General features: G+C 45.3%; 1 protein-coding gene across 2 annotated transcripts; it reads left to right on the forward strand.

The window, feature by feature from the left end:
- Positions 1 to 29,093: 29,093 nt before the first annotated feature.
- LOC120946710 (protein shortage in chiasmata 1 ortholog-like) lies at positions 29,094 to 102,640 on the forward strand. Of its 2 annotated transcripts, XM_040361348.1 has the most exons (7): positions 29,094 to 29,487; positions 70,301 to 70,422; positions 73,692 to 73,785; positions 77,755 to 77,886; positions 90,964 to 91,113; positions 92,526 to 93,408; positions 102,448 to 102,640. In XM_040361348.1, exons 2-7 carry the CDS (start codon positions 70,316 to 70,318, stop codon positions 102,546 to 102,548), a joined length of 1,467 nt encoding a protein of 488 aa, XP_040217282.1. In that variant the 5' UTR covers positions 29,094 to 29,487; positions 70,301 to 70,315; the 3' UTR covers positions 102,549 to 102,640. The 2 variants fall into 2 exon arrangements, with proteins under 2 accessions (XP_040217282.1, XP_040217290.1); XM_040361356.1 differs by lacking the exons at positions 29,094 to 29,487; positions 70,301 to 70,422; positions 73,692 to 73,785 and adding an exon at positions 76,792 to 77,380.
- The last annotated feature ends 41,539 nt before the right edge of the window (positions 102,641 to 144,179 follow it).

Consider the following 144,179-nt stretch of genomic DNA (forward strand, 5'->3'; position numbering starts at 1 on the left):
AAGTCGTACGTGAATGGGGCTGGGCGTATATGATATGTTCACGTCTAAAGCATTGAGCCAACGTATCTTAGGGAGTATTTGCGACGTGATTCTAAGCATGCGCGCGCATGCGCCGTTCGATCGGCCATGCATTTACATGGGGTCACGGTTAATTTAAATACGCCCACGGCCTTGCTACTTTGAATTAGGCGGGCTTATGCCGGCCATTTTACGTTACGCCGGCGTAAGAAAGGGAGCATGTCCTTTCTGAATACAGTACGAGCCTCTCTATGTTTTGTTGGCGTAGCGCATATCAGATGCGCTACGCTGCACTAAAGATAAGACAATCTCTCTGAATCCCGGCCCCTATGTGTGCAGGGGCTGACTGACAACTCATGGGGCCCCTGGTCAATAGGAGATTATGGGGCCCCCAGGCAATAGGCGATTATGGGGCCACACAGTATACACATACACACAAAGTATACTTACACACAGTATACAGAAACAGAACACACACAGTATGCATACACAGTACACAGACACACAGTACACACACACATACAGTATACATACACATACAGACACACAGTACACACATACATACACACACACAGTATACACATTAGAGCTGCACGATTAATTGCAAAAAGATCGCAATCTCGATTCACAGGCCCGCCTCACCCCCCCACGCGATCTCCAGGCTGGATGACCCGTGATTTTCGGATCCAGCGTGGAACGCAAATGGCGCCGATCGAGCGGTACCGCTACTCGGGGCAAGCGGACATCTTGCTACACCCAACGGAGTTTTAGAGTGAGTGAGTGAAAACTTGTATAGCACAACACATGCGAACTGAATCGCCTCAGGACGCTTGGTATCCATTTCCTACTTTATTTTGCCTTCAGAATAGATGGGTTTTGAGTTTTTTTCTGAAGGCCTGGTGATTCACTTTTGTTCGGATGCTGGTTGGTAAAGCGTTACATAGTCTAGGTCCTTGGACTGCAAATCTTCGTTCTCCTTTGGACTTGTATCTGGCCTTGGGTATCTGAAGTAGATTTTGGTTAGTTGAACAGAGAACGCGATTGGAGTTGTGAAATTTTATTTTTTCACATAGATACTGGGGGGCACTTCCTTGGACACATTTGTGCGTCAGGCATAGTGCTTTAAACGTAATTCTGTCTTTTACGGGCAACCAGTGAAGGGATCTCAAGGAGGGAGAGATTGATTCCCAGGGTTTTTTTTTTTTAGATTTCACAGTTATTTTCAACACAACGGAGCTTATGTGCTTAAATACAGTATATGACTATGTAAATCTGACGGACTGTTTACATGTTAAATTTTAAAAGCAGTAGCAAACCTTACATGCTTGCTAATGTGACAGAACACCTCTGATTTTCACATTTAGTTAAATGTGAAAATCACAGCTGTTCTGTCCCATTAGCGAGCATGTAAGGTCAGCAGGTTTGCTGCAGCTTTTAAAATTTAACATGTATACAGTCCGTCAGATTTACATATACTGGCCCGGATTCACGTAGAGCGGCGTACATTTGTGCGGGCGTAGCGCATCTCATATGTGCTACGCCGACGTAACATTGAGAGGCAAGAACAGTATTTACAAAGCACTCGCTCCCAACGTTGCGCCGATGTAACGTAAATTGTCCGGCGTAAGCCTGCCTAATTCAAAGTAGGAAGGAAGTGGGCGTGATCCATTTAAATGAAGCTTGACCCCATGCAAATGATGGGCCGAACGGCGCATGCGCGCGCATGCTCAGAATCACGTAGAATTTACTCCCTAAGATACGACGGCTCAATGCCTACGACGTGAACGTAACCTACGCCCAGCCCCATTCACGTATGACTTACGTAAACAACGTAAACCACCTTTGCATGGGATGCGCCTCCTATAGGTGGAATAACTTTACGATGGACGTACGCCTTACGTAAACGGGGTATACTACTGCGACGGGCGCAAGTACGTTCGTGAATCGGCGTATCTTGGTCATTTGCATAATAGACACGTAAATCAATGGAAGTGCCCCTTGTGGCCACGGTAAATTTGCGCCCAGGCTCCGACGGCATAGGAAACTTACGACGGTCGGATGAAGCCACAATTCAGGCGTATCGATACGATGGCGCATCTGTGCACTTACGCGGCGTATATAAAGATACGTCGGCGTAAGTGCTTTAAGAATCCGGGCCACTGTATTTAAGCACATAAGCTCCGTTTTGTGTTGAAAATAACTTTAAATAAATACATTTTTGAGAATCGTGATCTTCATTTTAAGCAAAATAATCGTCATTCTAATTTTTTCCAGAATCGTACAGCTCTAATACACACAGTACACACACACCGTATACAACCACAGTACACACATACACACGCACACACAGTATACACATACATCCAGTATACACACAGACACAGTATACACACGCACAGTATACGCGGACATGCACACAGTATACACAGACTACACATACATATACACACAGTATACATATACATACACTATACACACAGTATACATATACACACAGTATACACATACATATACACACATGCAGACTACACACAGTACACTCACGCAGACTACACATACATATACACACAGTTTACACATACATATACACACAGTATACACACAGTATACACACACATACATATACACACACACACAGTATACACATACACACAGTATACACATACATATACACACACAGTATACACACCGACTACACACACACCAGCACCTAGAAATCATCCTGATGGAACACACTGCTGCTGCCCCCATCTCCTGGCATGCTTGTACTTGTAGTGCCCCAGCATCTCAAAGACACATTAGTTGGCAATGCAGGAGAGGAGGGGACTGTGCCTGTGTACTGGTGGGCAGGGAATGAGGAAGTCCTTCCTCCAGGAGCAGTGCACTTATTACACAGGAAAACAATCTAATTGACAGGAGGAGCCATGCTAGAGGAAACGCATCCTTTCCCCTCCCCCCTGCTCACCAGGGTAAGCCAATAACAAGTATACATTTAGCTGGGGCAGTTAGCTTACCTTCTATCAGGCAACAGTCCGTGCCCACACTGTAGGCTGTGCCCCCTCCTCCCTCTCCTCTCCTCCAGCTGTCGGCATCTCCTCTGCTACAGACAAATATGCCGTGCTGGAGAAGGGGGCGTGTACAGCGTGTTTATATTGGCTAAGAAAGGTACCGGAGAGGCGGGGCAGCTATAATCTTGTAATTTTTAGACCAAAAGGATGTCGGTAAGGGACATTTCAAGGACATATGTAAAAAAACACAGATTTTTACATATTGTCCAGTGTCGGTGCATCCATAGAGGGCGCTGGAGCGCCGCCCCCTCTCGCTCTCGCATCCCCACTGTATACAATACATAGATTTATGCATTGCATGAATCTATGTTTTGCCGCTGCCGCCGACTATTCAGATGGCCAGCCCCCTGATAGGGGGGCCGGCCATCTGACAGGCTCTGATAGGCTTTCTGATTACAGCCCATCGGCTTCCAGATGCTTATCCAAGGGACGCACGGGGGGTGCGTTCCTTGCATAAGACTGACAGGCGTCTCAGCCAATCAGGTTCACCGGTTCTGGTTACCCTTAACCTGATTGGCTGAAGCATCATCAAGGGCGGGAGAAGACATCGAGGGACCGTAGAAGCAGGATGGCTGACCCCAGAAAGGTAATTTTACAGGGAACAGTGGCGAAAATTTCTGGGCACAGTGGCGACAATTTCTGGGCACAGTGGCGACAATTTGATCCAGGTCTTGATCCAGTCTGCTCGCTACTACAGGAGGTAGAAGATCCAGCTGACCGCACCAACGACTATGTACTGAAACAATTATCTGCATCACCTCCAGTATGCAGTACCGTCCAAGCTGACAACACTGAAACCTCCAAGTCATCTCCACCTACAGTGCCAGTGTCACTTACAGCACCCGAGCAACCTGATGGTGTTCACCCAGATGTGCCTTCTCAAGGACAGTTATTACGAAACTACAAAAAGGGCCATCAGGCGTTTCCTGGCTTACCCCCACAGCTCAAGCAACAGTCATCACGATCTACAGAGGCTAGATCACAGCTCAATCCTGCAGCAAAATCATTCTACCTGGATGCATCTCACTCTTTCACGCCGCAAAGCCTACACGCCCCAGTGGCATCACAGGTTGTCGTGGCAACAAGCAGTGAGAAATAAGATATGTCTGAGCTTGCCAGGATTATGGCGAGCAGAGAGCTAATTAACACAAGTCTCTCAAAATGTTATGACCGTGCAGAGAGCTACAGAGCTTGGAAGGCAACTTTCAAGGCCACCATTGCCAACCTCAAACTAACCGCAGAGCAGGAGCTCGACCTCCTGATCAAATGGCTGGGCCCAAGCTCCACATATCGCATCAAGAGCCTCAGAACTGTCTATGTGGAACAAGCAGAAGCAGGTCTCGCTGCCGCCTGGCAGAGACTCGAACGTACCTTTGGCAGTGCAGAAGCTATAGAGAAGGCCCTATTTAAGAGACTGCAGAACATCCCAAAGATCAATCTTAAGGACGTCCATAAGCTTCAGGATTTGAGTGACCTGCTCATGGAACTAGAGCTTGCCAAAAGAGACCCTCGTCTGATCGGGCTATTCTACCTGGATACAGCCCATGGAGTGAACCCAATTGTCGTGAAACTACCATACAGTCTGCAAGAAAAGTGGGCAGCATCAGTCTCAAGGTACAAAAGGGTGCATGATGTCACCTTTCCCCCATTTATTCATTTCTGCAGATTCATTGATGAACAGTCCCAGGTAGGGAATGACCCCCAGCCTCGATTTCCTGGGGGTTCAACACTACAGCTCCAGCTACACCATCACCAAGGTATGAAAGTGTCATGCATAAACACAGAGGGCCAGATTCTGGTAGATCACCGCATCTTTGCGGCGGCGTAACGTATCTCATTTACGTTACGCCGCCGCAAGTTTTACGGGCAAGTGCTTGATTCACAAAGCACTTGCCTGTAAAGTTGCGGCGGCGTAACTTAAATCCTCCGGCGCAAGCCCACCTAATTCAAATGATCCGGCTAGGGGGCGTGGATCATTTAAATTAGCCGCGTTCCCGCGCCGAACGTACTGCGCTTGCGCCGTCCCTAAAATTTCCCGACGTGCATTGCGCTAAATGACGTCGCAAGGACGTCATTGGTTTTGACGTTAACGTAAATGGCGTCCAGCGCCATTCACGGACGACTTACGCAAACAACGTACATTTTCAAATTTCGGCGCGGGAACGACCCCCATACTTAACATTGACTGCGCCTCATATACCCAGGGGCAACTTTACGCGTCGCAAATCTTACGTAAACGTCGTAACTTCACTGCGTCGGTCGGGCGTACGTTCGGGAATTCGCGTATTTTGCTAATTTGCATACTCGATGGGGAAAACGACGTCGGCGACACCTATCGGCGAAAAAAAATGCATTTAAGATCCGACAGCGTAAGAGCCTTACGCCTGTCGGATCTAATGGTTATCTATGCGTAACTGATTCTATGAATCAGGCGCATAGATACGACGGGCGGACTCAGAGATACGCCGGCGTATCTCTTTTGAGAATCTGGCCCCGTGACTTTAAGAGCAGCGTGAGTGTTAGAAAGACTAACCTACCGTCATCTGCAGCACCCACGGGTAAACAGTACAATACCTCTTCAGGAGACAAGTCCTTCAATCGTGAATGTCCCATTCATAAAAAACCACACTCAACAAATGCAGGGGGTTTAGATCCAAACCCATACAGGAGCGCAAGAAGGTCCTCAGCGAGCTTGGGGTATGTTTCAGATGCTGCGCTTCATTGGAGCACATGGCTAAGGACTGTAAATCCATCATCAAGTGTGAGGAGTGTTATAGTGAAAGACATGCCTTAGCTATGCACCCAGTTCCACCGCCCAGAGACTCACCAGCTGCCGTCACCACCAATCCCGCTCCAAGTCATGGCGGGGAGCCCCAGAACCACGCTAACACAGCCGCCGCTGTTTCCTGCTCATGTTTGGAAGTATGTGGCAAGGGCCAGGGTGAGAAATGATGTGCCCGAATATGCCTAATCAAGGTCTATCCAGAGGGACTACCAGAAAAGGCAGTAAAAATGTATGCCATCATCGATGACCAAAGCAACCGGTCCCTAGCAGGACCTAAATTCTTTGAAGCCTTAGGGATAAAGGGACCATCAGAACCCTACATCTTGAACACCTGCTCAGGCCGCATAGAGACTAACGGCAGGAGGGCGCAAGGATTCACTGCTTCTCCCATCAGTGGGAATACAGAAATAGCCCTACCAACGTTGATTGAATGCGATCAAATACCCAACCATAGGGATGAGATTCCTACCCCAGAAGCTGCATTTCACCAACCGCACCTAAGGCACCTAGCCAACGTTATCCCACCTATGGACAACAATGCTGAGATTCTACTCCTGCTTGGCAGAGACAATCTAAGGGTGCACAAGGTGCGCCAACAGTGTAATGGTCCTGACTACGCGCCATTTTCCCAGAGGCTGGACCTGGGGTGGGTAGTCATAGGAAATGTATACCTGGATCAACCAGAAATCGACTCCTTCAAAACGTACGTGCGTGGAGATGGACGCACAAATTGCATTAAGCTGTGTCCTCATCACTATGAAGTGAAGGAGAATGTACCAGACCTCATACAACCACCTGACATTTCTCCCCTCTTTGCCGACGACATGGGGAGATCAGTGTTCCACACAACCAAGGATGACGATAAAGTAGCCTTATCAGTAGAAGACAGAGAGTTCTTTAAAGATGAAACCAATCACTGTGATTCTCCATTACCCTTCCGAACCACCAGGGTAAGTCTCCCGGACAATCAGGAGCAAGCGCTATCCAGATCTAACTCTCTTCAGCGCACCATGGACAGCAAGCCTGAGACGAGAGAACACATTGTTGTACCATCCGAACTTAATCCAGCAGATCACTCCACCAGGCCTACGTCTATGGGTTCCTTTTACTAAATCTACTTGGCTTACAGGCCCAGAGTTTCTGCTAGAATGGACAGACAAAGGTGTACAGGAAGTTTACAGCATCCAGGATCCGGATAATGATCCAGAAATCTGTGCCGAAGTTAGCGCATTAGTCACTGAAACAAGGCAGACCTCCAGGCCTGACTGCCATCGCTTTCAACATTTCTCCAGTTGGATGAGACTTGTCAGAACCATTGCAAGGTTAGTGCACATTGCCAGATGTTATCACAACACTCAGGAAGATAAAGATTGTCATGGTTGGCACGTCTGCCATAAACCATTCTCTGCTGAGGACATTTCTCATAGCGAGTCTCTCATAATACATCATGTCCAGCAGCAGGAATTTAACGTAGAATGGAAGTGCTTGAACAACAGACAGCAGATTCCTATAAAAAGTCCTCTTGCCAACTTAAATCCAATTATGGACACTTTTGGCCTGCTCAGAGTTGGTGGTAGTTTGAATCAAGCCCACCTAGGAGTTGCGGAGCAAAATCCTGTCATTATTCCCAGCAAACATCATATCACCACGTTGCTGATCCGACATTACCACAAAAAGACTTAACACCAGGGCAGACAAATCACTGAGGGCAAGTTAAGGTCTGCAGGTTTTTGGATTATTGGTATGAAGAAACGTGTAGCCCAACTACTGCATGACTGTGTGCACTGTCGTAAAGCCAGAGGAAAACAGCTACACCAACAAATGGCTGACTTGCCTGCGGATAGACTATGTACAGAGCCGCCCTTTACCTACACAGGCCTAGACGTCTTTGGACCATGGATGGTGTCAGCACATAGTGGTCACGCAAACAGTAAACGTTGGGCCGTGCTATTTACTTGCATGAGTGTGCGAGCCGTTCATATAGAGGTGATAGAATCTATGGACACATCCAGCCTCATTAATGCCTTAAGACGGTTCTTCGCCATCAGAGGACCAGTGAAACAGTTGAGGTCAGACCAGGGAAGTAATTTCATAGGAGCCTGTAGAGTTGGCCGAGAAAGGTTGCACCTGGATTTTTAATCCTCCTCATAGTTCCCACATGGGGGGTTCCTGGGAGAGAATGATCGGGATCTCACGCAACATCTTAAATTCTATGTTGATGGATGTAAACTCTTCAAGACTTACACACAATACTCTCGTCACTCTTCTCGCTGAAGTTTTAGCTATCATCAATTCAAGACCCCTTGTGCCAGTATCTATGGATCCTGAAACACCAGCCATACTGTCTCCGGCTAGTCTACTTACCCAAAAAACGGACTGTAACGGTCACCACAGTTTACGACCTTCCATCCACCCACAACAGCTTATCGACACTCCACAATCAGGCAATCGAACACGACCCATAAGAATTCCCCCCAGACACGAGACACACAGCTCTGTTCTGGTTTCAAATGAAAGACTCTTTAATGGTTAGCTCTCAAGTTTATATACAGTTTAAGCATGAAAGGAACAATCAAACTCTCCCCCCACACCCTGGGGTGCTTCAATACACCTTCAGATGGCTAATTGCTAAACATTCCAGACATCTTGGCGCCGGGCTATAATTAGCACTGCACATGAGAAGTCACATTCCTTCATTAACCGAATTCTAACAAAACACCATCACACAATGAATCCCCTTCAATCCACATCTTTAGACAGACGTTCTGTCTCCGCATACAGCTTGACAAGTTCCATTCCACACACACAACAGTATTTAGTATACATAATGAGAGATCCTGGACCAGACTCAATTAGCATGTCAACAGTCTACACAGAGAGATGAGTCATAGAATAAACCAACACTTTGCAATATCTCCTGCAATATGAGCTATCAGTAATGTCCCCTGTCCTGTAATTTAGGATATAATTTCTCAGTCACCCTATGGCCCTATCGGACATAAGGTGACCCTAGACATAAGAGTTATTAATGACGCTGGCACAGGAGTACCCCTCATCCTTCCAAAGTCTCTGTTTGTCCCGGGTCATTCCGTTACACGGACAATATGCTGACGCCTAGTGGAGAATTTACTTATGGGAATATCTACCAAAAACACTGGAAACGTGTACAACACCTGGGAGAATACTTCTGGAACAGATGGTGAAAAGAGTATTTCAATATTCTTCAAGGAAGGAGGAAATGGCAACATCAAAAACCAAACTTGAAAGAAGGAGACCTCGTATAGATGAAGGAGCAACAAATCGAAAGGATCGCCTGGCCTATGGGACTAATTACAAAGGTTCGTCCGAAAGGTGGAGTTGAAGATCTTCAGGAAGAGTGAGGTTAAAACGTTTGCAAGGCCAATTAACGATCTCATTCTAATATTACCCATCGAGAACGTTCCTGAAGGATGAAAAGGACTGAACTTGAACTTCACAGTTCTACCCGCTATGGGTCAGCCAAAATTGTATGTTATGTTTATTGCATTTCACGTGTTCTTTGTTACAGGTTGTATCATATTTCTTGGACATTCGTCATAGTGAAATCTCCTAACGTAAATTTCAGACGGGGAGTGTGCTGTTCAGTTCATAGTTATTTGTACATTGCATTATTAATTTTTATTTATCCATGTTGTTTTCATGCATCTCTTGTACTGCTGCCATCTGCTGGCCAGAATTTGCATGCCACACACCTCTGTTCTTGTTAGTAAAATTTTTTTGCATCGGAGGCGTGGACTCGAGCAGGGCTGGCCTCTTCACTGGGGGCAGCCATCTCAGTTTTCTCATGGCTGTGTGACTAGCCACTGCACATTTTTGGGCTCGAGACGGCATCAGTTTTTTGACCAGCAGCAGCTCAGCGTCCACAGCAGCTAGCCTCAGGACATATACCAACAAGTCAGCATTAATACCACTACTACAGAACAGTATTGTATCACCGTTTATTGTCTTATCTGGATTGAATAAACCCACGTTGATTTCATCCTCATGTCTGAGTCTGGATCCATCTAACCTGAGCGTCTGCCCCACTGCTTGGATACGAAGGTAGGAAGTCACACAGCTACAATCAGTTATACCTTCATTCGCCTTCATGTGGGAACAGAACACCAGGGACACACAGATGAAGGGGTCCCGATGCTGGGGGACACAGATGTAAGGAGGGGCTCCACTGCTGGGGGACACACAGATGTAAGGAGGGGCTCCGCTGCTGGGGACACATAGATGGAGGGGCTCCGCTGCTGGGGAACACACAGATGTAAGGAGTTGCTCCGCTGCTGGGGACATTGATGTAAGGAGGGCTCCGCTGCTGGGGGACAGTGATGTAAGGAAGGCCTCCGCTGCTGGGGGACACACAGATGTAAGGAGGGGCTCTGCTGCCAGGGACACATTGATGTAAGGATGGGCTCCACTGCTAGGGAAACTGATGTAAGGAGGGGCTCCGCTGCTGGAGACACTAATGTAAGGAGGGGCTCTGTTGCTGCAGACACAGATGTGAGGAGGGGATCCGCTGATGGGGACACAGATGTGAGGAGAGGCTCCACTGCTGGGGACACCTGATTTAAGGAGGGGCTCCACTGCTGGGGGCACCTGATGTAAGCATGGACTCCGCTGGGGTACTTGATGTAAGCAGGGGCTCTGGTACTGGGGGCACCTGATGTAAGGGCAGACTCCACTGGGGGCACCTGATGGTATCTGGTGGTAGGTGATGTGGCAGGTGACACGCTCAGGGCTCCCACTGATTCAGCATTATGGTGAGTTGATTGATTTAATTTTATATTACAATGTAAAAAAATAAATAATGCGCTTCAATCATCCTGACACCATAACAACCCCGGCCAGGGTTGTGGGGAAAAGTCCCTTGTCCCCATCAACATTGCCCCCTCTGCCCCAAAGCACCCCCCTGTTATGGGCACGTGGTCTGGTATGCATGTTCAGATAAAGGGTCTGATATGGATTTTGGGGGGGCCCACACAGGCTGACAGCTGATGACTCATCGGTTGTCAAGGACATAGTGGCAGGCTTCCCACAGTGTGTTTTAGAGAAAAAAACATGCAAAATGCATGTAAAAATGCATCAAAAGCGCTTTTGGTGCAGCTCAGTTGAAGTCTATTAGACACAAAACGCAATCTACTGCAGGAAAAAAGTCCCTGACCCTTTACGAAGACGTACCAGCTGAAAAACGCAGATGTGAACTTGTACCATAGGAAACCATGATAAATAGACAGTAGTGTGTTTCTGCATACTGCAAAACGAACAAAAAAGTGCATAGGTGTAAACCTAGGGTTAAAGTGACAATAAACAATATAATAATTCTTAAAAAAAATCCATACACATCCATTACTTAATGACCCTGTAATCTTTTTTTTTTTAAATAAATCCTTTCTTACTGTGTTCGTTTGCCTGCTTATAACATCCTCCACAAGCTCTCAAATCTCTGCTTTCCCCCCTTAGCTTATACAGTTACAAAGTTAACAATTCATTTTACAAATCTGCTTTTTCATAGAGTACTTGTCTAATGTGAAAAAAATGTACGAAAGTGTACTTGAATCTTGTTTAAATGATGTTTGGAGAAAGATGAGGATCATTCAGTTTGTAAAGGATAAAACTAAGGAATCCAACCCTAAAATCACAGCCCTCTTAGAGTGGATGGAGGAGACACCTGCAGAACTGAAGCAACTAAAAGTAGGTTATCTGTAAAATATTTATTTGAAAAAGAGGCATGATATTTTCTTACTGGTATATTACCCCTCTCCTAGATTTGTCATGTAGTTGACAGAAGTAACCTGAGCAGGACTGATAAGACTCTATGGGATATCAGTGCAGAAGAGGCACTGGGGTTGATTTACTAAAGGCAAATAGACTGTGCACTTTGCAAAGTGCAATTGCACTCTGCAAGAGCAGTTGCTCCAGAGTTTAGTAAATGAGCTCTGCTGACTTCCATCATCCAATCATGTGCAAGCAAAAGTGCTGCTTTTTCATTTTCCTTTCACATGATAGGGTCGTTTTTGCAAAGTTTTTGCAAAGTGAAGCTATCCCTCACTTGTAGAGTGCAACTGCACTTTGCAAAGTGCACAGTCTGCTTTTAGTAAATCAACCCCACTGTGTTATCAGCTCACTAAAGAAAGTTACAAGTTTCTGGGATTTCTGGAAGAATCAACACTCTCAACGGCATTATTAAAGATGAATTCTACCTATGATATTTTTACATAGTTACATCTGTCCAGCTTGGACCAATGTAACTATGCAAACACCATACCTGTGGGATCTCTCTAGAAGCTGGAAATCACAATATTAGACACCACTATCTCCACTAGCTTCTGCATCCCTTTTCAAGTGGCTGGTCTGGTGCATTGTGACTCCTGGAGGTGTCCTATAATTCACAGGGGTAACCTGGGCAATGTTGATAAGACTCTATGGGATAGCAGTGCAGAAGAGGTACTGTGTTTTTGGTCACTGCAGAAAGTAAAACATTTTGTGGATTTCTAACAGGATCATACAGATATAATAAAATACTTTCAATTGCATAATTAAAGAGTAATTCCAATTATGGCATTTTTAACATAGTTACATTGACCCAGTATGGACCAATGTAACTGCATATATCATACCTGTGGGATCCCTATAGAAGCCTACTATACTGATCTCCACTAGCATCTATGTCCTGTGTCAAGTGGATCATAGGCACTCTCTGAATAGGGCACATACCTCCTGTGATCAGAATGCAGCAGGGCAGCTGCTTGGTACAGGGCATGGAAGCTAGTGGAGATAATTGTAGTAACAGTGTCAACTGCACAGAGACCATAGGCTGGTGACTAGTCCTTAGCCTTCTGCCCAATTTTCTTTTTTAGGTAAAGCTTTAAGGGGCAGATTCACATACAAGTGGACAGGCGCAGCGTATCAGAGATACGCTACGCCGCCGTATCTTACCTGGTGTAAATTCGAATCCAGGAAGAATTTGCGCCGTAAGTTACGGCGGCGTAGTGTTTTTCTGGCGGCGTATTTGAAATTGGGGGCGGGTTTCATTTCCTGTCGTGCATTGCGCTAAATGACGTCGCAACGACGTAATTTTTTTAACTTAGACGTGACTTACGTCCATCCCTATTCACGGACGTCTTACGCAAAAAAAAAATCTAATTTCGACGCGGGAACGACGGCCATACTTTAACATGGCAAGTCTATCTATACGCCACAAAATAGCAGCTTTTACTATACGCCGGGAAAAAGCCGACTACAGACGACGTAAGAGAATGCGACGACCGCATTTACGTTTGTGGATCGCCGGAAAAAGCTCATTTGCATACCCGATGCGGAAAACGACGCGAACTCCACCCAGCGGACGCCGAAGTATTGCATCTGCGATCCGAAGGCGTACGAAGCCGTACGCCTGTCGGATCTTACCCAGATGCCGTTGTATCTTGGTTTAAGGATTCAAACTAAAGATACGACGCGGGAAATTTGAAAGTATGCCGGCGTATCAGTAGATACGCCGGCGTACTTGCTCTGTGAATCTGCCCCTAAGTTTTTAGTTACTCTTTAAATAAGAAAGTGTAGGGAACAGCATACCCTCTAACTTGTATTATACATGTTATATTTAACCTTATGTGTATACACATGCATTTACACCTGTTATGAAAAACATATGTGGGCTACCCTCCATCTAGAAATGCTAGTTGCCTGGCTGTCTATTTTGGTACTGCTGAGCCACAGATCTGAATAGAAATGCATTGATAAATAGACCAAAGGCACAATTCCCATTATATCTTAATCTTTAGATATTTTTTCTGTGAAATAGAAAGCACTGAAGCCAAAACATCAGATTTGCAGTCAGACAACTAGTATTTTCAGAAGGAGAGGTTAGCACTTAGCAGGCACATTTTACATATTTTTTTTGTCCATGACAGGTTTGCTTTAAGTGACAATCTTAGTTGTTTCTGTTCTTCATCAGATACTCATTCTAAGTAAAATGGATTCAGAGGCCATAAAAGAAACCCTGAATAATTCCACTGGGACAACCAAAGGTAATGCTTTCAAAATTAAGCATGCAGCCTTTTTATTTCTCACTGGTCCTATTCTTCTTTTATTTTTTATCAATTGTGTAAAATGTCTATTAAATGAATTAAAACTGCAATTATTTTTTTACACATGCAGTCTGTGTGTTACTAGTAATTCTCCCATATTGAATTTCTTAGAATTATTGAAATTATGTAAACTTTGTCATTGATTAGCTCTACCGTCAGTTTGTTCTAATTTTAGAATTCCACATTATAACAAGAAAATTTAGCAAATGGCCTATGTAATTCTCCTTTTCAATGTTGACTGCATTTTGACAGGTCTAAAAGCAATAACCTTGTGTCCTGTAAGTGGAAATGCATTTTTGGATCCAAAAATTGTGCTAGACAGGTCAGTATATGCTTATTATTAATCGAGAGATGTCATAGCATTATCAATTATCACACACTTAAATGCATTTTATTTAGAGTTGGATGATTTCTGACCTTGGCTAATTATGGACTACAAGTAATAACTGATTTGACATTTTTGTAGGCATAACTTTAAAGGTTAAACATTTGAATGCATTCATAATTAGTTTTTATGAGGCATGCTGTAACATTTCATATCCCAAGTTCTGGCTATTAGTTCTTAGTATTAGGCTTCCTACCATTTTGTTTTACACATTGCATGTTGTATAAAAATACTTTGTACTTCCCAAGCCTCTATCAAACCTTCACAGTAAAGTAAAAGTTTTACTTTAAACAGTTTTGGCACCTGAACCAGGGCAGGATTAAGAGCATCATGGGCCTGGTGCTGAGGATTTTGGTGGGCCTTTTTATGAAAATAAATAAAATTAAAATGCAAACATTTTTTGTTTAAATAAATTAAATGTACTCTCACCAATAACACCAGCTGAGCAGCCTCTCAGCAGCACCACCACCAATACCAAATGCTATGCGGTCTCTCACCAGCAGCAACCTTTGGGTGTCCAAACTGCCATTCAGGGACAACCCCCCCTCCCTTCCCAAAAGAAGATGAGGGGGGGAGGGAATAGTCTTGGGGTTGATTATGAATCTGCCACCAGATACAGTGTCACTTGCCACCCACAGCCTACCACCAGATACAGTGGGCCACTTGGCACCCACAGCCTGCCACCAGATACAGTGTGCCACTTGTCAGCCATAGCATGCCACCAGATACAGTGTCACTTGCCACCCGCAATGTGCCACCAGATACAGTGTGCTGTGTAGCAATCTGAATACCATCAAAGTAATAATGTTGTATATTGTTGTATATGTTATAAATAAATGATAGAAACTTAATTGCAATTTTCTATTCATAGAACACGCAATAAGCTCCTGAAGAAGCGTCCTTTGAATACGCGCATGTAGAGCTGAGCTGCACTGTGTAACAGGCGCCGTCGCGCCATCTGTCCTTTGTGAAAAAGGCGCTTTCAGCGCCGTATTGCGTTCCATGCTGGAACGCATACGGCGCATACGCGATGATGTCATCGCCCGGCGCCGTGCTGCGTTCCAGCGTGGAACGCGGAAGTGCGCCGTGGAGTACGGCGGTCCTTTTCAAATCAGTGCGATGCACTGCAGCTGCATACCTGCCTATAAAGGCATTCAAGACTCACTCAGGGGCGTTCTATTATTGTCAGCCGTTCCGGCCACGCTACTACAAGGGGCAACATTATGGCCAGCTAGCATCAGAGCCTTATTTAGTCCAGGCGGCCTTCGCTCCCCAAGCTACAACACTGCTCCAGGCAACAACTACCTCTTTAGTGCCATTGCACCTACTACTACACAACATTGCTGCGGACAACCTTGAGGCCTTTGCTGAATACCCTACACCACGGAATCCCTATCCTCTACACTGAAGCCTACAAACGGATAAGTAGCTATTGTGTCACTTGTAGTGCCATAGGAAGATCTACTGCTTGTGTTCCATCTAAAACAATTGCTGTGATTTTTCATGTCTTGTGGCTATCAACATACTATTTGGGAGATACTGTTGTGCTAAGGACTGTTTGCTAACGATTATCTTAAAGGGACATTTACCCTCAAATAACCTGTGCGATATTTGCCGCTCATGTTCAACCATTACTATCTCAGCTATATTTGCTTCTCAAATGCAACTATAATTACCTGAGCTATATTGCCTCTCACATGCAATTACTATTATGCGTGCAATATTAATCTCATAGATGCAACTATTGTAACCTGAACACTATTGCGTCTCATACGCATCTAATAGTTGTCACAACAACTCCTAGTTACCACGTGTACTCTCAAAGTACCTAAACTATAAAATGCTACTTTTATGCAACTATCAGTTGTCGCTACAACGCATATTTACTACGTGCTGACATAAGTGCTACTTGTATATGGGCCTATGCCCTAAAGTTGCAGAACATGTTCGCCTAAAACTTTCTATGCTAAGGGTTGACGTATTCTATACCTTCTCCCTTAGTCGCCAAATGCACAACACTATGTAATACTCATAATCACTAGCGTATAATTGTGCATTGCATTCTCTTAGTACATTATATAATTTTAAACGCTAAGCTCTGGTCGCATGTTGTAATGCTTACATTCTTAGTAGCTCAACGCCTTTCTTTATGTGACAGAGAGATGATGTAGAGATCCCCCAAACTCCTGTTTGTGAGTGACGCCTGGGGCTAATACTGAGTTGTCACATAAAGAAGCGCATTGAAATCCTTGCTACCGCAGTTGTGGTTCACCCCCGTTCACCAGTGCTACTACACACTGCCTCTTTCATTTATATACTACCTCATTAACTTTTGGAGAGTGACCTATTGGTCCCTCATTTTAAGTATATTACCTTATATGATATGTAGGTGGTGTGTTGTTTTTCCTTCAAGGCATATTTGTGAATAGCCAATGAATTTTAATGCAATTGTCTTTGTAATAAACCCATTTTTAATATATACCTGTGTTATCCCCATCACTCAGAGATATCATGTTCACCTTATCTGTCGGCTGCTCTGTTTATAATTTCCTGCCCACACGGCTCCTTCACTTCACAGACTTCACAGAGTGTGTAGGAGGGGAGGGAGAAGGCAGATCCAGCCCCTCTCCTCTACTATTTGTGCAGGGGGGAACTGTGCCCTGTGACATTGTAAAAACCACACTGAGCCAACACAGATGCAGCCAGCCACCCACCCCTACATTTACAAAAAGCTTCTCCTGTCCCATGGACGTTTATGGACAGGAGAAATAGGGCTGATTTTAAGGTAGGGGCCTGGAGCTGCAGCTCCAATAGCTCCTATGTTTATCCGGCCCTGGCCTGAGCATACATTTAGATGATCCCTTGTACTTCTGGGTTTCTCAACCAGGGTTCAATGGAGCCCTAGTGTTCCTCCAGAGGCTGCTAGGGGTTCCTTGAGCAATAAGCAATTTCTGCATTTCAGATAAGTTCCCACTGACACCACATATCTTTTTAGCAGTTTGTAAGGGGGTAATTCTTCCCACTCACCATCACACTAATGTATCATGAGTTGTAGCTATAGTAATTTTTAGAAGGGGTTCCCTGAGACCAGAAAGTTATTTCAAGGGTTCCTCTGTGTTGAAAATTTTGAGAAAGGCTTCTCTACAGCCTTGGTTGCCCTGAATCCAAGGTTTTGGTGCTTTTGGCAGTGTGGGCAGGTGCCAAGTCCTGCTGTAAAATGAAGTCTGCATCCCTATAGAGCATGAAGTGCTCCAAAATCTCCTGGTAGACGGCTGCATTGCCTTTGGACTTAATGAAGCACAGTGGGGGGCGTGGCCAGGCAGCGGATGTAGCCGGACGCACCTTTTGCTTCTCTCCGCCGAATCTCCTGCAATCCATCCTGATACTCACCCGACAGACCCGCTCTTCACGCCAGCTCGCTGCAGGAAGGTCCCCTGATCGCTCCGGTGCCTCTTGCTCCTCGATCCGAACACGATGGCGGCGGCTAGGAGACAAAATGCGGCCCGATCCCCGGACAGCGTGGGGATCCAAGATGGCGCTCAGGCCCAACGCACGGCCAAGGAAAAATACAGGGACGGGGCGGAGAAGTTATTCTCCAGAGTGCTGGCCGCCGATCCCAATGCTCGCCCGGGAGGCCAGAATGAGATGCAGGGCGCTGGGTCGGACGCGGATGATACGGTCCCCCTGGAGGATGGTGGAGGCCCGGACTTTCCATGGAGTGCAGTGAGTACCCCTAACAGCAATACCACTAGGCCGCAGGCCCTCACCAGCCCAGCCACTAGTCCTGCTACTGACGGTGAACCCTCATTAAGGGATATATTTGCAGCTATTACTACATGCAATACCTCCCTAACTGCCCTGACTGCTGATATTAAGGGGGTGAAGGCAGAAATGTCATTTATGAGGCAGGATGCACAGAAGCTAAGGGAGAGGACATCTGCTGTGGAGGGGAGGGTGAGCTCCATAGAGGATGACATGGCCCCCATGCAAAGGGATCTTTCCTACAATAATCATCTCCTTACACAACATTCCTCTCGTTTAGAGGAATTGGAGAACAGAATGAGACGAAATAACGTGAGGCTGGTGGGGCTACCTGAAAGAGCTGAAGGGAAGAATCCTGTAGAATTTATTGAAAACTGGCTGGTGACTGCCTTTGGCAAAGAAGCTTTCACTCCATTATTCTCGGTGGAAAGAGCTCACAGGGTGCCCTCCCGTCCCCCTCAGCCAGGAGCACCTCCGAGACCCTTTTTATTTAAACTTCTGCATTACAAAGACAGGGATGCCATACTGCGCAATGCCAGGATTAAACCCGAGGCCATGAAAGTTGATAATGCTAAAATCTCCTGCTTCCCTGATTTTTCTGCTGAGCTGCAAAAGCAACGTGCAAAGTTTCTGGATGTTAAACGTCGCCTCAGAGTACTAGATGTGAAATATGCTATGCTGTACCCCTCCAAGCTTAGGGTGGAAGCATTGGGATCTGTACACTTCTTTGATCTTCCGTCGTCAGCTGCACAGTGGCTGGACAGAGAGGAACATTCAATCCGAGAAGGTCGCAACCGTCACCGCGCTCAACAAGATGGGTAATACCTAGATAGACTTATCCTGCCATTTACCTACTATTCCCCTTTATCAAGGCGGAGAAGTTGCTGAGATTTCGCTTATACTAGATTCACTGGGCTATTTGTTCTTGCTGTTGAGAAGTTTAGACACTTGGTGCACTTCCACTGTTGCCCCCATGCGGGCCTGGTACAGGCCCCGCACTGCCTGTAGGCACACAAAGTTGGCCATGTTGGCCTGTTATTTTTTGAATATATCTTTTTTTCTTTCTTGCTTAATATCCCTTTTTTCATCTGCCAATGTGACTGTGGGTTCGTCGTCCTCTACATACCACCTGCTTTGGGGGTTTACTACCCCATCAGTGACTACCTATGTTGTGCATTTTGTGATACTCCTCGGCCTAACCTCATCAACTACGTTGGACCATCTGGCCCTGCTATGTGTGCCTCTGCACTTGACTGAGGGCATACTAATGATCCCTCCCCCAAGGGGAACTGGCTGTCCTGTTTTTTGCTGCTGTGTGTTTGCTATTGACTCCTATGTTTTACTTATTCCTAAGGTGCAATGTCTAAGATAACCAGATTTGTGTCCTGGAATGTGCGGGGATTGAACAATCCTGTTAAACGCTTGGCTGTGCTCCGCACAATCAAGCGTATAACCGCTGATATTGTCTGCCTGCAGGAGACTCATCTCCCCCCGACCTCCACACCCCAATTTGCGATAAGGCAATTTAGCCACCAGTATCATTCTACTTTCTCAGTGTACTCGAGGGGGGTGAGCATCCTAATCAAACAGGGCACGCAATTTACGGCTCTGGAGACACTAATTGACCCAGAGGGGCGCTATGTCATTATTCTATGCTGTATATGCGGTACTAAATGCTTACTTGCAGGTATTTATATTCCCCCTCCCTTTTCTACCAGCGTACTGAAAGTATTGTCAGATTTTGTTGCCCGTTTTCCAGGTGTCCCTGTGTTGGTGGTAGGGGATTTTAATAACTGTCTGGACCATGCTAGGGATAGGTTGTCTGCCCAAGGGGTGGTTGGAATACAAAGAGGAAGTGGGCCTACCCCGTTCGCTCGATTACTAATGGAAATGGGCCTAACAGATGTCTGGAGGGTCCGCAATCCGGATGCCAGAGTCTATTCATGTCAATCTGCCTCGGTAGGGGGCCTCTCTAGAATAGACCTAGGGCTGGGAAATGCATTACTCCTGTCATTGTTGGAAACCTCTCAATACCACCCTAGGCAAATTTCTGATCATGCTCCTCTCTCGATTGACATCAGGTGTGGGGCTCGCAGGGGCAATACCCTCTGGAAGCTTAACCCCTTTTGGCTATCGCTTTTTCCGGACCCTGATCCTATCCCAGAGCTCCTTAAAAATTTTTTCAATCAAAACCTAGATACTGCGACATTAGATATAGTCTGGGACACAGCCAAAGCCTTCCTCAGAGGGCAATTTATTAGAGTAATTTCCAAGATAAAAACCTCCACTAAGGAATGGGAAATGTCGGTCCTAGAGGAAGTACGATCCTCGGAGGCCAGATATATTGCTGACCCCACAGACGATACGAAACGCTCGTGGCTAGCATCCCAAACCTTACTTAAAGATCTAACTATGCAACTAGCTGAAAATAAGCGCTTTTTCTTACAACAAAGTCATTTTGAGGAGGGAGAGAATACGGGGCATATGTTAGCGCTACTGGCCAAGTCACAACAGCCGTCCTCGCATATCGCATCTATAACAAATTCCGAGGGGAATCCCTGCCACTCTACTAAAGAAGTTACTAGAGTATTTAGTCTTTTTTTTCAGGATGTTTATTCCTCCAAGGTTAACCCCACTCGAGATGACATACATTCGTTTCTGGACAAGTATCCTGTACCATCCTTGTCTGCTTCGGATGTGGCCCTTCTTAATGCTCCTCTGACTGAGGATGAATTACTTGAGGCGCTGGCCCACTCGAAAAATAGTCGGGCTCCCGGGGCTGATGGGTTACCCTCTGAGGTATACAAAAGGTACTCGACTCAACTCCTCCCCATTCTTCTTAAAATGTATAATCATGCATTCGAAACAGGGTCTCTACCCCCTTCTATGAATGAGGCGCTTATTGTGGTTCTGTTGAAGCCCGGAAAGGACCCATCGTCTCCGGACTCTTACAGACCGATCTCACTACTAACCTATGATGTTAAGCTGCTGGCCAGGATTTTGGCTAGCAGGTTGGCTAGCTGTATACAAAAAGTGATACATAGAGATCAGTCTGGGTTCATTCCTACGAGATCCACATCTCAGAATTTGCGCAGACTTTTCCTGAACTTACAACTCCCCCCGGACAATGTAGGTAACAGGGCAATCCTATCGTTGGACGCCGCTAAGGCGTTCGACAGCGTGGAGTGGCCATACCTTTGGGAAGTCCTAACTCGATTTGGGGTGGGTCCCTCATTTTTGAAATGGGTGCAGTTATTGTATAGCTCCCCGTCGGCGAGAATGCGTATTAATGGTGAGGTCTCGGAACCCTTCTGTCTGGCTAGGGGCACTCGGCAGGGGTGCCCTTTGTCGCCCCTGTTGTTTGCCCTGGCTCTTGAGCCACTGGCCATTCACATTAGAAACAGGCAGGATATAGTGGGGTTTCAGAGAGGTCCCAGAAAAGATGTGGTTTCCCTTTATGCGGATGATACATTGATATATCTGGGGGATACGGCAAGCTCCCTGCAAAACGTAATGGGCCTGATTGCTGACTTCGGTCGGCTCTCGGGGTTCAGTATTAACTGGAATAAATCAGTTATTATGCCACTAGACCCTCTGCCAAGCCCTCTGCCGGACTGTGCGAAGGACATTGCAATAGTAGATGAATTCCGTTACTTGGGCATACAGGTCACGCCTAGTCCATCCCAGTACCTTGACAAGAACTTATCTCCACTAATGCAGAAACTACGGCTGAAATGCTCAGCCTGGAGAAAGTTACCTCTATCCGTGACCGGTAGAGTTAACCTAATTAAGATGGTTTGGGCACCTCAACTTTTATACGTTTTTCACAACTCCCCGATCTGGATCACTCATAAATGGTTTACCCGCATAGACTCTCAATTTAGGGAGTTGATATGGAGGGGGGGGTCGGCCCGTATTAGTTTGCATTCTCTGCAATTACCAAAAGATCAGGGAGGTATGGCAGTTCCGCATTCTCGGTTTTACTTCATAGCGTCGCAGCTCCAGCAACTTGCTAATTGGGGAATAGCAGATGAATCTGACCCGATAAGATCACTGATAGTACCAGTGGACTCAACCCTTCCGGCGCTGGTGTATCTAGAGGCAGGCCTTACTCAATTCCCTACTGCACTGCCCACAATTAGTCTATTAACCAAGTTATGGGACTATGTAAGGTCCATTTTTAAGATCAAGACAATGTGCCAGTTCACCCCAATATGGAGGAATAGACATTATTGTGAACTTCTTAAGTTGAAGGGATTTGGTTCGTGGGAGGGGTTGGGCATACATTATATCGCCCAGCTGTTCTCTGGAACTACACTTAAATCCTTTGCGACTCTAAAAGGGGAATATGGTTTATGTAACTCCCAATTTTACCAATACCTGCAACTGAGACACGCTATACAATGCGAAAGCAGACTTACTCGACCAGCTGTAATGGTACACCCTCTGATGAGAGATGTGCTCATTGCGGATGACCGGGCGGGCATGATATCTAGAGTCTATGCAAGACTAATCCAATCTACACATGATGCAAGTAAGCTCCCCTGCAGACGAGGATGGGAACGAGATTTGGGGCCTGTAGACGGTGAAACATGGGAACTGTGTCTGACGTCCGCCCCACTAGTGTCTGTATCGGCGTCACAGAGGCTCTCTCACTTATATTTGCTACATAGGGTATACAGAACCCCGGCTAGGCTACATAAATGGGGTTTTAGAGAGACACCTTTGTGTCCAAAATGTAATGCGCATACTGGAGATCTCTTGCACATGTTCTGGAAATGCCCGAAACTCTTTAGGTACTGGAAATATGTCCTTGATACCATAGCCCAGGTATTTCAGATACCAGTAATTACTGACCCAGTGGTCTGCCTCCTTGGCGCGTTGGAGTTACCTGATCTGTCACCAAACGGTCACACGGCGGTGCTACGGTTGCTCTACCTAGCTCGCAAGGAGATTGCGAAGATGTGGATTACGCCTAGGGTACCAACGGGCACATTATGGGTGAAACAGGCCAATAACTTACTGATTCGTGAAAAACTAACATACCAACACAGGGGTGCTTCGAAAAAGTTTTATTCATTATGGCAGCCCTGGTTAGATGTTCCAGGATTGGGACCTCTTCAGCTAGTGAGGGACAGATTACTACAGGGATGATCACTCAAAACAAACGACGATAAATCAATATTGAATAGTGTAATTGTATTAACAGTGGGGTATGAGGAGTGAGAATACCACACTACCCTTTGCTACACTAGGTGGAGGATGGAAACATGTTGAGGACCACAGTCCTAGAGATAAAGATCCTTTCCTTCTTTTTTCTCTCTTCTCTTTCTTTCTTTCTTTCCCCCCCCTTTTTTCTTTTTTCTTCTCTTTCTTTCCCTATTTGGTTTTATCTTTCTACATCCGGAGTTAAAGAGTTACTATTGAAATACACAGTCAGACTGAACTAAAGTGGCAATGCCTTGTGTGATGAAGTAAGTTATACTATCATACCCATCCTTCTATAAGTCTGGAGTGTAGATATTGATTCGTTCATTTAATATTTGTCTTGGCATTACTTAAAGATTTGGATGTTTGCCACTGTGGGAGTACATTTATATACTCCCTTTACCATTCTGATGCACTTTCTATTGATCTGCCTGTGTATATATATATGTTTGTATTGATACAATAAACTTATTTTTGATTTAAAAAAAATGAAGCACAGTGGACCAACACCAGCAGATGACATGGCTCCTCAAATCAACACAGACTGTGGAAACTTCACACTGGACTTCAAGCATCTTGCAGTGTGTGCCTCTCCATTCTTGGGATGCAAAATTTGCTCTCATCAGAAAAGAGGACTTTGGACCACTGAGCAACAGACCAGGTCTGTTTTTCTTTATTATTATTATTATACAGGATTTATATAGCGCCAACAGTTTGCTCAGCGCTTTACAACATCAGGGAAGACAGTACAGTTACAATACAATTCAATACAGGAAGGATCAGAGGGCCCTGCTCGTTAGAGCTTACAATCTAGAAGGGAGGGTCAAGTGGAACATAGGGTAGTAGATGTGGGGGGTGATCAGATGGACAAAATAAAAATACAGTTGTTAGATGTGGGTAGGATAGGCTTCTCTGAAGAGGAGGGTTTTCAGGGATCCTCTAAAAGCTTATAGAGAAGGAGATAGACGGATAGTTTGGGGTAAGGAGTTCCATAGGCTTGGAGAGGCTCTGGAAAAGTCCTGTAGATGAGCATTGGAGGAGGTGATGAGAAAGCTAGAGAGCAGGAGGTCTTGAGAAGAACGAAGAGAACGATTAGGTTGGCATTTAGAGACTAGGTCAGTGATGTAGCTGGGGGCAGAGTTGTGGATGGCTTTGTAGGTCGTAGTTAGTATTTTGAATTTAATTCGTTGGGCGAGCGGAAGCCAGTGGAGGGATTGACAAAGAGGAGCAGCAGAGACAGAGTGGTTGGTAAGGTGGATCAGTCTGGCAGCAGCATTCATAATGGACTGAAGGGGGGATAGAGTATGCAGCGGTAAGCCTTGGTAAGACGCTTCTGACATTGTTTGGCTTGATAAGAGGAATACGACATTTGAAGCCCATGTCCAGGATCCGTCTGTGTGTGGTGGCTCTTGATGCACTGAGTCCACTCCTTGTGAAAGTCCCCAACACTTTTGAATGGCCTTTTCCTGACAATCCTCTCCAGGCTGCGATCATCCCTGCTGCTTGTGCACCTTTTTCTTCCACACTTTTCCCTTTCACATAACTTTCTATTAATGTATTTTGATACAGCACTTTGGGAACATCCAACTTCTTTTTCAATTACCTTTTGAGGCTTTCCCTCCTTATGGAGGGTGTCAATGATGTCCAGGCAAATACAGCTGCCATCCAGGTGGAGGGGAGCCTGGCAGCGGCCGTACAGGCAGAGGGGAGGCAGACAAGGTGCCACCAGTGCCACCCGCCAGAGACGAATGCCGTCCTCAACCGGATTGCCCTGGCATTGGAGGGCAGGCAGCCAGCCAGGGAGAGACCCGGATTGCCCTGGCATTGGAGGGCAGGCAGCCAGCCAGGGATGATCCTCCTCCAGATGCCCCACCCCTCCCCAAATGAGGACCAGGAGCCTTGGCACCAGACATAACCCACAACAGAGCAAATGTTTTTTACTTTTATGCTCAGGATATGAGTTTATTTCTGATTTTGTTTATGCTCAGGATATGAGTTTATTTTTGTTTGTAGTGTATGCACACGGTGAGGTCCTGCTTGGTGGATGTGGTGTGTGTGAGCTAGGGACCACACTGGTGTGCATGCGTGCATTCTCCTTGTGCCATGATGAATTTGTATGTGTTTAACGTGCAAAGATGCGTATCACGAGGCATCTCCTGACTGCTCTTCCCTCAGCAGACAGGTTGGCCTCATTCAGGGGGGGACTGTGTGGTTGGGGGGGTCAGGTCATCACATATGTCAATCTCCAGGCCCTTTCTCATAGCGTAGTTGTGCAGCACGCAACATGCACCGATGATTTGGCACACAAAGTTTGGGAAATACAACAGGGTCCCCCCGGACTTATCCAGGCATCGGAAACGGGACTTCAGGATGCCAAATGTGCTGTCACGGTCGCTACCATGCCAAACAGACAGCGAGGCGTGGCCACGCCCCAAGTGGCTCTGGGTGGAATTGAACCCAGGACCTCTCCGTTGCTGCTCCAGATGTTTGCCTCTGAGCCACTCCTCAGTTGGTAGTCTGCTTGCTGTCCATCGAAGTCTGGTTCTGAACTATGTGCTGATTGCCTGTCTCTGGATCTCCCTGCAATCTGCACCTGTCTATCCTGGTCCAGCTGAGGCAGGTTACCCAATCAACCAGGGTATAAAGCACTGCCTCACTATGAGGGATGTGTCAGTTCATTGTTCTGTGATTGTCCTGTCTGTGCCAACGGTTCCTGTGGTGGTCTTCAGCTATTAGTTTGTTTACCTGCTGCCAGATCTCCTTGCCTTGACCCCGGACTTCCTGACCACTCTCCTCTCACCCGGAACTTCTGACCCTTTGGCTTATGTACCTTGGATTGCTGCTGTCTCCTGCCCTTTGAGCCCGGCCTGTACCTTTGGACTTTCTCTGCCCTCTCCAGCCCTTGACCCACGGCTTGTGTCTCGGACTTGTCCTTTGTTCCTGTTTGCAAACCCTGAACTTTCCGTCAGTAGTTACCTGACCCTCAGCTGTCATCGGTGTACCACGTCTGCTCAGCTACAAGACTGACCCCGGCTTCTGACCTTACTCTGAATTGTGGAATCCCAGACCACAGCTATACTTTGACTATCCTAGGCTAATCCCTATCTGGCCCCCGTGCACAGGCTCACAGCCCAGGTAGTGTCTTACCTTATTACCATGGGCTGTGTGTACCTGCAAGGGTGAACTTACAACTCTGCAAAATGGACTCCACTCAAGGTAAGCCCTTACATGTGCATTCCACCACTGCACGGGTACGTATGTGTGCAGCATTGTATTTTCTCTCTCCTCTGGTTTGGGGATTCCGGTATGGAGTCATGAGATGGGGCCCAAGTGCAAATGCAGAGTCACCTAGAAGGGAAAAGACAGGAGGATGTTAGTCATGCATGTGCCCCTTGTGATGTCTGCATCATGGGGTCAGACAGTCATGCCTGACTCCCATGTCACTCACCAACCAGCCAGCTGTCCCTGTACACGTTCTGTTCGAATTCTGTGGGGATGTTGCTTTGACGGTATATGTAGCTGTCGTGGCTGGCTCCGGGGTGTTTGGCACGGACGTGCCATATGAGGCATTGGGCATCGGCTATCACCTGTACGTTGATGGAATGCCAATGCTTATAATTGCGGTACATGTGCTCTGTGGCACGGGGGGGGGGGGGCGTAGTGCCACATGTGTGCAATCAATTGCCCCCACGGTGCGTGGGAATACTGCAATTCTGAAGAAATTCTGCATTGCCTTCTGCCGCAGATGCTCATGGGTGGGTTTGATGATGTGGTGGGACATGCTTGTGAGGATTGCGGGGACAACCTGGTGCACGCATCTGCTCATGGTGGATTGTGACATCCCAGCCACAACTCCACTTGTACGCTGAAAAGATCCACTGGCAAGGAAATGCAGTGTTGCCAGTGGCTGCACTGCATGTACGTGTTGTGTCTGGCTGGTGATGTCATCATGCAGGGCTGTGGCTATTTCCAGGATGGCATCAGGACTAAATCTGAAGATGCGATACACCTCCGATTCCCCCATGCCAAAGACGTTCATGCGCGTTCGGTAGATCCTCTCCTGTGCCCTCCTCCGTGCCTGTAGACGCAGTAGTGCTATGACCACCGCTGCCCCTGACATGTTGGCATACAGATGTGTTGTCCTGCAAGTGTGGTTGCTCAGCTCGTCCGTAACGGTACTGCTGTAGCTGCTCTCCAGCTGACCTGTGCACGTCTGTTGCTGAGTTACCCATGCTTTATGAGGGGTAACTTTAGGCCAGACGTACAACTTACGCGCACCGCGCGCACGTACGTTTCTCTATCGCCGTATCTCCCTCATTTGCATATTTGAATAGGAAATCAATGGGAGCGCCAGATGCGTCCAACGTAAATATGCCCCCACTATACGCCGGCGTAGGAAAGTTACGTCGGTCAGAAGAAGCCTATTTTTTGGCATATCTAGTTTTGTGGGTACGGCGCATAGATACGACGGCGCATCCGTGGACTTACGCGGCGTATCAGTAGATACGTCGGCGTAAGTTCTTTCTGAATCCGGCCCTAATGTGTAATGTTTTGTAGGTGTGGGAAACCATTGAAAATAGCCTTATAAAATCCCAATTAAATACAATTACGTTTTTGGTTATTACATGACAAAATGTGGAAAAAGGGTATGAATACTTTTTAAAGGCACTGTACATTTGTTTAGCAATTTGCTTTTTTTTCCTGCATTTAAATGTATATTTATATGAAAATTTATAAGAGCATGCAAAATAAAAAAGTAAAAATGTGTTGTATTCTTATTTTCAGTTTAAGAAAATATTCATACGCTATAGTGAATAACCAGTACATAGGAAATGACTTTCCTTGGACTCACTTTTCCCTTGTTGTTGAATATGACTGCACTGATGTCTGGTTAAAGCTGTGTCAGGACCTGAATGTTCCACACATAACCCTAAAAAGCCAACTGCCAGACCCTTCTGTTATGGGTAAGTAATAGAACACCTACTCAGATAAGAAAAAATAAGTCACCATTACTTCCAGCAGTATTACATGGAACTATCAGAAAATAGAACTTTGCTAGGGCAAGACAAAATGTACCTTAGGTAGCCTTTACTCCGGCACCATCTGTGTAACATGCAATAGTTAGGGCTGGTTCACACCAAAATGCGGTGCAGGCATAGTGTGCTCCAATACGCGTTTTCCACATCACAGGTATACGTGCTGCCCTTCTGATCTGCATGCAGGTGCGTTGCAGAGTTGTTAATTGCACCCCAAAAGCAGATCACAAACGCAGTGGATATGCAGGCACCAAATTACATGGTACAGCAGTACCATAGGGTTTGGTTCATTGCCTTTTGAAAAGGTAATGCTTTCTTTACTTTTTCCATATTCCAGTGTTTTGCAGCCCATTCAAATAAATGGGCTATTAAAACTGGCTGCATCACACAGCAGCATTTACACAAAAAGAAGAATGAGCACCAAAGAAGTGCCAGATCAGTGACTGTGAATGTGTTGATAAAAATAATTCAACGATATTGGATGCAAATGTTTACATTATATTGCTGTTACTGGTATCCATAAGTGTTTCTATTATTATATTTATCAGTGTTAAAAGAGGGAGATAGTTGACCAACACTGCCATTAGAAGCTAAAAAAAAAATCTGTTTCAATGAGAGGGAGCTTATGGGAAATTGCTTTACTAATGCTAGTTAAGTGCTATAATCAAAACTACTTCTTTACAGAAAACCTCTCAAATTACCCACTTTAAGTTATTTGCAGGAGCTCCTTAGCCACAGGCATGATGACTGTATAATGTGTTAAATTCTATCAAAAATGTTTTAACATGCCACGTGAAACAGACTTTTTATCACAATCTCTTGGGGAAGAATTGGCTAAGGCAATCTTTTTCCTATAGCCATAATTAGATTCAAACTAATGACACTAGTGCTGCAAGACTACATTAGATATGTCTTACAAGATTATAGAATGTTTTATTCCTAATTTTTTCATAATGCTAACTCTTTGTTGTGCTAATTTTTTATTTTTTTTGGAAGAGACCTCAACTTATCGTGAGAACGAGCTTCTGTTACACATTCAAATTCCTTATGTTTTTCTGTCATCAGAAGGACTTACAAATAACCCCGAGATACTGCATCTGCTTGAGTCAAGGTATAACTATGATATTACACATATGCATAGTAAGCTACAGTATATGTAAATATAATCAAATTAGTTTTCTTTAACAGGTTAATATGCACGTTTATTTCAGTATAAGGGCTCATGTGCACCGGTTGTTTGAATTTTTCCTTTGAACACCTTTCTTGCAGTAAAAAGCAGCTTTAACCACTTAAGAACCAAACCTCTTTCTGAGATTTGGTGTTTACAAGTTAAAATAATTTTTGCTATAAAATTACATAGAACCCTCAAACATTATATATATATATATATATATATATATATATATATATATATATATATATATATATTATTTTTTCTTACACCCTAGAGAATAAAATGGGGGTCGTTGCAATACTTTCTGTCACACCATATTTACGGAGCAGTCTAAGGGCCCTCTGTAATGATCCGCCTCTGTGTGTCCGTAAGCTCAGCGGGGATCGCTCCGTATATCCCCGCTGAGCCGGCGGCTTACAGGGCGGTCCCCGCACACTGTGCAGGGACCGCCCTGTCTTTTCTCCGCTCTCCCCTATGGGGGGATCGGATGAACACGGACCATATGTCCGTGTTCATCCGATCTGATCCGCAGACGGAAGAAAAAATAGGATTTTCTTCCGTCCGCAAAATCGTATCTTTGCGGAGGCGGGTGATTACAGGTGTCAACAGATGTTCATCCGCTGACAGCCGCAATCACATAGGGACCAATGTATGTCCCTTTTTCGGATTGATGAAAAAGCGGACATACGGTCCGCACATGTGAAAGGGGCCTTACAATTGCATTTTTTGGGGAAAAAATACACTTTTTTGCATTCAAAAATAAGACAACAGTAACGTTAGAAATATATATAAAATATATATACAAGCGCACAAACACTAAAAAAACTGTGTAGAATCAGACCTATTTAAAGGAATAAATTAAAAAATCACTATGTGAAATGACCAACTCGGTGACAATTATGCAATTATGCGTATAAAACCACATAAATAAAAACAAAAAGTTATAAAGGTGCAAAAATTATAAGTGAGTCCATATGGCTGTGTATTAAAAGTGCTATATGAGGAACAGAAAAAAGTCCCAGAATATAAAAGTGATGTTGATATTCACAATGGTGCACTTCTAGGAATCAATCCAATATTCACTGAAATATTCGATGAAATATTCAGAAGAAGCCTGAATATATTTTCACAACAAGCTAAAAATAATTATAAAGGTGTTTTTGGCTCTCATAACTTGACAGATGTTTCTGGTTGATGGTACATGAACTATGAAACTGTCCCGGCATTCCTTTTTTCTCTGGGATCAAACAAGTGTTGACAGAGGCCATAAACCCATAAAGTATCTGAGGAGTGTTTTTTTGTAATGTCACGATTAGGGATGAGCCGAAACCCCCCCCCGTTCGATTCGCACCAGAACCTTCGAATGTACCGAACGTTCGCGCAACTTTTAGAACCCCTTTGAAGTCTATGGGACTCGAACATTCAAATGTGCTAATTTTAAAGGCTAATTTGAAAGTTATTGTCCTAAAATGGGTTTGGGGACCCAGGTCTTGCCCCAGGGAACATGTATCAATGCAAAAAAAAGTTTTAAAACCTGACGTTTTTTCAGGAGCAGTGATTTTAATGCTTGAAGTGAAAAATTCCTTTAAATATCGTACCTGCCGGGTGTCTATGGTATGCCTGTGAAGTGGCACATGTTTAGAACTGTCCCTGCACAAAATGACATTACTATAAGAAAAAAGTCATTTAAAACTGCTTGCGGCTTTAATGTAATGTCTGGTCCCTGCAATATGGATGAAAATCATTGAGAAAAATAGCATGGGTTTCCCCCCTCCCCCCAGGTCATTACCAGCCCCTTTTGGCCCTATATACTTTGAACAGCAGTATACAGGCGGTGGAAACAAGACCGGGACTGTAGGTTTGTTGTTAAGTAGAATCTGTTTGTTATTTTGAACTGGTACTTTTAAGTGTAGCTCCAGCCAAAAAAAATATTTTTAAGCTTTTCGGAAAACATAGAGAAGGGTTATCACCCCTGTAACATTTGTTTTGCTGTCTGTGCCATCTGTTCAGAAGATTGCACCTCACTTTCTGTCCCAATGACAAATGATTTTTTGAAAATTTGTTTTTTCTTTTAGTGAAACAAAGATTGGTGATAAAGCATCAGTGGGCAGGAGACACCTCTTACAGAAGAGAATTTCCTCTCACTTCCTGTTGTCTCCTTCTACTTTGCAAGTAGGAGTTGTTTGTAAGTTGGATGTTTGAAAGTAGGGGACTGCCGTATATACTCTGCAGAAATTTGGGCCCTAGGTGTTGGTGTTGCCACAACACTGTAAGCCCTCACAGTTAGTCTTGGTGGGCGCTGGAACACCCTGCTGTGAACTATTATATCAAGAATTGTAGTTACATGCCATTGTTGAACAGTGATAGAAAAATTGGGCCTTTGGTGCTGGCGCTGGTGCCACAACACTGTAAGTCCTCACAGTTACTCATGGTGGGTGCAGAAATGGGCCCTGCTGTGAAATATTAGATCAAGAATTGTAGTTACATGCCCCTGTTGAACAGGGGCAGAAAAATTGGATCTTTGGTGGTGGTGGTGCTGGTGCCACAACACTGTAAGCCCTCAGTTATTCTTGGTGGGCGCATGAATGGGCCCTGCTGTGAAATATTAGATCAAGAATTGTAATTACATGCCTCTGTTGAACAGGGGCAGAAAAATTGGGCCTTAGGCACTGGTGCTGGTGCCACAACACTGCAACCCCTCACAGATACTCTAGTTGGAGCGCAGGAATGAGCCCGCTGCAAAGTATTGCATCAAAAATTGTAATTACACGCCCCTGTTAAACAGGGGCAGAAAAATTAGGCCTTAGCCACTGGTGGCAGTGCCCAGAACCAAAAATGTTCTTACAAGCTATCAGCATGATCATTGAAGAGGAAAAGGATAGTCACTCAGCATAACAGGATAGTCACTCAGCATCAGCATAGGCAGTCTTGAAGGGATCTGACATTTAAAAAAAAAATATTCAGTTACATCAGCATCAGGTGCTTGGAAGCTGGTGGTGATCCAAAGCCTGATTCATTTTTATGAAGGTCAATCGATCGACCGAGTCCGTGGAGATGCGCACCCTTTGATCGGTTACAAAGCCTCCAGCAGCGCTGAATGTGCGTTCCGAAAGAACGCTGGATGCAGGACAGACCAGTAGCTCAATTGCATACTGTGAAAGCTCTGGCCAATGATCCATCCTCAAGACCCAGTAAACCAGGGGATTTTCGGTGGGAAAGGTGTCCAAGTCTGATCTTGCCCCTAGGTATTCCCGCACCATGTAAAACAGACGCTGGCGATGGTTGCTGGAATCGGTCATACCTTGCGGCTGCGGACTAAAAAATTGCCTGAACATATCAGTCAGACGGCCACATTCTCCACCGCTCCTTCTGTGACTGACCGAAGCCTCAGCAACATGTTGTCCAGGACCAGGTTTTTGTAACCTCCCAGTCTCTGGGAACGCGTTGCACAGACCTTTCTGCAAGGCCTCCTGAAGATGTTTTATCTTCTGCTCCCTCTGCCTCGGCAAGATAAGGTCCGCAACCTTACTCTTGTAACGTGAATCAAGAAGGGTTGCCAGCCAGTACTGATCCCTCTCCTTGATGGCACAAATACGAGGATCCTTCTGCAGGCTTTGCAGGATTAGGGAGGCCATACAGCATAGGTTTGCTGAGGCATTCGGTGCGGAGTTCTCTGGGTCACTGAGGTCGACAGGACCTGCAGCCACCTCGTCCCAGCCACTTACAAGTCCATGGGTTTCTTGGGACTGTAATTGATCCCTTGAAGACTGCCGCTGATGCTGACTGCTAGGCTCCACATCCATGTTGACACAATCCTCCTCCTCCTCGTCCTCTTCCTGTGTGATAGGCGGGCAAGCAGCAACACTGTCTGGATAAAGGGGGCCTTGAGAGGTAAGGAAGTCCTCCTCTTCCTCCCTCTGTTCTGCCTCAAGGGCCGTGTCCATTATTCCACACAGTGTGTGCTCCAACAGGTGTATAAGAGGGACAGTGTCACTAATGTATGCACTGTCACTGCTCGCCATCCTCGTGGCCTCCTTAATTGGTGACAGGACAGTGCATGCATGCCTGATCATGGCCCACTGGCGTGGGGAAAAAAACCAAGCTCCCCTGTCCTTCTGCCATATTGGCACAGATACTCATTGATGGCTCTCTGCTGCGTGTGCAGCCGCTGCAGCATGGCCAACGTAGAGTTCCACCTGGTGGGCATGTCACAGATTAGGCGGTTCTTGGGCAGGTTGTATTCCTTTTGGAGGTCTGCCAGCCGAGCACTGGCATTATATGACCATCGGAAATGCACACAGAGTTTCCTGGCCTGCTTCAGGACATCCTGTAAGCCTGGGTACCTGCCCAAGAATAGTGATGTTGCGAACCTAAAATTTTGCGTTCGCGAACGGCGGTTATGAACTTGCGCATATGTTCACGAACCGGGCGAACCGCCATAGACTTCAATGGGCAGGCAGATTTTAAAACCCACAGGGACTCTTTCCGGCCACAATAATGATGGAAAAGCTGTTTCAAGGGGACTAACACCTGGACTGTGGCATGCCGGAGGGGGATCCATGGCAAAACTCCCATGGAAAATTACATAGTTGTCGCAGAGTCCGTTTTTAATCCATAAAGGGCATAAATCACCTAACATTTATAAATTGTTTGGAATAACGTGCTTTAAAACATCAAGTATGATGTTATATTGATCAGGTAGTGTTAGGGTTAGGGTTACAGGGTTAGAGTTAGGGTAACAGATAGGGTTAGGGTTACAGATAGGGTTAGGGTTAGGGTAACAGATAGGGTTAGGGTAGAGTTAGGGTTACAGACAGGGTTAGGGTTACAATCTGTAACCCTAACCCTAACCCTATCTTTAATAGGGTTAGGGTTCACAGTGACAAACCAAACTCTGACAGATCAAACTCCCCGTTTAATGCACCGCAAACACCTGCAAACAGTCCATTTGCACAACCGCAAACTCCCCATTTACACAAGGATGGATACCAAGCTAGCCATGTCCTGTTCCTTGTCCTCACTGACGTCAATGAACGTTTTGGAGATTGCAGGCGAAGGGGGTTTTTCAAAGCCTATGGTCGTGCTGAGGTAGTTCAGTGACAGTTAAGTGACCCAGAAAACAATGATTCTGCAGTGTGGGCCCATTGTTGGCCTAGTAGGCTTTAATGATTACCTTAGATGATCACAAAGAAAATTAATGTTTTTTCTATGCAAAATTATCCAGCCGATCGCTTTTGGTCTGTTCACAATGAAGCAACGACCTTATCTGGGGTGTGCCAACATTGCCATTGCCAACACACTCATAGAGGTGGTCGCTTCATTGTGATACGCAAGCCCCTTCACCACAACAAGGTAATGATCACGAAGGGGAATTGACACATGTATGTGCCTTTTTTTTGGTTTTGTTTTTGCAGCCACAGTGCAGCACCAGTGGCCAGAAAAATTAGGCATGTACACATGCCTGAAAAAGTAGGTATTGTTGCAGCTGCTGCTGTAGCAGCGGCCAGAAAAATTTATGTTTTCCAGGCAGAAAGTGCACTAAAACATTGCGGCTTGAACCCTATTTGGTGACGGATAAGTCACGCAAGTCATCCGGCATGCAGAGATAAAATACAGCAGCGTGTGGACCATTTGTAGCCCAAGGAAGCTCATCTCATCAGGCCTTCAGTCAAATGTATCGCCCACTGTCAGTCCCTTCGGGATCCATGCCTCATTCATCTTAATAAAGGTGAGGCAATCTAGACTTTTTTGACCTAGGCGACTTCTCTTCTCAGTGACAATACCTCCTGCTGCACTGAAGGTCCTTTCTAAAGGGACACTTGAAGCGGGGCAGGCCAAAAGTTCTATCGGAAATTGGGATAGCTCAGGCCACAGGTCAAGCCTGCACACCCAGTAGTCAAGGGGTTCATCGCTCCTCAGAGTGTCGATATCTGCAGTTAAGGCGAGGTAGTCTGCTACCTGTCGGTCGAGTCGTTCTCTGAGGGTGGACCCCGAAGGGCTGTGGCTCCGCATAGGGCTGAAAAAGCTCCGCATGTCCTCCATCAACAACACATCTGTAAAGCGTCCTGTCCTTGCCGGCGTGGTCATGGTAGGAGGAGGAATACTTTCACCTCTTCCACTGTTAGATTCCCGTTGTGCTGTGACATCACCCTATACGCTGTGTAAAGCATACTTTTTAATTTATTTTGGAACTGCTGCATCCTTTCCGACTTCCGGTAATTTGGTAACATTTCAGGCACTTTCTGCTTATACCGGGGGTCTAGTAGCGTGGCCACCCAGTACAGGTCGTTCTCCTTCAGCCTTTTTATACGAGGGTCCCTCAACAGGCACGACAGCATGAAAGTACCCATTTGCACAAGGTTGGATGCCGAGCTACTCATGTCCCGTTCCTCGTCCTCACTGATCTCACTGAAGGTCTGTTCTTCCTCCCAGCCACGTACAACACCACGGGTACCAGATAGGTGACAACGAGCACCCTGGGATGCCTGCTGTGGTTTGTCTTCCTCCTCCTCCTCAAAGCCACATTCCTCCTCTGACTCCTCTTCCCCACACTCCTCTTCCAGCATTTCTGCAGGTCCAGCAAGTGATGCTGAGAAGGCTGTTTCTGGTGGTGATGGTGACCACAACTCTTCCTCTTCCTCTCGCTCATCTACGGCCTGATCCATCACTCTTCGCAGGACACGTTCCAGGAAGAAAACAAATGGGATGATGTCGCTGATGCTGCCTTCAGTGTGACTGACTAGGTTTGTCACCTCCTCAAAAGGACGCATGAGCCTACAGGCATTGCGCATGAGCATCCAGTAACGTGGCAAAAAAATTCCCAGCTGCGCAGAGGCTGTCCTAGCACCCCGGTCATACAAATACTCGTTGACGGCTTTTTCTTGTTGGAGCAGGCGGTCGAACATTAGGAGTGTTGAATTCCAACGTGTCGGGCTGTCGCAAATCAGTCGCCTCACTGGCATGTTGTTTCGCCGCTGAATATCTGAAAAGTGCGCCATGGCCGTGTAGGAACGCCTGAAATGGCCACACACCTTCCTGGCCTGCTTGAGGACGTCCTGTAAGTCTGGATACTCATGCACAAAGCATTGTACAATCAGATTCATCACATGTGCCATGCACGGGACATGTGTCAACTTGCCCAAATTCAATGCCGCCAACAAACTGCTTCCGTTGTCACACACCACTTTGCCGATCTCCAGTTGGTGCGGAGTCAGCCACTGATCCACCTGTGTGTTCAGGGCGGACAGGAGTGCTGGTCCGGTGTGACTCTCTGCTTTCAGGCAAGTCAACCCCAAGACGGCGTGACACTGTCGTATCCGGGATGTAAAATAGCCTCTGGGGAGCAGGGGGGGTGCAGTTGATGTGGAGCAAGACGCAGCAGCAGAAGAGGACTCAGCCGAGGAGGTTATCGAAGAGGATGGAGTAGGAGGAGTAGAGGAGGTGGCAGCAGACCTACCTGCAAGTCGTGGTGGTGTCACCAACTCCTCTGCAGAGCCACGCATTACATGCTTGGCAGCCGTCAGCAGGTTTACCCAATGCGCAGTGTAGATGATATACCTGCCCTGACCGTGCTTTGCAGACCAGGTATCAGTGGTCAGATGGACCCTTACCCCAACACTGTGTGCCAAGGATGCCATGACTTCCTTTTGCACAATAGAGTACAGGTTGGGGATTGCCTTTTGTGAAAAGAAATTTCGGCCGGGTACCTTCCACTGCGGTGTCCCAATAGCTACAAATTCTTTGAAGGCCTCAGACTCCACCAGCTTGTATGGTAAAAGCTGGCAGTCTAAGAGTTCCAAAAAGCCAGCTGTCAGACGCCGGGCAAGGGGGTGACTCTGTGACATTGGCTTCTTATGCTCAAACATGTCCTTGACAGACACTTGACTGTGGGCAGATGAGCAGGAACTGCTCAAGGTGAGAGATGGAGTGGCGGATGGTTGAGAGGGAGCAAGGAGGACAGCAGTGGTTGACGTGACTGAAGATGCTGCACCAGGAGGAGGATGGTGGCTTTGAGCTTGTGTGCTGCTTGTACTCTTCATCATGTGTTGATCCCATAGGCGTTTGTGATGTGCGATCATGTGCCTTCGCAAAGCAGTTGTACCTAGGTGGGTGTTGGATTTCCCATGACTCAGTTTCTTTTGGCATATGTTGCAAATGGCATCACTGTTATCAAAGGCAGACACACAAAAAAAATGCCACACTGCTGAGCTTTGCAATGCCGGCATTCTGGTGGTGGCAACAGCATGCGTTGATTGGCGTGCTGTCTGGCTGACCCCGGGTCCCGATACATGCTGTCTGACTGTGCCACTAGCTCCTTGCGACAACCTCCCCCTGCTTCCAACTCATCTCCTCCTTCTCTCTGTCTCCCCATCTGAACTTTCCCCCTCTTCTTCTTCTCTTCGAGCGGGCACCCACGTGACATCCCCGGACACATCGTCATCATTAACCGCTTCACTTGTATCTGACAACTCAGCAAAGGAAGCAGTAGCGGGTACATCATCATCACACCATACGTCCATGTGTGTAATGCTGCCTGACTGAGTCATATCCCTTTTATCTACAACCTCTGGCAATAATGGTTGCGCATCACTCATTTATTCCAACTGATGTGTAAATAACTCTTCTGACAGATCAAGTGAAGCAGCTGTGATGCTAGTGTTGGTGGTGGTGGCATGCGGGCGAGTGGTAACTTGAGAGGTGCCCGAAGCTGAGCTGGAGGAGGATGGTGTGTCAAGGTTATGAGCGGAAGCTGTAGAAGATTGGGTGTCCTGTGTTAGCCAGTCAACTATGTCCTCAGAACTTTTCGAGTTCAGGGTACGTGGCCTCTGAACACTGGGCATTATTGTAGGGCCAAAGGGAATCACAGCACCACGACCACGACAGCCCCTGTGGGGTGGCCTGCCTCTGCCAGTCATTTTTTTTTATTTGTTTAGTTGTACTATGCGTGCAAGCTACTGTGACACCAGATATGAGTGGCACTGTGCACTGGCAGAAGTTGGCAGAGTAGACACTGTAGGCCTGACACACGCCTGCAGACAACTAACTGCTATTCTATTGCAGTCAAAATTGTGTTTTTTCTTTTTAATTTTAATATACTATGCCACCAGATATATAAGTGGTGGCACTGGGCAAGTGGGCACAGTTTACACTATGAGCCTGACACACACTGGCAACTGACTACTATTCTATTGAAGTACATTTTTGGGGGTTTTTAAATGTTATGTACTGTGCCGCCAAGATAGATGAGTGGTGGGTGGCACTGGGCACAGTGTACGCTGTGATCCTGACACACACGCTGCATTGCAGGCAACTGCAATTAGATTACAGGAAAAAAAAAAGCTGACTTATATACTAGCCCTAAAAGACTTTTTGGGGTGCTGTCCTTACAGCAGAGATCAGATGAGTCTTTCAGGACTGGAGTGGACACTGAAAACACTAGCCTAGCTATAGATTTGCCTATAAATTCAGCAGCAACAACACTATCCCTCCTTTGACTAAGAATGCAGGTTCAGAATGAATCTAAAATGAATGCTGCCCCAGAGGTGGGAGGGTATGCTGCTGATTGGCTGGAATGTGTCTGCTGACTGTGAGGTAGAGGGTCAAAGTTTGCTCAATGATAATTAATAGGAGGCAGATCGAACAGCGCATATGTTCGCGCGCATTGGCGAACACGCAAAAATCGCCGCAAATTATTCGCCGGCGAACAGTTCTGTACATCTCTACCCAAGAACCGCTGCACCACCAAGTTAAGGACATGAGCAAAACAGGGCACATGGGTCAGTTGTCCCTGTCGCAGGGCAGAGAGGAGGTTGGTGCCATTGTCGCAAACCACCATTCCTGGCTTAAGCTGGCGTGGCGTCAACCACCTCTGAGCCTGCCCCTGCAGAGCTGACAGAACCTCTGCCCCAGTGTGGCTCCTGTCCCCCAAGCACACCAGCTCAAGCACCGTATGGCATCTCTTTGCCTGCGTACCTACGTAGCCCCTTGAACACCTACGGAGCACCGCTGGTTCCGAGGACACATCAGCACAGGAAGAGGCCATAGAGGAAGAAGAAGAGGAGGGTGTGGAGGAGAGAGGTGTGTCACAACCAGTAGTAGCATTTTGGAGGCGTGGTGGCGGAACAACCTCCAACACTACTGTACCTTGTCCTGCATGCTTCCCAGCTGCCAGCAGAGTGACCCAATGCGCTGTGAAAGATAGGTAACGTCCCTGTCCATGCCTGCTGAACCATGAGTCAGCGGTAATATGCACCTTACCACTGACCGCCCTGTCCAGCAAGGCATGGACATTGCCTTCCACATGGCAGTAGAGAGCCAGAATTGCCTTCCGTGAAAAAAAGTGGTGTTTGGGAACTTGCCACCGAGGTACCGCTCATTCCACAAACTCACGGAAGGGGGCAGAATCTACCAACTGAAAAGGCAGCAGCTGAAGTGCTAGCAATTTAGCTAAGCTAGCATTCAACCGCTGGGCATGTGGATGGCTGGGAGAGAACTTCTTTCGGCGCTGCAGCAGCTGGGGCAGGGAAATTTGCCTGGTACAATCTGACGTCGGTGTACCGATAGTAGATTGCCCGCAAGTACTTGCCTGTGACGCACCTAATTCTACACCTTCAGTCCTATCAGTGCAAGCTTCAGAGAGGACTGAGGGTATAAGGGGGTTGGAGATCCCAGCTGATGAGGAGCAAGGAGAGGTCCGCTTTGTTCTTTGGTGTGGATCTTTGAGGTACGCTTGCCAACGAACTGCATGGCAGGTCGACATATGTCTGGTCAAGCATGTGGTGCTCAAGCGGGTGATTATTTGGCCACGTGAGATACGCTTGAGACATATGTTGCAAATAGCAGTGGTGCGATCTGATGCACTCGTCTCAAAAAAGGCCCACACCAAAGAACTTTTGGAATAACGCTGAGAGACAGCAGCGCCCTGCACATGCAGAGCTCTGCGTTGTGATGTCCTTAAGCTGCCTCTTTGGAGATGTGCCTCCTCCTCCTCCCTCCTATCAGGCACCCACGTGGAGTCAGTGACCTCATCATCCCCTCCCTCATCACTGTAGAAAACCTGGCAGTATGCTGCAGCTGGGGGAACATGACTACCAGATTGCTCGCCTTCTTGGGCACCCCCTCTCTCTCGACTCACGTTACCGCTTCCTCTGGCTGTGTACCATCATCGGAGTCTTCAAAACGCTGCGCATCCTCCTGCAGCATGTACCCAACACTTTGGTCAAACGGTTCGGGGGACTCCTCAGGAGTACATGGTGGGGCTAGGGAAGGAGTGACTGATGCCATTGAGCAGAGGGAACAGGCCGCATTGGCAGCTGCTTTGCCAGACAAAGTACCCTGAGCCTGGGTGAGAGAGGATGAGGACGGCTTGGTCATCCACTCTACCACTCTATCCACTCTTCGGCATGTTTCGGCTCAACACGACCAGCTGCAGAAAAAAAAGATGAGCGTATCGCACGGCCACATTCTGATGAGGATGCACCGTGTCCACGACCAGCACTGTTGCCTCTAGACGCAGAGCCTGCTTGCCCTCTTTTATCGCCTCGTGACTCTCTGCCTCTCCTTGTTGTCCTTCCAGACATACTAATGGCCTGCAGGGAGATGTAGCTGCACAAATACTGACAATACCTGCTGATCCCTGCCTGTGGTATTAACAGTGGCGGCTGGTGAAGTTTTAGGATGGGGGGGCGCAATACCCCGCCCTTCCACATTTGGTCCCTCCCACTTCTCATAAGCCACACCCCTTATAGAATCCACCACTCCGTCCCCTGTATTCCACTTGCTTCCACTCAATGTCAGGAGTATACAGCTCAGTGTCACAGCACAGAGTATATAGCCCCAGTATCACAAATCATGGTATATAGCGCAGCCTTACAGATCGGTGCAAACAAACTAAAATATGACACTGTTAGTAATGAAGGACTCGAAATGGGCAGGAGATTACCAGAGACTGCGGACATACTGCACAAGATTACCAGAGACTGCGGACATACTGCAGGAGATTATCAGAAACTGCGGACATACTGCACAGGATTACCAGAGACTGCGGACATACTGCACAAGATTACCAGAGACTGCGGACATACTGCACAAGATTACCAGAGACTGCGGACATACTGCAGGAGATTACCAGAGACTGCAGACATACTGCAAAAGATTACCAGAGACTGCGGACATACTACACAAGATTACCAGAGACTGCGGACATACTACACAAGATTACCAGAGACTGCGGACATACTACACAAGATTACCTGAGACTGCGGACATACTACACAAGATTACCAGAGACTGCGGACATACTACACAAGATTACCAGAGACTGCGGACATACTGCAGGAGATTACCAGAGACTGCGAACATACTGCAGGAGATTACCAGAGACTGCAGACATACTGCAAAAGATTACCAGAGACTGCGGACATACTGCAGGAGATTACCAGAGACTGCGGACATACTGCAGGAGATTACCAGAGACTGCGGACATACTGCAGGAGATTACCAGAGACTGTGGACATACTGCACAAGATTACCAGACACTGCGGACATACTGCACAAGATTACCAGAGACTGCAGGAATTACTTGTCCTGCGACTTGGGACTTAAATGTTGCATGACAAGTCGTACCCCATGATTTCCAATGAGAACCGTTTATATCTGTGCGACTTCAAAGTAGTCCCTGCATTACTTTGGTCCCACATTGATGCAACTTGAGGTCCATAGACCTCCAGAATACACAGGCATTGCTTTAAGTCACATCAAAATTGCAGTAGAATTGTGCAACTTTCAGACTGCATTAGCCTGAAAGTCGCAAGATTCTGCCACAATTTTTTGGTGCGATTTTGCAGCAACTTGAAGCAATGCCTATGTATTCTGGAGGTCTATGGACCTCCAAGTCACATCAAGGTGGGACAAAAGTAATGCAGGGACTACTTCAAAGTTGCACAGATATGAACAGTTCTCATTGGAAATCATCGGGTCCAACTTATCCTGCAACTTTCCAGTCCCAAGTCGCAGGACAATTTGCAAGCGGGGGGTGGTGTGGTGTTGACGGCCGATATTTTCCCTGCACATTAAGTATAAAAAAAGTTTTTTTTTTAATAACTGGGGGGGTGGTCTGGTGGGGTAGTGTTACCGGCCGCTATTTGTGCTGTAATGAATTTTTACATAGAAAAGAAATGTTGTTAATAAGTGGGTAAATGAATTATAAAAAAAGCCGGTTATTGAAAAAAACTTTTTTTATAATTCATTTACACACTTATTAACAACATTTCTTTTCTATGTAAAAATTCATTACAGCACAAATAGCGGCCGGTAACACTACCCCACCAGACCACCCCCCCCCAGTTATTAAAAAAAAACTTTTTTTATACTTATTGCTAAATTGAATCAAATCTAAAAAATAAACTGTTAATAAGCTTAATATATTTAACTAATATTAAATCTAAAAAAAAAACATTGATTGGGGGGGGGGGGTTGTTGCCTGGCACTATTTTTGCTGAATATTAAATATTAAATATTAAAAAATATTAAAAAAAAATATAAAAAAAAATTGGATTAAGCAGGGGGGGGGGGGGGGTGGAGATTGGACGCCAGCGGCCGAATAAGAAAAACTTTGTGGAAATCACGGGGGAGGTTAGAAGCTGCTGTATAAGCGGGTGGGGTGTTGTGGCGCGGCCGCCGATGCTTAGAGACAGGCAGGCTTACCTGTTCCTCGGTCGGGCGCACTGAGCTCGAGCTGTCCCGACGTCACTTCCTGTTTTTCGAGTGACGTCGGAACGAGCACAGAGACGGGCGGGTGCACACAGAAAGTGTATGCACCCGCCCGGCCATAACAATACACTCCATCGTGCCAGAAGCAAGTGGCGCGATGGAGAACGCCACATAGCCATATTTTTTTTGCCAATGTAGCGCCGCATCTGCAATCACGTGATTGCACAGACGTGGCGCTACTCCTACAGCACTGTGCCCGGCGTCCGGCGTGCGGACACAGTGCACATAAGGCCCTTTTTTGGAATTTTTTTTTTCTTAAATGGACAGATTTAAAAAAATTTTTTTTTTTTTTTTTACTGACTGGGGGATGGGGGGCGGCGCTCGGGCGCCCCTATGGACGGGCCGCCACTGGGTATTAATATGAGCAGATCTCTGCCTGTAGGAATTAATATGAGAACACCAGCTTTACGTAGCTTTAGGTGCACACTGTGCAGAGGACACAGACAGAAGACCATGTGAAAGTACTTGCAGAATGATCCCCTGCCTGTGGTATTAATATGAGCAGATCCCTGCCTCTAATATGAGAAACACCAGCTTTAGGTGCACACTGTACAGAGGACACAGACAGTACACCACTTGAAAATACTGCAGCTAGCACAATTACCTGCCTGCCTGTCAGTATATTAGGAAGAGCGGATCTAGCTAAACTCAATACAGTGTATAAATATATATACAACACCCGGGATGCATATATATATCCTCTACACACTGTAACTCTAACTGACTAGCCTGCTCTATCTAACTGCAAAAAATGACACCCTCTCTCTCTCATCTCTGTAAACCACCGCAACACACTACACAAGGCTGCCAGGGAGGCAGCCTTATATAGTGTGGGGTGTGTACTAAACCCCCTGAGCCATAATTGGCCAAAGCCACCCTGGCTTTGGCCAATTATGGCTCTCCATTTTTTGCAAGCTGTGATTGGCCAAGCACGAACGGCCCATAACTTTTGTTATTCGACGAACGGTCGAACATGGGTTCGACTCGAACACGAAGCTCATCCCTAGTCATGATGTTTTTGACTAAAATACAGTTTTCTATAGGTACTCAAATCTCTGAGTACCTATTGGGTACAGCCTGCTAACATGCAGAATTTTTGCCCAGCCTGAATTTAACTTCGAAATGCATATAAACTGGATGCCCAGTTCGGTTAGGAGATGAATTGGGCTGGTTCTGTCCCCGTACTCCTAGGGCTGCAGTGTTTTGACTCAAAACACTATGCACTGTATTCACTGAGGGAGGTAAATATGTCTATAGTCTGGCTGTGCTATTAGTTATGAAACATGCTGAAGTTTCATAGTTATAACTGCTAACCTGTCCACAGAAATGTGTATTGACCATCCCCTCCAACTGAGCTATTTATGACAAGTATCTGTTAGTTCTCTGGATTGCTCAGCTTGCAAGGGTGACAGTTTTATTAGACTTAAATTGTGGATTGGGTAATGGAAAGGTCTGTGTGTCTGATCAGTGGATTGATAAAGTACTGGCATTAGCTAACAGTTTGTGTATTGTATAAATTGAAGGTGGTGGTGGGAGCGGTATCAGAGCTGCCGGATATCTGGTTTAAAATAGAGAAGCTTATGACAAATAAAATGTAATGGCTTAACTTGAACAAAATTGCTGCTACACATACAACTTATTTGTGAGCCCAGTACGCGTGACCAGGTACAGCAAACTCTAGGCTGCATTCACACCTGAGTGTTTTCAGCTCATAAAACACTTGTAACAACGCCCGAAAGAACACCTGAAAAACACCCAACAAGCAAAATCCCATTAATTTCAATGGCACCTGTTCGCAATTTTCACCACGATTTTGTACAGCTCACCAATGTAAAAAGCAGAAAAATGCCTGTAATCTGCCTTGAAAAAGAAGCTCATGTTCTTTTTTGAGCTTAAGGCATTTTTCAAACGCTCAGATGTAAAAAGGTGCCATTTAAATTAATAGGATTTTGCTTGTTGGGTGTTTTTTAAGCGTTTTACAAGCGTTTTAGGAACTGAAAACGCACAAGTGTAAATGCAGCCTTAGGCCCCTTTCACACTTGTGTGACTTGTCCTGCAACTTGGGACAAGTCATACCCCATGATTTCCCATGAGTACCATTCATATCTGTGCGACTTCAAGTCGCACCGACTTCAAAGTAGTCCCTGTAGTAGTCACAGTAAAAAGGCACGACATTGAGACACTCGGGTGTGAATGCAGCCTTAAGCCCAGGTTTACACTGAACTTACACGATTTCACTCCCGTATGTCAGTTTTCGGACACGATTTCAGAGACAATTGTGCAGGCTTCTGCACAGATGTCAATATAAATTGCAGCCCAAAATCGCAAAAAGTAGTACAGAAACTAAAAGAAACTAAAACTAAAAGCAGATGCCGCGTCGCACCGATTAGGATGGTGTTGTTGACGGCAATTGCCACCGACTTGAAAACGCTCCAGTGTGAACCAGGGCTAAGGATCAAACTAGACTGTGAAAACCATCCAGGGATGGTCAAACAACAAAAAAAATGTTGGGTGCTACTTTTAAGAGTTCTAGTCAAATAGGGTAGAATAGGGTAGAATCTATTTTCTGCTCTATACTGCTCATCAAAATTACAAAAATAAATAAAATTGTGTCATGCATATAGTCATATACATATTTGTATACATTTTATTATTATCATGTCTATAATATTTATGTTGTGGTTACAAATGGCTGCATGTTTTTCTGGGTTGTGATTTTTTATAAAAAAAATTTCAATCGTGCGCAATATTTCTCATGTGATGTTTTATTGTATAAAACCAGTACACATTACATGAAAATTGCAAGTTCTGTTTAGTAACAAGGAAAATTGTGCAGTTTACTCCATCAGTAATATTCTTTTGGAAGGTCTGAATTGTCTGGAAATGTGAGTACACACTATATTAAAATCTTGATGATTGTTCCGAATACAGAATTTTCCCTCCGATTATCATATAATGTGTAGGCACCATTAGGATGGCCAAATCTGTGACATGGTAGACTTCGCATTACATAGCTATGGTCATACACAGTTAGGACCAAATTTTACAAATGTGACATTTTTAACTCAATCAAAACATGTTTGTTCCCTTTAGGCCACAGGCTGACAGGCATGGGCGTCCGCTGAAATTTTTTCAGGGGGGGCTTCGGCAGTAGCGATACACAGTCGCATTTTACCCTTTCTTCGACCACAAGCGGGGGTTAAAAGCGCGCGCCCCCCCCCATGTTAAAATGTAAAAACACCTCACTGTGCCCCCTGCATCTTTCAATATCTCTTTGTTATCACTGTGTACCCCCTCTCCACAACTGCACCTCTGAACCCCTTTACATTACACAGCACCCCACAGCTCTGGACCCCTTTACATTACACAGCACCCTGCATCACTGGCCCCCTTTACATTACACAGCACCCTGCATCACTGGCCCCCTTTACATTACACAGAACCCTGCATCACTGGACCCCTTTACATTACACAGAACCCTGCATCACTGGACCCCTTTACATTACACAGCACCCTGCACCACTGGACCCCTTTACATTACACAGCCCACTGCACCACTGGGCCCCTTTACATTACACAGCACCCTGCATCACTGAACTCCTTAACATTACACAGCAGCCTGCATCACTGAACCCCTTTTACATTACACAGCACCCTGCATCACTGGACCCCTTTACATTACACAGCACCCATTTTCCTTAACTGAAACACTACACTATATTGACAGTATATTTATTTCAGGTCTAAAAGAGGAACATTTTGTAATGAGGGACAAATGGATTTAATTCCAGAAGAGGGACAGGCACTCGAAATAAGGGACAACAAGAAACTATGCCGTAGGCTACAACTCTGTGTTGTGTTTGCTCTGCGTTTCCAGACTTGCTAAAAACACATCAGGAAATAGTCTAGTGTTACCTGTGGCAACAGATGTTGGAACAAACAAAGCACAGGCCTTGTAAACGATATAAAACGGCGCTCCCCTCCCTCTGTCCTCTGGCTCCCGTATCGTATGTCACGGATCTGGGTCTGTGTGCAAGGTCCCGTCCCCCTAGTTCGCCTCGTGTGATAGGCGGAACACTAGAAGACTATCAGACGAGCCGAACTAGGGGGGCGGGACCTTGCAAACAGACCCAGCTCCATGACATACGATATGAGCGCCGGAGGACAGAAGGAGGGGAGTGCTGCATTAACCGCATAAAGCAGCCCCAGGGCCAGTTCGGCCCTGCTCCTGACTCTCCCTGTTGATTCCAGGGGGGGGGCAAATGACCCCCCTGGCCCTATGGAGAGGACGCCCATGCTGACAGGACTTCCTCAGCTTTTGTATAATTACTAAAAAAACATTCAGTTTTTGGGAACATATCTGCATATGGCAAGAAACAAATTTAAAGTGGTTGTAAACCCTCGTAGCCAACTTTATCTTAAAAACTAGCCATTAACACAGGCAGCTGATCGCTGCCTGTGAAAGTGTACTCACCTCTGTATTTAGCTCTAAAATCGTATTTTTTTTTTTTTTTTTTATAATTTTTTTATAATTTTTCAACATTTCCATTTAACAATATGTTACATTATATACACCATTATACAATAAACATCCTTATCTATATCCCGTACCCCCCCCCAGGAAATAAAGAGAGGGAAAAAAAGGGGGGGGGGAAGGGAGAAAAATTATCCCCCCTCACCCTCACTTATTCCCAGCGGCTCTCTTCCCCCCCCCCCTCCAAACACCAAAAAAAATAAAAAATAAACTGACTCCTCCATGGACCCAGCAGACGCTAAGAGGCTGGAAGATGCGCAAAGTAAACTGACACAATGTCTAGACCAGAAAACCAGAAACAAATATAGATACTACGCACACCGGTTCTATGAACAGGGAAATAAATGTGGTCGCCTTTTAGCTAGACAACTTAAAAAACAACAAGATTCCAGACATGTTCATAATTTAACTATACAAAATAAAAAAATAGTAGAAACACAGGCAATTGCGGCTGAATTCCATAAATTCTACCAGAATTTATATAATATTCAACAGGAATCAGCAAATACCACTAATGAATGCCGAGTGGGGGAGATTAGGGAATATATTGTGGACTCAGAGTTACCTTCACTGCCATCAGAAGCTACGGAGATGATAAACAGGCCGATCACAGTGGAAGAAGTGAATGGAGTAATAGCAAATTTAACAATGGGAAAAAGCCCAGGGCCAGATGACTTTACGAATTTATATTATAAAAAAAATTCTGAAAACCTGGGCGCTCCAATATGTGATTACTTCAATTCGATTAACATTCTGAATCCACTTCCTCCAGAAGCACTATTGGCACACATCACAGTCCTCCCAAAAACAGGAAAAGACCCCCAACATTGTGCCAATTATAGACCAATCTCTTTGTTAAACTCTGATACGAAGTTATTGTCAAAAATCTTGGCACTTAGACTACAGGATCATTTAGTGAAGCTAGTTCACCCTGACCAAACAGGCTTTATGAAGGGCCGTGAAGCTAGAGACAACACCATAAGAGCATTAAATGTCCTCCATTGGATGCAATACGGCCCGGACAGAGCCCCCAGAATAATATTATCTATGGATGCCGAAAAAGGTTTCGACCGGGTCAGCTGGATGTTTATGACTGAGGTTTTGAGGTGGATGAAAGTGGGAGAGCGTGTGATGGGTTGGGTGCTGGCGTTGTACGCATCCCCGAGAGCAAGAGTAAAGGTGAATGGCACCTTGTCAGACTATTTCCAAATATACAATGGTACGAGACAAGGGTGTAACGGACATATGCATGCTGCCGGGACATCGATAATCTTCATGCAGGGGGACTACAAGGAACTGCATGGCTTGTCACAATTGGATGTACCGCATTGTATTCTGAGCTTAAAGGGTTAACTGGACAAAGAGTCTCTTTCACTGCTGAATGCTAATGTACTCTTCGCATAGCTAATGAACTCTTTTGTGGAGGTAACAGCCCCCTGTGAGGTGTATGCTTATGGGATTATGTGTGAGTGATAATTGTTTTAAAGGTTAATTGAATTCTATTGTCTGATCAAGTTAAGGAGCCAAAATGGCTAGCGGCTGATTGGCTCAAGGGAGTGTCATTGTTTCAAAGTGTGTGTATTGAAGTCCCCCCTGGGGGGGGGGGGAGTGTCATTTGTTTCTGTACAGTTGTAAGCAGATATAAGCAGGTGAAATATGCCAAATAAAGTCAGTCTGCTTGACCCTTCAAACGTAGCACGTCTCGTTTCTTGGAAGGGCGTTCGATGGGATATACCGGCGGTACCTGTATATCGCAGCTTGCCAGGGAAAAGGACGTCTCCAACGGCCGATACCCTCACTACCAGTGGGTAGCCGTTACATTGGTTGGCAGCAGTGGGATCGTCCTTTTATCCAAAGAGCAAGTGCTGAATGGAGTCGCAGTACGCCAGGCTGAAAAGATCCACACTGAAAGATTTATTAGAGAGTCGTGGTAGGAGCGCCAGCAACAGACCACGGAGGGAGCTGATAGCTGACCTGCTGGAGCTGGACGAGATGGATGGATCCATGGAAGGAACTGAGCCCCTTGCACCGGTCAGCAAAGAAGATGTAATTACTGGGATTGTACAGCGGAGATTATCCTTGTATCCAGAAACGTCCGTGGAACTAATCAACCAGCTGTTCCGGGAAGCAAGGGAGGAGATACAAACGAAGAGGGGACAAGAACTAGAACTGGTAAGAGCGAGACAGCCCATTACACCTGCAGTTCCTACCCCCCCACCTGCTGCTACAGGAAAGAAAATACCGTTCACTGCATTTAAAGCTTTTGTAGAAAGTGAGGAGGAAATCGATGGATATTTGGCGGACTTTGAGAGGCAGTGCTCACTACACCAGGTACCACCAGACCAATGGGTCACTATTTTGTCGGGGAAATTGTCGGGCAAAGCCAATGAAGCCTTTCGGGCTCTCGCTCCAGAGGATATTTTACAATATCAGCAAGTTAAAAAGGCGCTGCTAACCCGATATGCCGTAACGCCAGAAGCCTACCGCCGGCGCTTCCGGGATTCCAAGAAGATGGCTGTGGACTCCCACATGGAATGGGCCAACCAGTTACAAAGGGTGGCATCCCTTTGGGTCCAAGGGTGCAAGGCCAACACCGGGGAGGAAGTATTGCAGCTGTTCCTAATGGAACATTTCTTCCAAGACCTGGCCGCAGACATACAAGACTGGGTACGAGATCGCCGTCCCGCTAACTTAAACGAGGCGGCTCGGCTAGCAGATGAGTACGCGGAGACAAGGAAAGTAAGCCAGGGTACTATGCAGCTGGCTCAGAAGGCAGAACCGCGTACTCCAACCGTCACCCCACGCCCAGAGTTTCGGGCTCCAGTCCCACCACGTCCTCAGGGGCCTAGCAACTACCCCCGGGATTCGCCTAGGGTGACGTGCCATCACTGCAGCGACACAGGACATATTGCTCGTTATTGCCCTTTGAGAGCTACCAATAACAATTGGAGACGCACAACACCCAACACAGAGGTCACTCCATCACGTCCCTCTGCGGCCCACTGCCTGGAGACCGAGGGGGGCCCTGAGGAATGTCTGGGAATTTGGTATGAGGCAGACCCAATACAAGCGGCCTCTCCGGATAACCGTCAGCATCACCGTCAGGAGGTACGAGTGAATGGACAAGTAGCACAAGGCTTAAGAGATTCCGGGACTACTATCACTCTGATTCAAAAACATCTGGTAAAGCCAGAGAACGTGTCCACTCGCACAGTTGCCGTCCGGGTCGCAGGGGGTGCTGTATTTCGCGTACCCACCGCCCGGGTGCACTTAGACTGGGGAGCCGGGTCAGGAAAGACCACAGTTGGTATCATGGACAACCTACCTGCCGAGGTGGTGCTGGGCAACGACATTGGCCCTCTGACTTCGGCTTATTTACCTACACCTGCTGCTGCTTGTCCCGTGACCACCCGCGTTGCTGGAATCAACCCGCTTGCTGCTGAGAACCGGGTAAGACTACCTTCCCCGACATATACTGTAGATCAGGCACAATATCACAGTCTAAAATGGGAATGTGACAAGTTGGCCAGTGAGAAATCAGAGATGCAACGACACTATGTCATGTATTATGAGATGTCCCGTGGCTTGAACATTGAAATGCACAAACAGGCGGAAATTGTCAAAAGATTAAATGGGATTTGCATCCAGGTGGTGCCGTATCTGTCCCAAGAGCATCAGCAACAGGTTTTGGGAGCCATTGAGAGAGCAAAGCAAGTGACTGTTCCAGAATTGAATTCTATTCTTCACCGTCACCATCAGCTACCGACCTGGTAAGCCAATGGGAAGGCCGACGGACTGTCCAGGCAAACGGAACTTTTACCCTAACAGCAGACCGGACATCCCCAAGTTGATCCGAAAAGGATCAATCCGGGTCTGCCGGAGTGTTCCACAAAAGGGGAGTAGTGTAACGGACATATGCATGCTGCCGGGACATCGATAATCTTCATGCAGGGGGACTACAAGGAACTGCATGGCTTGTCACAATTGGATGTACCGCATTGTATTCTGAGCTCAAAGGGTTAACTGGACAAAGAGTCTCTTTCACTGCTGAATGCTAATGTACTCTTCGCATAGCTAATGAACTCTTTTGTGGAGGTAACAGCTCCCTGTGAGGTGTATGCTTATGGGATTATGTGTGAGTGATAATTGTTTTAAAGGTTAATTGAATTCTATTGTCTGATCAAGTTAAGGAGCCAAAATGGCTAGCGGCTGATTGGCTCAAGGGAGTGTCATTGTTTCAAAGTGTGTGTATTGAAGTCCCCCCTGGGGGGGGGGGAGTGTCATTTGTTTCTGTACAGTTGTAAGCAGATATAAGCAGGTGAAATATGCCAAATAAAGTCAGTCTGCTTGACCCTTCAAACGTAGCACGTCTCGTTTCTTGGAAGGGCGTTCGATGGGATATACCGGCGGTACCTGTATATCGCAGCTTGCCAGGGAAAAGGACGTCTCCAACGGCCGATACCCTCACTACCAGTGGGTAGCCGTTACAAAGGGTGTCCCTTGTCTCCCTTATTATTTGCAATGATATTGGAACCCTTTCTCTGCAAAATAAGAAAAAATAACGGAATACAGGGAACGTGTATTGGGCCGGATGAACACAAGGTCTCGGCATATGCCGATGACCTGTTGTTCTATCTATCCACACCACAGACTTCATTACCTGCTCTGATGGAAGAAGTATCTAGGTTTGGGGCCCTATCCAACTTTAAAATTAATTTGCAGAAGTCTATATTTCCTAGCCATGTACCTTTAAGTATGGCGAACTCTCTACAAGAAGCATATCGCTTCGTATGGAATAAAAAAAATCACTAGTTTACTTAGGGACGCATATAACGCCTGACCCTAAACTTCTATATGACCTGAATTATGGTACCTTAATGGAAGGGGTAAGAGAGGATCTTCAAAAATGGAAGGGGCAGTTTTTAACTTGGTTTGGAAGGGTGAATGCAGTAAAAATGAACATATTACCTAAAATAATTATTTATGTCTTACATACAGTGCCAATTCCCCTCCCACAGATTTTTTTTAAGGGCATATAGAAGGCTTTCGTTTCCTTTGTGTGGAATGATAAATGCCCTAGATTAGCCTATGAAATTTTGTGTAGAGAAAAGTCAGAGGGCGGAGTGGGGCAGCCAGATGTAACATCATATTATAGGGCAGGGATAAGCAATTAGCGGACCTCCAGATGTTGCCAAACTACAAGTCCCATGAGGCATAGCAAGACTCTGACAGCATCAAGCATGACACCCAGAGGCAGAGGCATGATGGGACTTGTAGTTTGGCAACAGCTGGAGGTCCGCTATTTGCTTATCCCTGTTATAGGGCAATGGCACTAGTATGTATACTAAATTGGAATCACGATCACTCAACTATATGGGTAAAATTAGAGCAAACAATGGCAGGAAGGAACCTAGCAGGAGCTCCTTGGATACCGAAGACAGAAAGAGGGCTCTCAAAATGGATGTCACCATTAACTAATAATACATTAAGGGTATGGGATAAAATAAATCAATCAGGAGATTATGCCCCTGGGATATCCCCCTTGGCTCCCCTGGAGGGATTCCCGTGGTTTCCCCCAGGTGAGGAAGTAGGATCAATGAAGGCCTGGGGGAGAGACGGGGATACCACATGCGGCAAATTTGCCCCATGTGGAACACTGATCTCCTTATCTGAATTGAGACGGAGCTTAGGAACAGTCCCAATGGTGGAGTGGAGGTATCACCAATTAGGGTGCTTCTTTCAAAAGTGGAAAACCAAGATAAGGCCTCTTAATTCGCTTACTATATTTGAAACCAGATGTGTAAAGATTAGGGGGGCCAAACACTTACTGTCTCAAATGTATAGATTAATCCTAGGGACACGTAGAAAAACAACACCATACTATATTAGAGACTGGGAAGGAGAGCTAAATCACAGGTTTACCATGCAACAAATTAAAAAACGTATTGATTCCGCACACCATACATCTGTAAGCTCACAGATTCAAGAGATGTCTTATAAATTTCTATCTAGGTGGTATAGAACCCCCAGTAAGATTGGAACAGATGTATAGGCTTGCGGACAATAGGTGTTGGAGGGAATGTGGACAGGAGGGCACCCTACTCCACCTGTGGTGGTCATGCCCAAAGATCAGAGGATTTTGGCAAAAGATTGCCCCTTGTGTTGAAAGGCTATCTCGCGAGGAAATAGAACTGACACCTTTAAACTTCCTATTCCACGGGTCAGCGAGGTCCATGGGATCATATAAGGAGAGTATTACGCCTCATTTATTAAATGCGGCAAAATGATTAATACCTAGATTATGGAAACAGGATAAAAGGCCAACTATTCTTGAATGGAAGAGAGAAGTGAATTTAATTATGGAGGCAGAAAGATGGATTTCTAGGGTTAAAGATAGAAAGGAAAAGTTTAGAGAAATATGGTCAGAATGGGAAAAACTCTCGCTAGAGATTGAATAATTTAAGGAGCTGTAGGAAAACGTAAGTGGATAGCCTGTGGGGGGGGGGGGGGGGGGGGTGGAGACTAACTTGTTTGTCCTTTTTCTTTTTTTTCTTTTTCTTTTTTTTAGCTCTCAATAAGAACTCCCATGCGGCACTGGGGGGGGCACAGAGGGTGGGATGGGGATATATTACATAATAAGGTGTGTGTTTTTTTTTTCTTCTCTTCCGGGGGTTTGTGTGTGAAATAGGGAAGGAAGGAAGGGTGTGATATAAAAAGTGGGGGGGGGGGTAAGTCATTAGTGGTTTTATGGCCTTTTGGAGGCCTCAGATTTCAAACACTTGGTAAAAGTGTTTTTAGGTGATGGGTTAACAAGGAATAATAAGGAATAATGAGCGATAAGTTATAGAATGGCTTTTTAGAAGCCTCATATCTAAGGAGTATTTTTTGTTTTAATGACGTCACCGCGCTTGCGCACTTTTCCCCCTCAAAACCGGCATCTAAAGTTAGCCGGTTTTTCATTTTAATCTATTCCGGAATTGACACTGAGCAAACTTCCCCTCTGTCAGGCACAGAGGAGAAGTCTCGTGTTCTTTCATTGCGTTTTCTTCCTGATACTCCCCCCGTGTGACTGAACAAGACGTCACACAGGGGAGTGAAACAACACAGCAGCCGCAGACTGAGGAACGAGATCGAGGCTTGGTTTAAGGCACTACGGCGCATGCACGAGATTTTGAACATGGAATCTGTAAGTGACAACAGATAAGGAATCATTAAGCAGAACAAACAATGGCGCTTTCAATACCTGGAAATAGAGCAAATTAGAACAGGAGGAAAAAGGTATTTGCAGCCCTCGTTTTTGCTAATTTTACATGTACTATGCAATGCAGTGAGCTTATGTAACATATTAATTGATAAAGAGAAATAATCGGCGGGGGTTTACTTCCTCTTTAAGTTGTTCTTATTCATAATAATCAGTTTGACATAACCTTCCACTAATCTATCTCTACTGAAAAATGTATGCAATTATTTGGCATGTGTTAGGGTTACTATTACTGCACTTTGTGTGCTCATCTTAGCTCTTGCACTGACTTGCCTAATAAAAACTGCCACCTTTATTTTCATAGATTACATTACTCGGTGATGAGATGGAGAGCTGCCTTTAAATGCAGTGGAACGGATCTACTTTGCATAAATTGTACCAACTATAAAATGGGAATCTATTGTACAGTACATATCCAATCCATTACCAATATTTAACTCATTGGATCTTCATAAATGGCATTGTATATGTATAGTATACAAATGTTCATGCTCCTTGTTTCCCCCCAACCCTATTCTGGTGGCAGTGGATGGTATGCACAAGTGAAGGCATAACATGCTTGTAATGACTATACTCAACTAAATTGTTATGCACGTGGGTCTTAAGGTAAACAAAAATATAGTATCATCGATCACGTGAGTTTCATGTTAGTAATAGTGATTCAGTTTTTATACAACTCATAAAGTTGTAGCCAAAATTTTCAATAAAATAATTTTGTGGTATTTCATAATTAGCATCAAGGTGTTTGGGGTCCAGCATATGTCGATACTCTTGTAGTTCAACAATTTTTATAATTTATAATGATGATAACTTGTCTGTTGGGTCCAAAATGGAGGCTTTCATGTTGGGAAAACTTATTTTTAACCAAATCATTAAATATTTATCCAGTCTATTAACAAGTAGTACCTAACTCATTTTCAAAAATTCTAATCGATTTTGATTCAAATTCAATTTGAATACAAACAACAAATTTGACCTGAGAATGAAAAAAACTAAACAAATTCAGAAAATTATTCACTCTAACATAACAAATGTAACTAAACCAAATGTTTAACTTAACAAATCCATCCAAAACTAAACTTAACACATTTTTTCATTCTGCTTATGTCTCGCACCATATAGAATTTGTCATTTTGCTCCTGTGTGCTGTTAGTTTAAACTAATTACTCAGCAGACTTCCACTCTTGTTGTTGTTTCATTAGCTTGATTTGATTTGTTGCAGGTATAATATGACATTTATTGAAAGAGAGTGCAGCCCTTCTCTGCAGCTATTTAAAAATACTAGCCACTGTGCTGTGATCACTATTGATGAGTCCACTGTCATCGTATTGCAGGTATACTGTTTATTGTTAGAGCAGAGATCATATTTCAGTATTAAAGTCTGTTCTGATTTTTAGTAACTTACAAGGGCACTTTTTTTAACTCTTTTAATTTGGAATTTTAAAAACAAATTACATAATTTTTCTACATAGGTACTTTTCTTTGTGCTGCATTTTCCCCAGTGTCGTACAAACTTTTTAATGCCATCAGCCAAACCCCTCCCACCCTCAACATTTCCAACGAAAATATAAAAGTGTGGAATCTTTTTGAAGACCCCTCATATAATATATTTAAAAGGACAGCCCACCTAAAACTGCATTTTTATTAGAAGCTGAATCACATGCAGGCTTCTTATAATCCACTTATTCCCTACAGAGATATTTCTTCCCAGATCCATAGATTTGCTACAATTTCTAAAATGGAGTCTCCATTTTTTGGGTGTTTTATATTTTACTTCATGTCAGGTAGAATGTAGAAGAATCAGAAATATTATATCGCAGAAGGAAGAGTCTGTCTATCAGCCTAACTCCAGGTTCTGTCCTGCCCCTGCAATTTGCCTCACCCTCTTGTCACCCTTAATGGCTGTATTTTTTTGCTTTCTATTTGTTAACATTTGCCCTTTTTTTGTAATCTTTATTTTAAAAGAGATTTCCATAAAACAAACAAATAAACAGTGGACAGAACGTAAAAGCCTAAGACAACAAAACAAAGAGAACCTTTCACCGGGTACATACAGTCAGCAAAAAAGTTAGTCAGGAATGTACACAGTTTGGTGACAGCATCTGGGGGAATAATTATCAACATATTACAATCATGATATGAGTTCCGACATGCATGGATCACCCTTATTGTCTCCGTCTGGTACACCACTGATGAGAGTGCCATCCCTCACGCAGAGAGAAGGATCAGACTGGGTCTCCGGTTACCAGGCCCAAAAACACATGAGTACCAAAGAACGTACATTAAACTGAAGAAAAGGGGAAAAAAAATAAAAAAATAGAAAAATAAAGTGACAACAAAATAATAATAAATGAGGGGCAAAAAGAAAAGGTGAAGGTAAGGGAGCACCAGCCAGCGTAATACACCAATTTGAGCTGCATTAGATTGTTGAAGCTCATCTGTCTCTTTATTGTCAGACCTGCAGCCCCCCGTCATCCCCCCGACCCCACCCCATCACATGGGTGGAGCCGCAACCGGCAAGGGACCCGGGGCACATAGCCCAATTGGGTTTGCATAGTTTATCGAAAGAGCCCATGTTAAGTAGAACTTCTCATATCTATCTTTACACTTCTCCATCCACTCCTCAGCAGCCATGATAGCATTACTAAAGCTATCCATTCCATGCAGAAAAGGAACCTGAGACTTCTTCCAATAAATTGGTATCAACCGCTGAGCTGCGTTAAACTTTTTACAATTTGGCACTGCGCTGCTTTAACTGGTAATTGTGTGGTCATACAATGTTGTACTCAAAAATTTTTTTTTAACAAAAACTTGTCACTAAATGATATATTGCTCACACATACCATGGTTATATGTGGAATTGCACCCCAAAATACATTTTGCTGCTTCTCCTGAGTACGGGGATACCACATGTGTGGGACTTTTTCGTAGCCGAGCCGTGTATGGGACCCCAAAAACCAAGCAGCACCTTCAGGATTTCTAAGGGCGCAAATTTTTGATTTCACTTCTCACTACCTATGAGGCCTCGTACACACCAGCAGATCTGTCCGCTGCCGGATTTCTGTCTGATGGTTGTACACACCATCAGACAGAAATCCGCGTGGACACGATACGCGGTGACGTGGCCATGCCGTCGCCGCAACGATGACGCGGCTACGTGCACGGCCCTGGAAGGTCAATGCTTCCACGAATGCGTCGAATGCGAGGGCTTTCGGCCGATCGGACATATCCGGTGAGTCTGTACAGAACCTAAAATTTTCAAACCTAAAATTTTCGGTTCGCGAACGCAAACTTCCGCAAAAGTTTGCAAACCGGGCGAACCGCCATAGACTTCAATGGGCGGGCGAATTTTAAATCCCACAGGTACTCTTTCTGGCCACAATAGTGATGGAAAAGTTGTTTCAAGGGGACTAACACCTGGACTGTGGCATGCCGGAGGGGGATCCATGGCAAAACTCCCATGGAAAATTACGTAGTTGTCGCAGAGTCTGTTTTTAATTCATAAAGGGCATAAATCACCTAAGATTCATAAATTGTTTGGAATAACATGCTTTAAAACATCAGGTATGATGTTGTATCGATCAGGTAATGTAAGGGTTAGGGTTAGGGTTACAGACAGGGTTAGGGTTAGGGTTACAGATAGGGTTAGGGTCACAGTATGTAACCCTAACCCTAAACCTGTCTGTAACCCTAAACCTATCTGTAACCCTAACCCTATCTGTAACCCTAACCCTGTCTGTAACCCTAACCCTATCTGTAACCCTAACCCTAACCCTGTCTCTAACCCTATTTGTAACCCTAACCCTATCTGTAACCCTAACCCTGTCTGTAATAGGGTTCACAGTGAAAGACCAAACTCTGACTATGTCCTCAGAACTTTTCGAGTTCAGGGTATGTGGCCTCTGAACACTGGGCATTATTCTAGGGCCAAAGGGAATCACAGTACCATGACCACGACGGCCCCTGCGGGGTGGCCTGCCTCTGCCTGTCATTTTTTTTAGATTAGTTTAGTTATACTATGCGTGCAAGCTACTGTGCCACCAGATATGAGATGTGGCACTGGACAAGTGGGCACATTTTACCCTGTGAGGCAAAGACACCCTGGCAGACAAATGACTACTATGTATTGCAGTGAATTTTGTTTTTATATCTTATCAACTGTGCCAACACAATATAGATGAGATGTGGCACTGGACAGGTGGGCACAGTTTACCCTGTGAGCCCGGGCCCCTTACATTACACAGCACCCCACAGCTCTGGGCCCCTTTACATAGCACCCTGCACCACTGGACCCCTTTATATTACACAGCACTGCACCACTGGACCCCTTTACATCACACAGCACTGCACCACTGGACCCCTTTACATTACACAGCACTGCACCACTGGACCCCTTTACATTACACAGCACTGCACCACTGGACCCCTTTACATTACACAGCACTGAACCACTGGACCCCTTTATATTGCACAGCACCTCTGAACCCCTTTACATTACACAGCACTGCACCACTGGATCCCTTTACATTACACAGCACTGCACCACTGGATCCCTTTACATTACACAGCACTGCAACACTGGACCCCTTTATATTACACAGCACTGGACCCCTTTATATTACACAACACCCTGCACCTCTAATCTAACTAAACTATACAGTGTATAAATATATGTACAACTCCTGGTGATGTATATATATTCTCTACACACTGTAACATTAACTGACTAGCCTGGCTGCTCTATCTAACTCCAAAAAATGACACTCTCTCTCTCTCTCTCTGTCTGTCTCTCGCTGTAAATCACACAGCACAGATTACAAAGAGAGAAAAAAAAAAAGCAGACTAATTAATTAGCCCTAACGAGGGCTGTTTGGGGTGCTGTTCTAACAGCAGAGATCAGATGAGTCTTTCAGGACTGGAGTACACTGGCCTAAGCTAGCGCTTTCCCTATAAAATCAGCAGCAGCAACTCTGTCCCTCCTCTCACTAAGAATGCAAGTTCAGAATGAATCTAAAATGGATGCTGCCCTAGAGGTGGGAGGGTCAGGGAGGGAGGGTATGCTGCTGATTGGCTGGAATGTGTCTGCTGACTGTGAGGTAGAGGGTCAAAGTTTGCTCAATGTTAATTAATAGGAGGCGGATCGAACATCGCATATGTTCGCCCGCGGCGGCAAACGCGAACAAGCGAAAATCGCGGCGAACAGTTCTATACATCTCTAATCACTGGTCGCCGATATGGGTGGTGGCCATTTTGTTTATTGGAGTATACAACAAACGGCAATGTGTCGGCGGGCATTTTTAAAAAAAAAAAATGTCTCCAATATAGACAGCGGCCATCTTTATGGTAGGAACAGTCTCATAGACTGTATGGTGGCGAGTATGAACGTGTCTCCTATACCTACGGCGGCCATATAATTGGTGGGATGGCTAAAGGATAACTAAAAACAATCGTGCATATACATGCATTGTATATGTATAAAATATATATCAAATACCCAGCCTTTAGATTGGAGTATTATGGATATACTAACATAAGGATACTAAATTAAAATATAATATGAATGTGGACCAGAAGAGACGTGGGTCTAACTTCATAAGTCACATATACATAAATCATCACATACATGTATGATAGATACCAAGACATCTCCATATTGGTGTGGTTAATGATGTCATCTGTGCAGCGGATAAACATAAATGGGTAAATAACCAAATGTATATGAGTGGCACACATGTGCACGCAGCTAGGTTGATTACAGGGACCTCAAGATGGGACCATATATCACCCGTTCTCAGACTACTTCATTGGCTCCCATGCGCAAGGAGGATTGAATTCAAGGCTTTGTGTGTTATGTTCAGGGCCTTCAAACAACATAGCCCACTGTTCCTTAATAACATGGCCATACATTACCACCCCCCCAGGGCACTGAGATCGGCCGATCAGGACTTTGCTGTCATCCCTCTAGTAAGGTTGATTTCGTTCGGTGGCCGATCCTTCAGAGCCAGAGCTGCCTCGCTTTGGAACCTTCTCCCGCTGCCTTTGAGGAAGTCCACTGTTCTTATTACCTTTAGAAAGGCTCTGAAAACCTTCCTCTTTGGGGCAAGTTGATTATGACCACGTCTAATTAAACTGACCTGGCCCCTCCTCCCCTCACCCTATGTCCCCCTCACCCCAAACCCCCTTGCTACCGTTTGTTTTTATTGTTGATATTTTATATGGTTTTTCTTTTCTTTTATGTACACGAGCCATCAGTTCGTCTACAAAGTCTTTTTTCTTTTTTCTCTTGGATTGCTTTTTGGTCCAGAATAGACCAGCGGACCTCCTTCCAGCGCTTAGACACACCCTTCAGGGTGTATGTGGCGCTGTAAAGAAATATTAAAATCAATCAATCAATCAGTCAATGTATGTGGATGAACCAACTAAAAATTGCTCAAAAAACAATTCAAGTCGAATTCTATGTTTAAACCGTCCGGTACTAATGTGTGTAAAGAATGAATCCAAGGATTCCTTCTGGCTAATTAATCTAATCAGATGATCACCCCTCCATGGTTTGGTGTATTTATCTATGCCCCAAAAGGATAGCTTTTTGGGGTCTTTATTGTGTACCTCTGCAAAATGTCTGCTTACGTTATGTTTGGGGAAACCTTTAATGATATTCTTGACCTGTTCTTTAATGCGGACCATCAATGGTCTCTTGGTTCTACCCACATATTGTAGATTGCATGTACACTGAAGGACATAGACCACTCCTTTCGTGTGGCAACTAATGAAGTTCTTAATGGGCAGGTACCGGTTTTCGTGCCTATAAATTCTGTTGTTTTAATTTGTGGATTTCGAGTATGGATACAGGCATAACAATATTTACAGGGAAAAAACCCTTTACTTTTGAAAAAGGTGTAACCACTAGGTGGAGGAGGGTCTACTACATTTTTCACAAGCATGTCCCTAATGGTCGGTGCCCTTTTATAAATAATATTGGGTTTATCTGGCAAAATAGTTTTTAGATGTTTATCACTTTTGAGGATGTGCCAGTGTTTGTGGATTAATTTTTCTACATCTTTGTGTTGGGCATTGAAATCCAGTATTAACGCTGGCGATTCAGATATACAAGTTTGTTTTTGCTTTCCTTGTAGCATAGAATTCCTATCCAGTCCTGAGACTAATTGAATCTGATGTTGAATGAAATCCTCAGAGTAGCCTTTGGCTTTAAATCTATCCCCTATGAAGTCAGCTTGGGTGAAGAAGTCTGTATCGTGGGTGCAATTTCTTTTGATGCGTACCATTTGTCCCTTCGGAATGTTATAAAGCCATGGCTTGAAATAGCAACTATAGAGTGATAGGTAGCTGTTGGCATCAATGTTTTTGAAATGAGTTTTAGTAGTAAATGTTTGATGTGTCAACATGATTTCCAAATCCAGGAAGCTCACCTGTTTGTCACTAATGTTATATATCAATTTTATGTTCTTATCGTTGATGTTGAGTTGGGTGAGAAATTCCTCGAGCGAGTCCATGGTGCCATTTCATACTATTAGTACATCATCTATAAAGCGTTTATAGAATGTGAGCGCAGTTGGGGTGTTGGAATAGATCACTCTCTCCTCCCACTGTGCCATAAAGGGATTGGCAACTGAGGGAGAAAACTTCGCCCCCATAGCGATGCCTGTGCTCTGGTTATAGTATGTTTGATTATACCAAAAATAATTTGACTTCAAACAAAATTCTAAACACTTAATAAGGTATTTTCGTTGTTTATATATAAACGTGGTGTAATTCCTCAATAGCCACTTCGTGGCACTGCACGCTTGATGGTGTTGGACAATGGTGTAGAGGGATGATACATCAGCTGTTGCTATGTATGTTATCCCTTCTTTCACTGGGATCTCCTCTAATAATTGTAAGACATGTTTCGTGTCTTTAAGATATGACTTGGTTTGTTGTTATTTAACAGCAGTTGCTGTTTTCTCTCTTTTTTTCTTGGTTAATACTTATTGACATTGTCACTTGGTCAGTTGGTTTTAAATTGTTTACACACACACTGTATGGTTGTTTGATCTCACATCACCACTACAGTTTTTGTATTCACCCACATTGTATCCCCTCTTATCCAAGTAGCATTAAAGAATAAAGGTAAGAGAAGGAAATGCAAAAGACAAAGGAAGAGGGCTGGGCCCGGAGAAGTAGAGAGAGAAAGTATTGTCCAGAAGGACAGAGGGGAGGGGGGGGTGGTAAGAGGGATTGGAGGGGGGTAGTCAGTGGGGATTCACGAACAGGGATCGTCACAGACAGATTTTTATCATATTTTTTATGTTTGTGTTTCTTTCTAGATATTCAGTTCGGGGTATTTCCACCCCTAAGGGCTTGGCCTTCTTCTGAGTATGTAAATACAGTCCAGGGTCGCCAAGTTGTAGTAAACAACTCTTGTTTATTTTGGCTCGTAAGGATGAGGTCTTCCATTTTTTTTATTTTGTCTACTTTTCGTAACCACATGGCTATGGACGGTGGGTCTGATGCTTTCCAACGAAGGGGGATGCAGGCTTTTGCCGCATCTAGCAGGTGGCGGACTACCAACTTCTTATATACGCGTGCAGGGGTATCATGGACATGTAGAAGGAAGTATGCTGGGTCGTCTGGTACAACTCGTTCCGTGAATTTTTGTGTTATCCGCCTGACCTCCATCCAGAAATGCTGGATGCGGGGGCAGGACCAGAAGACATGAAGTAACGTGCCCTTTTCTGTTTGACAACACCAGCACTGGTCTGAAGTTGTCGGAAAAAGTTTACCAAGGACAGCTGGAGTCCTGTACAAGCCCGTGAGGATTTTGTAGTTGGTCTCCTGTATCCTGGTACATATAGATGATTTATGCATGAACATAAGAATGTTTTGTGCCTTAACGGCGGTGAATGTGCAGTTCAGTTCCCGTTCCCACCTAGAGAGGCTTTGAATCTGGTATTCCTCCCCTGGTGTAGTCAGTAGTCCATGTGTAAGGGATATAGCATGTGGTAGCATGCCTGTGTCGGAGCATAGCTCCTCCAGAGGCGTGAGGGGTTGGTTTGCAGCAGTAGGGGGCGGCAGAGTCTCAAGGAAGTGGCGCAGTTGCCCAGCTCTCAGGAAGTCCAGGCGGTATCCACCGCCTGGGTCCATGAGTTCCGCCAGAGTCTTCCATCGCCCCGCCTCAATAAAGTGGGAAGCCTGATAGAGGCCCGAGTCTCTTAGGTCGCAAAATCTCTTATCGCGAACACCCGGCTCAAATTGTGGGTTACCTAGCACTGGGCGTAATGGTGAATTGTGGGAGCATAGGTTTGCCTGTGTCAGTAGCCGTGCACATACCTTAATGGTAGTTCCTGTCAGCGGGTGTCGTTTGACCTCATGTGGCATGGCTGTGTGGCACCAAGGTGCTCTCTGCAGCGGAATTTCGCTCTGTGCTTGCTCTATCTGTGTCCAAAGTCGCCTTGTGGTGGCACCAGTCCACCAGTCGGCTCAAATGTGTTGTGTGGTAATATGCCCGTACGTCTGGCATCGCAATGCCCCTGTATCTTTTAGGCAGTGAGAGTATCATCTTGCGTATCCTGGGATGTTTCCCTGCCCAATGGAAAGTCTTAAAAGTAGAAGTAAATTTGTTTGAAATAGCCCGCTGGAATGTGTATTGGGAGTGCCTGCAGGAGGTATAAGAATTTGGGCAGTATCGTCATTTTGAGTATATTACATCGGCCAAACCAGGAGTGTAGGCCAGAGGTCCATTGGGTCAGAAGTTTCTGTACAGATTTAAGTAAGGGAGGGAAGTTGCTCTTGAAGAGTTGGGAGAATTGCAACCACTTCAGATGGAACCCAGCCTGCAAGTGGGAAAGACGTTGTGGTGTCAGGCCCAAGCCCATTGCCACCGACTTGTTCAAGTTAATTTTTAGGTTGGATAATTTCCCGTATACCTCAAACTTTCTCATCAGATTGGGGAGAGACGTCACGAGTCGCGTCAGTGAAAACATCATGTTGTCTGCGTATGCAGACACTTTGTATTGTGTCCCTTTGATTCCTATCCCGGTAATGTCTGGGTTCAGTCGCACATGGCTCAGAAAGGGTTCAAGAGTCAGGGCGAAAAGCAGGGGCGACAGAGGGCACCCCTGTCTGGTCCCGTTATTAATTGCCAACAAGTCCGGCAATACTCTGTTCGCCCTGACCCTAGCCGTCGGGTTTGAGTATGCCGCCGAGATCCAGTGTATCGTCTTTTCGCCTAGGCCCACATGCTTCAAAGTAGAGAACATGAACCGCCAGCTCACTCGGTCGAATGCCTTTTCGGCATCCGTACTGATGAAGACGCATGGCGTTTTAGTGGTGTTGGCGATATGTAGCAGGTTAAGAACTTTGGTTGTGTTGTCCCTGGCTTCCCTCGTCGGGACGAACCCCACCTGGTCCAGATGGATAAGGTCGGGGAGGTAATGTTGCATCCTAGTGGCGATAATCTTAGTAAAGAGTTTAAGGTCGGTATTCAGCAATGAAATTGGGCGGCAGGTCCCGCACTGGGACAGGTCCTTGCCATCTTTTGGGATCACCGATATCTGCGCTTGCAGTGTAGATTTGTGTAGTTTTTCACCTGTACCAAGACTGTTGAACAGGGCTACCATACGGTCGCCCAGCGAGGGAAGCAGGGTCTTATAATATGTCACCGTAAGTCCGTCCGGTCCCGGGGCTTTACCTGACTTGGTGGCCTTCAGAGCTAGCTGGAGTTCCGGGAGAGTAATAGGTTTGTCTAGTAGGGCCTGAACGTCCGTTGTTATGGTTGGCATCAGGGAAGAGGTAAGGTAGTCCGTTGTCAAGTCAGGGTCAGTAGTTGGCAGGGAGAGGTTGTACAAGGCCTGGTAGAAAGATCTAAATTCCTGCGAGATGCAATGCAGTAAGGAGACCTTCCGTCCCTCCGGGGATAGAATGTGTGGTATGTAGGACGCTAGATCTTGTGTGCGTAGTGCCCGGGCCAGCATTCTCCCGCATTTATTGCCTGACTCGTACACCTTCCGTCTGCAAATCTGAAGGGCTGCCTTAGCTTTAAACTGCAAGAGGTCTGTACCCTGTGTGCGAACTGCATCCAGTTCACAGCCCAACTGCCTCGCAGGTGTCTGCTTATGAAGCACCTCAAGAGCCTGTAATTTATAGAGTAGGGCTGTCAACTGCTCCGTCCTCTGTCTTTTCAGTCTGGCCCCATGCTTAATGAGTATCCCACGAACCACGGCCTTATGGGCCTCCCAGACCACTGCCGGATTGCTATCAGAGGTGCAGTTCGTATGGAAGTAGTGTCTTATTTCTTCCACGACCTCCGACCTCCGACATCGCCTTCGTATCGTGGAGCAAGCTTTCAGTGAGCCTCCAAGGGCGTCTCTGAGATGCCCTTGTATCTGAAATGGCGTATTTTAGCGTGATCGGGGCATGGTCGGACCAAGTGATTGACTCTATCGTGGTATCTTTAACTGCATGTAATTGTCTGTGAGGGATCAGAAAGTAATCAATCCGGGAGTAGGATTGATGTAGTTTGGAGAAGAACGTATAGTCCCTCTCACCCGGATGAAAAAGGCGCCAGGCATCCATCAACTGAGTTAGGTACAGCGAAGTAAAAATGCGTTTACGGGTCTCCCTTGATGTTAAATCTCCTCCCACAATGAGTTGTCCCTCCGTGAATTGCGTCTAACGCTCTTTTCAGGAATCTATCCTGGTGGACATTTGGAGCGTAGAGGTTTGCCAATGTAACCTGCTCTGCCCCAATCCGCTCCTTAATGAACATGTGGCGCCCCTCCCCGTCTGTGTTGGTCTCCACAAGCGACCACGGTACCCTAGCGGAAATTAAAATAGACTCTCCCCTAGATTTAGCTTTAGTGTATGATGAGTGGTAGACCGTGGGATAGAATCTGTTCTTCAATATGGGCAGGTTATCTTCCCTAAAGGTGCGTCTCCTGTAGCAGGACAATGTCCGCCCTCAGGCGACGCATATCATGAAGCAACATTCTCCTCTTTTCAGGGGTATTCAGACCCTTTGCATTCAAAGACACAATATTTAATGCGTCCATGTTTGTGACTAAAGGGGGGGGTGGGAGGGGGGGTGGGGTGTGGATTGACTTAATCCGAAAGAGAAACAGTCAAAGTCAGAGAGAGTAGAGATAGGGGTGGGAAGACAGTCCCAGAAAAGGAGAGAAGGCGTGCGGCCCCTGTAAAGAATTCTAAGTTAGCTAAAATCAGCTAGGACACTCTCCAGTGATATACTGGAAATTGATCACAGTCCTAAGTGGGTAGCTGGATGAACAGGACCAGAAGGCGAGCTACCGAACCCCCCCATCCAGCACCGGCAATGTAAATTGGTACATTATAGAACAGCATTATCCCTATCCTAAACACTCGGAGGGTGCAGCACACATAAAATAGGGAAATACAGAAAAAACAAAACAGTGCAATCAAAACCTCTGCAGTCAGTTAAAACATACTGGCATCATGTTTTCAGCGTTAAAGTAAACTTAAGCAGGCAGAGGGGGTCAGCACAAACGCAGCCACAGGGAATATCCCAGCCCCCCCAGATCAACGAAAATACAAACTTGCCCCGGACAGGGTTGTTGTTTTTGCTGGAAATAAAGGTGAATGTCACCGTTTACGGTGCTGGAGCAGGTCACCCTGGTTGCTGCTCTGTTTGTGTTTTTTGGCTGATTGCATGCCGCTGTCCATCAGGTTAGTGCCGGTGAAGAAGGATCAGGGCCGGATGCTCTAAAAAAGACAGCCTTACTCCGCCATGTCCAGGCCACGCCCCCATCATCCGCTCTTCTAACCACTTGAAGACAAAGCCCTTTCTGACACTTTTTGTTTACATGAAAACATTTTTTTTTTTTGCAAGAAAATTACGTTGAACCCCCAAACATATATATTTTTTTAAAGCAAAGGCCCTACAGATTAAAATGGTAGGTGTTGCATTTTTTTTCCACACAGTATTTGTGCAGTGATTTTTCAAACGCATATAAAAAGCAAATTAACCAACCAGCGTCACCCGTAACACTTATTCGGGGATCACTGGTGAAAGGGTTAACTCTAGGGGCAATCAGGGGGTTAAAACCTTTATTAGGTAATATATGGGGGAACCTGACGCTATATAAAAAACTGACGGGGAACCTAAATAACTAACTGGCTAACCAGTGTCACCAGTGACACTTATACAGTGATCACTGGTGAAAGGGTTAACTCTAAGGGTAATCAGGGGTTTAAAACCTTTATTAGATAAAATATGGGGGTACCTGATGCTATAAAAACCTGGCGGCGAACCTAAAAAAATAACTGGCTATCTAGCAGCACCAGCGACACTACAGCGATCAGAAAAACGATTGCTTAGGGACACTGGCGATAGGGTGTAAAAGGGTTAACTGGGGGGGCGATCAAGGGGTTAAACCTTTATTGGGGCGGTAGGGGGCTACCCTGGACCTAAAGGGGCCTAAAGATAACAGCCCTGCAACTTTTTACTGTCACACATGACACGAAATGCAGTGATCAGTAAATAAATGATCACTGCAATCAGTGACACTGTGGCTGGGGGCTGGGGGGTGATCGGGGGGGGGTGATCTGGGGGGTGGATTGTGTGCCTATGTGTACCTACGTGTCAGTGTAGAGTTGGTGCACTTACTTTATGTCTTCTCTCCTCTGCGATCCGGAAGAAAAGACCGCCACAGGAGAGATGACATCACTTCCTCCTGCCTGTGTTTATATTACACAGGCAGAGAAAGCTTCTCATTCGCCAAGAGGCGATCGTGAGGGGGTGGCCTGAAATCAATGGCCGCCCCCTCATCCCAGATCGCTCCTGAAGCTAAACAGACTGCCGCAGGCACCGGGGGGTTTGATCGGACCACCCACCTGTGGGAAGGCAGGGGACATACATGTACGCCAATGTGCCCACCCATGCCATTCAGTCAACGTATATCGTCGTGCGGCGGTCCTTAAAGGGGTTGTAAAGGTTTGTCTTTTATTTTCTAAATTGGTTCCTTCAAGCTAGTGCATTGTTGGTTCACTTACCTTTTCCTTTGATTTCTCTTCTAAATGTTTTTCTTCTTTGTTTGAATTTCTCACTTCCTGTTTCTCCTCAGTAAGCTTTCCACCATCATCCGAGCGGTGGAAAGTCATTTAGAACAGCTTACTGAACATCTTACTGAGGAGGAACAGGAAGTGAGAAATTCAGACAAAGAAAACAAAGAAAAAAAACATTTAGAAGGGAAATTGAAGGTAAGTGAACCAACAATGCACTAGCTTAAAGGAACCTATTTAGAAAATAAAAAACGAACCTTTACAAGTGGTTAAACTCTGCTGTAATACCTGTGATTCTTCCATGAGGTAACTTTTCTTTAACCTCTGCATACAGTACCAGCCTATATTTTAGATCAGGAATGTATGCACTGGCTGCTGAAAAGGGAGAAAGGAGTACAGGCTTTGTTTACTGATACTTTTGTGATTTACAAAAGATATTTTTAAATTTAAAACGATGCTCAACACAAACACACATTTGCTTCACTTTGCAAAATAAATTCCATAGTCTTTAGGAAAAACTGTCTCGATGAATACGAAACTTGAAAAATAGCATGAGCATACTGCCTAGGGAACAAAAATATGTAAAGTGGTACTAAATGCAAGCGTGGTTTGCGTAAGTCGTACGTGAATGGGGCTGGGCGTAGGTTACATTCACGTCGTTGCCCTTGAGCCGTCGTATCTTAGGGCGTAAATTCGACGTGATTCTGAGCATGCGCACGCATGCACCGTTTGTTCAGGAATTCATTTACATGGGGTCACAGCTAATTTTAATACAACACTCCCACTACCTTCCTAATTTGAATTAGGCGGGCTTATGAGATGCGCTACGCCCGCACAGAGATACGCCGCTCTCTGTGAATCTGGCTCAAGGTGTTTTTTTTGTTGTTGTTTTTGTGATTTGCAAACAAAAGTCGTGAAAGCATACTACAATTTTTAGTTGAGACAAAATTACATGATTGAAGTGTCTTCTGTGTTTGTTTTTTTTTGCTGTTTGTTTAATCTTAGTAATATGAATTTTAATGTAAGTTTTATAGTAGAATGATTTATTTATTAGGAGAGAGAGCGAGAGCATGGTTTTAATACACTTTTCTGTAAAACAGGAACCTAAATAAAATCTTTCAGCAAAGCCTAACATTTTGTTCAATTTTAATTAGAGTCTGGAAGGTCTGATGCCTGATAAGTCCGCTGAGAACCTGATCCTCAAACTTGTGGCTCTGTCTTTGCAATACAGCTGCTGCTGGATCCTCTTGTATGCTAAAGAAAGATTAAACTCTGAGTAAGTATATTAATCAGACAGGGTAGATAGTAAAAATAGTAAAATCAACCCTATTTGAATTGTCATTCTATGACTTCTGAATTCCAAGCATGCAAGAAAGCACACCAACATTTAGAAAGGGACTTATAATTCTATTTTAGAGATTTTTGAGATCAAGTACATGAGCAGGTAAAGAGTTGACTGTAGGTACAGTAAATAAGTCAGTATTGTCCTTTCAGTGTTTTTTGTTTGTGTATGTTTTAAAACACCTTGTTTGTATGCATTATTTACAATTATGTATCTGTGCAGGAATAGAGATGAACTTGGGCATCCTCTGCTCTCATCCCTAATCCAAACTCCAAACTTCCACTTTTCTGTGCTCCAATGAGCTTTGGGCTGGGTCACTCCCCACCCTAAAGCTCACATGAGCTGTGTGGCGTGGAATGACAGAATACGCAGCTTATTGTGGTACAAAAAAATGTGCGTTGAGAGTTCAAGATGGAGATGAGTTTGGAGGATACCCAGGCTCATCTCTATAGGAAACCACATTTTCTGATTTCATACACATTTCTAATGACTTACAAGGAACACAGCCCTCTCATCATCTTCATAACCCCTCCTTGTACAGGAAGTTATAGATGGAACATCTCTTTCAATTGTATATTTAAAAGACCGAAAGGGAGCAAATGAGGCCGCATACACACGATCGGTCCATCCGATGAGAATGGTCCGACGGACCGTTTTCATCGGTTCACCGCTGAAGCAGACTGATGGTCTGATGTGCGTAAACACCATCAGTTCAAAAACCGATCGAGTTCAATGCTTCCAAGCATGCGTCGACTTGATTCTGAGCATGCGCGGGTTTGGAACCGATGCTTTTGCGTACTAACCATCGGTTTTGACCTATCGGTCAGGCGTCCATCGGTTCGATTTTAAAGCAAGTTCTCTGTTTTGGGACCGAAGGACAACAGACCGATGGGGCGTACACACGGTCGGTTTGGACCGATGAAACTGAACTTCAGTTCGTTTTCATTGGTTTGGACCGACCGTGTGTATGCGTCCTAAGAGTTTATTTTTTGGAGGTTACTTACAATTTATATCAGCTAGGTACATTCTAGAAACATCAAAACAAATGATATTTTTTTCTTGCTAAAATAGCCACAGCCAGAATTGAAAAGCCCGTCCTCTTGCCAGTGTGCTGTAGATTAGAACCCCTGCTTTCTGTGGGGAAACAGTGATCTCTTTGCAGGATCCAACTTGTTCTTTATTGGATTAGATCTAGGGCTCTTCAGGCAGCTTCCACTGATTGGAAAGCTCTGGTACTGACTCAGCAGGAGGTGTGTAAGACCTCTGCAAAGGATCCCACTTTCCAGGTGCTGGCAGGTTTGCCTGTGGTTGTTTGGTCAGAGCCCCCTTATACATCAGAAGACCCCTATATTGGAGCCCCCTTATACATCAGAAGCCTTCCATATCAGAGCCCCCCATTTACATCAGAAGACCCCCTTCACATCAGAGCCCTTCTTTTACATCAGAAATCCCCCATCATATCAGAAGTCCTCCTTTTACATCCAAGTCCCCCATTCCCACCAGAAGCCCCCTTCACATCAGGGCCCCCCTTTTTACATCAGAAGCCCCCTTCACATCAGTGCCCCCATCATACCAGAAGTCCCCTTTTCACATCAGAAGCCCCCCATCATATCAGTGTGGTTGGTTTTTTAAGAGAACAAAAACTGTAATACTGCGTACACACGGTAGGATTTCCGATGGAATAAAATCCGTTGAAATTTTCTGTCGGAATTCCGATGAAGCTGACTTTCATCAGTCTTGCATACACACTATCAGACTAAATTCCGACAGTCCAAAACGCGGTGACTTAAAACACTACAACGAGCCTAGAAAAATGTATTTCAATGCTTCCGAGCATGCGTCGACTTGATTCTGAGCATGCATGGATTTTTCTCCGATGGAGTTCCACACAGACAATCAGAATTTCCTATTGTTTTTTTTCCATTGGAAAAATTTAAAACATGTTCTATTTTTTTACACCGATGGAAAAAAGTCCGATGGGGCCCACACATGATCATGTGTACACGGCATTAGACTTTGCACAACTTTTTTTTTGGTGCATCTGGGATGTATTTAGCTATTTTAAACTGAAAGTTCAACTGGGCTTTAAGTAAGTAGGATTATTAATTGTAGAGTGAGTGTTTGCCCCCTCCAGTGGATAATCTACAGAGCTCTATATTTAATAGAGTTGCAGAAATAGGGTATGATAAAGCATATATAAGTCTGAGCTGCACATAAAGCATTATACTTTGAGTAAACTGCAGCAGGTGAAGACTGGGAAGCTTTGGCATGGGGGGGAAACACAACAAATTAACTCTTTCATGGTTGAAGCAATGTTCAGTGGGCTACAGAAAGTGCAATTCACAAGAGATATGGTGTCCCACTGATTGGAGTTGAAATGCAGCTGTTTCTAAAGGACATGGTTTATTTGGATAAGCCTTAAAGGGGAGTTCCACCCACAATTTCACTTTTTAAATACCCCTGTAATACACAAGCTTAATGTAGTCTAGTAAAGTTAGTCTGTAAACTAAGGTCCGTTTTGTTAGGTTGTTAGAGAATTTAGTTAGTTTATAATCTAGAAATAGACCGTGGCCATCTTAAGTGTGGGCATCATGAAGCCAGACTGTATGACTTCCTGGATTTCAGCCTTGCAGATCTCGCACATGCTCAGTGCTGCACAAGCAATGTAATAGGTTTCAGCCAGGTTTCCATAGCAACGGGAGTGTCAGAGGAAGTTACCGCCCCTTCTCTAAGCAAATAGGCTATTTGCAAGGACTACTTGATGCCTATCCCAGAAACCCTTGCGAATAGCCTTGTGACTTAATAGCCTAGGCTAATAAGATGGAGGAAGTAATGAAGGACTACAAAATAAAGGTATTTACAAGCAACAAAATAAATAAAAATTGTCCATTCTGAACACTATGAGATTAGGGCATGCAGCACAGACAAACATAAAAAAATGGGTGGAACTCAACTTTAACACATCTTTAAGCATTAGCTTTTTTTTGGACTTTTTCAATCGTATGACATCTCAAAGCCACAAAGGATGATGATGCTGTAGACTTCCCTCTGCCTGATGCTGTGAATAGAGATCAAGTAACTTTTTCATAGCCAATATGTGTCTGACTACAGGTCCCACTGTGATTGAGATCTCATTTGTGAAGTATCACCCAGGGCCACCAACTCAATATATCTTTTTTTTTTTTTTTTTTTTGCTTTTTTAGGTACAGTCTTTCAGGAATAACTTTACACAATGTTGCTCTAGTCTATGCAGCTATAACTGCATATTTGTCAAGATCAGAAGACTTGCAAATAAAGGTAAGAGAAATAAAGTTGTCTGATTGTAGAGATGATTATTATTAAAAAGAAAGGATAATATTTAACAAAAACCCATTAGAAGTGAAAAGAAAGATTATCTGGTGTAATCAATAAAGCATTGCAAGGAGTAATGTTCTAGTAAAGAGTAAAAACTGCTGTTCTTGTAGCATGTGATCTCTATCCATTTTGTGTTAGTTGTAAACTGTGATTTTAGTAAACTGAATGTAGAATAGTTTATATAGGTTACTGCAAAGATTCCTTTGTTATTAAGCCTAGCTACCCAGGTTCTTATCCAGCAACATTGCCTTTGGTGGTATAGCAGTTACTGATTACCCATGTATTACAGCAGTCAGCCAGTAATCATTAATTAAAATCCCTTCCTGACAGATGTGCTTCTCAGATGGGCAAGTGGTACCCTATGCTGCAATCTGGGTGCTTAAAGTTATTGTAACCGACCACCTTGTAAAACAACCAATTCAGTTTAAAATAGAAATTAAAGAAGGTGGCAGAACAGTGGGAGACAGACTTGGGGCCCATCAAGGGTGAGTTGTGGGAGGAGGCGCTACAGGCCGTAAATACCTGCTCACTGAGTGTGTCACAGAGGGTCTCCCAGCTCTACATATTGCTAAAGGTGCATTACACGCCGCTTAGACTTTTCAGAATGGGCCGGGCTCCGGACCCGCTGTGCGGACTCTGTAGGGCGGCACAGGGAGATCTGATCCATCTACTCTGGCGTTGCCCCAAGCTCCATAGATATTGGACGGAGGTCTTGGCTACGCTGAATTCAGTGTTCCAGACCAACGTTCCACAGGACCCACTATGTTGCCTGCTGGGGGTTTTGGAGGGGGTGATAGTGGAGGAAGCTACCAGAGTGGCATTCGCCAGGGCACTATTCCAGGCGAGAAAGCTCATTCTCCTACATTGGAAGTCGAGGGAGCCCCCTTCAACCAAGACCTGGATTCAGCACGTGGGTAGAATACTATTGATGAAAAAATACATATACCAACACAGAGGTACCGCAGGGAAATTCCTTAAACTGTGGGATCCATGGCTCGCGACACCTGGGCTAAGCCCCTTGGAGTTGGTACAGGCGAGGTTGCTTGGAGGGATGTAGGGACAGAAGACAACTGACAGGATCCCCTGCCTAGACATTTGGTAGGACACATGGAAGGCGGAGGGGTAGGAGGGTGGGAGTGGACAGGGGTGCGGCAAAGTGGGTCCAGCTAGTCGAGATGGTGTATTGATTATGTGTAATGATTTCTAGTCGTACTTTTGTTGTCTGACCTGCAATCCTGCTACTGAGAATGTTGGAATACAAGGTGTAAGATGTCATTCTGTTTCTCTTTTTGACTGTATGTTTTGTGAGCAATAAAAACTTTTTGATTAAAAAAAAAAATAGAAATGAAAGGCAAAACATATTTAGCTAGATTCAGGTAGATGTGCGCATCTTTGTGCCGGCGTAACGCAACGTATATGCGCTACGCCGGCATAAGTCAGAGAGCAAAATAGATGATTCACAAAGCACTTGCTCTCCAATTTGCGCCGGCCGAACCTAAATATGAAGGCGTAAGCCGGTGTAAGTGTAAGTGTGTGTGAACGCTTAACGTGTGGTTTTCTGCTTTAAGGTAATGTGATCAAATACCTACGCAAGCATAGAATGACATGTATGGGAGAGTCTTTAGAGCCTATTTTTTGGATGTATTCAGGTTCTAATGAACGCTGCTGTAAACTGATGTTATCAGATACATCCCCGAGCACAAAATAATTTTGTTGGGGAGAAAGGTATAGGGGCTTCCACCTTAGTATTATAACGGTAAGAGCTGGCTGCCTAGGCACCCTTTCATTTCTAGGTCACAGATGTAGCTTTACCCTCTGCAACGGCAGCTGTTTCTTTACGGTGCAAACTATTGTATCCCCTGCATGACACTTGAGTCGGGTGAACTCTATATGACTTCCAGTATAAAAAAAAAGAGGAAGGCACCCGAGTTATCATGATGGCAGTCTTCGGTTTCCTTTCTTCAATAATATGCTGCAGAAAAAGATGATACGTTTTATGCTAGAATTTCATTAGATGATGCTAGAAAAGTATTTTTTGTTGCCTTTATTTTTATAAGGAGCCAATGGTGTTTTACCTTTACATTTTAAATTCTTTAAAATACAAAGCTGTCATCATTTTAAAACTTAAACAATGTGTTTAAATCAGGGTGCCATAGGACCGTGTGGTGCCTTTTGGATTACCCTGCCTCAAGCACAAAACCCAGTTTATCCTGGATCAAAGATGGATTAGAAAACACTGTGTTCCAGTTGGGGACTCTGATAGGGGGATTCTGCCATGATAGAGGTACTCTGAAATGATGGGGGGTTCTCATATATAGGAGGGACTATGATGTGATAGGGGGCCTATGACTCTGGAGATGGGGGGTCAGTAATATATAGAGGGGGATTTGATATGATGGGGAAACTCTGACATGTATAGAGAGCCTCTGGTGTGAAAGGTGGACTCCTATGTGAAAGGGGGACGGGGTTCTGATGTGATGGGTGAACCTCTGATGTGAAGTGTTTTTCAACAGATGAATAACATTTAGTTTTTTTACATTTTAGACTGGGGTGCCTCGAGATTTTGCCTAGTTTTGAAGTGATTGTAAAGGCAGAAGGTTTATTTATTTAGATGCATTCTATGCAGGGGGTAAAGGGGGTGGAGCAGGCCACTGCTCTTTATCTGAATGGACACAGGGAGCTGTGGCTCGGCTCAGGTGCCCCTATAGTAAGCTGCTTGCTGTGGGGGCATTCAACAGAAGGGAGGGGCCAGGAGCACCAAAGAGGGAGGTGAGAAGAGGAAGATCAGGGCTGCTCTGTGAAAAAACACTACACAAGCAGGTAAGTATGACATGTTTGTTATTTTTAAACCACAAGAAAACAAGACTTCAATCACTTTAAAGGGTGCCACCACGGAAATGCTATTTTATACCATCCTGTGCAATAAATATACTGTTAAACGCTGAGCCCATTGTGTGCCCATTATTCCTTTTGATTGTTGCCTAAAGTGGTTGTAAACCCTCTCATATACCCAGTGAAGTGAACAGCATCAGGTGATACAGAGAAATTAAACAAATTCTCCTACATTTACTTAATTATCTGCAGTGTTCTCCTCTCTACACCCCTTCAAAAGTGCAGATCATGTTAAAAATTGTAACAGACTCACTCGAGTATCGTCTTGTTTGTAGTTGTCGGTGGTTGGAATATCTGATATCTAGGTTCAGACTGGGAGGAAGTGGTATATGACGAAAGCACTCAAGCTAAGTGTGGGACGTTTCGTTACAAAAATCTTTCTTCGTCTGTCAAGAGCCCAGAGGAGGGAGCAGAGAGACTGCAGTTACAGTATGTGAGAACTGATTGGAGGAAAGGCACACACTCCCCTCCACACAGCAGAAGAACTGTGTTCTGAATAGACAAGCTGCATGCTGAGCTCTTCCGCCCCCCTCCCTCCCAATACAGATTTATCTCATGTGTCAGGAAAACTTCTCAGAAGTCACTCATACTAATAACAGAGGGAGGAAGCACCAGAGAGAAACAACAGTCAGAGCTTTGGAAAGAGGTAAGTAAACACAACATATATAAGTGCATTGCTCAGAGTCCATGACCGAGGGTTACAACCATTTTAAATTACAGTACAATCTTTTCTTTTAATATCCTCTATGCTAAAAATGAAGGCTGTTCACATTACATATAAAGATGTATCACTGCTACACCTTACTGAGGAAGTTATAAAAGATGGTCCATGTTTCCTTAAAGTGTAACATATAATTAATCCCACATAAGAAAAGTATCCTTCCTGATCTCTTTTAACAGATTTCATTATTATTTATTTGATGATGATTTCTCCTATGTTCTAAATATTACTCATTATAGCTAGGATCGTAATAAGATAACTAAGTAAAATGAATAATACATGTATATATTTGTGTTTAGACTTTTATATCTCCGGGAATAGAGAAGACTGGATTGCTTGTTCGGCGTATTGCAGACCACACCCTCATGATGAGTGCAAGTGACCCCTGTAAGTGGTTGAACAAATCCTGGCTTTCCATCCTTATATCAGAGGTCAGTGTAAAATAACAGAATACTGAGAACTACTTGTGTAGCTCCAGAGGCTGCAGATGATGCTATGAATACTCGAGGGTGTATTTATAAAAAATGTGCATAGCTATTACTGCTGGTACATGTGTTCTGTAAGAATAGGATAAGATTGAATGTTCTCCTTCTATTTTCCTATACAAGTTGAGTGCTTCCCATTCATAAAAAATAAGTGGCATCATGGCAATTCGATGAAGCTATGAATGATAGGAAATCAGTATTTACTTCTTTTGATCCTGAGCTCCATGTAGTGGCCATATTGTGATATTTTCCCCCAGCCATTCTATTTTTTAAGGAAAAAAATTATGAAGACATTTCTAAATATTTGCTCTGAAATAACTTGTCTATGAATTTGACAAAATCTTCCCCTGCAGTGGATCCCCTACACTGCAAGGGCTAAATGCTCATTATGTCTAGGAGGTACAGGAACCGGCAGTTTTACACACCCTAACCCCAAAGCTCTGCTCTGTAGTAGGTAACTCTGCCTCATCACATACAATGCAGGCCTACCCTCAGGGGTCAAGTCCTGGGGAAAAAAGTGTGGGAACTCCCACCCAAGATCCACTCCCCCACCAAAAAAAAATAATAATATGCTTATATGCATAATTACTAAACCGCATGTTTTTTTAAGCAAGTTCTTTCTAAATCCCGTGATAACTCGCGGCAGACCTCCGTAATGTCTCCTGGGAACAATCACAAAAGCTCCCAGGAGACATTGCGGCATCGAGGAAGTGACAGAATACCCACACACTACCCGATAAATCCATATACAGGAAGCAGCCAGTAAGATAAAGGATTACTAAGGTTTGCCTGCCCCTGACAGTGACTCGAGCTGGGCATCGCCGCTTAGTGAAGGATTGGCTCGGCTGCTCTCGGCTGCTCTAGTTCTGCGAAGGGAACTGCGTTCCTGCTGTGAAAAAAGTGCAGGAACTCCATTCCCACGCGTTCCCGCAGGACTAGAGCCCTGCCTACCCTGCATTTTTCCTGGAGGAGGCAGAAGTGTGACCAGGAGTGGCTTAGAAAGGATGCTGCATGGGACTGGCCGCACTACTGGAGGGACCCTGCTACAACGAGAAATAAGGTATTACTCCCTACTCATGTATCTCCAGATTTAGCGAGCAATTAACCCCCTGCAGCACAGTGGAGCCCCACTGTAAGGGTAGATCTCTTGTTGGGGCTGAATCGGGATTATTCACATGAACGCTGAATTTCAACTTTATTTTCACTATAACTGAATGGAATGATCAATCCCAGCATAGATCATACCTCTGTACCATGTTGCTACAGGTCCCCTTATATTCTGGGTTTAGTTGTGTCTTTGTATCATGTAACACTCTGTATACCCTGCTGACTGACTCTGTCCCTTCCACAGCCACTTCCTGCAGAAGCTAGAGTCCCCTTTAAAGTCTTTCAGACTCTGCAAACAATGTAACTTCCCTCACAGCTCTAATTAAAATACAATCCTGCCCAGTCACACCTACAAACCTCCCAAGTCCTACCTCACAGATCAGAGCATTATTCAAGAAGGAAACCTCCTCAGGCACACCCTGTTTTGAAGGCTAACTGTGCTCCTGTTGAATAAGTGCATATAGTGTCTTATGAAAAAATGATAAATTGAAAGTTGATAAGTCCATAAACAATAGTGATGAAAAGGGGTGAACTGGATTAAGAGAAAAGAAAACGTGTTCCTCGTGACGTCAGTGTTGGGTGAATATACAATATGACCACCATCGGTTGTGAAAAGGCTTACCAGAGTGAAGGGACTCAAATGGGCATATGCTCAATGATTCAATGCCTCAGAGCAGGTCAGCTGATCCACAGCTACAACAGAGGAACCGCTGAACAGCAGTTTTTTCTCTCCGCAGAGAAAACGGAGCTGGAATTCGCACCGGACATGTGTGAATCCAGACTCTATCTATCTTGCTGATTACATCTGTGAACTGCTGATCTGAGTCATCAGTTGGACGGAGGGATCATCTTCCACTGGTCAGAAATACAGGCACGGATGTCCCATGCATTGGTGTTTACACCAGAAGTCTTGCTGACTCATTGAGTGTATGCCTATTTGGGAGGCGACGTTCTGACGTCACCGTGTCAAGTGATCAGACCCGGAAGATACGGGCTGCACGTTCGAGAAGCAGGCCGGCTTGCTTTTTTATATGCTCCATGTTTTCAGCATTGATGTAAGTGTACATCTTTATATTTTTTAATAAACACCTGAAGATTTTATGCTATGCGAGTTCCCTCTTCTCTTTATATATCTTCCACTGTCTGAGGCAACTTATCAGTGAGAGCATCTTGGGTTGTCGATATTATTCAAGGATATCATCGGTCTATGCTGTTTTTGATCTCCTATAATTTAGAGATCATACATTTCTGGTAAGGCCGCGTACACACGATCAGTCAAAACCGATGAAAACGGACTGAAGGACTGTTTCATGGGTCCACACCGTGTGTGGGCCCCATCGGTCAGTTATCCTTCGGTCAAAAAAAGAGAACTTGCTTTAAAATTTGACTGATGGACGCATAACCGATGGGTAAAAAAACGATCGTTAGTATGCAAAAGCATCGGTCAAAAGGCCACACATGCTCAGAATCAAATCGGCGCATGGTTGGAAGCATTGAACTTCGTTTTTTTCAGCACGTCGTGTGTTTTACGTCACCGCGTTCTGACACGATAATTTTTTTAACCGATGGTGTGTAGGCACATCAGACCATCAATCAGCTTCATCGGTTAACCGATGAAACGGTCCTTCAGTCCGTTTTCATCGGTTATGACCGATCGTGTGTACGCGGCCTAAGAGTCAGTGTGTGATCGTGGTGGAGATGCTTCTGTCATCACTCTTTCCAGGACCGTTTGTGGATTAATTTTTACACTGGGGAGACCATTGAATGTGAACACTTTTACATGTTGGACTGCTCTGTTGATTGTGGTTATATCCACAACTGTGTCATTACATTCACCATTTAATGTGTTCACAGCACGTTCATTGATGTCACCTTTTGTTTTCACATGGTTTGCGCTGTTTTCAGCGCATCTTATTATTTTTTATAATTATCGCGACTTCCTTTTTTGTATATTGTTGTTTATGTTGTATAACGTTTTTTAATCGCAGCTTTCACTCCAGTAGTTTAGAATAAGCGTAGTATTTTTTCCTATTCTTGTTTATGCCTATTTGAATCCCTTCACTCCAGTAAGCCTTTTCACAACCAGTGGTGGTCATATTGTATATTCACCCAACACTGACGTCACAGAACACATTTTCTTTTCTCTTGATTTAGTTCACTCCTTTTCATCACTATTTTTTATGGACTTATCAACTTTAAATTTATTAATTTTCATAGGACTTATTTAGAGTTTAATTTTGTGTTTATTCACATTGTTTCAAATTGTTTTCTACATACGCATGATTTTGTAGCTGTACAAAATTTCTAAGCGCTACACATATTTTTATTTTATTTCTAGTTTGATTTGCATTTATTTATTGCTGTGCTGGCTGCTGCTTGAAAGACTTTTGGCGTCTGCACGTTATAAACAATTTCCATTTTAACTGTGCTGCTGTTGGGCTGGATTGAATGGATCACAATTAAGCCTTGTACACACGGTACGATTGTTGGACGACCGAGCTTCTGATTTTTGTCAAAAGGGAGTGTGCCAGGATCTTGTCTTGCATACTAAGGGGCAGATCCACAGAGCGAGTACGCCGGCGTATCTACTGATACACCGGCGTACTTTCAAATTACCCGCGTCGTATCTTTGTTTTGAATCCTCAAAACAAGATACAACGGCATCTGGGTTAGATCTGACAGGCGTACGTCTTCGTACGCCTTCGGATCTAAGATGCAATTCTTCGGCGTCCGCTGGGTGGCGTTCACATAGTTTTCTGCGTCGAGTATGCAAATTAGCTATTTCCGACGATCCACAAACGTACGAGCGGCCGTCGCATTCTTTTACGTCGTCTCTAGTCGGCTTTTTCCGGCGTATAGTTAAAGCTGCTATTTCGTCGCGTATAGTTACACCTGCTATGTTAAGTATGGCCGTCGTTCCCGCGTTTAATTTGAATTTTTTTTTTTTTTTTTTGCGTAAGTCGTCCGTGAATTGGGATGGACGTAATTCTGGTCTATGTTAAAAAAAAATGACGTCCTTGCAACGTCATTTAGCGCAATGCACGGCGGGAAATTTAGGGACGGCGCATGTACAGTTCATTGGGCGCGGGGACGCGCTTCATTTAAATGAAACATGCCCCCTAATCGCCAATTTGAATTACGCGCCACTACACCGCCGTAACTTATGGCGCAAATTCTTTATGGATTCGATTTAAACCAGGTAAGGTACGGCGGCGTAGCGTATCTCAGATACGATGCGCCGGGGCAGATCTTTGTGGATCTGCCCCTAACGGTATACAAATTATCGTTTGACAAACACGAACGCAGTGACGTACTATGAGAGTATAAAGAGGAAGTTAATTTCTCAAGCACCCCCTTTGGGCCCCTTCTGATAATTTTTTGTTAGTAGAATTTTGGTAAACGTTGATTCATGATTTTCAGATAGTACAAAACAAATGCCTTTCAAAATAAGTTTGGCATAATTACATGCAAAGCAGCTTCATTATTATCCCTGCAGCACATTCGGTATCATCTACATTACTCCCCACATCGGTTGAGCCTGAGCGACACACTAACAAACCGTGTGTCACAGTGGTTACCTGCTGTTAAGAACACATTTCTAAACCTAGATGCAGAGAGATTTTGTCCAGGGGCAAAAATGTATCCCTATCTGCAGGTAACCACTGGATGTGCAGATACATGTGGATACATATTTACAGCAGCAGACAGCCTTGGCTCTTTTCAGCCCATCACGCAGGTATTTGCAGTATACTTGCTGCACCATGGTCATGTAGGATGTATGAATGAGACCCAAGACTGGCTTTTAACTATCCATACTGTGTAATTTGAGCAGGTGCAAGGGGGAACAGGTAATATCTCCTAAACTTGTGGTGTTTAGGAGATATTCACATGGAAAGCAGCCGCTGATGTCACCGGTGCATGCGCTTTGAAGGGACGGCATACAGCTTGGTTGTACTTCTCCTGGGGAGGAGTGCAGTTCGTTCTGCACTTTTGTGACCCATTTTTAGCCGACAACCAGCTATAACCCGCTGTCAGCTGACATCGCTCAGCAGGTCCAGGCTGTGAAAAGATCCTGGGGCAGATTCATCAAAGAGATACGACGGCGGATCTCCTGATCCACCGTCGTACCTCTGAGTCCAGCCGGTCGGATCTATGAAGCTGATTCATAGAATCAGATTCCGCATAGATCTCCCTTAGATCCGACTGGTGTAAGTGACTTACACCAGTCGAATCTTGGGCTGAAATCTACCGCCGGCCGCTAGGTGTCGTTGCTTTTTTTTACGCGTCGGATATGCAAATGAGGAGAACCGCCGATTCAAGTCCCGTCGCTTTTTTTTAACGTCTTTTGCGTTCGGCTTTTTCCGGCGGATAGCTACCCCTGCTATATGAGGGGTAGCTAATGTTAAGTATGGCCATCGTTCCCGCGCCGAGATTCAGATTTTTACGTCGTTTGCGTAAGTCGATCGGGAATACGGATGGCCGCAATTGACGTAGCCGCCGCAAACAATGACGTCCTAGCGACGTCATTTGGAGCATGCGCACTGGGAAATTTCGCCGGCGGCCCATGCACAGTTAAATCGGCGCGGGAACGCGCCTGATTTAAATTGTACACTCCCCCTAGCCACGGAATTTGCATTCCGCCGGGGGAGTTACGATCCGACGGTGCAATTTTCGAGGTAAGTGCTTGATGAATACTGCACTAGCCTCGCTAAGTTGCACCGGCGGATCGTAAAACACGTAGATCGAGCGGATCTAAAGATCCGCTGATCTACATGAATCTGGCCCCCTAACTTTAAAGTCAGTATTCACCCAGATGCCTGGACCAGCAGCTCGCTCAGCCTCTTAGTGAGCAACTGAGAACCTCTCCCCCAGAAAAGATTGCTATTTATGAAGAAAATATCCCTTCATCCAATCAAACTCCCCTGCCAGAAGCAAATCCCTGCCATTAACCACCCCCTGTAAACTTCTCTACAAGAAACTCCCCCCTTTTCCTTAAGCAAACCCACCCCCCTTCCTTAACCCCCCAACAAAAGAAACTCCCCCAGGCTAGTATTCTCACTTCCTAGCGCGGTGTTAATTTTTTTTTCTTTTAAGATTGCTCTGTATTTGGCTCCATCCATCTTCCCATCAACCCTGACCAGCTTCCCTCTTCCCTCTGAATAAAAGCATTCCCATAACAAGTGCTGCCACCACTATGTGTCACAGTAGGGATGGTGTGCTCAGGGTGATGTACAGTGTTATGCCGCGTACACACAACCGTTTTTCGGGATGTCAAAAATTTTCATTTTTAACGGTCTAGAAAAAAACGAAGGGCCAGATCCACAGCCAGCGCCGCAAATTAAGTTACTCAAAACTTATGTCATTTAAGTTACGGCGCCCTAAGTTGGTGTCGTAATTGCCGTATCCACAGCGCATTTGCGCACAAAATTGCGCTTGCGTAACTTAAATTCCAAGGCGTAAGGCGGGGTTATTGCAAGTGGGAAGGAAGTGGGCGTGCTTCATTGTAATGAGCCGTGACCCCATGCAAATGAAGGGCCGGCCGTACTGCGCATGCGCGCACGAATCTGCTTCTCACTGGGCATGTGCAGAACTTTGCTTGGCGCAATCAGTAAGATAGGTAAAAGGCCAAGCGTACTTAGTTTGAGGATCGCCCTGTGTATAAATAGCCCCAGTCAAACACACTTCCCTTGCAAAAGTATTTCCCTGTGTTACCCTTCCTAGAGCAAGTTGCTTCTGCTCTGAATGTTTGTCGGTGTTTGTTGGTGAGTTGTGTGTGATAGAGAAGTTTTGGAGGAGTATTAGATTGTAGTTGGTGTTTGTTTCTGCTAAGTGTATTTTCTGTTTGTTTTTTTCTGAGTGTATTTTTTTTTTTCTGATTGTATTTTGTGTTTGTTTTTTGCGTGTTTGTTTTTGAATTTGTAGTAGCTGTCTGCTTGTGTGTTTTGCTTTTTGTGTGTTTCTTCTGTGAGTGTTTTTGTTTGTTGTGTGTGTATTTTTGTTTGTTTGTCCTGTGAGTTTCTTCTTGTTGCTGAGTGGTGTCTGTGATGGCACCCAAGCGCAGGAAGCTCAATTTTAATCAGGTTGAGAAGCTAATCCTTGCTAGGTCCATCGTCCTATATGGGCGCTATTTACATGGGCCTGAGAGCCGGAACGCCTCCCCGGCCCAAAGGAAGGCGATTCTAAAAAAGATAACGGATCAGATCAATGCGGCGGGGGGGGAGACGAGGACCCCCGCTGGCATCCAAAAAAAGATAAACGATCTAAAGAGCGTGGTCCGGAACAAGGTGGCTAAGATCACTGCCCATACCATGGGCACTGGAGGAGGGGGACCCTGCCCCATCCGTCTGAGTGAGGAGGAATGGGCAGGGGCCCGGTGTTTCCAGCCAGAGCAGGTGGTGGGCCTGCGTGGATATCAGACAGGTGTTCCTGTGGGGCCAGGTACCTTTTTGTTTTTTCTATCTGGTGATTAGCATGTGTGGGTGGGGGAAGGGAAGATGTGCCAAGTGTGTGGATCCTCAAACCTGTGATTGTTTTGTGTCCTCCACAGATGACCAGGAGATTGCAGGCCCATCAGGCCAGGAGGTTGCTGGCCCATCAGGCCAGGCTGCTGCACCACCCCAAGGACAAGAGGCTGCTGAGGAGTCCCCAGGGGAGGGGAGTGGCCAAACCTCCCCTCATGAGGAGGTTGAGGGAGAGGAGGATGAGGGGGAGGAGGATGAGGGGGAGGAGGATGAGGGGGTGGAGGAAGAAGATATTCAAATTGGCCGGGAAGTCCTTTTGGCCTCTGATATGATGAGCTTTGAGGATACCCTTGAGGCTACACTTGAGGCTACCCCTGAGCCTACCCCAGAGGCTGGCAGCAGTCAGGCCACCATCAGGGGTAGCCCCTCCCACTCCTCCCCCAACAGGCCGCAACCCACAAGGGTCACTCTCCCCCCTCCTCCCAGGCCACAAGCCTCAGTGGCAGGCAGGATGGCGACCCAGGAGACCAGGGGGGTGGCCGAGCGTCTGCCGGCCAGTCTGCAGAAGGACAATGCCCGGCAGACCCGCACTCTGGGTCAGATAAAAGTCACTCTGACCCAGATGGAGCACAGCCTGGGTGTAATGAAGGAGTCACTCGGTGATGTGGCCACCAACTCATTGGCGGTCATCACATGTTTGTGTGAGCTGCAGACTGCCACAACAGGCGTGGCCCAGGAGGTGACTGCCCTGACCCAGGCTGTGCAGGACAACACCCGGGCTGTCCAGGACAACACCCGGGCTGTCCAGGACAATACCCGGGCTGGCCAGGCCAATACGGCTGCCCTCACAAACTGTCTGACAAGGGGGTACTTGGATCTAATCCAATTAGATGTGCATGTGATATGTCTGTGCTATGGACCACAGTGGGTGTGCATGCATGCATTCTCATTGTGACATAATTAATGTGTGTGTTTACTGCAAAGATGCATTCTGCGAGGCGTCTCCTGACTGCTGTTCCCTCAGAAGAGGGGGTACCCTCGGTCACTGAAGTCACTAGTCTAGCTATGCGCATGGATGCCCCTGGCATGTTGGCATACAGATTGTAGTCCAGCAAGTGTGGGTGCTCAGCTCTTCCTTAATGGTGTTGCTGTAGCTGACCTTTACACGGCATGTGTAAAATTAGGGCACCTTTTATAATGTGTAAATTTACACATTGAAACTAACAGAAGCGCACAGGGCGTAATCTACGGCGCACACACTTAATTTTGTGGATCGCCCTATCTCCCTCATTTGCATCTTTGCCTATCAAAACAGCGGCGTTTCTAGCGTAATTTGCGCACAGAAAAGCGCCAGTGTAATTATTTTAGGTAGGACGGAAAAACCGGATTTTAAGGCGTATCTCGTTTTGAGGATCAGGCGCAAATATACGCGCCGTGTAAATTTCAATTACGCCGCGTATCTCGAGTTAAGTCGGCGCATCTGCTTTGTGGATCTGGCCCGAAGTTTTTTTCAACCCGATTATTGTTAAACCGGCCTTGCCTACACACGCTTGTGAAAAAAATGCTCTAGCAAAGCGTGGTGACGTACAACACGTACGACGGCACTATAAGGGGAAGTTCCATTCGGATGGCGCCACCCTTGGGGCTGCTTTTGCTGATTTTGTATTAGTAAAAGACGATTCACGCTTTTCAGTTTGTTACAGCGTGATGAATGCGCCATCTCTTACGAACGCTAGTTTTACCAGAACGAACCCTCCCGTCTCATAACTTGCTTCTGAGCATACACGTTTTTTTCACGTCATTAAAGCCCACACACAACCATTTTTTATGACGTTAAAAACGACGTGAAAAATTAGAGCATGTTCTAAATTTTTAATGCCCATTTTTTACGTCGTGAAAAATGCTCTGGAGCCCACACACGATAGTTTTTAATGACATTAAAAAAAAACGTAATTTTTTTACAAACCGAAAAACAGTCATGTGTACGCCAAAAAGTTAAATTTTCGTCTCATCCGAACAGAACACCTTCTTCCACATGTTTTCAACTTCCCCCACATGGCTTCTCCCAAACTGCTAACAGGACTTCTCATGGCTTTCTTTAAACAATGGCTGTCTTCTTGCCACTCTTCCATAAAGGCCAGATTTGTGGAGTACACGACTAATAGTTGTCCTGTGGACAGATTCTCCCACCTGAGCTGTGGATCTCTGCAGCTCCTGCAAAGTTACTATGGGCCTCTTGGCTGCTTCTCTGATTAATGCTCTCCTTGCCTGGCCTGTCAGTTTAGGTGGACGACCATGTCTTAGATTTGCAATTGTGCCATACTCTTTCCATTTTGCATGATGGATTAAATATTGCTCCGTGAGATGTTCAATGATTGGGATATTATTTTATAACCTAAACCTGCTTTAAACTTCTCCACAACTTTATCCCTGACCTGTCTAGTGTGTTCCTTGGCCTTCATGATGCTGTTTTTTCACTAAGGTTCTCTAAGAAACCTCTGAGGGCTTCACAGAACAGTTGTATTTATACTGAAATTAAATTACACCCAGGTGGACTCCATTTACTAATTAGGTGACTTCTGAAGGAAATTGGTTCCACTCGATTTTAGTTAGGGGTATCAGAGTAAAGGGGGCTGAATACAAATGCACTTCAGACTTTTCAGATATTTATTTGTAAATAAAAATGAAAACCATTTATCATTTTCCACCTCACAATTATGTGCCACTTTGTGTTGGTCGATCACATAAAATACATTTACATTTTTGGGTGTAACATGACAAAATATGGAAAATGTCAAGAGGTATAAATACTTTTCCAAGGCACTCTATGTACAGTAACAGATCTAGGAGGCAATCAAAGCAATAGAAGTAAGGGAAGGTTTATTGAGTGGACGTTTTTATGTCAAACTGGCCCCAGGAGACCATCCCCAAATGCATGAACATGTGGGTAAAAGAGACAAAAAAACTAAAACAAATGAAAAAAGAAAAAAAAAGGAGGGGGTGGAGAGGAGAGCAAGGGCCAAGATTGGGGAGTGGCTAAGGAGGGTGGAGGCAAGGGACAGGTATCCAGAGGGGGCGTGATAGAAATGAAAAATTGGAAAACCCCCCAGAGGGGCCTGACAAGGATACAATATGGCTTATGCCTGAGAGTCCATGATGGCTCAGTAACCGAGGGAGCACGTGTAGAACCAGGTTTTGTTGCATCAATCTTCCATTTGATTAGCTAAGGCCATTAGAGTCTCCATCTCAAGAAACGGTATAATATATAATTAAGAATCAATATTTGAGCTTCAGGCAATTAATTTTGCCTGATAGGAGAATTATGCCTTCAGATTTCTGCAGACAAGAAAAAGTTTCCTTCATTCTCCCCTCCTTCAATAATTTCTTTGTAACCTTTTGTAAGAAACTTTTGTAGCAATTCACAAGGTGACAGTCCGTAGAAGAGGACTGATTCAGCTAAAGTATGTGAACACAGCCAAGAAGTTTATTTATTTCAGGTACTTATATAGCGCAGTCAATTTACGCAGTGCTTTACATATACATTGTAAATTCACATCAGTCCCTACCCTCAAGGAGCTTACAACCTAAGGTCCCTGACACACACACATTCATACATATACTAGGGCCAATTTAGACAGGATCTTATTAACCTACCAGCATGTCTTTTTAGAGTGTGGGAGGAAACCAGGAGTACCCAGAGGAAACCCACATAGGCACAGGGAGAACATGCAAACTCCAGGCAGATGGTGTCATGGTCGGGATTTATAAAGGGAAATTAGTCAACCTTACCCCTGAGCTTATTAAAACAGTCAACATATTTTTGTGGTATATGACTCCAGTCACCCTGTTTTCAAGATATTGTTATCCTAGAGGTTTAAATACTTTCTTCTTCCATACATTGATTGTCTAGATTGTTGAATAGCATTATTGCATTTAAAAAAAAAATAAGGCTGTATTTACTATTATTTATCGTACGATCGCTTCGAAGGCAATATTTTTCATACCATTTTCTGATCTTGTGTATCGGGCATTACATGTGTTTATTGTGATTTTCCAAAAGTTTCCTTGTCGTCTTTTCTAAATTATACAATTATATAATAACAACCTTAGTAATACAAAAAGTGCAGCGCTAAAAATTAACAGGTCCTAAACAAGGACAATGAAGGAAAAAGTATAAAACTTGTTTATGGTCTTAAACACATAAAAAATTATATAATTTAGTAATGATATTCACTCTATAAGTAAATATACATATGAATTGAATGCAAAAAATTTATGGAAATTATGATGATTAAACTTTGCTCAAGTCCATTTTGTGATGAATGTAATAGCATAAGTAAAGTGATCATCCAAACGGGTGAAAGTTGATCTTCCGTTAACACAAACGTGATGATAGAAGAAAAGCTGCCACCACTGATAGGAATGAGGCTTTGACCCCAGACGATGTATTTTTAGATTAAACACGCATAGGGTCATATCTTCCACTACTACTGCATTGAATCTACTCATTATATACAAGCGCTTGTTTTATCCTCTCAAATTTCCAGTGCTGATGTCTTCGTGTTTTTGGTATAGTGTCACCATACAGCCTTTTTAGACTTATTTGGCGTATGCCTTGCTGAGTCCATTTAATCCGGTAAGCCTCATTCCTATCAACGGTGGCGGCTTTTCTTCTATCATCACGTTTGTGTTAACTGAAGATCAACTCTTACCCGTTTGGATTATCTCTTCACTTATGCTATTAAAGATTAAAGTCATCACAAATGGACTTGAGCAAAGTTTAATCATCATAATTTTCATACATTTTTTGCATTCAATTCATATGTATATTTACTTATAGAGCGAATATTATTACTCATTTATATATTTTTTTTTATGTGTTTAGGACCCTAAACAAGTTTTATACGTTTTCCTTCATTGTCCTAGTTTAGGACCTGTTCATTTTTAGCGCTGCACTTTATATATTACTATTTTGTCTAGGCGTTTTGTCATAGGTTGTGCTAGCGGCTGTTTCATGCTCACGGATAGCGCTGTATTCACATATTTTTTTACACTATAATAACAACCTTGTCTTTTGGGCGTGCAGTTTATGTGGCTCTTAATAACAGAATGGTTGAAGTCTCAGTCAAACTTTATGAGAAAGTTATAAACAAATTTTGAAGCAAAAAGGTGATCTTGACATTGTTGAAGTTACATGTCAGTAAGGCCTATTTTCCAGTGGTGTCTTGTAAAAATATTGTTAATATGAAAAATGAATCTGAATATACTACACAGAATATAAACTGACACTGTTGCCTTTGAACTATGCCAATACATTTTAATTTATTTTTATTTTACTTTCTATGTGTTTTATAGATTGGTCTTTAGAAGACATTTTATTTTTTTGTAGTGTCCCTAATGCTGCTTTTATAAATAGAATCATTATATATTGCAGTAATATGAATTTCTTTTCCAGGAAGAAAGAGTTTTACTTTCATTTCCAAGCATTAATCCCTTGGTGGCTCAGAGTATGCTAAGCAGAGGATCCTCACTACAATGGTTACTGTTGGCAACCAATGACCAGCTAAAGGAACTATTTCCAGAAGTGCCATCTAAAGTTTTAAAGGTATGACAAAGTATATTTGACAATTACTTTCTTAGCCTCATCCTGCATGTAGATTTTGCAGCTAGCGAGACAAAAATGTAGGCACCAGCAGTCTGGGAGCAATCATTACTGGGGCAGATTAACTGAGCAACCCTTTATACACACACACACACAGTAGGTGCCGCCATGGTTTAATGCGAACATGTACCTTTTCCCAGCAACCGTTGTTGCAATTCTGACCTTTCAAAATTGTTGGACTTTGAAACTCAGAGTTCTGACATTTCATCTCATAATTCTGTAAAAATATTTTTTATGATGGGCTCAGGGCTCTTAGGCCCAGTACACACGATCGGACAAAACTGATGAAAACGGACTGAAGTTCAGTTTCATCGGTCCAAACCGACCGTGTGTGGGCCCCATCGGTCAGTTATCCTTCGGTCCAAAAATTTAGAACTTGCTTTAAAATTCAACCGATGGACGCCTAACCGATAGGTCAAAACCGATGGTTAGTACGCAAAAGCATCGGTTCCAAACCCGCGCATGCTCAGAAACAAGTCGACGCATGCTTAGAAGCATTAAACTTAATTTTTCTCTGCACGTCGTGTTTTACGTCACCACGTTGGACTCGATCGGTTTTTGAACTGATGGAGGTGTGCATCAGTCTGCTTCATCGGTTAACCGATGAAAACCGTCCTTTGGACCATTCTCATCGGATGGATCGACCATGTGTACGCGGCCTTATGCCGCGTACAGACGGTCGTTTTTTGTGATGAAAAAAAATGACGTTTTAAATCATGAAATAAAACGACATTTTTGAAACTTAATTTTCAAAAACGACATTGCCTACACACCATCGTTTTTTCAAAATGCTCTAGCAAAGCGCGGTTACGTTTCCACTCTTTTCCATTGAAGCTAGCTTCATAACTTGCTTCTGAGCATGCGCGGGTTTAAAAACGTCGTTTTGCCCACACACTATCATTTTAATTGACACAAAAAACGACACAAAAAATTCAAGCAACGTTTTCCCCACACACGGTCATTTTAAATGACGTTTTCAAAAACGACGTTTTTTTTCATCACAAAAAACGACCGTCTGTACGCGGCATTAGAATTCTGACTTTGAATCTCCAAATTCTGATTTAAAATCTCTGAATTCTGACTTTGAATCTCAGAATTCTGGCTTTGAATCTCAGAATTCTGACATTTAATCTCAATATTCTGTAAAAATATTTTTTTATGATGGCCCCAGGGCTCTTCCATACAAATTAAAGCCTTGTTTGTAGCAAAATGACAATGTTACTGAATCATTAGGTCTATAGCAGAAATGTAAACATAGTTTTGGTATATAAGGTGTGAAAGCTGATGGGGTTAATAAACTGATAAAAGAAAAAAAATATTATTTACTTTAAATGCTTCTAATTTTGTCCTCTTAGCATTTCAGTGATATTACAGCTTTGAACAAGTTGAGCACATCAGCCACATGTCAAAGACCTTTTCAAATCTCAGCATCAGCTGCTATAGAAGACTGTAGCCCTGGCAGTATCCAATGCTCTTCTTTAGATATAGATAATCATAATTCCTGCAATGCATTTGCCAGCAACAAATCACAACTTGGTAATAATGGATTGTTAAAAACATTTAAAATAATAGCTTCTAATAATGCAACCAAATTGAGCCACCAAAGTGAAGTAGTTGAGAAAGATGCTCAGCAATATTGTCAGACCACTGGTATCAGGAACAACCAAGATGTAGAACAAACACCGCTATCAATAAATGTTCCTATTTTACAGAGTTGTCATAATGCACCTGAACAGTCAATGAGATTTAGCCGCAAGTATTATTCAGAAGCAACCTCTCTGGGCTTTTCAAGAAACCAAAACAGGACAACACTTGCAGAAAATGTTTCTGAACAATATTTCCATCAGACTACAGACACACATGAAAGTTCTCTAGATATACTTTCTGGTGAAGAAGATAGTATTCTTGAGAGTATTCTTCCACAGCATAACTATTATGTCACTGAAGGCATTCCAAGCTTTTCAATCGATACTGAACATTTCTTTGCAAATGCATCAGGCCTCCAAGATTCCACAAACCCAGTGTATGGCAGAAATGAGCTAGAGAATAAAGTTTTTGTCAGCAAAGAAATGTCTGCAGAAAAGCCATGGGTCTCTTCAAAGTGTGGATCAGGGAACATTTCCAGTCAAGAATCCTCAGTCCTCAGTATTGAACACCTACATGGTCTACAATTTTCCCAGATGGAAATTGCTGGGGAGAGAAGATTTCTAATACACAGCGGTGTAACAAAAGAAACAGGTACGATACTTTTATTAAATCAAAATTCCCTACGCTTCTAAAAAAAATGGCAATGTTTTTGCTCATCTTTAGGCAACCACATTTTTATTTCTGCATATCCTTGCTTAAAAAGTATAATTAACAAATTAGAAATTACACTTTGAGGCACCTAAAAATAAACAATAGTTCTCATGTTTCATTTAGTAAATGCAATTATTTTGGACCTTTCCTGACCTGCCTTCCTGCCAGATATTTACTGTACTAGTAGTGTTGGGAGAACAGTTCGGGCCAAGCCTAAGTTCGGACTGAACATTGGCTGTACACCCATTCAGTGAACTCCCGAATTGTCTTCAACCATGTGTTCAGCCAGCCGAATACCCCACAATGCACTGTGCGCTGCACAGTGCATTATAAGCCCTGATTGGCTTTACTGAAGGGTTTGCCCAATCAGGGTCACGATGACTTAGGCTAATTATGGCTCATTGCTCATAGACCCACCCCACACTATGAAAGGTTCCTTCCCAGAGTAGGCATTTGCAATTTGATATTGGAGTAGAGATAGCTAGAACAGGGCTCTGTTTATTGCTACTAGGGAGTTAGTGTGCTATTGTAATTCGACTGTGAGTGTAGAGTGTCAGTGTAGTGTGATTTTAGTTCAGTGCAGTGTAGTGCATGTGTGCAGTTTTACTGCAGTATATTTAAGTGGTTCATTGTAGTGCATCCACTACCCCCCCCCCCCCCCCCAACCTAGCTCATCCCTGAACCACTCTCTACGCAGCTCATTCCAGAACCCTGCACTCTGTACACAGCTCATCCCAGAACCCTGCACTCTGTGCGTAATGCACTTTTTTTTATAAAAGTGCTGGGGTTTGTATGTATCCATGAGACTCTCTTTCTTGTGGAACAATACTAAAAGCATATTTATTTTATTGTCCATGGATGGACACAGCCTCTTCAAGCCTTGATAAGTGGGTTATGTTCCCTGTTTACAGGAGAGGACTAGGCAGAAACATGTTAGATATTCAGATACATGTTATTTTAACAGAGTTGAACAGCCCCGCCCAGGGGGCGATCCCTCCGGACATAACCCACCTCCCTGCAGAATGCAGCCTCAGTTTCGTTCTGCCTAGCAAAGGAGAAGGACGTATGGCTCACTTTGGGCACAGCGCCCTGAGGAAAAGATTTTATTTTATTTGTCTTTTTGACTTCTATCAACTGTCGGCTGAGAGACAGGCTGGATATTATAGATATAGTCTTCTCAGTCCAGCCAGCGAGCGTGAGCACACCTTTGCAAAGAGGCTGGGTCTGCCACGACATGCCACATGACTCCTGGGGTGGCCGGTGAGCTTTGTTTCGAGGTCCACATATGACTGGGCTGCAGTGTTGTCTCACTCACAGTGGACTGGGCCGACAGCTACCTCCAATGCGGTTGTATGCCTGTCTGGAAAGCGTCAGTGAGTCCTCGCGCGGATGGGTAAGTACAGTCCCTCCCTCTTAGGTTGGGTGGTACGGCTGAGCATTCCTGGGGTTTGGGTATCCTCCCTTCCCTGCTCCCTTTTCTCTCTGCTGTATTACATACTGCTGTCGGGGTGGGGGGGGGGCACCTTACTGAGGGGACTGTGTGTCTGGTCTATGTTTGTTTTAATGCTGGGGGTCTTTTTTTCTATAGGAGTTTTGGAGCTGTGTAGCCTCTTTAGGCTTTCACTTTTTAAATTGCTGCGTTTTGCTGCCATTTTGGCGGCACTGGCGCGATTTTTTGGAGTCATTTTCAGTTTCTATTGAAAATCCCAATGTCGGCCATTTTGTTGTAGCCGCACTATGGTACAGCATACTATTGCGGTCGGCCATTTTACTGTGGCCGCGTCAGACTCCATATGCAGCGTTCGGTGGCCAGCCCCCGGTCAGCGCAGCAGGAGGGTGGGTTTTTTGTTCAGGTCTGAACAGGGCCCTGGGAGCTTCCTTAATAGAGTCAGTATCTGGTCCTTCTTCCCTAAACATGACAGAGCTGGGAGCTGGTGCGTCTGCACCTACGGTCCCTATAGCCACTTTTTCGGCAGTCCTGGAAACATTTGTAGCCAGGGTGGAAGCGGAGTGCGGTCGTAAAGGGGGTAAAAAGCGCCCCCTCCCCCGCTATCCCCTGGGGAATGCTCAGATTCAGACCAGGACCTGGCTGCGGCTCAGGTACCTGGTTTTGTTTTATCTGAAGATGTGGACCAGGGGCTTCCTTGTGAGGAAGACCCCTTAACTGGGTTGGTGCATGATAAGGCACTTGTCAGGGAGCTTATCAATGCTGTAAGGGACTCCCTTAAGCTGGATAGTGCAGCTGAGGTATCCGCTGAGGGCTCGTTTTTTTTTTTTTGGATCACACAAATCAGACCGCTCTATGAAGGTTTTTCCTTATGTGCCCTTCTTTGATAAATTCATTGATGCGGAATGGGAAAAGCCGCAGAAGGCTTTTGTAGTCCCTCACCGCCTGGCGGTTCGGTACCCCTTTGGAGGAGAAGCTTTTAGAAAAGTGGGCTTCTCCTCCGGTGGTTGGACCCTCCGGTTGCCCTGTTAAATAAGGTGACCACTCTCCCTATAGAGGGAACCCCTGCTTTTAAGGATCAGACTGATAGGAGATCCGAAGCACTGACCAGCTCCATGTTTACCATGCTGGGGTATGCCTTGCGGCCTATTGTGGCCACTACCCTGGTGTCTCAGATACTTACTGAATGGGCAAAAGTTTTGCGCCAGACTGCGGAGGAGCACCAACTCCCATCCAGTTATTAGACTGGTGGACCAGCTGGTCCTGGGCCTTGTCTATGTCGGTGATCCTTCACTAGATGCAGCACCCTTGATATCCAGGGCTTCTGTTTTGGCGATGGTTTTACGCTGCCTTCTTTGGCTGAAATGCTGGTCTGCGGACCAGGCATTCAAGAAAGCCCTGGCGGATTTACCCTTTAAAAGTGGGAGGCTTTTTGGGTCTTCACTGGACGACATTATCAAGGATGTCACACGAGGGAAGAGCACGCTCCTCCCCAGGGCCGTTTGAAGGAATTTGGGGGCCCCAAGCAAAATGGACATGGAGGCCCCCAAACCCCAGAAACCCCCCCCCTGCATGCAAAGCCTACAGGAACCACAGCATAGCGATACAGTTTAAGTTCACCCGTACGTTATATAAATAAAAAATGTTTACAGTGCAAATACTGCTGTTGCATATAATGTGCATAAAATTTGAAAATGTTCAACAATTGAACATTTGCAAAAAATACCACTGTACCATAAAATCAATTAATATACATACAAAAGTACACAATAACTAAATCCAACATACTTATTACTCCCCCTCCCCCTCCAATTCCACAGCAGGTGTCCCCATCAGAGTCCCCCCCCCCCCACAGCAGGTGTCCCCATCAGAGTCCCCCCCACAGCAGGTGTCCCCATCAGAGCCCGCCCCAAAGCAGGTGTGCCCATCAGAGTGCCCCCCCCCCCCACAGCAGGTGTCCCCCATCAAAATCCCCCCCCACAGCAGGTGTCCCCCATCAGAGTCCCCCCCCACAGCAGGTGTCCCCCCCCACAGCAGGTGTCCCCCATCAGAGTCCCCCCCCACAGCAGGTGTCCCCCATCAGAGTCCCCCCCACAGCAGGTGTCCTCCATAAGAGTTAGGGATGATTGGCTGTGCTGGTGGGGGGTGGAATGAGTGTCAGTGCTGGGGGGGTGGGTGGGATGTAATCAGCGGTGGTGGGGACTGACTGGGTACATTGGCAGAGCTGGGTGCCAGAATCAGAGACACTTACTTTCTGTCAGTGTCCTCTTGGTTTCCCCTGCATGGCTCCATGTCTCTCTCGGCTCCATGTGTCTCTGAAGCTCCTCCCCCACGACCTTCTCTCACTTCTCTCAGCAGTGTCTGCCCCGCCTCCCTACATTCTCTCTGTCCCTGGATGGGCGGGGCAGTCCACAGTCTCAGACTGCCTCTGCCTTCTCTCTCTCCCCTCAGTGAGGAAAGCCCCCATCCCTGCGGTGGAAGTGGAACGAACCAACACATGCCGCCCTCGCAACAGCAGCCAGAGTGGACGGGCGTGCAGGCTCCTGCTTGGGGGCCCCAGGCCAGCTCGGGGCCCCAATCAGTTGCTTGGTTTGCCTGTCTTGTTCCGACGGGCCTGCTCCTCCCTCAGTCCTCCAAGGGGAAGGAACCCCGCCGTAAGCCGGGTCCTTCCTTTCCTGCGCAGAAGCAGTATTTTCATCAGTCAGGGTCCAAGGATGCATACTTGCATGTCCCAATCTGCGCAAGTCACCAGAGGTTTCTGCGTTTTGCGATCGGGGAGGACCACTATCAGTTTGTGTCCCTCCCTTTTGGCCTGGCGTCAGCACCAAGAGTTTTTTACCACCGATCCTAGCTTTGCTGAGACAGCGAGGCATTGCCATCGTGGGCTACTTAGACGATCTTCTTCTGAGAGCAGCTTCTGGCTCAGAATTAAAGGAGGATGTGTCTATAACCAGCCAGACCCTCTTAGAATCTTTAGAAAGGACTAATGAGCTGCAGTCGCACCAGCTTTTTGTGGTGGCAAACACAAGGCCCACAGGCCGAATCCGGCCCGCCAGGCCTTGTCATGTGGCCAGCGCAGCGGCCCCCGTCAGCAGGGGGATCTCTCTTATGGTGGTAATCAGCCCGGGTAACAGGCTGACTGGGGACCCAGAGAACGGGCACGCTGCCAGGGAGCTGCTGGTAGCATCAAAGGAGACACACTTGCATGAAAGGTAGGGCTAGCAGTCTTTCTTGTCATCTCTCAGCCTCCCCCTCCTCACCCTTTCCCTCAGCTCCCCTGTCTCTCTGATCCCAATGTCTCAGTTAATCCAAATCACAAGTGCTGCAAAAAAACACAATTGTACAAATATATAAATAAACAAACTAATTTTATACAATTATTAATAAAATGTTCATTCATAGCCATGTTTTTGGATGTTTTTTATTGATTGTTATATGGAATTAGTTTGTTTACTTATATATTTGCACAATTGTGTGTTCTTGCAGCACTGGTGATTTGGATTCACTACCCAGTAGGGCTATCTTAAAATTATTGTATTTGGTGAATTGTTTTATGACATTTTCTGTACTTTATTTATTTGCTTTATTTGCACAATGAGGTTGAGGTTTCTTGCAGCACCAGTGATTGGGACTCACTACCCAGTAGGGTAATTTTATAATATTTCAGTTAATGGAAACTACACGTCATCCACACTAATACTTGTTGCAGCACCGTGCACTTGGGATCAATACCCATTAGGGTTTTTGTTTTTAACCTTTTTGAATTTTTTCTATATATATTTTGGTTTATATATAGATATTTCAATATATATATATATATATATATATATATATATATATATATAGAGAGAGAGCATTTTCAAAAAGGTTGAATACAAAACCATACTAGGCATTGATCCCAGCTGCACAGTGCTGCAACAAATATTATAGTGTGAATATGACGCGTAGCTCCCATTAACTGAAATATTATAAAATCCCGCTCCTAATGCCCATGATGGCTAACCTGTGTAGAAAAGATGTAAAGACTTATTTTCAGGCTGTCCAGTCATGTTATTCCATGTGTGAGCCAGTGGTGTATGCAGGGGAGAGGAATGAGCACCAACAACAGATGGGACATAGGAATCTATATTTGATGTCACCACTCCAGGCTTTACCAGTCATTGACGAGCACGCTCTCCTCTCCCCTGCAGCCACCGCTAGCTCACACAGGGGATCATGTAACCAGACTGGAGCTAGCTGAAAATAGGTAAGTCTGCGAGTCAGGGGGGGGAGCAAATTACCCCGGTCGCTGACAACCCACGTTACGCCACTGGTGTGAGCGCAGATACAACCGGCCCTTTAAGGGCAACCAAACTGCTGATGCGGCCCCCGATGAATTTGAGTTTGACACCCCTGTTCTAGAGGGTGTCACTGAGCCCCCCCAATCAAAAGAACTGGGTAATAGGAATGATGAATTGTTTGACTATACTTCATTGACCACTCCTTTAACCACTTGCCGCCCACCATATAGCAGAATGACGGCGGCAAAGTGGTTGTGTTATTCTGATCAGACATCATATGATGTGATCAGGATAACAGAACTGACGCGTGCCCGCGAGGGTACGCAACGCGGTGATCGGAGGTGCTGTGTGTCAGTCTGACACACCACAACTCCGATCATGGTATGAAGCCTCTGACAGAGTCTTCTTACCATGTGATCAGCTGTAATTGGTCACAGCTGATAATCGCGTGAACCAGAAAGTGCCGGTAAATGGCTCTCCTTGGTTCACGCTGACAGAGAGCCGATCGACGGCTCTCCCTGTCAGTTGGGGGGTCTGTGATGATAATCAGCACATTGATAATCAGCTCAACCCCCATCAAAAGGTGTCCATCAGCCAGACAGACTGTCCACATAATAAATGGATGTCTGTGCCGATCAGTGCCCAAAAAAGTGCCAATCAGTGCCCCATCAGTAATGCCTGTCAGTGCCCCATCAAAGTGACAATCAGTGCCGCTCAGTAATGCCTGTCAATAGCTCCTCATCAGTGCTGCCTATCCAGTGCCACCTATCAGTGCCGCCTATCAGTGCCCATTAGTGCCGCCTACCATTTTTTTTTTTTTTTTATTGTCTGTATTTTTCCTTTTATAGAACAACAATTTTAAACTGCAGAGGTGCTCAAATACCACCAAAAGAAATCTCTATTTGTGGGAAGAAAATTATAAAAATTTAGTTTGGGTACAGTGGTGCATGACCGCGCAATTGTCATTCAATTTAGCTCAAAGCTAAAAATTGTCCTGGGCAGGAACAATGGCCGTTGGACACGCTCGTCCTTGTTTTCCTGGTACAATCTGCCATTGGTGTACCGATAGTAGATTGCCCGCATGTACTAGGCTGTGACACACCTAATTCTACACCTTCAGTCCTATCAGTGCAGGCTTCAGAGAGGACTGAGTGTATAGTGGGGTTGGAGATCCCAGCTGATGAGGGGCAAGGGGAAGTCCGCTTTGTTCTTTGGTGTGGGTCTTTGAGGTACGCTTGCCAACAAACTGCATGTCAGGTCAACATATGTCTGGTCAAGCATGTGGTGCCCAAGTGGGTGATGTTTTGGCCACGCGAGATACGCTTGAGACATATGTTGCAAATAGCAGCGGTGCGATCTGATGCACTCGTCTCAAAAAAGACCCACACCAAAGAACTTTTGGAATAACGCTTAGACACAGCAGCGCCCTGCATATGCGTAGCTCTGCGTTGTAATGCAGTCGGTGTGCAAACGAAAGGAGACAACAGGAAGTGAGAGGAAATCTACCCCTAGGAAGGGAAATTCTCTTCTGTAAGAGGTGTCTTCTGTCCACTGATGCTTTATCACCAATCCTTGTTTCACTTAAAAAAACAAATTTTCAAAACATAATTTGTCATTGGGACAGAAAGTGAATTGCAATCTTCTGAACAGATGCACACAGACAGCAAAACAAATGTTTACAGGGGTGAAAACCTTTCTCCATGTTTTAGCTGGAGCTACACTTTAAAAAAGTACCAGTTCAAAATTACAAACATTCTACTTAACAACTAACCTACAGTGCCTGTCTTGTTTACACCGCCTGTATAATGTTGTTCAAAGTATATAGGGCCAAAGTGGCTTGTAATGACCTGGGGGGAGTGGGGGGAAACCCATGCTATTTTTTTTTAAATTACTTTTTTCTTATAGTAATCTCATTTTGTGCAGGGACAGTTCTAAACACGTGCCACCTCACAGGCATACTATAGACACCAGCAGGTACGATATTTAAAGGAATTTTTCATATTTTTTTTTTCACTTTAAGCATCATTAAAATCACTGCTCCAGAAAAAACGACCGTTTTTAAAACGTTTTTTTTTCCATTTATACATGTTCCCTGGGGCAAGACCCGGGTTCTCAAACCCGTTTTCCGACAATAACTTGTATATTAGGCTTTAAAATGAGCACTTTTGAATTCGAACGTTCGAGTCCCATTGACGTCAATGGGGTTCTAAATGTTCGCGCGAACGTTCGGTCCGTTCGAAGGTTCTGGTGCGAACCGAACAGGGGGGTGTTCGGCTCATCCCTAATGCAGAATTGCACCAGATTTTGCACTTTTCAGTTTTAGTAAATCTACCCCACAGTGTACTGAGCAGTAGTTGGCAGACTACATTATCCAGCAAATAATGAATTGGTGACTTGCCCAAAGATATACCAACTCTTACTAAAAACTAGAATTTGTAAAATTAGGCTCCAAATTATACATATATAATAAAGTACTGTATATATACATAAGCGTATATATGATTATATGTCATCATAAAGCTTTAAATATGAAACTTTAAAATGTAAACTATGAAAAAAAAACAGTGGCTAGCAATAGAAATGGTGATCGCTCTTCCTACTATTAATGTGAATATATAATAATAACAGTAATATTTCACTATATTGTGGGGGATTTTTTTAATAATGTATATGTTCCTGAACCCATAGTATTACACTATGGTGTTTATTTTTAGTTCCTCATTAAGTCCCTTTGGTGTTACAGAGTCAAGGGTAAAACTCTAAGGCCTTGTACACACGACCGAACATGTCCGCGGACATGTCCGACCGTGTGTAGGGCCTACCGGACAGTTTTCCAGCCTAGCGGACAGGTTTCCAGTGGACAAAAGTTTCTTAGCACGCTGGAAGCCTGTCCGTCGGACATGTCCGATGGTTAGTACAACTCATCGGACATGTCCGCTGGCCCGAAATCCCGCGCATGCGTCAAATTGATTCGACACATGCGTGGAGGCATTGACCTTCCGTGTCAGAAAACGTCGGTGTCGTCTATGTCACCGCGTTCTCTGTCCGCTGGGATTTTGGTCTGATGGTGTGTACACACATCAGACCAAAACCTCCCAGCAGACATGTCCGATGAAAACAGTCCGCGGACCGTTTTCATCAGACATGTCTGCTCGTCTGTACAAGGCCTGATATGTCTCTCTATTACATAATCTATTAAATTTATGATTAAAATGCCCCACCTCTTTCACTTTTCTATTTTCCTGAAAAAAGGTTTGACATTTATTCAGCTACCGCAACAAAAAAGGAGAAAGCTGATGTATGAGAGAGTTCCTGGAAGGTGCGATGGTCAAACCCGTCTAAAATTCTTCTGAAATGGTGATTAATCCAAATGGAAATGTTTTCATCCAAAGGTTATTTTAAGTTTGTTTTTATTATTATTATATGTATAGCACAAATAAAGGTATAACACAAATAAAGTTGTGACTAAAATCTGTTTGATATCTTGTGATGATTTAAAGGCAAAGTATTTTATACTATGTATTGTATATATTGAGTTCAGACAACTGTAGTGGAACTACAACGCTGTAATGTATATGTTCATAATATGGCAATGTACATGTAGGTCGCTGTCAGCGTCTGTATTTTCGGGTGCGCCTGCTGACCCGTGCTGTGAGTGGAAACGGCACGAGTTTGTTAGCAGGTTTCAGGTAATAATTTTGTCTTAAATTTGCTGATCGACTGTGTCCAATCACAGCACAGAGTTCTGTGTTTACAAACACACAGAACAGCGCTCTGGCTGTTTCTTCTCCCTGAAGAGTAGGGATAAAAAACAGCCAGATATGTAAGTAAAAGCAGCACACTTTACACTTGTTAGGCACACAGTTAACCCCTTGATTGCCCCTTGATGTTCGCCCATTCCCAGCCAGTATTATATCTGATCACTGTATTAGTGTCACTAGCAACGCTGTTGTCAGTTAGTGTTCCTCTCAACCAGTGCCTGTTAGCTCAAGATTGCCCACCACACTATCACAGTCACACTATGAGTTGCTGATCACCAGCCATTATTAAGAAAGCGTCTATAGCTGCTTAAATTCCAGTAGTATATATACCATATACTAGTTCACACAAACCATTGATTACACTTCTTGGGATTTTTTTTTACCAAAGACCTATAGCAGAATACATTTTAGCCTGGATTTATAAAAAAATGTATGTGTTTTATAACAGAAAGTAGAAAATATTTTTTTTTTCAAAATGTTCAGCCTTTTTTATATATACAGTATCTCACAAAAGTGAGTACACCCCTCACATTTTTGTAAATATTTTATTCAATCTTTTCATGTGACGACACTGAAGAAATAACACTTTACTACATTGTAAAGTAGGAAGTGCACAGCTTGTATAACAGTGTAAATTTGCTGTCCCCCTCAAATAACTCAACACGCAGCCATTAATGTCTAAACCGCTGGCAACAAAAGTGAGTACACCCCTAAGTGAAAATGTCCAAATTGGGCACAATTTTTCCTCCCCGGTGTCATGTGACTCGTTAGTGTTACAAGGTCTCAGGTATGAACGGGGAGCAGGTGTGTTAAATTTGGTGTTATCTCTGCTCTCACTTTCTCAAACTGGTCACTGGAAGTTCAACATGGCACCTCATGGCAAAGAACTCTCTGAGGAAATTAAAAAAATAATTGCTGCTCTACATAAAAATTACCTAGGCTATAAGAAGATTGCCAAGACCCTGAAACTGAGTGCAGCACAGTGGCCAAGACCATACAGCGGTCTAACGGGACAGGTTCAACTCAGAACAGGCCTCATTATGGTCGACCAAAGAAGTGGCGTTCACGTGCTCAGCATCTTATCCAGAGGTTGTCTTTGGCAAATAGACATATGAGTGCTGCCATCATTGCTGCAGAGGATGAAGGGGTGGGGGGTCAGCCTGTCAGTGCTCAGACCATATGCCTCACACTGCATCTATTTGGTTTGCATAGCTGTTGTCTCAGAAGGAAGCCTCTTCTAAAGATGATGCACAAGAAAGCCTGCAAACGGTTTGCTGACCACAAGCAGACTAAGGACATGGATTACTGGAACCATGTCCTGTGGTCTGATGAGACCAAGATACATTTATTTGGTTCAGATGGTGTAAAGCGTGTGTGGCGGCAACCAGGTGAGGAGTACAAAGACAAGCATGTCTTGCCAAGTCAAGCATGGTGGTGGGAGTGTCATGTTCTGGGGCTGCATGAGTGGGAGCTACATTTTATTGAGGGAACCATGAATACCAACATGTACTGTGACATACTGAAGCAGAGCATGATGCTTCAGAGACTGGGCCACAGGGCAGTATTCTAACACAATAACAACCCCAAACACACCTCCAAGACAACCACTGCCTTGCTAAAGAAGCTGAGGGTAAAAGTGATGGACTGACCAAGCATGTCTACAGACCTAAACCCTATTGAACATCTGTGGGGCATCCTCAAATGGAAGGCGGAGGAGCGCAAGGTCTCTAACATTCACCAGCTCCTTGATGTCGTCATGGAGGAGTGGAAGAGGACTCCAGTGGCAACCTTTGCAACTCTGGTGAACTCCATACCCAAGGGGGTTAAGATAAGGTGACCAGATTTTTAAAATGAATTCCGGGGACATATTTTTCTTTACTATTATTGGCAACAATCAGCGACTCTCTGCCCGTCGCCGCCCGCCTCACAGCCTCTCAAGTCTTACTCTTCGGGTCCCAGCTACTACTGGATGAGCCAAGGCAGAAGAACATGCAAGCGAAGCTATGCTATGCTAGCGATGCTATTAGGCATGGCGGAGCGGGGGGGTGTAATTCTAATTTTTCAATTTTAATTCTGCACTGACTGTCTTTGAAATTGCCCCTGCCCCTTATTAAATCCAATCTGGGGATAAAACCAGGGACAGACTTGGTCCGGGGACAGTGTCCTCAATCAGGGGACTCTCCCCTGAAACTGGGGATGTCTGGTCACCCTAGGTTAAGGCAGTGCTGGAAAATCATGGTGGCAACACAAAATATTGACACTTTGGGCCCAATTTGAACATTTTCACTTAGGGGTGTACTCACTTCTGTGTAGAGTTATTTTGAGGGAACAGCAAATTTACACTGTTATACAAGCTGTACACTCACTACTTTGCATTTTAGCAAAAAAAAAATTACCAAAAATATGTAGCAGAAAACATTTTGATTTAAAAATTGATTTAAATTTTTTTTGGGGAAATGTTATATAGCAGACAGTGAAACATTTTTTTGTTTATAGCACAAAAAATAAAAATCGCACATGTGATCAAATACCACCAAAAGAAAGCTCTATTTGTGGGGGGAAAAAAAGGACGTCAATTTCATTTGGGTACAGCGTCGCTTGACCGCGCAATTGTCCATTAAAGTAACGCAGTGCTGAATTGCAAAATAGGGCCTGGTCATTTAAGGGGTGTTCCAGGCAAAAAAAAAAATTAAAAGCCAGCAGCTAGGAGATGTGTGTGACATGTGAGAGAGGGCGGGCTCTGATTTCGTAATGCTGCCAGCGGGAAACGCCGAGATCCTAGCCTGAATACAGGGACCGGCTCGTCTACCCATCCAGCGCTGACGGATTGTCTCCCTTCCTAGCCCAGTGTCGACGGTGCTGTCGACGGTGCTGACAGCTTGACTTTTCTCCCAGCGTGGACGGCTTGTCCTCCCTCCTGGCCTTGATGGCTTGTCTCTCCCCCCCCCCTGCCCAGCCCTGACGGTAGATGCCGGTGGATGCCAATGGCTTGTCTCTCCCCCCCTGCCCAGAGCCGATGGTGGATGACTAAGCCAGAGTGAGCGCAGATCAGCTCTCTCCCTCTCCCTGCGCAGACCTTGAACGGCATTAGCACGGTAGTAGCAGCTGCGATATTGGAGAGAGGCGGCTGCAGCAATTCAGACTGGCTGAAGGGAGGAGGGATTTCTGTCCTGTACTGTCCAACATAAGCCTATAAAAGGAAGGTGAGACAGAGGAGGGAGCGAGGTGATGGTATAATCTGCAAGTGAAATCTGTGGTAGAATTCCTGGCAGAATCTCCTAAAGAACGGTAGTTGCCTTTTTCTATTTTTTTGAGAGGGGGAGAATCCAGGCGAGGGGAGCACAGATATAAGTGGAGCAGGGAGGTGTGAAGAGACTGCTGTACATTCTATGGATGTTGGTCTATGACCCTTGTGTAGTAGCTCCCTGGCACTCCACGGTACTCTGGGCCCCCCTGAGATGCAGTTATCACCTCCTGATTCCTGACTTTATGGCTACTGGCGATTAGACTGTTATCCATTTGGAGGAAAAAGGGGGGTGAAGTGAAAGGAGGGAGGATATATTGTGACACTCGGAAGAAGGGAAAGAGGGAGTCGTGGACTGGGGATTGGTTGGGGAGACAGGGGGCTATTGTATTGCAGAGATGGCTCCCAGAAAGACCCGTACTAAGCCGCAGACCGTCACCCCTTGTTCCTCCCCCACAGCAATCGTAGAGAAAACAACAGGGAAAACAACAATAAAATCCCCACAAGTAGGAACTTCAACAGACAAACAGATTGTGGTAAAGAAGCTGGAAGTAGAGGTAATGCCATCTGTAAGGATATCCTGGAAACTATCCGAATAAGCAGTGAGTCCCTCACACAGAAAATTGATGCTTTGACTTTCAACGTTGGTGCAATAAAACAAGAATTCGATAAAATTCAGAAAAAAATTACAGAAATGGAGTCTCGTATCTCAAAAGTAGAAGACGAGTTAAAAGCAGAAAATAGAGAATGGCATATGTTAAAAAAACAAATAAGTATATTACAGGACAGAGCAATTGACACAGAAAGTCGGTTAAGAAGAAATAATATACGGATCATAGGGCTACCTGAGCGGGTGTAAAGAGATAATGCAGTTGAGTTTGCAGAAAAATGTATAACAACAACTTTGGGCCTGATAGATGCATCAGTAACCTTTGTAATAGAGAGGGCGCATAGGATCACCCCACACTCTCCTAAACCCGGAGCACCCCCCCCCCGTCCATTTTTGATGCGTATATTAAATTGTAGAGATCGAGATCGTATCTTATCGCAAGTCAGGATGAGGGGGGACATACAATATGAAAACTCTAGATTACTATTTTTTCCGGACTACCCCCCAGAGATACAGCAGCAACGAAGAACCTACACAGAAGTTCGTAAAGGACTGAGAGAGAAGGGAATCAAATTCAGTTTGTTATACCCTAGTAAACTAAGGGTGATTGATGGGACTCATACACGTTTTTTCAAAACAGCAATGGCGGCTGCAGAGTGGCTAAAAACTAGATAAATTAGATAAATAATTGCTTCCCTAAAACATTTTTGTTTTGGTATTTTAGGTTTTTCTTTATTTTATTTTTTATTTTTTCCTCCTTTGTTCTTCCTTTTTTTTTTAATAGGAGTAATAATGATGATATTAATTGAATGTATAATGTTTTATTTTTTTTTTTATTTTTTTCCACTTTTTTTTTCTTTTCCTGGAGTAATAGAGAAGGCCTACATAGATATAAACGGAAAATATGTTATTTTGCTATATACAATAGGACAACAGAGGTATATTACAGTGGCAGTATATATTCCACCCCCGTTTTCGGTAGGAATTTTTAACGAGATAATGAAAAAAATTATTCAATATTTTCCAGTGAAGTTATTGTTTATTGGAGATTTTAATTCAATCTTATCACAAGAGCTGGATAGACCAAAACCTCCTAAACAATACTCGCCAGATTTATATAATTGGGCACAAGTGATGGGGGTAACAGAGATTTGGAGATGGAAGAATCCTGGAAAAATAATGTACTCTTGTGTCTCTACCTCCTACAAAACAGCGTCTAGGATAGACCTAGCATTTGCGGATTCTGTGATGTTGGCAGACATTGTGGACGCCACATATGTACCGAGTGGGCTTTCAGATCACTCCCTGTTATACCTGATAGTACGTGTCCCTATACCAAGAAATGCATCCATGTGGAGATTGACTCCGCAATGGGTGGTATCTCCAGAAATAGCGGAAAAATTACACCTATATAATGGAATACTGGGAGAACAATGCAGGATCAACTTCGGTGGATATTGTATGGGAAGCGTTTAAAGCGTATTTGCGGGGACAATATATCTCAAACATTACGGCGGTTAAAAAAAAAACATATATGGGAGACCCATGTCAGCTGTGAAATTAGGAGGAAAGTTGTCATAGTTTTTTCAGTTATACAGAGGTACAAGACAGGGTTGCCCCCTCTCCCCAGCGCTCTTCGCGATAGCGATAGAGCCAGTGGCAGAGGTTATTAGGACATTGTTAAATATTCAAGGACTTCCAGTGGGGGGTTTGGAAGAGAGGGTAGCTCTGTATGCTGATGATATGCTACTGTTTCTCAGAGATGCGGGTCCATCTTTGGAGGAAGCTTTAGAATTATTGAACACCTTTTCATCCTTCACAGGGTTTAAAGTAAACTGGGGGAAGTCCCTATTAATCCCTATTGATCAGGGTGCACAGGACACCGTTGCCCCAAATATACCATTTAAATGGGTGAAGGAATTTAAATACCTGGGCATAATAATATCTAGACAAGTTGAGGATTTCTGGGTACTGAACTTAGACCCAGTGATACAGGAACTTGGGAGGAAACTAAAGATATGGATAACGTTACCACTGTCCTTGTTAGGACGCATAAATCTGGTAAAGATGAAGATTCTTCCTAAATTCCTGTATACATTTGGGAATTTCCCACAATGGTTATCTAAAAGTTTTTTCATACAATTACATGGAATGCTTTCTACATTCATATGGGCAAACAAATCAGTTAGAATTAAATTAAGTATGCTTATGAGACCGGCAGAACAGGGGGGGGTTGGATTTTCCAGAATTTCATAAGTATTATTTAGCTACACAGCTGGTGACGGTGGGGAGATGGTTGAACCCTGACGGGTTCGACTCCGCTACTATGCTAGAAGCAGCGGTGGTCCAATCGGTAGAGGCATTGCAGGGACTGTTATATAGGGGGCTAAAATCAAGACGAGAATTGACCCCTTCAATGAGAACAACAGTTAAAATATGGAAAGTTATTATGGTAAATGATGAATACTTGGAAACTAATTTTTCCCCCAATACCCCACTATGGAGAAATCCTGAATTGCCGCACCTGGATTCTATTCAGGACCCAGGTGCTTGGACTAAATATGGGGTAAAAAAGCTACCTCAAATAATACAGGGGGAAAGATTTTCCTCATTTACAGAAATGAGGGAGCTTTGGAACATCCCAGGGAGTTATTTTTTCAACGTATTCATGCGTTATGTGCTGAGTTTCCTGGGGGAACTCCGCAGATAATGGAAGTAGGTCTGGAACAAATGGTAAAAAGTGGAAAAGGGTCAACTTCAACTTTGTATAAGCACCTGCTGAAAGATACACTATCAGACACAAGTAAATTAAGTGAACAATGGAGAAGGGATGTTCCAAATTTGGTGGAGGAGAACTGGGAGGAAGTATGGAGGTTTCCATTTCAGATATTGGTATCACTTCGAGGCAAATTAATACAATTTAAAATAATATATAGGAGTCATTATACACCATATAAGCTATATAAGATTTCTCCATCAAACCCTCAGAACTGCTGGAGATGTGCCGATATTCCAGGAAATTTGATGCACATATTTGGGTTATGCCCAAAGATAGTGGTATTCTGGAGGGAAGTCCTGAGAATAATTGCTATAGTAACATCAATAACCTTGGAACAGAGGGCAGAGATCTGCCTATTGGGACTGGTAGGGAAGGAGATTGACCCGACAGGAAGAAGAATACAGGTGGGCCTTCTATTGTTTTATGCCAGGAAAACGATAGTTTTAAACTGGAGAAAGGTAGAAGCCCCATCGGTAGCACACTGGAAAAATCTTGTAAATGACAATCTGCCACTATACAGGGAGACGTACTACAATAGAGGACATGGGGAGAAATACGAGAGGTTATGGACAAGTTGGATAGAAAATCCTATGACAGCATCAGGATAGATAGGGTATAAGGTGGAGGTTAAACACACCATTAAAAGAAGGGGAAGGAAATTAATGTAAAGGTAATTGTATTAGATGAAACGAATGTTTGGAGGTTTTTAGATTAGATAAAAGTCATTGTAAAGGTGAAATGTATATGTATGTTTTTTTGTATTTTGTATGGAAAATGGAAAATTAATAAAGAGATTTATATTAAAAAAAAAACATTCTGTAGCTGCTGGCTTTTAATAAATGGAGACTTACCTGTCCTGGTGTCCCTCTATGTTGGCACCGCAGCTGATGTTTCACATCAGCTGTCGGGTGCTGTAGTCGCCATTACGGGTAAGGGACGTCATGGCCGCGGCCGGACTCCAGGAAGTCGGAAACGATACCTGTCTTTGACAGGTATCCTGTCCCCCCGACCCCCGAAAGCTGCCAATTGTGGCACCGGAGGGGGGGGATCCGATGAGCAGAATTTCCACTTTCGGGTGGAATTCCGCTTTAAGCAGCAAAATCTTCCGGTCCAGAAGTGGTAACATAAGACAAATAACAAAGGAGTAAAATACAATAAAATAATTAATACAAATAATTATATGTTTTTTACATAATTGCATTGGTTATGGCAATTACATACATGCATACATTACATACATGTATACATTACATACATGTATGTAATTGCCATTACCAATGCAATTATGTAGTAAACATGTTATTTTTTTTATGTTAAGTCCCTTATATCCTCCTTCCCTTCTGTGTGTAGGCTGTCTATAAAAAGTTAATATTTGAATTTTTTATTTTGATCTGAAAAAGTAGATGCATGCAGGGCCAGGGGCTCAGTGTGACTTACCTTTCGGTGGACGGTGCGGCTTTGCATTTAAAAATGGCGCCGCCCGGCGCTTAAACACCACTGCGCATGCGCCGTCTACCCGAGAATAGCCAAGCGTTTTCAGACTTTCCCGAGCAGCGGCGGCGTATGTGCCTGTTAGGGCTGGCAGCAGCCATTTTTTTTTCAGGTGCCGCAGCCGATGCGTTGCTCTTCACCCAGTCCCAGGGCAGGGGGACCTGGCAGCGCGCAGGGGGACCTGGCAGCGCCTGCTGCTGTGACTCATAGGCGTCGGACTCCTGTGATGATCATGTGAGTAACTAACTGCGACTCACATTCTGCGAGCTGTGATGGCCGCACAGCGCCCCTGTTGCCTATAGCACCCTGTGCAGCCGCACAGCTCGCACACCCCAAATGCTGGCCCCAGATACAACAGGAAGTGAGAGGAAATCTACCCCTAGGAAGGGAAATTCTCTTCTGTAAGAGGTGTCTCCAGTCCACTGATGCTTTATCACCAATCCTTGTTTCACTAAAAAACCCACATTTTCAAAAAATCATTTGTCATTGGGACAGAAAGTGAGGTGCAATCTTCTGAACAGATGCACACAAATGTTACAGGGGTGATAACCCCCTCTCTGTTTTCCAAAAAATCTTAAAAATTGATTTTTTTGCTGGAGCTACACTAAAAAAGTACCAGTTCAAAATTACAAACAGATTCTACTTAACAACAAACTTACAGTCCCTGTCTTGTTTGCACCGCCTGTATACTGCTGTTATAGTATATAGGGCCAAAGGGGCTGGTAATGACCTGGGCGGGGGGGGGGGTACCCATGCTATTTTCCTCAATGATTTTCATCCATATTGCAGGGACCAGACATTACATTAAAGCCGCAGCAGTTTTAAATTACTTTTTCTTTATAGTAATGTTATTTTGTGCAAGGACAGTTCTAAACACGTGCCACTTCACAGGCATACTATAGACACCCAGCAGGTACGATATCTAAAGGAATTAAAAAAAAAAAAAAGAAATTCACTTTAAGCATTACTGCTCCCGAAAATTTTTTCGTTTTCAAAACTTTTTTTTTGCATTAATACATGTTCCCTGGGGCAAGACCCGGGTCCCCAAACCCGTTTTAGCAAATTAGCACTTTTGAATTCGAACATTCGAGTGCCATAGACTTCAATGGGGTTCTAAAGTTCGCGCGAACGTTCGGTCCGTTCGAAGGTTCTGTTGCGAACCAAACAGGTGAGGGTGGTGTTTGGCTCATCCCTAGTAAGGGTAGGACTTTCTCCACTTTACAACAATACAAAGTGAGCATTTAAAATAATCGTCAACCGAGAGAGAGATTTTATTAGCAGAGACTTCCACTGATCATCAATGTAAAAGGGGTGAAAATAATGGGTGTGCATAGGCCATCACAGAGCAAGATTAAGAACGGGGGTAAACACATGTGCAGTGGTAAGCGGTCTATTATAAATGATGAAAAATTCTAGGTACTGGAAAGGGAGTATGGGGTGGAGAAGAGTTAGAACCACTGTTTTATTGCTGTCCATGTCCCCTTTGGGGGAGATTCACCCTCTCTATCTATCCTATTTGCACAAAGGGAGAAAATTATAAGAAATCCAAAGTTCTTACTGAAACAGGAGGTCAGGAGAAATCTTCCACACAACAAACCTGTTTAGGGGTCTAAACAGGGTAATTAACAATACAGACATTTCCTCTCACATTGTTATATTTTTGACACATGGAACGAGGGGAAATTTCCCCAAGAGTACACAAAGTTTTAACCATTTCCCACTCTATCCAAATCTATAAAAAAATATTGGTTTTAGATGTATTTTATATCTGAACTCTGGGCACAAAAATCATTTAAATGTGCTGCTTAATAACCATAAAGTATATGCCACTTCAAAGTTGCAGTGACATCATCGCTGTGCTGCACATAGGCTGAGAAGAGAGCAGCCCTGTGGGAGGGACCCAACAGGGGAACCCACTATTGGTTACTGCAGAAAACTAAAGAAGAATAAAAGACCACTCACCCTGCACAATAGCAGCGGGTAGTCTTTATTACAAGAAGCTCCTGCACAAAGACAAAGTTTCATGCTGCATTACTGCCAGTGGTGGCTGGTGCTTAAAATCTTTGGGGGATGCAAACAAAGCCTCACTGTGACCATCAAACGCAGCCACTGTGCCCATCAAACACAGCCACTGTGCCATCAAATGCTGCCACTGTACCCATCAAATGCTGCCACTGTACCCATCAAATGCTGCCACTGTACCCATCAAATGCTGCCACTGTGCAAAATGTTTCTCCTGCTCTATGTGATTGTTTAGACAGTGGAAGACTACTATTTGTACATAGATTGTATGTCCGTACTGCTTGTAAAAAAACAATTATTTTTTCTGTGTTCTTCCACTTACCCTGTCTCGTGGGGCAGCGGGTGACGGGGTCCTTAATGCGTTTCCTCCCGTCCTCTCCTTCCGTTCTCAGACCCAAGCACCTGATTGGTGGAGAGGCGGTTCAGTGTTAGGAACCGCCCCTATGGATGCACTACCACTGATTACTGCACAGATCTTGACAAAAAGCTCACCAAGGTTCAAGTTAAAATACACATGCTCCACCAACTATTAGCATGGAATGGCAGAGCAGTACTTACCAATCTTCACCTTCTGCTGAATTAGTCTTAACACTGGTCAAAGCATCTGATTCTAGCTTTTTTTCAGGCACGCAAAAAGTGGGGGAACTCAGCACGGGGGAGGAACATGAGAAGAGGAGGATCAAGGCTGCTCTGTGCAAAACCAATGCCCAGCTCTGCAATCAGCTCTTGCTATTTCTGTTGTCAGACCACAGCTAACTGGAATAGAACAATGAATAATACTAGAACCCAAAAATGTGTGGGACTTTAAATGTAACTCCTTGGGTTTAATAGACACAGACTCATAACATATATAAATATAACAATTTTATTAAAGATATCACAATTATTGAGAAATAATCTTAAAAACAAATCCACAATTTAGCCAACCACACTGATGTTACTGCTGGCCTTGGGCTTTGATTAGTTTACCGACACATTTCGCTGGCAAACTCGCTTCATCAGGGCCTCGGGTCCTATTCAGAAATACTGTAAGCATATACAAGAATATGTATGAAACATTGTTTACTGAGTAGCATATTATATAATATCTAAAATGTACATTATTGACTAAACATAACATGCAAACATATTATATCCACCATGAATATAAAAAAGAAGGATGGGTCAAAAACTTCACAACATAATCACCTACTTAACGTCGATCGACAATACATCGATCAAACATATTCACTTGCAAAAAAGTGCCTGAGATGTTGGTGGTAAACATGGGGAACCGTACCAAGTCCTCCAAAAGCTACCGTATATCAAAGAGTTGCCAAGAGTGTAAATCTAGGCATTAAGATTTAAGGTTCATCAAAAATATCACGTTCGAAAGGGAAAGGTAGAACAAGGCGGTGGGGGTAGGGAAGTAGGGGGAGGAGGGGAAAAGAAGAAGGAGGACATGAAGAAGGAAAAGAAGGGGGAGGGAAGCGGGAAAAGGGGGAAAAGCGGGAAAAGGGGGAAAAAGTGTGGGCAGAAGGACAGGGGGTGGTTAAAAAAAAAAAAAAAAGGGAAAGGGTGGGTAAGGGGTGATGGGCCAAAGTATTAAACATAGTAGTGGGCTAAATATTAGATTCTTACCAGAATTTAAGAATACAAGGATTCAAATTACTCCAAAAGAGAGGAGGGAGTAGAAACCCAAAATAGGAGTAGAAAGTGTTGCTGCAACTAAGGTTGGCATCAAGTAACCAAAGATGCAATGCATTGGAATGCAAAAGTATCCCTATATAGGAAAAACAGAGTATAAGTATAAGAAAGAGAAATGTACAAAGTATATGTGGGGGAACAAACCCTCAAAAACCTAACTACTATAATGCACACTCTTCATCCAGCATAACATGTGCTTAAAATGGTGGCCTATAGTTCATCTAGCAGGGTGGTGTGTGTATGTAATATATATATATATATATATATATATATATATACACACACACAGTATATATATATATATATATATATATATATATATATATATATATATTTATGGTCGTTACCCTCTGAGAGAGAGATGTGGATCACATAAACACGCGACAAGACTTACAACATAAATAGACCTGAAGTGTGCCTTGGTGGTCTGGTCAGTATGCCAAGAAAAGGGGGCATACCCAAGGTAAGTAATGGGTAGTTAATTGAAGAAGTATATGCTGAGAAGTGCCCTGAAAAAGGGGAGGGCGGGAGGGTGTCGAATGCGATTGAATGCGCAGACTCACGGACATGAGGTGAGCTGGGAAGAGTCGGCCCAGTGACGTGTAGTACCGCAAACTGAACCGACAAAGAGCATGTGTGAGTGGGCTGCTTAAATACCCTCCGGGCTCCTCCCATAAACTCAGGCCACCATACTGGCCTTCTTATTTATGGTCGTTACCCTCTGAGAGAGAGATGTGGATCACATAAACACGCGACAAGACTTACAACATAAATAGACCTGAAGTGTGCCTTGGTGGTCTGGTCAGTATGCCAAGAAAAGGGGGCAAAAGACTCAGATGGGGAAATAGTTTATATTGATTTCTTGTATTTATTGAGCCAGCTTGGTAAAGGCTTGTGCCATTCCTTCATGAGGATTTGGGATGTATGTGGCAAAACAAGGAGACTTCCATCAGCCTGGTATTTTGATTACGTAGTCTGGTACTCCCTGTTGGGAGGCAACTGAGGCTGCTCCAATTCGGAAAGAATGTCCAGAGAACTGACTGGGGTTTGAAGCCCAAGTTACTTAGGAGGATTCTGACATGCTTGACACACTGGCTGACACTCAGGGAGCTGGTTTAGAAATGGTAGCAACGAGCTACCATCAGATTGGCTGGGTAGATGGAGCAGTAGTGGGTCGAGCACCGTCACTGGGCGTCAGGCGTTGTCAGTCTGAAACAGGTTGATGTCAACCCCAGGGGCTGGTTTGTTGCGTTTGCAGACTGTGAGAGTGTAGTGGTTCGAAAGCGAGTCGGGTGGCGTCGGAGCAGTGTGTGACTGCCGGAGCCGCTGACTAAATTCACTAGGTTGTAGGGAACCGTAGAAGGCCTGGTAGATGGCTGTTTGGGTGACTAGTCTGGGCAAAGCCCTAAACAGGGAACGAGTAAGGATTTTAGACATGTCCCTAAAGAGGGGACTCTTGAAAGGTAGGCGCTTGCCACTGACTACAGGTTGGTGCTTCTGTATGCCCTGTAGGAGGGACTTGACTGCATGGGCTCGAGAATACTGACGGTTTACTGGGGTCCTGCAGGGACAGGAAATGCTGGATGCCATCTAGATATGGCGTGATAGTATTGAGAAATGGTCAGCTGCATGTGGCAATACGATATGAAGGCTAGGATGTGTCCAACATTGCCTATTGCTGCTCCGGGGCAAGGGGCCAAAAATTTGCGATTAGTGTTCCAAGCAGTGCGATAGGCCTTCAGTGTGTTGCGTGCCAAGGAGTGGTTAATAAGTTGGATTGCGTTGGTGAGATGTGACTTCAGTCCATCGTCAGCAATGTCCATGGTGGGACAGGGATAGTTGTTGGGTCGGCTCCAGGCTCTTGCTGGAAAAAACATCCATTCCAAGGTTGGAATAGGAAAGCGCATCAGCTGCTTTTTGCATTTGCCTGGAAAAGGTCTACATAAGATATTAACTGGTGACGGAGTGACAGCTGCGCGAGCCTGCGCAGGAAGTGATGGGGAGTGATTTAGATCTACCTTAATTGATGATGTCGGCTCTGGCCTGATTGTCTGTGGTAAAGAACGGTGTCTGTCCTGTTCAAGTGTGGTCCCAGACCTGGGCAGCTGCCACGATGGGGTGCAGCACGAGGTGTGATGAAGACTGGGTGAAGCAAAAATTTAAGAGAATTTCTGGGGGCCAAGTTTTGGAGAACCAGTGGCGGCCTAAAAATGGCTGCAAAAGCCTTTGGTGGCTCGGCTGACACTGCCGGGATGAAGATTGAAATGCTGTTCTATCAGGTGGGGAAGTTGTCCCACATAGCTAAGTCTGCTACTGATGCTTGGTCTAGTTTGAGAACTTGGACTGGATCTTGCATTGGTGTGAGAAAATCAAGACAATACACAGGTGCTCAACAAGACGATATACATGCACTCGCAGGCCAACGTGCACTCGCAGGCCAACGTGCTGGATGAAAACCTGAACTAACCACAGGGAAAAAACACAGAGAAAAGATGAGTGGCCCGCGTGCCACTGAAGATGAATGGCCAACTGGGTGCCACTGTGTGTTTGTGTGGCTGATTGTTTGTCACTGAGGTGTGTTTGCAAGTTTAGTTTGTATTCGGGTTTGCACGTAGGTGCGTGCCGCAAAGTGTTTTATACTACTGCAGACAATATTGTGCGGTTGCAAGGGTGTCAGTGAGTGTCAGGTTGCTGGGACGATATTGTGTGGTTGCAGGGGCCTTGGGTATGAAGGTTTGTTTTGAGACGGCATTGCGTGTTTGCAAGGGTCTCAGTCTGGTTTGCTGAGACGATATTGCGTGGTTGCAAAGGTCGCGATGATTATGAGGTTTGTTTTGAGATGGCATTGTGTGGTTGCCACGACTTTGTATGGCTGCAAAGGTCTGAACGGGTGTCAGGTTGCTGAGATGAGATTGTGTGGTTGCAAAGGTCTAGACGGGTGTGAGGTAGCTGAGATGATATTACATTTAGCAAGGGTCTCAAATGAGTGTCAAGTTGCTGAGACAATATTCCCCTTTATTTTTTATTTTTTTATGAAAACGACTGTGAATGAAACGCTGGTAAACATGAGTTACCGCATCTGGCAGTGTTTACAAGCTGTTACAGGCATTGGCGTGTTGAATGCGTTTCGAATGCCTCTGAACATCCGTCTGAACCCATTTTTTTTTTTTTTACCAACAGCAGTGTACATGAGGCCAAAGATGATTTGTCTGGCTGCAAGGGTCTCAATGAATGCCAGGTTGCTGGGGCGAGACTGCATGGTCACAAAGGTCTTTGACGAGTGGGAGGTTGCTTAAGACAGTATTGCGTGGTTGCAAGGGTCTCGATGAGTGTGGCGCTGCTGAGACGGTATTGCGTTTGCAAGGGTCTGAACTATGGTGTGAGGCTGCTGAGACGGTATTCCGTGGTTGCAAGGGCCTTGATGAGTGTGGGGCTGCTGAGACGGTATTGCGTTTGCAAGGGTCTGAACTATGGTGTAAGGCTGCTGAGACGGTATTGCGTGGTTGCAAGGGTCTTGATGAGTGTAGGGCTGCTGAGATGGTATTGCGTTTGCATGAGTCTCAACAATGGTGTGAGGCTACTGAGATGGTATTGCGTGGTTGCAAGAGTCTTGATGAGTGTAGGGCTGCTGAGACGGTATTGCGTTTGCAAGGGTCTCAACAATGGTGTGAGGCTGCTGAGACGATTTTGCATGGTTGCAATGGTCTCAACAGGTGTCAGGTTGCTGGGCCGAGATTGTGTGGTGACAATTTTTTTATTTTATTTTTTTGCACTTTTTATATTTCTTCTTGCGTTTTTTTTTTTTTTTTTGCATTTTGTAAGGGTCATGTGTTGCAAGGGTCTTAACAAGGGTGTCAGGCTGCTGAGACAATTTTGTGTGCTTGCAAGAGTCTCCATGAGTGTGGGGCTGCTGAGACGGTATTGCGTTTGCAAGGGTCTCAACAAGGGTGTCAGGCTGCAGAGATGAATTTTGCGTGCTTTCCAAGAGTCTCCATGAGTGTGGGGCTGCTGAGACGGTATTGCGTTTGCAAGGGTCTTAACAAGGGTGTCAGGCTGCTGAGACAATTTTGTGTGCTTGCAAGAGTCTCCATGAGTGTGGGGCTGCTGAGACGGTATTGCGTTTGCAAGGGTCTCAACAGGTGTCAGGTTGCGGGGCTGACATTGTGTGGTGGCAATTTTTTATTTTTTTTTCTGCACTTTTATTTCTTTTTGCGTTTTTTTTATTTCTTTTTTTTTATTTATTTTTTGCGTTTTTTTTTGTGTTTTTTTTGCGTTTTTTTTTCGTTTTTTTTTATTTTTTTTGTAAGGGTCATGTGTTGCAAGGGTCTTAACAAGGGTGTCAGGCTGCTGAGACTATTTTGTGTGGTTGCAAGAGTCTCGATGAGTGTGGGGCTGCTGAGACGGTATTGCGTTTGCAAGGGTCTCAACAAGGGTGTCAGGCTGTGGAGACGAATTTTGCGTCGTTGCAACGGTCACAACAGGTGTCAGGTTGCTGGACTGAGATTACGTGGCGGCAATTGTTTTTTTGTTTTTTTTTTGCGTTTTATATATTTTTTTCCTTTTTGCGTTTTTTTTTCTTTTTTTTTTTTTTTGCATTTTGTAAGGGTCATGTGTAGCAAGGGTCTCAGCAAGGGTATCAGACTGCTGAGATGATTTGCATGGTCGCAAGGTCTCAATCAATAAGAATTGGGTTAGTGAGAAAGGATAGAAACACCTGGTTTGTTTGTACCTTAAGCAAGCAATATAAGGTAGAAGGACAACGCCTGTTTGAATCGTAGGTTCCGCAGGGGCCACTAATGAACGATATGGGAGACAACGAATGGTAGCAAATTGATAAGACATAAAGAATGTAATAACAAATCTTACTTGCGACAGTGGGCCATGCGAGTGAGTTTGCGGCGGACTGTGGCTGGAGTGAAACATGTCCGGAAAGTGTAGCGTGATGCCGGGTGTAGAAAATAGAACACGAGAAGTGCGTATCAATGCTTTGTAAGCTCCACTGCGGGAACCAAACATATGGTACAGGTGACACCATGAGTGGCCACGAATTTGACATGACAAACAAGCTAACGAATCCTACCTGGGACAGTGAACGTGCGACTGGGTTTGCTTTGGACTGGAGTGGATGTGCAACACATCCCAAGAGTGTGGTGTGGTGCCATGCATGACACACAGGCAATAACTTTGGTAAATAAATGAGAGAGAAGAGCCGTGTACAAGCAATTCGTAAGTTCCGCTGCGGGAACTAAAACATATGACATGGGGGAAACAATGAATGACAACGGTAGAAAGTATGCAATGTATCTGATACAAAATGGTTGTAAAATGCATGAAATGAATCCGATACGAATTGATAGTAAGGAGTATTGAACGAATCTGATACGAATTGGTTGTAGAGTGTATGCTACCCCTTGCTTTGAAACCGAACACCTACCAACCCCCATCCCCCCAGGCTAATCAAGTGCAGACAAGGCACCATGTGAGTCCAATTACCACCTCAATCTGCCAAAGAACCCATACAAACACATGTCAATCTCCAAATGGATTTACAAATGAATCGTATGTTTGGCAGAAGGAAGTTACAAATGTACTACGCCTAAGCCAAATGATGTTGAAACATGAGCAAAAGTAACTCAGAAGCAGATTTTTTCCCAAAAGGGATGCAGGATAGGAAGCATAACGAATTGCAAGATTGCACAAGATACGAAAAGGTTTGAATCCTACCTGCGAAGTAAGCGGGAACCGCCGGCGAAGACCATGAAGGGAGAAGCCGCAAAGCGCTTGCGATGTCGAATGCGATTGAATGCGCAGACTCACGGACATGAGGTGAGCTGGGAAGAGTCAGCCCAGTGACGTGTAGTACCGCACACTGAACCGACAAAGAGCATGTGTGAGTGGGCTGCTTAACCACTTGACAACTGGGCACTTAAACACCCTTAATAACCAGACCAATTTTCAGCTTTCGGTGCTCTCACATTTTGAATGACAATAACTCAGTCATACAACACTGTAACCAAATGAAATTTTTGTCCTTTTTTTCCCACAAATAGAGCTTTCTTTTGGTGGTATTTGATCACCTCTGCGGTTTTTAATTTTTTCGCTATAAATGAAAAAAGAACGAAAATTTTGTAAAAAAATGAATTTTTCTTCATTTCTATTATAAAATTTTGCAAAAAATGAATTTTTCTTCATAAATTTGGCCTAAAATGTATACTGCTACATATCTTTGGTTAAAAAAAAAAAATTGGATATTATTTAGTCTGGGTGAAAGTTATAAGGTCTACAAGCTATGGTACCAATTACTGAAAATTGATCAATTTGATCACATCTGATGTACTGACAGCCTCTCTCATTTCTTGAGACCCTAAGGCCGGGTACACACGGACAAACATGTATGGTGAAAGCGGTCCGTCGGACCGTTTTCACCATACATGTCTGCCAGAGGGCTTCTGTACGATGGTTGTACACACCATCGTACAGAAGTCCGCGCGTAAACAATACGCGGGGCGTGTCCGCGGTGTCGCCGCGTCGATGACGCGGTGTCGCCGCGACAATGACGCGGCGACGTGGGCGGCCCGCCTTTAAAATGCTTCCACGCATGCGTCGAAGTCATTCGACGCATGCGAGGGACGGCGGGCGCCTGGACATGTACGGTAGGTCTGTACTGACGACCGTACATGTCCGAGCGGGCTGAATTCCAGCGGGCTGTTTTAAAACAAGTCCAGGAATATTTGCCCGCTGGGAAAAGGCCCGGCGGGCAAATGTTTGCTGGAATTCGGCCCGCTCGCGCCCACACACGAGCAAACATGTCTGCTGAAACTGGCCTGCGGGCCAGTTTCAGCAGACATGTTTGCTCGTGAGTATGGGGCCTAACATGCCAGAAAAGTACAAATACCCCCTAAATGACCCCTTTTTGGAAAGAAGACATTCCAAGGTATTTAGAAAGAGGCATGGTGAGTTTTTTGAAGTTGTCATTTTTTCCCACAATTCTTTGCAAAATCAAGGTTTTTTTTTTTTTTTCCACAAAAGTTTCATATTAGCAGGTTATTTCTCACACACAGCATATGCATACCACAAATTACACCCCAAAACACATTCTGCTATTCCTCCCGAGTATGGTGATACCACATGTGTGAGACTTTTACACAGCGTGGCCACATACAGAGGCCCGACATGCAGGGAGCACCATCAGGCGTTCTGGAGCACCCAGACCAGTTCTGACACTTCTCTCCTACATGTAAAAATCATAATTTATTTGTTAGAAAATTACATAGAACCCCAAAACATTATATATGCTTTTTTAGCAAAGACCCTAGAGAATACAATGGCGGTCGTTGCAACTTTTTATCGCGCATGGTATTTGCACAGCAATTTTTCGAACGTATTTTTTTGGGAAATAAAACAGTTTTGTGCTTTTAAAAAAAAAAACATTAAAGTTAGCCCAATGTTTTTGCATAATATGAAAGATGAAGTTACGCCGAGTAAATAGATACCCAACATGTCACCCTTCAATATTGCACACGCTTGTGGAATGGCGCCAAACTTCGCTACTTAAAAATCCCCATAGGTGACGTTTTAAATGTTTTTACTGGTTACATGTTTTTAGTTACAGAGGAGGTCTGGGGCCAAAATGATTGCTCTCGCTCTAACGTTCGCAGCGATACCCCACATGTGTGGTTTGAACACCGTTTTCATATGTGGGCGGGACTTGCATACACATTCGCTTCTGTATACGAGCACGCGGGAACAGGGGCGCTTTAAATATTTTTTTTTTATTTTTATTGTTCATTTTACTTTATTTATTTTAGTTTGACACGTTTTTCCCCAAAAATAAATGTTTTGATCACTTTTATTCCAATTACAAGGAATGGAAACATCCCTTGTAATAGGAATATAGCATGACAGGTCCTCTTTACAGTGAGATATGGGGTCAATAAGACCCCACATCTCACCTCTAGGCTGGGAAGCCTGAAAAAAAACAAGAAAAAAAATGATCCTGGCTTCGATCGCAGCGGTGAGTCAGAAGAAGGCACCGGAGGGCGAAGGGAGTGGGGACGTCCCTTTTTGCCTCCCGTAAGAACGATCAAGAGGCGGAACAGCCGCCATGATCGTTCTTATGGTGTAGAGAATCGCCGGCTGAAAAAAATGATATCTGAATGATGCCTGTAGCTGCAGGCATCATTTAGATATCCCTGCACAAATTCAAGGACCTCATATGACGTGGGCGGGAAGTGGTTAAAACGCATTTTTTTCCCCAGAGTATTTTCTGGGTATTGCAGAGTATTGGCCGGGGTATTGCAAAGTATTGGTGCGGGGGTATTGCAGAGTATTGGTGCGGGGGTATTGCAGAGTATTGGTGCGGGGGTATTGCAGAGTATTGTGTGGGGGGTATTGCAGAGTATTGTGTGGGGGGTATTGCAGAGTATTGTGTGGGGGGTATTGCAGAGTATTGTGTGGGGGGTATTGCAGAGTATTGTGTGGGGGGTATTGCAGAGTATTGTGCGGGGGGTATTGCAGAGTATTGTGCGGGGGTACTGCAGAGTATTGCGCGGGGGGTATTGCAGAGTATTGTGCGGGGGTACTGCAGAGTATTGCGCAAGGGGTACTGCAGAGTATTGCGCAGGGGGTACTGCAGAGAATTTTTGCGCGGGGGGTACTGCAGAGTATTGCGCGGGGGTATTGCAGAGTATTGCGCGGGTGGGCATTGCAGAGTATTGCGCGGGGGTATTGCAGAGTATTGCGCGGGGGTTTTGCAGAGTATTGCGCGGGGGTTTTGCAGAGTATTGCGCGGGGGTTTTGCAGAGTATTGCGCGGGGGTTTTGCAGAGTAATTGCGCAGGGAAGGCAGAGCATTGCAGAGTATTGCGCAGGGAAGGCAGAGTATTGCAGGGGTTAATGCAGGGATGGCTGAGCAGGGATGGATGGATCTGTGACTGCAATAGTCACAGATCCATCCCACACTGCTGCTGCCATCCGCGCTCTCCTCTCACACTGTACCGATCGGTACAGCGAGAGGAGGGAGGAACCGGCGTCATCAAATGACGCCGGTTTGTTTACCTGTGATCGCGCCGTCATTGGACGGCGCGATCACATGGTAAAAGACCGCTGTTGTCGGTCAGTTACCGAGATCTGTGTAGCGCCGGGTCTCATAGACCCGGCGCGCACAGAATTTTCTGTGTGCGCGCCCGAGGCGGCGCGCATCACTGCTTCTGGTGGGCACCGTTTCAGAACGGCGACCCCCAGTTAAGCAACCACCTTGCCGCCGTTTTTGGACGGCGGCTGGTGGTTAAGTGGTTAAATACCCTCCGGGCTCCTCCCATAAACTCAGGCCACCATACTGGCCTTCTTATATATATAAATAAAGGAAGTAGTCAAATGAAGGAGGAAAGGGCATTTCCTGAGGCTACCTCCAGCCACCAGGCAAAAGCCAGGACTGGCGTATATGGCTCGGGTGGGGGATGGGCTTCTTTCCCCAGAGAAAGGCCTACCATTGCACAGGGAGATGTAATTATCTCCCAGGCAGCGATTTATCTCCAGCAGGTCTCATCATTTGTTTCCCCCTTCCTATCCAAAATGGCTTTAATCACAGAGAACTCTATCTAAAGGCTCAGACAGCAAAAGCTGCCTGTAAGAGACACCTCACACACAAGCCTTTTCAAGGAAGACGTCTATTTGGTAAAACACTTGACCAATTCATAAAAGAGGTCACAGGTGAGAAGGTTTTGCTTCCTCAGAGAGAAGTGCTAGTTCTTCTAAATAAAAGAGCACCTTTACACTCTTCCCAGGCTTTAACTTCAAAACATAAGCTCAGCCCTTCTTCAGCAGCGTTCACAGTACCAAAGCCCAAAAGAGGTATCTGTTCTGTCCTGAATTAAAAATCTCTCAACAAATTCCTTTACATTCCAAAGATTTCCATGGAATCTGCCAGGCCAGTAATTGCTTCTCTGAGAAAAGGGGAACACATAGCATCTGTAGATATCCAGCATGCCTATCCACATTTTCCTGTTTACCCGCCTCATTAGCAGTTTTTATGCTTTGCATTTGGCAGACAGCCACTTTCAGTTTGCCATATTGTTTTTAGGCCTGTCCTCTGCTCTCAGTGTGCTTACATAGCTCTTAGGACCCTTGTTTGTCCTTCTCAGAACTCAGGGCAATTAGTTGACAGGCTACAGATGATCTTCTTCTGAAGGATTATTCTCCCTTACAACTCTCAGTTAGGCCGTGTTCACACTAGTCCAACATACGCTCCGACATTGGGAGCTCATGTCGCATGACGTGTGAAAAGCAATGTTTCCCTATGAGAGCCGTCTTAACTGGTCTGACACATGTCGGTCCGACCTTGAAGACGCTCCCTGTACTACTTTGGTCCGACTTTGATCCTACTTCACTCCATTGAACATCATTGAAGTAGGATCAAAGTCGGAACGCAGTGTTGCAAGCTCCGACTTTGGCATGCGACATGTATTCTACTGATCTTGAGGGGGAACTCCACACCAAATTTTAACAAAAAAAAAAACGCATGGGTTCCCCTCCAAGAGCAAACCAGGCCCATGGGTCTGGTGCGGATTTAAAGGGGAACCCCCTACGCCAAAAAATCCATACCAGACCCGTATCCAAGCAGCAGCCCGGCCGGTCAGGAAAGGGGGTGGGGACAAGCGAGCGCCCCCCCTCCTTAACCGTGCCAGGCCGCATGCCCTCAACATGGGGATGTAGGTGCTATGTTGATGAGGACAGGGCCTCTTCCCGACAACCCTGGCCGTTGGTTATCGGGGTCTGCGGGCGGAGGGCTTATCGGAATCTGGGAGCCCCCTATAACAAGGGGGCCCTCAGATACCGGCCCCCCACCCTAGGTGAATGAGTATGGGGTACATCGTCTTCCTCCGATGTCTTTGGCGGGCGGGGGGGTGGTGTTGCCCGGGCTTCTGTCGCCTTCTGCCTTCTCCTTCTGCCTTCTTCTTCTGCCTTCTCCTTCTGCCTTCTTCTTTTTCGCTGTTGACACGTCGCTTCCTCCCGCTGTAATGGCGTGTGCGGCAGCTCACACCGACTTATATAGGTCTCTTATGACGTCACAGTCCCATCATGCTCCGTGCACCCGGAGCATGATGGGACTGTGACGTCAAAAGAGACCTATAAAAGTCGGTGCGAGCCGCCGCACACGGCATTACAGCGGGAGGAAGCGACGTGTCAACAGCGAAGAAGAAGGCAGAAGAAGAAGGCAGAAGGGAGAAGGGAGAAGGCAGAAGGAGAAGGCAAAAGGCAGAAGGCGACAGAAGCCCGGGCAACACCAACCCCCCCCCGCCAAAGACATCGGGGGAAGACCGGGAGGGGGCCGCTGTGAAAGAGCTAAAGAAGAAAGCGGCCCCCACCCAGGAAGAGAACCAGACGGTGGTGAAGACTGGGACCCCCTCCCCAGAAGACGCAAGAAGAAGCAAGCCCCCCCTTGTAAAAGAGCTAAAGAAGAGAGGGGGGCCCTGGAGCTGACTAATAAAATATTTTAAAAACCTGTGTAGCATGTTTATTTATTTTTAACACTTTACGTCCAGGTGAATGGGTAGGGGTACGATGTACCCCATACTCATTCACCTAGAGTGGGGGGCCGGTATCTGGGGGCCCCCTTGTTATAGACCAGCCCGCAGACCCCAACAACCAATGGCCAGGGTTGTCGGGAAGAGGCCCTGTCCTCATCAACATGGGGGCAGGGTGCTGTGGGGTGGGGGGGCCGCAGTGCGCCCCCCTGCCCCATAGCACCTACCTCCCCATGTTGAGGGCATGCGGTCTGGCACGGTTAAGGAGGGGGGGCGCTCGCTCGTCCCCACCCCCTTTCCTGACCGGCCGGGCTGCTGCTCGGATACGGGTCTGATATGGATTTTGGGGGGACCCCCCACACCGTTTTTTCGGTGTAGGGGGGTTCCCCTTTAAATTCGCACCAGACCCATGGGCCTGGTATGCTCTTGGAGGGGAACCCATGCCGTTTTTTTTGTTGAAATTTGCCGTGGAGTTCCCCCTTATCAAACACAGTGCCTGATATTGGCAGGGATCCAAGTCTGATCCCTGCTCATTGAAAGTCGGACTTCAAGTCCAGGACAAAGTAGGATCAAAGTAGTATCCTGTTCATGAAAGTCGGATGGATGTAGGATAAATGTAGGGCGAATGTAGGAGCAGTGTAGGATAATGTAGCAGAGCAAAGTAGGATGAAAGTCGTGTAGTATAGTGTGAACCCAGCCTAAGGCTCCTACTTTGATCCGACTTCAATGATATATAATGGGCTGAAGTAGGATCAAAGTCGGACCAAAGTAGTACAGGGAGCATTTTCAAAGTCGGACCGACTTGTGTCGGACCAGTTAAGACGGCTCTCATTTCACACATCAGAGGTTCCGCCTCTGGTATCACATGCACCCGGTCTGGCCAATCACTGGCCGTTTAATGCGGGCATCAGTCGCTCCCTCCCCCTGGCCAGGTACGCCCCATGTATGTTGCTAGCGCAAGTGCCAGTAGGCCGCCGCGCCAGGGGCTAAATTTATGAGGGAGCCGGAAGGCGGGCCACGGGAGCCGATTAAATAAAAGGATGGATCGGGGGTCACCGGCCGTTTAATGCGGGCGTCAGCCGCTCCCCCTGGCCAAGTATGCTCGGAATGTCTTATGTAAGTTTTTACTCATTACTTTTAGTCCCTTCTGTTTCAATTCTTATACGGGTGAGTGTTGCTGTGGAACTAGAAGGGCCAGCCTGGAAGCCAGCTAGGAATCGTTCTAACAGCGGGGATTGCAGTGTCAGTGGAAACCAGCATTAGTGGAGATCATACAAGGCTTTCATTTAAGCCCCTTGACGGTAAACGTATACAGACACCAAACCGCTCTATTTATATGTTTACCTCTGACAGAGGAAAAGAACACGTTTTTTCCTCTGTGTGGGGTAGAAGTATACAGACACCAAAGTGGACTGTCTATGTTTGTAGCGCTACCCACGCAGGAGCCACTGGTGAATGTTGGTTATCTTCCATCCTGCACAGCTCACAACTCCAATCGCGTTCTGCGATCCACCAACCAAAATCTACTCTAGATACCCAAAGCCAGATACAAGTCCAATGGAGAACGGAGATTTGCAGTCCAAGGACCCAGATTATGGAACGCTCTACCAACCAGCATCCGGCTGGAGGCAAACCACTTGGCCTTCAGGAGAAAGATCAAAACCCATCTCTTCTGAGGGCCCAGGGAATGGATACCAAGCGCCCAGAGGCGATTCAGTTTGCATGTGTTGCGCTATATACGTTTCTCACTCACTCACAGCCAGGCACATGGATTTTCCAATCAAGCCTAAGACTAGAAGCAATCCTTGCAGCTTTATTTTTTTTTATTTAGGGGAATTAAACTTGGATGGGTAAGGCCCCGTACACATGACCGAGTTTCTCGCAGAATTCAGCCAGAAACTCGGTCGGAGCTGGATTCTGCCGAGAAACTCGGTCGTGTGTACACTTTTCAGCGAGGAACCCGTCGAGGAACTCGTCGGGCCAAAAAGAGAACATGTTCTCTATTTTCTCGTTAGTCAATGGGAAAAGTCGGCCCGCCGAGTTCCTCGGCGGCTTCCACACTGAACTCGACGAGGAACTCGACGTGTTTGGCACGTCGAGTTCCTCGGTCGTGTGTACGGGGCCTAAGGGTTGTTATGGAATGCCCACTTGATCAGCAAGAAAAATTCAGGGATTGAACTATATACAGTTGTGCTCATAAGTTTACATACCCTGGCAGAATTTATGATTTCTTGGGCAAGATGAATGCAGTATGTTATCAAAAAATACTGGAGGAACATTTGCATTCATCAGCCAGGAAGCTGCGCATTGGATGTACTTGGACATTCCAACATGACAATGATCCAAAACACAAGGCCAAGTCGACCTGTTGTTGGCTACAGCAGAATGAAGTAAAGATTCTGGAGTGGCCATCTCAGTCTCCTGACCTCAATATCATTGAGCCACTCTGGGGAGATCTCAAACGTGCAGTTCATGCAAGACAGCCCAAAAATTTACAGGAACTGGAAATCAATGTTTCCCTATGAGAGCGTTCTTAAGTGGTCCGACTTTGAAAATGCTCCCTGCACTACTTTGGTCCCACTTTGATCCTACTTCAGCCCATTGAATTTTTTTTTCAAATATTATTTATTTTATTTTCAGCAGAAAGGCAGTTCCATGTTAACCCGACAATAATAATGAAACAATGGTATACCAATAAACATAGCATCAATACATCACACCAATAGGTAACAACAAAAAAACAAAATAGAACATTAAGCATTTAAACTATACCTATAAAAAATAAGCAACCCCTGTCCTCATCAGGTTGGGAGTTATAGTAGCGCTGGATACACTAAGGAACAGGGACCACCCACCTAATGTGATTCATTTTCTATATTTTTTTTCCCTTTCCCCTTTCCCATACAGAAACATTAAAAAAAAAACGTATTTTTGTCCACACACATACACAGGCACTTATATAAACATACATATACGTGTGCACATCTAACTATGACCGCCAGACGGTAGGTCAACCCTTCCTACACTCTTACTTTATGCCCTTACTCTAAATAAGTCTCTTACATGTTTATTACATTGTCCAGAAGAGGCATTCCAGGGAGCCCATGTCCCAGAATATCTCTCCTACTGATGACATGAGGAGAGAACCAAGTCTTCCAACCTACTGATCTCCTTAACTTTACGAGCCCACATCTGTATTGTTGGCGGTGATGTTGATTTACACTTCAGGGGTATGCAAGCCTTTGCGGCATCTAGGAGATGACAGATAATTGATTCCTTATATACCTTCTCCGACATGTCGTTTACATGTAAGAGACAAAGGCCCATATTCTCAAACAAGTTCCGCTGGCGTATATAGAGATGCGCGGCGTAAGTGTAAAGATGCGCCGTACTATCTATGCGCCGCAGTCACAGAACCAGATCCGCCAGAAACAAGGCTGCTCTCGTCCGTCCTAACTCGTTTAAGTGTACACAGCGTAGGCGCATATTTCTGCTGAAGGCATCCTACGCGGCCATAGAATTAGTATTCAAATATGCAAATGATGTACATAAGCAGATTCCCGAACCTACGCGCGATCGGCGTAGGCTACGTGCTGTGCGCGTAAGATGAATGGCCGGCTGAAAGTTACTCCTAATAAAGCTCGGTTAACTTTGCTCCAGACCTGAGTAAGTCAGCTTGAAAGCAAATACAGCAGCACCATCCCGGACGAGCTGAGCAACCACACTTAGGACAACACATTCGTATGCCAACATGCCAGGGGCAGGCGAGGTCTTAGCACTACTAGTGTGTGCAGAGGCAGAGGAAGAGGCCGAGGCGCATAGAAGGAGGAGGGCACGTGAGAGGGTATACCCACAGCGCATTAGCCTCTTTGGCATGGCTGATGTGGAGGTGTATCGCCGTTTCAGATTCACCCCTCATGCCATCCTGGAAATTACCAGAGCCCTGCAGGATGACATTACCAGCCCAACACAACGCTCACATGCAGTGCAGCCACTGGTGAAGGTCCTGGCAACATTGCATTTCCTGGCCACTGGTTCTTTTCAAAGAACAAGTGGAGACGTGGTTGGGATATCACAAACCAGCATGAGCAGATGTGTGCACCAGGTTGTCCCCGCAATCCTCAGACGCATGTCCCACCACATCATCAGACCCACCCAGGAGGACCAGCGGCTGAAGGTAATGCGTGAGTTCTGCCAAATTGCAGGATTCCCACGCACCATCGAGGCCATTGATTGCACCCATGTGGCAATACAGCCCCCCAATGAGACACAGCACATTTATGTGAATAGGAAGCACTGGCATTCCATCAATGTCCAGGTGATCGTGGATGCCCAAGGCCTCATATGGCACATCCGTGCCAAACACCCAGGATCCAGCCATGACAGCTTCATCTACCGTCAAAGCGACATCCCAAGACAATTTGAAGAGAACGTGTATGGGGACAGCTGGCTGGTTGGTGAGTGGCATGGGTGCCAGGTATGACTGTCCCCCCCCATGATGCAGACATCACGAGGGGCACATGCATGACTAACATCCTCCTGTCTTTTCCCTTTCAGGTGACTCTGCATATGCCCTGGGACCTCACATGATGACCCCATTCCGGAACCCCCAAACCCCAGGAGAGGAAAACTACAATGCTGCACACATACGCACCCGTGCAGTGGTGGAGCGCACATTTGGCATCCTGAAGTCCCGTTTCCGATGCCTGGATAAGACTGGGGGTACCCTGCTGTATTCCCCAAACTTCGTGTGCCAGATCATCGCTGCATGTTGCGTGCTGCACAACTTTGCAGTGAGAAAGGGCCTAGAGATTGAGCTACGTGATGACCTGACCCCCCAACCAGACATTACCCCCCTAACCGAGGGTACCCCGTCTTCTGAGGGATCAGCAATCAGGAGATGTCTAGTGGAACGAATTTTTGAACGTTAAAAATACACATAAAACATAGAACAATGAGAATGCACGCATGCACACCACTGTGGTCCCTAGCACACACACCCCACATGCACATCCCATTGGATTAGACCGAAGTACACCGCACGGTACTAAGGAGCAGCAACGCCGCGTCAAGGCTCCAATGATGTTGCTGTCCATTCATAAACCTTTCACACGGACCTGGGGAGAACTTATCCCCAGCGACCGAGGGTGACACCCCTTACTGGCAGGAGTGTCACCCCCCCCCCCACATTCACACAGCATTCACACTGTGCTATGCACTACTTTGTGCAGCACACCAAAAAAAAGCTCTTACTTAGAGCATAAATAAAATAAAATAAAAAAGCTCTTACTTAGAGCATAAATAAAATAAAATAAAAAAGCTCTTACTTAGAGCATAAAGAAGACATAAAAAATCACTGGCCCCGGCGCGGACTGCGCCTGGTGCCCAGGTTCCTGGCCCTCACTTGCCTGGGGGAGCCTCATTTGGGGGGCGTGGGGCATCAGGTGGAGGAGCATCCCCAGGTGCCTCCCTGGCTGGCTGTCTGCCCTCTAGAGCCACTGCTATACGTGTGAGCAGGGCCTCCTTGCATGCAGTCTGGGCCTGCACAGTCATCCGCAGGCCCCTGACCTTCCCCACAAGTTCGGCTGTGGTGGTTTGCAGCTCACCCAGGCTTGTAATGGTGGCTGCCGAGTTTCCTGCCACATCCTGCAGAGCATCGGGCACTGCTCCAGAGGAGGACAGGCTATTATTGAGCCACCTCAACTCCTCCAAAATGTCCCCCATATGGCGGCTCTGCTAGTCCTGCTGCCTGGCCAGCTTTTCCTGCAGGACTCCTGCCACACCCCTGGTCTTATGGGTGGCCTTCCTGGGGACAGGAGTGCCTGGGGCCCTTGAATAGGGGGAGGGCCGTGAGGGGCTGGTGGTGAGGGGCATGGGACGGGAGGGGCTGGTGGTGAGGGGCATGGGACGGGAGGGGCTGGAGAGGGTGATGGAAGACCCTGAGGGGCTGAAGATACGGTGGTGGTGTGATGGTCTGGGCACCTCATGTGAGTCCTCAAGAAATAAAATGACATCCTGCTCACTCTGGACCACCTCCTCTTCATTGCCCACCACCTCCTCATGGGCAATATCCTCCTCAACCACCTCCTGTGCGGAGGACTGCCCACTCCCCTCCAACAAAGCCTGTAGGCTTCCCAGGGGGTCAGCCACAGAAGCAGGCTGCTGGGGGGACGGTGTTGGACAGACACTGCCAGCAGAAGACGGCCCAGCTCCCTCCTGCACATCTGTGGATGACACAAAAAATTCACATGTTGGTGGACCCACACACTTGTCACATGTCCCCCCCCAAACATGCTACACACCAGATAGAAGATAAAACACACTTACCTGTCCTCATGGGCGGGTCACTGGAGTCATGGCCCTCCAGGCCCTCCACCTGCTCCCTCCGCAGGCATCTGGCTATAACTTCCTCCTCCTCTGACAGCCGGATCGGACAGGGTGGCCCACCTCCAGTGCCCCTGGCATGTTTGGCAATGGTGGCCATTTTATTTCGGACCACCCCCCGCAGGTCATTAATTTTTTAAATGATGTCCTGGGGGGTCCTCACCTCATGGCCAAGGGCATTGACCTGTGCCGTCACTTTTCGTAATATTTTGTCCTTTTTTACTTTGCTAGTGTTGCCACTCTCAGCACCATGGAGCCTGGCATCAAAGTGCTCCATTGCTGCAACAATAAACAAAAGGGAAGAGATCGCGCTAAATAAGTGATAAGTGAACAAAAAGTGACATAAAGTTCAATAAATAAATTGTCCCGTGACCAAGTCCGATTGCGACGAAACGTTGGGAGGCGGCATGCTGACGTCACCGCGTACTGTTTACCTGATACAGGCTGTGTATCGAGCGGGCCGGCTCAAATTTTATTCGTTTGCCTACATTGATATGTAAGTGTTATTTTATTGATTTCGATATTAAACCAAGACGTTATTACGCTATGTGGAGTCTTTCTGCTTTCTTATATCCTTGGATGTCCCATCGAGAGATGTATCTGTAAAGATTATGCACTAGGATTTCACCGCTGTTGCTGTCCATTGCTGCCTATGGGATATCCATCCATGCCTCTTATGCTCAGTTTGATCTCTCTTAAACCAGAGATCAATTTTATTCGGTAAGAGGCCCTTTTTATCGTTGGTGGAGGATCTTTCTGTCCAGCACTTTTCCTTGTGGATTGAGTTTATCACCTGGGAGATTTATTTACTTGCCTCTGTGGCGGGACAATTTATTTATTGAACTTTATGTCACTTTTTGTTCACTTATCACTTATTTAGCGCGATCTCTTCCCTTTTGTTGCATATTTGACAGTGTAGTATAACACTTTTTGATCGCTGCTTTCCCCTTTTTTTCTTTTTCACTGTTAACAAGCGCAATATTTTTTTCCTACATATTGCTGCAACAATAACTTCCCTCTCAGCAGGGCTGTAGTTTTTTTTTTCGGCGGTCTTTCCTTGGCCCTGGCATAGCAGCAGCAAAGTGTAAACTCCAATAAGGAAATCCAAGGGAGTCACTTTGCACTAGCTGGGCGGATGCTTGAAGCTTTTATACACTGGGCCGGCCCAACTCAGCATGGATTTACGCCTATTGTCATTGTGCGCATGCGCAGAGGGCGGGGCACGTCCGGCGCATGCGCCGTTCGGTCTGGACATCATTTGCATGGGGTCACGGATCATTATAATGCTTCACGCCCACATCCCTCCTACCGTCACTTGCGCCTACTTACGCCAACACATTTAAGTTACGCGAGCGCAGCGTAGGACGCAGGTGGTTCGGGAATATGGTTCGGCTCTCGCCAAGTTAAGTCGGCGGTGCGCATCGGAGATCCGCTCCGCCTCACTAAATATGCGCCGATCTACGAGAATATGGGCCAAAATGCTGGGTCTTCAGGGATTATTGAATCTGTAAAGCGTTGAAGAATTCGTAAGATCTCCACCCAGAAACTTTTTAGCCTGGGACAGTCCCAGAAGATGTGTAACATAGTACCTTTCTCTCTCTCTGACATCTCCAGCACCGGTCTGGAATGTCAGGAAAGATTTTTTTTTATTTCTATGGTGTTTTGTACCATCTAGCAAAATTCTTAAAATTAGTTTCTTGTGTTTTAGCACATCTTGATGTTTCGTGTATAAACTTGAGCATCTTTTGTTGCTGTTCCTGGCCAAAAGTCTTCTCAAGTTCCCGTTCCCATTCTCGGACACACTTCAAGGGGTATGTTTCTGACTGTGTAATTAATAATCCATAACTTACCGAGAGTGTATGGGATATTGCTCCCTTTCCACTACAAAGTTTCTCAAAAGTAGTGAGGGGTTTAATGAACCGGCTTGGTTCTGGGAGGGACCTGAGGAAGTGGGTAATCTGTAGTGCGTTCCAAAATTTAAGTCTAAATCTATTCCCTTGTTCAGTCAATTCCCTTATTGTCAGCCATGCCCCAGTATGGATAAAGCTGGATGCAGAAGTGCATCTTATGTTGACTAAGTGCCGAAAGGCGTTTTCTTCACATCCTGGTTTAAATAAGGGGTTGCCTAGAACCGGATATAGGGGGGAGGTCGTGGGAACTATCCCTAGAGTGGGAAAAAGCCTGACCGTGTTGCCCACCACAGGATGCTCCCTTACCTCTCTAGGCAGTGCAGTACAACACCACAGTGCTCCACTCAAGGGAACCCGTGATTGTTCGATTTGAACCCATAACTTAGTGTCTATGGCCCGGATTCACAGATACGCCGCGTAAGTGCAAATATGCGGAGTCGTATCTGTGCGCCGTGCCCACAAAACTAGATACGCCTGAAAATAGGCTTCATCTGACCAACGTAACTTGTCTACGCCGGCGTATCGTGGGCGCATATTTACGCTGGACGCATGTGGCGCTCCCATTGATTTTGTATTCAAATATGCAAATGAGGGAGATACGGCGATTCACGAACGTACGTGCGCCCGGCACAGGCTACGTCCGGCCTAAAGTTATTCTCCACAAAGCAGGTGTAACTGAGCACCAGACGTGCACAGGTCAGCTGGACAGCAGCTGCAGCAGCACAGTACGGACGAGCTGAACAACCAACACGTCTGTATGCCCACATGCCAGGCAGGGCCGCCATCAGGAATTATGGGGCCCCTTACACAGCTTCAGGCATGGGCCTGGGGGGGTTCTGCCGCGAATTGAGAAGAATTGAGAAAGAAGAAATAAAGAAAAACATATATAAAAAAAGGAACTAAAAAGAATAAAAAAGAAAAAAAAAATCTCAAAAACATTTTTTTTCTAAAAAATAAAAAAAAGGGGGCTTGCCATCTGGGGTCCTGTGCTCACACACACCACATCCACCTTTGGTTTAGCCCAAGTCAACCACACTGGACTTAGGAGCAGCAACGCCACGCCAAGGCCCCAATTATGTTGCTGTCCATTCATACCACATTCACACGGTTGTGGGGATAACCTCTCCCTGACGATCCAAGGTGACACGCCTTGCTGGCAGGAATGTCACCCACACTGACACACCAGTCCCACTGTAGCCTGCACTACTTCACCTCCGCAAGGATCCTTGTGGCTGTGGCCTGCAGCTCCCCCATAGCCGCGGAGTGCCGGTCCAGGGTGGCCTGAATGTCCCCAGATCCCTGGTCCCCAGATGGAGAGGGACCAACTGCTACCATCTGGTGATGCATAGCATTGAGGGACTGGGTTTGGTCGCACAAACATGTGACCATGGCTGCGCAGTTGGCATTTACCTCCTGCATGCAGTACGAAATAGCCACGGTATGGGCAGCCTGTTGGCTGAGGCACTGCTGCATAGTGGCTGCGGTGCCCTGCACAGCCACTGTGATTTCAGCCTGGGTCTTGGCCGAGGACCCAACAAAGGCGGCCAGGCTGTCAGCCACATGATGGAGGTCGCTGGAAATGTCTCCCATGTGGCGCGTATGGCGGGCCAGTTCCCTCGCAAGCCCTTCTTGTAGGCATTCGGGTACACCCCTTTTCTTCCGCAAAGCCTTCCTGGGGGCTGGAGAGGCTTGTGCCCATCTGTACAGGGAGGCCCTTGAGGGGCTTCCCCTGATGGGGGTGGCCCTTGAGGAGCTTCCCCTGATGGGGGTGGCCCTTGAGGGGCTTCCCCTGATGGGGGTGGAGGTCTCAGAGGTTCCAGGGAAGATGTTATCATCCTCGAGATAGAGACATTCCTCCAGATCAACATGCTCCTCCTCAACTTCCTCTAGAGGAGAGGTGTGGGCACTCTCCTTCAGGGATGGCGTGGGTCGTCCAGCAGCAGACGATGGCCCTGCTCCCTCCAGCACATCTGTGGATGACACAAAGCATTCACATGTTGGTGGACCCACACACTTGTCACATGTTCCCTTGCACCCCCTCACATGCTACACACCGGATGGGGGATAAAAAACACTTACCTGTCCTCAAGGCCTGTTCACCGGAGTCAAAGCCCTCCTGGCCCTCCACCTGCTCCCACTCCAGACATCTGGCGATCACCTTCTCATCGGCAGTCAGCCTGACAGTACTGGCTGGTCTGCCTCCCGTGCCCCTGACGTGCCTCTTCACCTTGGCCAGCTTAGCTCTGACCTGACGACACATGTCATTTATTTTCTTTGCAATGTCCTTAGAGGTCCTTCTCTCTTTCCCAAGGGCATTGACCTCCAGGGTGACCTCCTGGAGGATCTATTGCTTCCTGCCCTTACTGGTCATGCCACTCTGTGCGCCATGGAGGTACACATCGTACCTAGAGATGGCAGAGATCAGGATCGCCCTCTCCTCAGAAGAAAAAAAAATGTTCTCCTCTCCGCAGACATCACTCAGAATGCAAAATTACCTGCACCATGGAAGACATGCTGCTGGTGTACTTTTGCGCTCGACGGGCGCATGTCTGGGCGTATTTATGCTCTCGGCGTAGGCAGTGGGCCGGCGTATCTTATGGGTTACGCCGGGCGCAGTTGTGAGCATGCGCAGAGGGGTACGGGGCATATGTCCACGTCACGGCGCATGTGCCGTTTGCGATACGCCGGGCGTAAATCACTGCGCCGTGCTCGGACCATCATTTGCATGGGGTCATGCCCACTTACACTTACGCTGGCCTACGCCTTCGAAAATAAGCTACGCTGGCTCATCTTGGTGAGCAATGGCTTGCTGAATGCAGTGCATGCCTCTCCGCGCTGCGCCGGCGTAGCGTAAAAGAGATACGCTACGGCGGCATAAATATGCGCCGATGTATGTGAATCCGGGCCTATATGTCTATTCCAGTCAATAACTCTGTTCAAATTTACTGCTTGATAGTACTTCCGAATATCCGGTACTCCTACGCCTCCCTGTGCCTTAGTAAGCATTAATTGCTTCCGTTGTATCCGGGGGTGTTTATGTGCCCATATGAACTCAAATATTAACCTCTGACTCTGTTTAAAATAACTTAAAGCGGTTCTCCACCCTAAAGTGGAGTCCCGCTGATCGGAACCCTCCCCCCTCCGGTGTCACATTTGACACCTTTCAGGGGGGAGGGGGGTGCAGATACCTGTCTAAAGACAGGTATTTGCACCCACTTCCGGCCCGGCATTCACGGGCAAAAGACGGGCATTCCGTCACATCCCGTCACCCCCCCCGTTGTGTGCTGGGAACACTCGGCTCCCAGCACACAGCGGGAGCCAATCAGCGGGCGCGACTCGCGCATGCGCCGTAGGGAACCGGGCAGTGAAGCCGCAGCGCTTCACTTCCTGGTTCCCTCAGCGTGGATGGCGGGGGGAGCAGCAGAGAGATGAGCGATCGCTCATCCTCTGCTGCGATCGGCGCTGGATTCCAGGACAGGTAAGTGTCCTAATATTAAAAGTCAGGTAGATTCAGGTAGATCCGCGCAATATTTGCGTGGGCAAAGGGCAACGATTTTTGCTCTGCGCCCACGCAAATATTTTGATATGCCCGCGATTCACTGTGCAATCCCAGCCTGCCCTGTACCACCCCAGCCTGCTCTGTGCCACCCCAGCCTGCCCTGTACCACCCCAGCCTGCCCTGTATCACCCAGCCTGCCCTGTACCACCCCAGCCTGCCCTGTACCACCCCAAATAGCCCTGTACCACCCCAAATAGCCCTATACCACCCCAGCCTGCCCTGTACCCCCCCCAAACAGCCCTGTACCACCCCAGCCTGCCCTGTGCCACCACAACCTGCCCTGTACCACCCCAGCCTGCCCTGTACCACCCCAAACCTTCCCATGCCACCCCAACTTGCCCTATGCCACCCTAACTTGCCCTGTACCACCCCAATCTGCCCTATGCCACCATAACTTGCCCTGTACCACCCCAACCTGCCCAATGCCACCCTTACTTGCCCTGTACCACCCCAACCTTTCCCATGCCATCCCAACTTGCCATATGCCACCCTAACTTGCACTATACCACCCCAACCTGCCCTGTACCACCCTAACTTGCCCTATACCACCCCAACCTGCCCTATGCAACCCTAACTTGCCCTATACCACCCCAAACTACCCTATATCACCCCAACATGCCCTATAACACCTTAACCTGTCCTATACCACCCCACTACACCAACCTGCCACTATACCACTCTATACTACCCTAACCTGCCACTATACTGCCCTATACTATCATTTACAGGGGCTGGTTTGGGGTGCGCCCCGTGCCCATGCGCTGCTTGCTTGGTGCTGGGCAGCCTAGACAGAGGGGGGGTGACACCATGTTTTACCGCACCGGGTGACACCAACCCTAGTGACTCCACTGTTCTATAATATTGGGCCGTAAGGCCGTCAGGCCCCGGCGCTTTCCCCGACTTCATAGAACCAACAGCTCCTTCCACTTCTTCCCTGGTAATGGGTTCCTCCAGTTTCTCTCTAGCTCCCGCTGAGTGTTTAGGTATTAATGACGCAGAGAGGTACTGATCTATCTGGTTTGGAGTAGGGTGTTTGCTCTGGAGATTGTAAAGAGATTGGTAACATTTTTGAAATTCTCGCTCTATATCCTGTGGTTTCATAACCTTTGATTTGTTTGATGTAATAATATGGGGGATATAATTACTTAGCTTCTGCTCTTGTAAAGTTCTGGCCAGTAGTTTCCCACATTTATCCCCTGATTCATCTGAGAATTTTCTACATCTTTGTAATGTCGCCTTAGCTTTATAATAGAGGAGATCTGTGATTTGTGTTCGTTTTCTAATAAGGTCTCTCTCTAAAGATATTGAACGTGTCTGTTTGTGTCTCCGCTCCAATATGGCTAGATCTTCCAGTAAGCCTTTTAGCTGTTTTGAACGTTCCCTCTCTATCCTAGCCCATTGAATTTCACTGAAGTGGGATCGCAGTCTTAACTGATCCGACTTTGGCATGCAACTTGTACTCTGATGATCTTGAAGGGGAACCCCACACCAACATTTAAAAAGAAAAGGCATGGGTTCCCCCTCCAAGACCATACCAGGCCCTTCGCTCTGGCATGAATTTAAAGGGGAAACCTCCCGCGCATTTTTTCCGGCATGGGGGGTTTCCTCCCAAAATCCATACCAGAACCTTATCTGAGCACGCAGCCGGCAGGTCAGGAAGGGGGGTTTGGGACGATCAAGTGCCCCCCTCCTGAACCATACCAGTCCACATGCCCTCAACATGGGGGGTGGGTGATCGGTGTGCCACTAGGTGCGCGGTGTGCAAATAATTATAGGGCATGGGGCGGGGTCACGGGTGACATCATCCAGAGGCCCCACCCCCTTATGGCATCACCGCCCCAGGGCATTATGGGGCGGTGACTTTGATCTGACTTCAATGATATTCAATGGGCTGAAGTAGGACCAAAGTCAGACCAAAGTAGTGCAGGAACCTTTTTCAAAGTCAGACCAACTTGTGTCAGACCAATAAAGACGGCTCTCATAGGTAATCATTGATTTACACACTTCATGCGACATATGCTCTCAAAGTCGGAGCGTTTGTCGTACACCCTAATACACATTGTTAAAATATTTACACCAAGCTGATCTCATTTAAATGTAATCTATATATATATAAAACTCAACGTGTGTGTGTGTGTATGTATGTATGTTCCAGCATCACGTCCAAACGGCTAAAGATATTAACATGAAACTTGGCACACATGTTACTTATATGTCAGCAACAAACATAGGATAGGTGGTTTAACCCTTACCCACCCCCATTTGCCATGTTCGGGTTTTCCTTTAAAGTCCCATTCAACTCTATGGGAAATACATGTTACTTCATAACTTCCAAACGGCTGTAGATATTTCAATAACACTTGGTCACATGTTACTTATATGTCCACTTAAACTATAGGATAGTTAATTTATCCCTTAACTACCCCCATTTGTGAGGGTCTGGGTTTTTGTTTAAAGTCCCATGCAAATCAATGGGAAATGTATGTTCCCACATAACTTCTGTACGCCTGGAGATATTTCAATAATACCTGGTACACATATTACTTATATGCCAAATAAAAATATATGACAGTTAAATTAACCCTTACCTACACCCTTATATAAAAGATGGGTATATTTATATTACTATGATTTTCCTCCCAAAAAGGTTAAGATAGGAAGACCCGGCAACACCGGGTATTCAGCTAGTTTTAAATAAAAGCTTTCTTAAAACTATCAATTCCTTTTTAAAAGTGATACTAAAAACTTATATTCAAGTATATATTCTTAACTCAAAAAAGTACTTTTTATTGCTGCCAGCCTCTTCCAAATCTCAAAATGTATTTTCATTTTTTACTCTTTTCTTTTTTTTTTGCAGCTGTGATCCGATTTCCAATTAGAGGCTGGCTACATTTTCCACTGTATGTTGGAATGTACCCACCCTCTCTTACTCATTTCCAAGATAGACTAGTGCAGTGATGGCGAACCTTGGCACCCCAGGTTTTTTGCAACTACATTTGCTTATGCACTCTGCAGTGTAGTTGAGCATCATGAAAAATGTTCAGTATCTCACAAAAGTGATATAGTGCATAATTTTCCCCTTAGAAATTGGACTTTGCAGGCACAGATTGTAAAACACTCTTGTTAAAATGTATTTCATTTTTATTATAGAATCAAAAAAGTTCAGAACAATTATAAAAAAAACACATTGTAAGATTGAATTGTTGTACAATACACATTCATGCATATACTACCCAGAATAGTGTATATATACATGTGTAGCACCCTGGTCCTAAACAGGGCTGCTAATAAATCTACTTGTGCTAGGTGGTAACTAGCCTGGCTAACTGGTAGGCTGATCCACTGATTCCTGTCCTAAGTCTGAGTTTGGGGTGGTCTCTCTTCTTTCAATAGGTGGCACTGTTGCTTTTGGCATTAGAATGATCTCGTCTCACATAGTAAGCAGGGACAGCGGGAGAATTTGAGGAGAAGACGCCGAGATCATCCGTTCGTATAGGCGGACGCCATACTTTCATGTGCGTGCATTATCAGCTTAAATGTAAGTGCATTACTTTTTAATAAATACCGCTGGTGAAGCAATATCACGCTATGGGGATTCCATTTCTTTTCTCCCTTCTGAGACACATTTTGAAGGTACTACCTAGGATCTAGGACACCCCTCAGTCTTGTTGGGAGACTATAAAAATATCCTGTGCCCATACTGACCGCTGTAGTGGTCAATAGCTTCGGTAAGCAGACTACAATACCTCATCACTTGGGTCTTTTGTTTTGGTGGATAGATCGTTTGGATTATTTTTGATGTCACATCTTGAATATTGCATTGGCGATTCACATTGGATTTTTTTCACTCTTTGGATTTCCCATATCATTCACCACTATATGTATGGACTGCACTCATTCACATGCTTTTTTATTTATTATGAACTTTTGCTCTTTTGCATTATTGGAAATGTTGCATTATTATATGTAATTCCTTTATATATATAGACATTGTTTGTGTTTTTTTTATATATATACCTTAGTTCACAGCGTAGGTATCACTATCAATCACTATCAGTTTTTGCGCTGTACCTATTCCCTTTTCAGAATGATAGATTACTCTAAATTTATCTGGCAAAACAAACGACCACGTATTGCATTTACAAAATTATATCTTCCCAGATGCGAGGGGGGCATAAGTCTCCCAAATGTCAGAACTTACAACATAGCATGCCTTCTCCGAATAGGTCTGGACTAGATATCACAATCCTCTTGTTGCTCAAACTATGTCATTGAATCCACTATGGCCCACCCTTACTCACTAGCTGCCCTGCTACACTGTAAGTGGAAATCTATCCCCTCCACTCTGCAACATAACTTACTTCTACGAGACACCGCCATAGCCTGGAGGGAAGCAAGAAAAAGCCTGAAGCTAATACCTTTTCTTTCAAGACAACTCCCAATCCAGGGCAATCCAAACTTCCCCCCCGGAGATGGAGCACAAACCTTTCCTCACCTGGAAACAAAAAGGACTCACAAACTTCTCTACACTGTGCAACGAGGAAACAGGGTGACCTAAACCTTTTACAGTCATAGCTGAAGTCTTTTCCCTTCCCCAATCTCATGCTTTCTACTTCGGACAATGTGTCAATTTCATCCGCATGCAGAGAAGAACGCAAAAGATTCAGAGAATCTATCACAGATCAATTGATCTGTAAGGGCTCCTACTCAGTCTGAGGCCCCGTACACACCATAGAAAAATCTCAGCGGATCGGTTTCAGCGGATAGATTCTATGGTGTGTACATTCCTGCGGATATTTATCCGCGGAAATTTCACGATTCCAGCAGATAAAAATGTGTAGACATGTCTACAAATCTATCCGCTTGAATCGATCCCAACGGATTGATCGGCTGGTCTGTACAGACTCACCGGATCAATCCGTCCGAAGGGATCCCCCGCATGCGTCGTATTGATTCGACGCATGCGTGGAATTCCTTATATGACAGCGTCGCGCTCGTTGCCGCGTCATCATCGCGGCGACGGCGCGACACGTCACCGCGAGGGGATTTCGGCGCGGATTTCGATCCTATGGTGAGTACACTCCATCGGATCCAAATCGGCTGAAATCCTCGAGAGGATTTATCCGCGGAAACGGTCCGCTGGACCGTATCCGCGGATAAATCCTCTCGTGTGTACTAGGCCTCAGAGATAAATAAACCTCTACTGCAGAAAACTCGGTCACTAGCGTCCTCATCAGCAGCAAATTGGGGCAAAGATTTTCCCGACCCCGACATAGTGGACAAAATTCTACAAGGCTACAATAAAACCCTACAATTGATTCCCAACAAATCTTAGAGAGAGACCCAACTAAAAATCCTCCACGAGCCTACATCCCTTTTCTCCATGATACAGGCAACACAGACTACGCTACCTGCCCTCTATGCCAACATCCCAAACCCTCACTAACTCACCGCTTTTGGTCATGCTCATATATCTCTACTTTCTGGGATCAAGCCCTATCATTCATTTATGGTATAACCCTGCTGAAACTGCCAAAAGATCCCCTACTTCTCATCTTTGGATACTGGGACAAACAACTACTGACATGGTCTCCCTACGCTCACATCTCACACAAAGACTGGATCCTGATATGTCTTCTAGTCGCTAGAAAAGCCATTCTAAAGTGCTGGACATCCCCTTGTCAGCCAAAGGTTTCTCTGATCAAACGAGAACTCCTCCACTTGCTACTCAAGGACAAACTAAATACAGATTTTACACATAAAAACTCAGACATCGTCTCTACGCTACATGGCAAGCTTTCATGGTATCAACACTATCCCGTTAAGAACGAGAACTTTGAAACATCCTTCTCATACTATGGGGCCTGTCAACTGAACTCTGGGTTAGTGGCCACCTCCGCCAATTAACACCTGCCTGGAGAACTTTTTAAATCCTCCACACTACTACGAAAGTTTCACCCTACCTCACCCCTCACCTCGCAGATATCTCAACGTATATATCTCCCCTCAAGAGC

Source organism: Rana temporaria, chromosome 1, assembly GCF_905171775.1.
Source record: "Rana temporaria chromosome 1, aRanTem1.1, whole genome shotgun sequence".
Taxonomy (NCBI): Eukaryota; Metazoa; Chordata; class Amphibia; order Anura; family Ranidae; genus Rana; species Rana temporaria.

Coding starts and splice junctions, on each gene's coding strand:
- LOC120946710 (XM_040361348.1), top strand. CDS start 70,316: ATGCCTGATAAGTCCGCTGAGAACCTGATCCTCAAACTTGTGGCTCTG. Junction 70,423..73,691: donor AAAGAAAGATTAAACTCTGA/GTAAGTATATTA, acceptor TTGCTTTTTTAG/GTACAGTCTTTCAGGAATAA. Junction 91,114..92,525: donor TGCCATCTAAAGTTTTAAAG/GTATGACAAAGT, acceptor TTGTCCTCTTAG/CATTTCAGTGATATTACAGC.